The 118,435-nt window shown below is 47.1% G+C and overlaps 1 protein-coding gene and 1 long non-coding RNA gene across 2 annotated transcripts; one reads left to right on the top strand and one right to left on the bottom strand.

The window, feature by feature from the left end:
* Window positions 1–13,798: 13,798 nt before the first annotated feature.
* Window positions 13,799–80,191, bottom strand: LOC139595742 (uncharacterized). Its single transcript, XR_011681110.1, has 4 exons — window positions 79,842–80,191; window positions 20,297–20,514; window positions 15,586–15,718; window positions 13,799–14,428 (listed from the first exon to the last, which is right to left on the bottom strand). It is a non-coding gene; the product is annotated as an uncharacterized lncRNA (long non-coding RNA).
* A 10,624-nt stretch (window positions 80,192–90,815) lies between these two features.
* LRRN1 (leucine rich repeat neuronal 1) lies at window positions 90,816–110,455 on the top strand. Its single transcript, XM_071439301.1, has 2 exons — window positions 90,816–91,117; window positions 106,628–110,455. The coding sequence occupies exon 2, from the start codon at window positions 106,861–106,863 to the stop codon at window positions 109,009–109,011; it is 2,151 nt and encodes a 716-aa protein (XP_071295402.1). The 5' UTR covers window positions 90,816–91,117; window positions 106,628–106,860; the 3' UTR covers window positions 109,012–110,455.
* Window positions 110,456–118,435: the final 7,980 nt, after the last annotated feature.

The following is a 118,435-nucleotide window of genomic DNA, read 5'->3' as shown; positions in this document are numbered from 1 at the left end:
GGATGAAGTTGAATGCTAAACAGGTGGGCATCCTGTTTATTCCTAACTCCTCCTTAAATGCACACAGACATGTTTACCTGTACCTCTGGACATCCTAATATAATTAAAGATATGGTTGCAGATTTTCTAGTAATTAATGGTATTTGGAGAGAAACCTAAACCAACCCAAATATTAAATCAGGGCTGATGTTTTGAAGGACATGAACCTTGCCAAGACATCAGACTGAACACTTGGGTTTGAACCAGGGATTCCCAAAAACACACCAAAGAGATGTCCAGGCACAGAGGGAATCCACAGGTAAAAGCAGGTGAAAAGAAGGGGTTTGTCCTAAACCAGCTCAAGCACAGCCTGAAATGTGCCTGAGATGGAGAGGCTGGGGCAGAGGGATGGGGTTTACCATGGCACACTCCAGGCCCTGTCTCCCATCAGCCTCTCAGAGAGCTGGAGCCAGCCAGAGCCATGGAGCTGCTGATCAGCATCTGGGAGGAAATAACTCTGCTCCCGAGGCCCAGGCAGCCACTGCTGCCACATTTGAATTCTCATTCTCTGTGCCATTCACCTGACATTTAATGTGATGCCAGCTGCTGCATTGTTGTGAAACCAGGAGTGAGCCTTGTCCCCTTTTGGTGAAAACAGAAGGAAATTTCAAAATCTAAGACATAGACACCTGGTTTTGTGGGCTGCAAAAAGGCATCCAGCTCCCATTTTTGTCTTTAAAAGCTCTGTCCAGCTCTCCACCTCTTAAAAGGCACTGCCTTGGCCTCTTCCCAGCACAAGGAATCCCTCCAGATCCCAAAGTTCAGATAAAACAATAGAAAGGCAGTGCCCAGGTGATCTGACAGTGCTAAGGCAAAACCAATATCCCAGGATTCCCAGAAAGCTGCTCTGCTTGTGGCTTCAGCCTGGAAAATGGTAAAATAAAACTGAGCTTTAATGAAGTTCCAGATGAAAAAGGTTTCTTTTTTTTTAATACAAGCCACAACAATAGGACATTGCCCTACCTTAGGCTCTGACACTCAAGACCCATCTCCAATACTCCAGGGATTAAATTATTTTCTGAAAGCCAACTCATTCCCACCATTATTACTGCTATAAAGCTGTGATGTTTTTTGCTGCCCCCCCTTCTATTTTTTTTCCAAGGCTAGAAATAGATTGAACTGGCACTTCAGGATGCTGAGCTGCAGTTTCAGTTGAGCTCTGTGCTTCACAGAGATTTATCAAAAATGACAAGATTCAACATCTAGGAGATGTCTTGTAGTGCCCAGGAGCTCAAAGAAGATGCAGCAGTTACAACAGTAACCAGAGAGAAATAAGAAAAGTGGTAGAAAAAGAAACACGTGGTGCTTGAAAATCAAAACTCTGGCAGGAATGGGCACTTGTGCTGGCCAGCACTGGCCTTTAGTGAGCAAAGAACCACTAAGCCTGCCTCCTCCAAATGAAAAACCAGGGAAATCAGCCCTTCATTTCAGCTATAAACTGCCTGGCAGGTACCTGTCAGAGGCCACAAGCTGCAGAGGTTTTCCCCTGTTCCCTTTGCAAGCAGCGTGGAATTGGGTAGAAGTGACAAGTGTCTGTCTCTGATCACTCCTGAGCTGAGCCATCCCTGGAATAAAACATAACACCCCATGAGTGCCTTCTCTTTTTCACCCACGTGCATGTAAAGCAAGTTAGATGTGAGAAAGGCTGAGGAAAAATGGGAATATCTGGACAGTAAATGTGTGTGAAGTGTAAAATCACCTCCTGGGCATGCTCAGCCTCTGCCTGGACAGCTCAACAAACCCCAGCAAACACTCGTGGCTGAGAACACCCTGCAGCCAGACCCCACCATTCCCACTGCCATGGAATCCAGGCAGAGGGAGGCACTGCTGGAGATGGGTCCCACCAGCAGAAGCAGCAGCATCCTGTCAGTGTTCAGAGCAGGAGCAGCAGATAAAACAGAGAGATCAAATACCTGGGGCTGTTTCCAAGGCGTGCAGAGAGTCAGGCAGGTCTCTGCAGAGAGACTGGAGCTGGAGACAAAGGCAGGGAGAGAAACCTCAGCAAGAAATGAGCACACCCAGGTTTCTTCTCACAAATAATGGTTCTAATAAACACCTGCAAGAGATAACACTGACAAACAAAAAGGCTGCATAACAAAAAGGGATCTGAAAAAGAAACCTCGGCAGTAAAAGAGTCAGGGGGGAGGTTGTGGGTCTCCTAATTCCTTTACAGAGGTCAGAGGCAAATTCCCCCACGAAGAATCAACACACCCACCCTGCTCCCCTCCCCTCCCCGAGCCAGGACCTTCTCCTGCAGAGATGTGGAAAAGCCTGAAGGAGTTAGGCTAATCCAGGCAGGAGCAAAATGGAAATAACTCCCACAAGACCACTGGGAAAACTTAATCCAATCTTCTCTTGTGAAGCAGATATTATTCCCCTTTTACTTGCCTTCAGTGGTGATAAAGTGCAGACAAAGGAGATAAGGGACTCACACACCTCACATTTCAGCACTCCCAGTAAATACACTCCTCGCTTTCGCTTATCTTTCAGCCTGGTATGGATTTCCTTTTAGTAACCTCCTGAATTACAATCAAATTATACTTCCAGGGCCATTGAATTGCATGGCTTGCAATACCTTAATGGGTTCTGTTCTGGCTGCTCAGGAAGGACTTGTAATCCCTGTCTTCTTCTATATTTCAGGGAGCCTTAAGGACGTGTTTCAGCGCCAGGCAGAACAGCCCAGGCCTTCGCTCACCAGAGCCACACAAACTGCATGGGCAAGTGAGCCATGGCCTGGAGGAAAAATATTAACAGTGAATGCTTCTTCTTTTGCCTTGCAGTGCCAGCCAGGGTTTGGGTGGCACAGTGATCCCAAAACTCTCTCAGACACGAGTTCTGTGTGATTTACTGGCATGGTCGATACACCAGGTGCCGGCTGGTCTGCAAAATATTTGAAAATAAATGGAAGTTTTAATGCCCAGGAAATGGTGCAGAGTGCCACGTTCCTCCTGACAGCTTATCTCTTAGATGGGCTTTTATCCTGCAATAAAGAAATTGTTGCTTTGTTAGTTATGGGCTCTGCAGCAAACAAAACTCAGAGTGTGGTCGGGAGCTTTGATGGGCTGAAATCAATTTTTGAATTATACAGACATTTAGGTAATTGAAATAGAGAGGGGGAATAAACACAGGCTGAAAGTGCAAAGAGCCCTCTTGTTCTGGAGAGGATCTGGAAGAATCTCAGGGATGTAAAATGCCCCTCGTGCACCTGCCAGAGCAGGTCCCAGAGCTGCTGCACCAAAGCATCCCCAGGGAATCCCTCTGAGCACCCGTCCATAAATGCTCAGAGGAGAAGCAGGGACACTCTGGGGGAACAACATCTGTGCCTTCAAGGAGGAAAGAGCACATAGACCATGGAAAACAGCGCAGTCTGAAATGTGGGGCTCCCTGCAGTGCCTCACCACAGGGAACAGTGCCAGGCACAGGGGACAGTGGGGACCTTCCACGTGCCACCACCATGACCTTGTGGAGCCACCAGCCCATGACACTCGATGCTTTCCAGCTAAATCAGCAGGTTCACTGAGCAAAACTGCACACTGGAGATAATCAGAGCAGGAACAGCCCCTGTCTGCAGCTAATGGGGGGGAGATAAAAAATCTCCCTCCTCCCTTTATTCATCCTGCTGTTTGTAAAACCTTATCATGCTTTTTCCAATTGTATTCCCAATAAGCCGCCAGGTAAGAAATAGTGTTTGCCAGCCCTGAAGAGAAGTAATCTTTGTTGGCAACATTTCTCAGGGAAAAAAACTGTTCAAATAAGATGTGGGAGGAAATTTCCCCCTCAGACAATTTGAGGAGCTGTCGACAGGCAGCAGATGAAAGGCGAGCAATGCTGGATGCCGCAGGCCGTGCAGGGAACACGGGCGATGGCTTCGGCAGCTCTGGGTTCAAATGGAAAATTAATTTCTTTCCGAGGGGATCCAAAGTGCTTTTCATGCTGTCCTTCCTTGAAACACTTGGTGATTTAATTTTGCTGAGCGCAGAGAGGGATGAGAAGCGAGTCGCTAAAGGAGGAGCTCTCCAAACGCGGCTTCTGAGGCAGCGCCGGGGTCACCCTCACCCTCCCAACTTCTGGGCTTGACCACAATATTCTCTATTGCTGCCCTTCATTTGGAGCAGGAATCAGCCTCCACGAATCAGGAGTTTATTAAGGCAGACAGGATGATTTCTGCTGGCCAGTTCAGGGTGGAATGAGATGATCTCTAAGGTCCCTTCCAACCCAACCCAGTCGATCATTCTGTGATTAATTTTGCACTGGTTTTCCCCAGCATTAATATTTCTGATGACAAAACAAACTGTGACAGATGTGTTCTACCTTAAAACAGACATGCTGCCTTAACAAGAGGAGAAAAATGGATGAATATGAAAATAGGCATCATGAATATTCAGAGACATTTGCAAATTAAGAGACTTCAACTGTGTCCTTGTCCTTTGTGCGTTTTCCACAAATATTGAAAGGGGAACTCTCCTGGGAGAAGCGTTCATCAGCACAGCAAGTTTTAAAGAAGGAACCCACTCAATCTACAGCAAATATGCACAACATGAACATTGTGTGTATTCACAGGAGGAAGATGATTCTGGGAACCTCCAATTAGGCAGCAGCAGCTTTTCCTATGGTGTCAGGAAAAGAACTAAAGAAAAAGCCTTATTTTGATAAATTTTTCAGCACAGATTTTTGAAATGGGAAATACAAACATGAGAAAAAGACAAACTTCTCCCATGAATTATTCCCTCTGAATTGTGAGGGGGGGAATGCCCCCTCGAGCCAGGCTGGGAGTAGCAGCTACCCTAAGTCAAGTGTGTTGTTAACTGGGGTTGACACCAGGCAGCAGCTGAACCTGTGTGTGCTGACCTGCCTGAGAGCCCTGGCTTGGGGCCCCCAGCTCAGGAATCTGCCCAATGAATTTTTAATCACCCAACCTTCATCTCTGTGTGCAGCCTGACCTGCTCGTGGGGTGTGCTCAGTCATCACCACCCCAGTGCCACCTCTGAGGCTGGGGGAGCTGCATCCTTGTCCCAAAAACCCACAACCATCCCTTTTCCCCTCCCCATGTCTTGGTAAGACACCCCAAACCCCAGCAGAACCCAAAGCAGCAGCAACATCCATATTTACCCTTTCAGTTTAATCCTCACAAGGAAGGGACACAAAAACCTCTCCCCACCTGGAGGGGGAACACTGAAACATTGCAAGTGGTCCAGTTTTGTTAAATTTCCCTCAGAGATGCCCAATAACCTTCAAACAAACCCAATTCATAACACCACCAGATGTGCTCATTTTGCTTTTCATGGCAATATGCCGTGAGAGGTCTCTGGGTGGGAAGTAACAGCCCAAACAAGAACAAATTTTCTGTTTTGCTGGTTTGAAAGTGGAGCTTTCAATATCCTGCCTGTCTCTGAGTTTTTATTTAACTTGGGGAATTTTTCAGTTTACAAAATGGCCCGACAAGGATAATTAGGGTAGAAACATGCCTGACAATTCCAAATGCTCCCTGTCAAGCATATGGGCTAACACCTATTTTTTATTAATTCCCTGGTTTTCAAAGGGTGATACAGTTGTATTAGAAGCAGTGTGTAGGTGGCTCATTTTTCCCTCCTCACATTCCCTTTGACAGTAGTTTGAAATAACATTCATCAAACAGTATAAAAGAAGTCGAAAGAAATTAATTAAGCAACCTAGAAGGAAAAATAAGATGTCTTTCCAACAGGACTTGCATTATTCAGGTTTTTAGTGCTGCACAGAGCAATTTTCTGGGAAGAAAAGGCAGGATACTGGTGCAGCCCTGCTCCACTATGAAACAGCACATTTGGAGCATCACTGGTGGTAAGAAAGTTCTGAAACTGGGAGTTTCCCATTGAAGATTTGCTCTGAATAGCATGCAATATATACATATATCTATTTGTTCATATATCATTGCTGGCACCTCCTCCAGAAGGAATTGGAGATTTCTGATCCCTTCCTGCCTTTTGGCATTCAGGGTTGAGGGCAGAGATGGTATGGCTGTGTTTAATTTAATCTTGTCAAGTGAACAAAATCCCACTTTTCAAAAGTCCCTGTTGTTCAAGGGTGTTTAAACAAACATTGTCCAGGTTCTGCCCAGCAGCCACACGTGGCACTGCAGGGCTGGATTCCAGCTCTCCAGCTGTACTGAGGATTATCCATGGGCTGCACACTTCATGGCCCACACTCCATTCCCCTCCCTGTGCTTGCCCAGGCTCCTCAGCCTCCTCCTGCTGCCCCAGCTCTCCCTGTCCCCAGTTCTGATTGAATCCAACCAGCAGCACCTCAGGGAATCCATCTGTGGCCTCTCCAGGCGCAGCCCTGCTGAGGAGTTACCCTGCCATCCTCCTCCACTGAGCTGCTGCCAGCTCTGGCTTGGTCACAGGGCTTGGGGACACAAAATTCCAGCTATCCTGCTCTGCTCCTGAGGGATGGGCTCAGTACTGCCCTTCCTGCATCCAGCCAAAACAGCCAGAGTGCACCTGACCTCCCATCAGTCCCCCAGTTCTAAAGCAATCCTGATGTAACAGGAGATCACTCACCAAAACAAGTTCCAGGTATCTAAACCAAGTACCCATTGAAATCCAAAAAACTGGTTATGAAAAGGATGCAAAGAGCTCAGGATCTCACTGTGACTGCTGGCAGCCTCCCAGCTGCTTTATTAAACACAATCCTCAGGTGATTCCTGATTTCATGTTCAGATTATCAGCTGCTCAGGCAATAGCACAGGAAAAGCCATGGATGTAACAGCACCAGGTTCTGGCACCCCCAATGAATCTGCTGGGTCTAAGGAGCCACAAGGAAGGGATTAACTGTGATTTATGCAGGAAACTTCCCAACACATCCCAAATCTTTCTCATCAGATGCAGGTTTTACCTGAGCAACCACTCGGGCTTCTCTCTGTCCTTCCACCTCCCTGGCTTGAGCGCAGCAGTCAGGGCAGACCCAGGGCTGTCAGCAGCAGGGCTCCAGCCCAACTAAACCCAGCTCCACTCCAGGCCAGGACTGACCCCTGGGCTCTCCCTTAGTGCCCAAATCTCCTCGGGCAAGTCTCCATCCCTTGTGCCCATCCCAGGGCTGGTGCTGCCAGTCCTGCCCACCAGGACTGACCCTTCCCTCTGGACAGCTCCATGGGAAGGCTCCTTCCAAGAGCTGAGGCTGTAATTGCTTGTAAACCACTTAGGCAGTGAGTGATACAGAAATCCAATGGTAATTGTAGCACAGGCTTGAGATTAATCTATTTTTGGCTTGTCAGACGTTCTTATGGACCTGGTTCAAGGCAGTCACTGAAAGCTGTAAAGTGTCCAAAAAGTGACAGGAAAAAATAGTTTGATTAAAACCATTCCAGAGGCAAATCCAATCTTCAAGACACTCTCTGAAACCTGTTGGTGCAGCCTGCAGATGAGGCACTGGTGAATATCATCTGAGCAGAGACCTGGGGACAGCCACAAAAGTTTTATGTCAAAAAAAAAGGTGCTCTAATTTTGGATTCCCAAAGCAGATCTGTGCAGGGAAAGTCAGTGAAAAAAGGTAACAGGGTGTGCCAGGAGGGGATAGGCAGCTTGTCCTGACCCAGAAATCGGGGCTCTGATGGCTGAAGAGCCTCCCACAGGTTCTGTTTCGCTCATCTGCCCTCAGGTGACACCATGAGATGGTTGGACACCTGGACTTGATGGCCTTAAAGGGCTTTTCCAGCTGTAATGGTCCCAGGATTCTCTGCCTGCCAGATGCACTGTTTGCTGTGACTGAAGAACCCCAAACCCTTGGTTTATCTCTTCATCTCCCAGAAATGGGAGCACCAGTTCATTATTAGGAAACATCTTCTTTCCCCACAGAGCTGCAACCTCTCCAAACTTTCCACCAACTTCCATTTTCTATAGCCTCAGAGTCAAGATTACCCTTTATTATTTTTCCATCATTTCCTTCCCATTTACTTTGGATTAGTGGATGTTCTGTCAATAAGGACTAATGAAATTCCAGGCCAATATAAACTCTGTCTGCTCTATGAATGGTTCTTTTTTCACACAGACTCTCTATGAAATAAAAAGTGACTGATGCCACAATATGCTTTAATTATTTTCTTCATAAACTATCAAATTAAATTTTAAGAAGCTGGAGATGCCTCTTATTAAACTGGGACTGAACTCAGAGATGTAACTCTTAATGAAAGCTTCCCACACCAGAAAGCTTTTTTGTAATGTTAATAATTCTCAGCAGCCTGCCATATACAGTATCTCACCAGAACTTATGATTTTCACATTTCCTCCCCCTGCCATGGGCTGGGACACCTTCTCCTATTCCAGGTTGCTCCAAACTTCATCCAGCCTGGTCTTGGCACTTCTAGGACTTTCTAAGCACACCATTATCCAGTGGCTTCCATATTTTAGCTGGGATTTTCCACTCACTGTATCAGGAAGTTTGTCCAAAAGGTAGCACTGAGTGTCCCAATGAACATCCCACAGCAGCTCCAGGTAAGTCACAGCACACCTGGAAAATCACAGGGATTCACCAACACCAGCTCCAAGGGAAAAGTATTTTCAATAATTTAAGCAGCAAAAACATCTCGAATTATCAAAGGAAAAACAAAGAAAAGCTGGTGTGTGAGTGGAATCATGGAATTATTAAGGCTGGAAAAGCCCTCCAAGGTCATTGGGTCCAACACTGCCACTGCCACCATTAAATCATGTCCCAAAGAACCACATCTACACAATTTTTGAGCACCTCCAGGGAAGGAGATTCCACCACCTCCCTGAGCAGCCTGTTCCATTGGCTGACCACCCTTCCAGGGTGCAATTGTCCCTGATATCCAATCCAAACCTCTCCTGGTGCAACTTGATGCCATTTCCCCCTGTCCTATCACTTGTTACCTGGGAGCAGAGACCAATCCCTGCCTGGCTGCAATGTCCAGTTTGCTTTGGAAAACACAGGGATCAAAATATGGCACATTCTGGGGCCAAGCAGAAAAATACAAAACCTGCAGAATACAAAACCTGCAGTTTGCTTTGGAAAACACAGGGATCAAAATATGGCACATTCTGGGGCCAAGCAGCAAAATACAAAACCTGCAGAAGTCACTGGATCATATTTTTGGATCCTGCCTTAAGGGATGAAGAGCAGAGTGAGAGATGAAAATGCAGCAGCTGGTAAAAAATGATTAAAAAGAATAAGGCAGAGATGAGGAAATACTGAACCTGCCGGGAGAAAAAAAGAAAAGGAACAAAGACATGGAAAAAAGACACTCAATCTGCCAAAGTTTACACAATTTCATCAAATGTACAAGTGAAGCAGAGGGAAAGGGGAAAGAGCAAAGCAAGCAGCTCGTGGCTGGGCTGGGGTGCAGCACTCGGGTGATTCCAGCTCATTCCTGCTCTGGGGGTTGGTGTGCCCAGCACAGCGAGTCCTGCCCTCCCTCCCAGGGCCCCTGGGCAGCTCAGTCCAGCTCCCCTGTTGGCCAATCCCTCCTGGTCACACAGTGACAGTCCCAAGGGCTTCATCTCCATGTCCCCTTTTGGCCAGGAACACTTGAATCCCACCATGAACAAACCCTCGCTCATCCCCTCATGGACAGCAATGGACAGTCGTGGACAGAAACTCTGATTCTGCCAAATGGAAATTTCTCTGTTGTTGATGGCAAAACACTGCTGTGCATTTTTTTTTTCCCCCTGTTTAATTTTATTCATGAGCTGAAGTGACTTTGGGCAGTCACAAACCGATTTTTCACCGTGTTCTGAACAGATGGTTGTTCCAAGAATACCAGCATCCTGGCAGTGTCAAACAGCCTTGACCTTCCCAAGCAGCACTGCAGGCTTTTTGTTAGAAGGAAAGAAATAAAGAACTGCTCGCATAGTCCCAATTTTTTTCTGGATTATTAAACACAGTGGACAATGCAGGCACAAACTGTGCTCAAGGAAAAGCTGAGATTCAGCCCTGAGAAGCAGGAATGGGTTCTGGAATCACTGGTGGTGCACAGACAACCCCAAGGTCACGTCAGACCCCCCTGCAGCAGCAGCAGAGTGAAGGGATATGAGCCCCCTACATCATCTGCAGCTCATCCAGCCCTCAGGAGCTGCTGTGATGGGCTGTGCAAAGCCCAAAGAAAAACCACAAAATATCCCAATCCTTGAGTTCAGGGTCCAGTTACAATTTCCCAGTTATAAATAACTGGAGTTCATTGTGAGCCTTCAGCAACCGTGGGCTGGCACAGCTTTGGGGACCTTTGCAGACAGAGCCTTCAGAGGAAAGGCAGCTCATTTTGTTCTGCTTTTGAATTTTTTTTAGAGATATAATCCTATTTTTAAGATAATTTAAATATCATCTGTGCTTAGTTCTCTAGAAGCCACATAAAAAAAAAAATCCAAGTCAATTTTACTGCAGTTAAATCCACATGTCCTTAATCTCCAGGAAGAGAAGGCTGGGTTCCTTCCTGGAGACAATCCTTCTTTTTTAGCACATGTGAATTATTTTGTACCTGATTGGTGTCTATCAAGAGATAAAAATTTGGGGGCAGCACCTATGGAGCAGCTCCTGTCACGAGATCAATACCTCATTATGGATTAAACATAAAAGTTAAGCCATCCTTAGTTCCCAGCTGACAAAGAGTGGCATAAATTCCACTGGCATTTGGGGGATTTTGTGCAAATTACTCCAGTGACCTCCTGCTAAGAGCAGGTGAGGAGCTGTCACCCTTCCAGCCAGCACTGCCTGGGGGGAGCTCTGAAGCATCACGGAGGGATTTGGGACAAGCCCAGGGCTAGGCAGAGGAAGGGAGCCTGAGAATCCCAGCTGGCATCCCTGGCTGCAGGGGAGGATTCCGAGGGATGGCGGCCGGCGCTCGCTGCGTTCTTCTCGGGATCTCTGCTGCTCACAGTGACCCTGAGATGTGTCAGAAAGTCTCTTTTCCCAGCCTGGCAGTTGGAGGAGGAGTCAGAGCTCTTCATTTCTCGGTCTCAAGGTTGTTTATTGTATCTTATCTATAAAATTCTTTCTCCTGTCCAGCCGAGGTCCGCTCAGCAGGACAGTTCCAGGCACTCTGCCTGCCCCTGGGGTGATGTTATCTTCTTATACTAAAAACTAAATGTACAATATTTACAATTACTTTCCAATACCTATCACCCATGTTAGACAGTGAGCTTCTACTCTAAACCAATCTAAAAGTGCCAACATCACAGCAGAAGATGGAGGCCAAGAAGGAGAAAGACTGGACACGCCCAGATTCCTCCATCTTGCCCCTGAACCCCCATTCTAACACCCCAAAAATCTATTTTTCACCCTGTGATAAATTCACTATCATTCTACTTAAACTGTCATGGCTTGTAGGTCTTCATAGAAGGTTGGTAATTTGCTCCATGGGTCATGATCAAAACCACAGGGGCACCTTGGGCTCTGTGCCAGGGTCTCTGAGCCCCCTGGCAGTTCAGGACAGCCAGGGGGATGTCCTGAATTCCAACATGTTCTGAAGACAACGTGTGAGGAGTACTTGGGTTAAAGCAGCTGGCAGCTGAAGCACTGCTCTGGAGCAGGAGGCAATTACAGATGGATCAAGTGTGAGCACTTCTGAGCGAAATCCCTTCCATTTGGAGGCGACTGAAGTGACGGAAGATCTCGGGAAAAGGCAAATCCAGCTCTTTAGAGCAGAGCAGTTCCTTGATGCCGGCTGCCCTGGGTGCTCTCTGCCTTTTAATGCTGTTGAGAACCACTCATTACTCCTCTGCCTCAGAGGTTTAACTAATCCCCAGCAAAGCTTTGTACCCAGGGAGAAGAAAGCTCCGCTCAGAGGGCCAGCGCTGAGCCTCCAGCAGGACGTGGGCAGGGGAGCCAGTTGGCTCCTCCTTTACATAAGGAATAAAATGGAAAAACCAAAGGCTGAGAGGCTGTGGGAGCACAGGGAAAAAAACCAGAATTTAAAGTCAGAAATGCTTAGGACACCAAACAGTGGAAGAGTCCTGGTCTAAAAACAATGGGTGTGGGCAGGGGGCACACTTGCCCCAAACCTCAACAGAAATATGGGACTTCTGGTTCATGCCCCTGATGGCAAGGGACAGGGCCTCCAGCTGTGCCAGGGAAGGTTCAGGCTGGATACCAGGAAAAATTATTCATTTCAAGAGTGGTTAAACACCGGGATGGGCCCCCCAGAGAAGGGGAGGAGTCACCTCCCTGGAAGTGTTCGAAAAACCAAGCAGAGGTGGCACTTGGTGACATGGCTCAGGTTGGAACTGATGATCTTGGAGCTCTTTTCCAGCCAAAGGTTGGAACTGATGATCTTGGAGCTCTTTTCCAGCCCTGCTGTTTCAATGATTTGATGTGTCCAGCTTGGAGAGAGAGATCCAAGACAGCAGAAATGCAGCACCAACATTCCACGTTCAGCCTAAAACCCAGCAATTTTCCTGCCCTGGTGTCCTCAGTTTCCCATCATTTCCCACTGCTAATTTCACCTCTTAATTGTTTAATGATTCGTGGAAAATAGGAGGAATGATGAAACCTCTCTTCCCTCTCAGCGTGTGAGAAAATGAAACCATCCAAGCAACGATCCAAACTCCACTAAGTGGAAATTTGGCCCTGCAGAAATTCATCCTGGGTTTTTTTCTGCCTTCACCATTTTCCTTCAGCTGTCAGAGCACAAGATGAAATAAGATCCTATATTCCTAGTGCCATCTGCATTCCAAAATCTCCTACTGATCAATGCAAGTGTCCAAAGAACACTTCCAATTTGTCACAATAACCTTCAAAACTTGACAGAAAATCATGCAAGTTATTTCTTTCGGATCTCTCTGCATCTTGTGATTATTTATACTTTGCCAATACAATTCTAAACATTTTCCTTTGCATTTCCCATATTTCTCAGAAGAACTCAGAGGTTAAACCCTGCAATGGGTTTATTTTCCTCTCTGTGTTCCTGTTTTGTATTTCTGGACATTTAAGAAACACTGGAATGACTGCACTTGGAGCAGGACCAAAAATGTGCTTGAAAAGGCTTCAAACTGACACATCTCAGAATATCAATAATCAGGCTGCTTTGCTCAATTCCACTTGGTCTGTTTTTCTGTTTTATAACAGATTTTAGGTTTTAGTGGGAACAATTGCACTGAAAAAGTGGGGGGTTTAAGCATCAAGCACAAGAATCCTGTTTGAAAACTTTCATTTTAGCCTTTAAGAAAGTGAAAAAAACATGAAATGCCAGAGCTCTGAGTGAGATGCTCAGTGAGTTGAGGAGTCAGGGGAGGCTCTGCCCAGCTGTTCCCTGTGGGTGTTGCTGCTGGCACTGAGCTGGTGGGTGAAGCTCACCCTGTGTTGTGCCACCTCTCCTTCTCCTGCACATCTGGCCAGCTGTGAGGGGCCCAGCTGTGGGCACCTGCTGGGGCAGGTGCTGCTCTGGCCACTTCCGTCCCTTCAGTGAACCCCAATGGGGTGAGGAGGCATCAAAGGTGATGGGAGAAATAAATTCACACCTGTGAGCAGCCCCTGCACCCAGCAGGAGCCCAGGGAGGAGCCTGATCTGCTGGGATCTGCTGGGATCTGCTGGGAACAGGGACCACAGGGCTTGGAGAGGCTGCAGGGAGCAGCTCCCCCAGTTCCCAACACAGAGCATGGCTGAAATGCACTCAGCACTGGGAAATGCAGATTGCACTGCAAGGCCATAAAAAGCTCCTTTTAAACAGCAGCTCCAGAGCTTTACCAGGGACAGTTTTCTGGGACATTGGGCTGAGCCCTGGGATGAGCTTGTAAAGGTCGAGCCATAAGCAACTGTCTGTCCAAATTTTATGACTGGGAGCTAATAAACACAAAAGTGTAGGAAGCAGTCAATAGCCATTACCAACCACAAAAACAGACCCTGCAAAAAGAACTCAGCAAATCAGTGGTGGCTGTGCTAAGGAACCCATCAGAGAATTCATGGAACCTGGAGAGCAAATCCAGTGGCTGCTGCTTTAAATTCTGCACTTGCATTAAAAATTCATCAGAGTATTTATAGCCAAGTTAAAATAAAGCACCAAAACACAGCCCCATGGGAGGAGGGAAAGGGAAAGGGGAAAAGGGAAAGGGGAAAAGGGAAAGGGGAAAAGGGAAAGGGGAAAAGGGAAAGGGGAAAAGGGAAAGGGGAAAAGGGAAAGGGGAAAAGGGAAAGGGGAAAAGGGAAAGGGGAAAAGGGAAAGGGGAAAAGGGAAAGGGGAAAAGGGAAAGGGGAAAGGAAGTTGGTTCCTTCAATAACAGTTGATGGGAAGAGTTTAAAGCTCACCCAAACATTGGAAAAAAAATATCAATTTCCAGCTCTGCCCACTGCACAGCAATGCTGTCCTTTGACTGCAGGGACTCTCAAACTGAAATTCAGCTTCTCCAAAGCAAAACTGCACAAAATTATCCCAGCCAGAAGAAGCCACAGATCCTCCTTGCCCAAGCAGACCTGCAGCACAGAAATGCAGCAGAGCAGCTCAATTACCAACAGTTAAAGCACAGCAGGATCTCCAGTTTTCTAATTGAATACACTCAGTTACAAGCAATAAATAAAATAAAGAGAACATCTCGAATGAATAAAAACATACCTTTGAATAAAAAATATTCTCATTAGGGGAAATGATGACTGCTACAAAAAAAATCACCGAGCTACTTCTGTGACAGGCAATTTTTAATCAAAGACAGTTCTATGCAAATTAAGGAAAGCAAATCTCTAAAGGAATAATAGTCTGCCTTAATAGTCCTATCCTTTTTCTGTATAGCTGCTATGGATGTTGTGTTATAATTGGCGCTATATGCTGTCCTTCCAAGCTTATTTTTGGCATATTGTTCAAAGCAAGAATGTAAAATTTAAAAAAAAAAATTAGAAATTAGAAAATTTAGATTTTGAGGCAGTCTGCAGAATGACATTCCAAATTTATATACATTTATACATATATATATATTTATATAATGGCTTCACTATGTACATATTCATATTTTTATATATATATATAATGGCTTCATTATATACATATATGTGTCATTTATATATAATATGTATATATGTATATATAATATATATATTATATTATGTACATAATTCTAATATATACAATTCTAATATATGTAAGATATTATATAACTATTTATATACATATAATATATATTATATATATTTTATATATATATATAAATAGTTATATAATATCTTATATATATTAGAATTGTATATATTAGAATTATATACATAATATTATATATATAAAATTCTAATTCATGATCAGTGTGGAACACTGTTAGGGGATTAAAATTAAAATTGCAGGCTCCTGCCATTGTACATAAAATTTTTGGGGCTCTGTTGGTCACAAGGATCTGCATTCAGAGCCTGTGCTGATCTCACAATTCCTGCCATCCATTGCAGCTCTTGGACATGCTCCACCCCACCTTTGACACTCCCTGTGAGATCCAGAAAAATCCAGAGATTTTGTGGGGACCGAGGTGTCCCAGGATGAGCTGAACACTGAATTTCTGCTGTACCACAGTCCCACACGTCCTGTCATGCATAAAACCAACACGGAACTTTCCTCTCCAGCTGCCACAAGCACTAATGAATTTAGTACCCACCTGGAAATGCAGCGTGCAGTTCCAGGGTGTCTCAGGCAGGGGCAGTTCTTGGCCTGGGGAAGGATAAATCTTCATTTCACACCTCAGCAGGCTCATTGCAATGGTGGTGGCACTTTACTGCTGACTCTGGGACCTGGGGGAAAGAAGGAAAATATTTAAATATTTGCAGTGAGGTTCTTTTTTCAAGTTCACCTTCAAGTTTTAGAAAATTCCTGGTTTTCCTCACTGGGAAAGAACTTAAAATTTATGGGGAAATATTCCACAGTGATCCCCAGCTCATAAGAAGTTTAGCTTGGAAAAGATCATCAAGTTCAATGATTAACTTGCTCAGATTGAGATGTTGGGAGCAGGGGGTGTACAGCCTGCTCAATAAATTAATTTTAATAATTAATAATGCCTGAGGAGTTCAAAAAGAGGGTTTTTTTTTTTTGTTCTAAACAAAGTTTTGCCTGATTAATGGTGTTACCTGGGAGGAGACGACCAGCTTTATTTATTTTATTCCTCAGCTGCCTCCAAAGTGGTGTCATATCTTATCTGTGAAACAGCAATCAGCTGCTCCACTACTGGCACAGGTGGCTGCTCATCCCCATGTTCTTATCAGAACAATGCAAACTGAAAAACATTGAAAAGAGACCCAGGAAAACACTTAAGGAAACCCTCAGTGCACCTTGGGCCAGGGAGGTTGAACCTTCCTTGGATTTGTCCTCCAATTTACTGTGAAGTTTATTTTAAAGTTAGCAGCCTGTTTGGAGTTATGATTAATGGTTTTGAAAGGGTTTTTTTTCTTTTTTCCTTCAGCTGCTCCTCCCAACAAAGGATTTAGAATTAATTCACATCATCCAACTCCTTCCTTAATGGATTTTTAAGGTCCACTGCAAAGAATCAATCAATAGGAGGCTGAGAGCTCTGGCATGTAATGCATCCAGCCCCACCAGAGCAGGGCAAGGATTTTCAGCTGCATTTATTGGAATTATTTGCAGCGATTAAGAAAAGCAGAATAATCATTTGCATTCAGTCAATTCAGGAGCAAAGAGAGTGACTCGAGAAGTACCAAAAGTTGGAGTTTTTTGTGTTTTAAGAGGATTTTGTGAATCTTCCCTCAGAAATGTAAATGCTGCTGCACTGAATGTGTTCCTGTCAGGGAACATCTCATTTCCAGGGCACTATTTCCAGGACAAAGTGACGTTTGCAGGTTAATTTTGTACCTGGAATAACTGCAAAAAACACTCCTGGAACTGGCAAGCAGAACAAGGAAATTCAAGCATTTCCATGTATTTTCTCCACTTTTTTCCTGCCATTGATTGTTTTCTTTTGTTGATAACAATTAAAGAAAATTATCATTTTTTAAATCTCCACTTCACTGGGGTTTTTTTTCATAAATAAAATGAAAAATTAAAAAAACCCAGCCCTGTGTGCACAGAGAAGCTGCCACTGACTGAGCTGGAATGGGGTCAGGGCAGGGATGAAGATTTTTGGGAATGACACCAGAAAGACTTGGACAAACTGGAAAAGCCTTTTTACAACACCAATCCTTTGGAAACAGGGCCTTTGTGAACTTCTCAGTTACCAAAAGAAATAACAAGAATTTGTCACTTCAATGGCCCCTAAATAACGAGTTCACTGTACAGAATAAAACCAGAAATCTGTAAAACCCCAAAAAATGGTGAAAAATAATCAGGTTCTAAAATAACAACAACAGGTGAAAAATAATCAGGTTCTAAAATAACAACAATTTTGAGAACTCTTGAGATAAAAAAAAATATTAATTTCTCCTTACATTTTGATTTCCAAAGTCTGCTTTCCATTGATTTCATTGCTCCAGGCAAACACAACATCAATGCAAAATCACACATTCAAATTTGGGCTACAAATATCCAAAAGTCTTTTTTTTTGCCTCTGATTCTCCAAAGTGACAACAAGAACTCCACAATTTTTAATGCCAAACCTTTTGTGGGGAAAATTCCTCTTAAAAAATAGCTGTGCCCTGGAAGATACATTGAATTCCTGATCTTGAAAGTCCTAGAGAGGGCAAGGAACAGCTGTGCCATGTCCAAGGGATCAAAAAATAGCATCAGATATTTCATGTGAGCAATATCCAAAATTTATCTCTTGCAGCAACAATAAAATAGGCTGAGTTGTGGCTGGGATCGAGCTAAAGGTCTGAGCTGAAAAATACAAACCCTTAGGGGACAGCAGGAAAAAAGGGAATTATTGCAAGAATTAGTTCCTTCTGGAAGCAGAGCCAGCATGTGCAAAGATGAGGTTTTGCTGTAACATCCTGGAGTTTGTTCCTGTTATTGCTCAAGGACTTTCAGGTGAAATTCAATCAATGGACAGGCAAATCTCCTCTCCTGCTCAGGAACACACAGGTCTGAAAACCACCAGCATTTCCTTCCTGCTCAGGCAACAGCTTGAGAAAGAGAATTTTTTGGCCAAAGTTGCTGTATCTGCAGAGATTTACACAACAGCCACTGCTCTCCAAATATTTACAGCACCTGAATATTCTTTAATGGGCTCCTTTCCTCTGCTGACCTGTCTGGTTGCTCGCTTGGTACAATTCATTCATTATCTGTGGAGTACAGTCAGGTTTTTTGGGAGGAATGGAAGACAAAAAGGGCAGTTCCCTGTCTGTCTTTGCCCTCTGTCCATCCAGGCTGCAGCTCCCTCTCCTTTTGTCCATAACACATCAACAGCTGCAGGTCAGGAGCAGAGTGTGGGTGGGTGATCCATCAGGAGCACAATGAACTGTGAGACCCCAAAGATGCTTATCCAGCAGGGCTAATCCTGACCCTGGGGCTCCATTTTCCACCCAGAGCTCCCTCGTGGATGCTGCAGCACTGCTCTAAAAGATTTTGTGCTAAATCACAGAACGTTTCACAGGTGGGGGAGATGAGACAAATAATCCTGCTATAAAAATGCAGCAGGTTTTGCTACCTGGGCCATTCCTCTTTCTCTGACACAACTTTCACCCCAATCCAAGTGAAAATGAAAATCCACACATGAGCTTTCACTGAGAGGATCATAGAGCATAAAATTCCACTTAAAATAAGGAATGGTCCATTTTCCTGCTGTTTGTACTTATCTCTGGAACAGGTTTTCGTTAAAGCACCCTGGGATGGGCTGTCCCACAGGGAGGTGCCCCTGGGCACTCTGCAATTCTGTACATTTTACCCTGCACTCTGGATCCTTTACAGGAGATTAATTGGCTCTGTGTTTATGTAAATAGGGAAGCCAAGATTCCAGTGCATCCCTCTCCATAAATTAAAAACAATGCTTTCCTGCAGTTATGGCTGTAAAGGGGAAATAGACCTTGACTGGATGTAATGAGGCATTTGTGTTTGCAGTAACCAGAATTTACTGCTACTGCTCCAAGAACCATCACTCCTTGTTTAGGCTCTTAAGTGACAATAAGTGTGGCAAAAATAAATTTTAATGAACACTCCTGGGTCACCTTACTGAATTTATGGGGCATAATCCAGCATCATTTGAAATAACTGTGAACCCTGGGGCTGTGGGGAGCAGTTCCAGCCTCTGATTGCCTCCCTCAGGTCAGATGCAGGTTCAGACACAGCAATTCCTGAGGGGCCTGCCTTTGGAAAGGTGACCTGGAGCTGAGCTTTGGCTCTCTGCAAAGGCCACAAAAGGTCCTTGGAATGGTGGCAGATGGAGCATGGAGCTGCTGCTGTGCTTATCTCAGAGAAGGGTGTGGGATGACACTGGAGCTGAGTGGCTGCTGCTGGTCAGGAAAGGAGGATGCAGGATCCCAGTGTTGTGGTGTTGTAGGGAGGGTCCCCAGGATGAGGTGAGAGATAAGAATTTGACTCCAAGTTCTCAGAAGGCTGATTTATATAATATCATATCTATATTATATTATATTATATTATATTATATTATATTATATTATATTATATTATATTATATTATATTATATTATATTATATTATATTATATTATATTATATCATATCATATTGTATTATATCATATTATATTATATCATATTGTATCATATCATATTATATTATATCATATATTATAATATATTATATTATATTATATTATATTATATTATATTATATTATATTATATTATATTGATATACTAAAACTATACTAAAAAAAGAGAAAGGAGCCATCAGAAGGCTAAAACAAGAACGATAATAAAAACCTGTGAGAGACCCAGAGAGCCTGACACAGCTGGCTGTGATTGGCCATTAACTAAAAACAATTCACATGCTGGGATAAACAATCTCCAGGCCACGTTCCAGAGGAGCAAAACATGGAGAAGCTGAGGCCTCTCACCTTCCCAGGAGAAGAAATCCTGGCAAAGGGATTTGTCACAAAATATCCCAGTGGCATCCCAGCCCCACTGCAGCCTCCCCAAGGAGTCTCCTTTACTCTCCCAGCTAACAGGGTTTTGGTGGGTCTTAAATTCAAGGAGTTTTCTCCAAAAACGGAGCTGCAGCTCCCTCCCAAGCACTGAGCAGGGAAGGAGGGCGGGAAGGGAGGCAGGGAAGGGACAGAACCCCCAGAGCTGAGGGGGAAATCCAAAGTTTAAGTCAAACAAGCCAAGAAATGCTGTTTTCTGCAAGGAGACAAGCTAATCCCTGCAGGCAAGCCCTCAGTTTTCCCATTCCCTCACAATCCATGAAGGAAGCAGCTCCCAAAAAAAGGTGAGGACGTTTTCCCTTCCAATTAAAGTATTGCACTTACATAACACTCCTGCTTTGCACTCCATTGTGCCTGGTCTTCAGCAGCTTATCTGTGGGATCCAGATTTCTTTATCCACCTTTGTATCTCATTCCAAGGGAGCTGGACAGAATTTCAATACAGGACCAGAGTGGTTTTTAGAAAAGCTTCCCAGTCCCATTATGTATCTGAGCAGTGGGTATGAGGTGCAGGCCATTGTCACGCTGCCCTCCTTCATCTTCCTGAAGAGAAAAATAGAAAAATGCTTGAATTTTTAACCTATTTTTCAGGAAAATAAAAGCCTGACCTCTATACAGTGCCTAAAGCCTAAGCTTGAAATAATGAGTTGTTATTTCATTCTTCTGTAGTTAAGGGCCATGGGATGTTACACAAAGAAACGTGCTCATCACATGAGCCTTCATTAAGGGATGTGCTCCCCTATTTATTAAAAATAATATTAACACTGCTGCCTATTTATTTAATGCTTTTCCTCTTCAGAGCCCTTTTTAGGCATTAGCTAATTAATGTAATGACCTGGGATATTTCAAGCGGGTCTTTCCTTGGCAGAGCTGAGGGAGGGCTCTGTTCAGGGCAAGGAAAATAAATATTTTCTGTGCTCTGTGCTCTCTCCAGGCAGGCCCACACTTCCAGCTCCTCTGGCCTCTCCAGAGCCAGGGCTGGGGTTTTGGCAAATAGAACATGGAAATTCAAATTTCCATGTATTTTCTTCACTTTTTCCCTCCTATTGATTGTTTCCTTTTATTGATAACAATTAAAGAAAATTAACTTCTTTTTTTTTTTTAAGGGAAGGCAGTGTTGAAAAGCTGGTCCATGTTGGGCAGCTGGATTAAAATTCCCAAATTCTCAGTGCTCAGCACATGTGACACTGCACAGCCCAGGCAGTGCAATCCATCCTTGGAAAAGCAAACCACCCTCACCTGTGCTGCTAAAACCAAGGTGACATTTATGAAACTCATCACCTCTTCACTCATTAGGCCTTCCTGCCATTCCTCAAACATCAGCTCTGTGATTTATTCACTCAGCAAAACCTCCAGGTCCATTCATCACACCAAGTCTGGGCACAATTTAAAACTTCAGGTGCAAAGAAAAGGCTTTTTCCAGCTTGCCTTAAATGTTAGAAAAGGGGAAACTTTGCTTTAAACCCCACCCCAGTTAATAAAGCAAGAACTGGGTGTGTTTTAGGAGCTGCATTCAATGCCCAGTTTGTTGAATGTAAAGTTTTCTTCTAGGAGAGCCCTTGGAATGGAAACTGGGATTATCCTGAACTTGGTCTGATGCTGTCCCTGTGCTCTGTGGTGACTCCCAGCCCCTGTCCCACACAGACCTCTCCTGTGACTCTGATTTAATCACCTATTAAATCAATGACCTATAAATGATCAATGACCTATAAATGATCAATCACCTATAAATGATCAATCACCTATTAATGATCAATCAGCAGGTCCCACAAACCAGGATTTCCTGCAAACCCCCCGTGTGTGCAGGGGTCACAGAGCCAGGGCAGCCTGGGGGGGTTCTGTAACCCCCACCCGTCCCCAGGATATTTTCTGAAAAATCCCTTTGCCAGGATTTTCCTCCTGAGAAGCTGAGAAGCCTCAGAGGAAAAGAAAAACAATGGTTATCTGCTGCTGTGGAATGCAACAGGTGCATCTGTGATTGGTCAATGTTGGTTGTTTTTAATTAATGGCCAATCACAGTCAGCTGGCTCGGACTCTCTGAGAGTCAGGAGCTTTTGTTATTATTCCTTTCAAGCCTTCTGATGAAATCCTTTCTTCTATTCTTTCAGTATAGTTTTAATATATCATTTTCTTTTAATATAATATATATCATAAAATAACAAATCAGCCTTCTGAAACATGGAGTCAGAATTCTCATCCCTTCCCTCATCCTGGGACCCTGTGAACAGCACCACACCACCCACCTGCCCCTGGGCATCTCCCTCTTCACCTCAGCCAGGCAAAACCCATCCCAGCAGAGCCATTGCCAGCTCCCTGCACCCAGCAGAGCAGTGCTGGAGGATGCTGGAGGATGCTGGAGGATGCTGGAGGATGCTGGAGGATGCTGTTCAGGATTCCAGAGTGCTGAGCCTTCCCCCAGGGTGACAGTGGCAGCAGCAGGAGCTCAGGGAGCCCGGCTGCTCCCAGCCCTCCCAGTTAACCAAATGGAAACATTCCAGCTGCCTTCTGACCAGGAGGATTTCACTCCTAAACAGACTTACTCCCCTGAAAACAGGGTTTTTGTTTGTTTTTTTTCCTGGAGGGAAATAAAATAAAATAAGGCACTTCTAGCACATAACTTCTTAACATCATCTGTTTTCCTTATTGTTCCTGGCTGGAAGCAGCAACCCAAGGGAAAAACCTGCCTTTGCAAACAGCATGCTGCAACTGCTGAGTGCCCAGAGCATCCGTCCTCTCCCCAGCTCCCCTGAGAACAGCAGGAGGGGCAAAACCCCAAGGGTTTTCTGTCCAAAATGAGGGTTTGTGGGTTACTTCCAGTCTCCAGGGTTTAAGAAGGAACATTTTAGTGGCTTCAAAATGCCTTGCTATTACAATTTGTTTAGGGAATTTTCAGCTTTGTTGGTTTTTTAAAATTCTTTCTTCCAGTCTTTTTATTTTTGCCTTCACTTAAACTTCACTTGCAGAGCAGGAAGACAGAGACCAGCACAGTGTATTTTTATAAAATGTAGAAATCTTTCACCTGCATCTGCATAATTAACAAAATATGGGACCACAGTTCTGCAAAATGCACCTACAGACCACCTTCTGATGATGCCTCTTTTTTGCTGTATTATTTTCTCCCCAAACCTGACTTGGTGCCTTGAAACAAAACAAGTGAATTTCCACCTCCACTTCCCAGCATCATTTCCTTGGAAACTTCTGGTACCTGCACACTTTTCACTCCACACATCTTAATTTACACTAATCAGGCCTTGCAGCAGGATCCTGGAAGATTCACCCAATCATGCCAATATAATCACTACAAGATCAAAAGCCTAAAACACGAGCCATAGCCTGCAGCTATGGGGAAGGCAGCTACAAAACCCATCAGGCTCAGAGCCTTCCTGCAATTAATTCCTCGTGGCCCTGGCTCTGTAGTCAGTAACTGGGAGCAAGATCCCCCTGAACATGAAAGAGATTATTTGGGATTAGCAGGAGAGGCTGTGGTGCCCCTTGGCCCCGGTGAATATTAAACATGAGAGCTGCAATGCAGATTAGAAGGTTCATTTTAAGCAGCCTGGTCTGGGGCCTGCTGGGATGTGGATCTCTCACTCTCCCTGCTTTGGGTTGTTAATTGTTCTTTCCCACTATGGAAACTCCATCAGATGAAGATCCAAGTTGTGTTTTTTAAACCTTCTTTAAAGCCACACGTTTTTGCTTCAGGGTTTTACCAGTGTGCTCCTGGACTTTGATTGTTTTTGGCACCTCCACCATGTCAGTAAAACAGAAATCATCATTTTCAGGCCTCTGCCATAATGAACAAGCACTGCTCTGAAATGAAGAACACACCAGGGAAAAGGCACTCAGCTCATCAGGGATGTTCTGGTGCCTGTTGCTACGATTTCCAACTGCAGTGAAACAAAGCAGGACCCAGCAGCCCAGGGAAAACACCAGCCAGGTAAGGAATTAGATCATCAGGCAACACAATTTCGCTTCAATTTCCCTTCACCAGTAACTAATGAGATTTTGTGTCCTCAGAACAGACCCTCAGCTGGGATCTCTCCTCATTTCCTGAGTTTCAAGGAGGTTTTTAACCTTTGATTCTCTGATTCCACGGAGACAAAGCCAGCTGGGATCGGCCCAGGAAGGGGTTAAGGAAGCCCCCACCGTGTCCTACCCCAGGTGAGGGTCTGATCATCCCCCTGCAGCTTCTCAGGGAGCAGCTGTGGGGCACAGGGCCCCGGGGTGAACAGCTGGAACAGCTGGAGCAGCTGGAGCAGCAGATGCTCGCAGCCCCTGATGACATTGCTGTCCCTAAACCCTGCGGGCCCTGCTCTCCTTGGGAAGTCCCAGAGCAGAGCCCGTCCTTGGGAGGTTTCAGAGCAGAAAGCGCTGAGGAAAGGCTGCAGCATCCCCCAGGGGCTCAGCACTCCCCCAAAGTGCTGAGCTAACTAATTGCTAATTGCTCCTCCTGAGGAGGGATGGAGAGCGCGGGCACACAGAGCCTCGGGCTGTGGCCACACAAATCCTGGTCTGTAACCACAGCTCTGAGGATCCAGGGTGATATCTGCATCCAGAAAAGTCTGTCCCCACTGTAACAAGTGTGTGGAAAGTTTGTTTAATGGATTATAATGGAGCATCCCTCGTGCCCCAAAGATATCTGCAGTTCTCAGGCACCAAATGATGGGCTCACCCAGAGTGCTTGGGAATACTTTACCTCTGGGTACAAAGCAGAAAAAAGAGATGGAAAACAACTCCAAAACACCTCCCAAGCAGACAAAAAGAGCAATTCTCTCCAAAGGATGCAGCTCCTGGACAGGAGCAGAGTGTGGGCAGGGCAGCCCCAGCAGCTGCAGGAACATCTGGAGCCACTCCCTTGATCCAGAGGGAATCCTTGAGGCAAGGACCGAGCTGGAAAGGAGGTGCTGGGAGGGAGGAAGGTTCCAGCTGCCAGTCCTGCTCCAGAGATTCCCTCCAGGTCCTTTCTCCCTTCTCAAAGAACATGAGTCAGTCTTTGTGATATTCAGCTCCACTCCAACCCCATGTGCCACTCCCCCTCCCAGTGTTGATACTGATCTAAAAATATTTAAATTGAAAAATAATATCATTATGCTCCTTTCTTGTTCTCTGTGTTTGTATTTGGAGGCTTTTAGAGGAAATTTTTAGATCTATCAAAGTATCTGGAAATGCACTAATTATTTCAATGATGATACGATCCCAAGTGGCAAAGTAAACATAATTACCCATATTAATAGAAAACAAAATCAGCAACACTTCAAGGCTCTGTGGGCTTCAGCTGGCAAATATTGTCACAGTAGATCATTCACCACAAAAGGACATTTATTATGATTTTAAGTAAAACCTCACCAATTTAACCAGGAGTCTCAATGACCTTTTCTCTCAGGATCTCCCTTAGTGGGAAAACCTCAGTGTGAATGAAAAGCTCCCAGATTTTATAGTCAGATTATTTTGACTTGGTTGTGCCCTGCTTTAAAACCCTGCAGCTGTGTTTTCTTTTCTTAACTTTTCAAGCAAGTTCTGGGTGTCAGAAACCTCGGGTATGGTTGTTAAAAAGCTAAGAAAGAAAGTGAAAGGATTTCACTGATTTCACTTTCTGCTGAAAATCCTCCTTTTCAGGGAACTGAAGGGATATCACTGGATCTTTTGTCACTTTTGTGAGCCTGTAAAGGTTTTCCTTAAGAAATATAACAAAAAGAAAATAAAAAAAAGGAATACCAAAATACACAGACTGATGCTTAAACCAAGATTTCTCCCTCTCTCCTCTCTCCGGGAGCTGTTCCGTGTTTCAGGCTGTATTTACCTCTGGCTTTGAAGCACGGGGAGATTTCCCTTCCATTCAGGGAGCTTTTGTTTGTGAAACAGCAGCGCTGGGACAGGAATGTCCCAGGGAGGGGGGCAAGGGACAATCCCTGGGGACAGGAGGGGAGGCAGAAGGAGCACAGAGCAGCCCCTCTGCTGCCACTGCCACCTGGAATTCAGAGCCCCTGGCAGAACACCAGGGAGCCACTCCCTGCCCAGGATGAAGGGGAAAAGGCCCAGGATGAAGTGGAAAAAGCCCAGGATGAAGTGGAAAAAGCCCAGGATGAAGTGGGAAAAGCCCAGGATGAAGTGGGAAAGGCCCAGGATGAAGTGGGAAAAGCCCAGGATGAAGTGGGAAAAGCCCAGGATGAAGTGGGCAGCAGGAGGCACCTGCAGGGTGGTAACCAAGTGCTGCAGCCTCAGAGGGAGCAAGGACCTGACCTACCTGCCCAGGCTCTGTCCCACGCTGGTGGTGGCTCCCAAGGGCACAGAACTGCCCCAACAATAGATAGGAATTTGCTCTTTTGCTGCTAATACTGTTAATTTCCACAGTTCTCCCCCTTTAGGCCATGGAAAGGGCCAGGTGGCCATTGCAGGCAGCAGACATCACACACACCACCTTCAACCACTCTGTGCTAACCGAGGACCAGAGGCAGGGCTGGAATTAGCATCTCAGCACCTGGCAGCACCACTTATCTACCTTATTCCTGGAGGTAAAATGCAATTAGAAATTTAAATGATAATTAAGTGAAAACCTTTTAAATCTCGATACGCGTATTCCCAATTTTCGCCTCCCTTCCCTGTGCCTCTCTGCTCAGCTGTCTCTGCCAGGGCCTCTCCTTGCAGTCTACGTTGGGTTTAGTTAGGTGATGAAGCATAAAATGATATTTAAATACTATAATTTCAAGAGCAAGCAAAGAACATCACATTTATCTTCACTAACCTTGAATATGCCTGTCCCATCTAATGGAAAAAGTGATTGAAGGGACTTATTTCAGCTTACCATCCCAAGGCCCCCATAAAAGCTGAATGGTAATTTAATTAGTTTCCTTTCTGGTGATTAACTAGGAATTTCTGATCATTTAATCTGAGTGCACTTTGATTCATTAAGTATCTGTTTCCATTCTTTTATGAGGTGATTAAATAGCCCAGCCCAGGTAGTGCTGGTGTTGGTGTTCAGGGCTGCTCTGGGCTTGGGGACATCCAGGGGGGAGATGTGCAGGATGGGAGCAGCGTTCCCAAACCCTTTTGGGAGCAGCTGATAACCAGCAGTGCTGTGGTGTTGGGAGGGTCCCCAGGATGAGGTGAGAGATGAGAATTGACTCTGAGTTCTCAGAAGAATTATCATATCATTATTATAATTCTTCTGAGAAATATAATATAATATAATGTAATGTAATATAATATAATATATACTAAAACTATATTAAAAAAAGAGAAAGGAGACATCAGAAGGCTAAAACAAGAATGATAATAAAAGCTTGTGACTGACTAGAGTCCCGACACAGCTGGACTGGGATTGGTCATTAATTAAAAACAATTCACATGGACCAATCTAAGAGGCACCTGTTGGTAAATGATCTCCAGACCACATTCCAAGCAATCAGATAATCATTGTTTACATTTCTTTTCTGAGGCCTCTCAGCTTCCCAGGGATTTTTCAGAGAACATCCTGGTGCCACAGCAGTTAATTCAGCCTGGCAGAGCCCTCAAAGCACAGGTGAGAGCCAGGAGGGGCAGATCTGTGCCTGCTGTGATGCTGCCCCTGCTTCCATCCCAGAGCAGGAGCAGCACCAAGCCAGGGCTGGGCACTTGTCACATTCCCATTCTCTGGAATAAGCCCCTTGCCCAGGATTTTCTCCTGGGAAGCTGAGAGGCCTCAGAGAAAAGGAAAACAACAGTTATCAGATTTGCTTCTCCTGTGTTTTGTTGCTTTGGAATGTGGTTGGGGATTGTTTACCCACAGGTGATTGTTCCATTGTTTCATGTGAATTGTTTTGACTCAATGGCCAATCAGTGCCAAGCTGTGTCAAGACTCTGGAAGGAGTCATGAGTTTTCATTTTGATATTTTTAGCATTCTGTAAGTATCCTTTCTGTATTCTTTAGTGTAGTTCAGTTTAGTATTCCTTAATATAACATATTATCATAAAATAATAAATCAGCCTTCTGAGAACATGGAGTCAGATTCATCATTCCTGTCCTCATCTGGGACACCCCACAAATACAAGAGGCACTGATGGCAAACTGGGCTCATTCAGGGGCAGATTCCCCCTGCCCTCCTTTCTCCTGAGCACAGCAAGTCCCTCACCCTCTGCTGGATCCCCCTGGGTACCACTGGGGCTGTAACTGCTGCCCTGCCTCATAAAGGATGATTAAATAAATCTACTCCAGTGCTCTGAAGACTGAGAGTGCTATGTACTTCACTTTTTATTTAGATTTAAAGCTTATTATAAAGGCTTCTGCATACTCTCCAGGCACTCATACCAAAAAGGAAACTCACAATCCTTTAAAATGTTGCTTAGCACCATAATGGAATAAGGGAAGTTAAATTATCAGGCAGCTGATACTGCAGCAAAATACACTTCATCAACTCCACCCTAAGAGAAAATCTGAGTACCTGTATCAGGCAAAAGATACCAGAGGGGGGTTTTGAGCACAAATAAGTTGTGGTTTATTTTAATCCATCAGGCCAGAACGGTAAAATGGGATTTGATTCCTTGTATGAAAGGAAAAAATTAAAAATCCAGCAAATGAATGGTGCCTCAATTCTATTTTCATTTCTTTTGACCCCCAGATCAGATAGTTGTAGAGGTGGGTATAGAGATGGATATAAAGATAGATGGACATAAGGACATCTGATGACCCTGAAGGACTCCAGGGACATTCTAAACACAGCCATGCCCACCCCAGCCTGGCACAACCCCTCCAAACCCCAACAGCAGCACTCCAGGGAGGCACAAACCCATTAAATCCATTTCCCCAACCCTCTGAATGCTCCCTACAGCACAGCAGTGCCTGGAGCAGCTCCCCACTGGTCCCACTCAGAGGTCAGCAGCTCCAGCCCCAGCCCTGCACCTTCTCTGCCTTCAGGGCAGTTCCAGGGGCTCCCTTGAGCTCTCAATCTGAAGTTTTCCATGTTTTGTGAGCCCGTGCCTCGTGAGAAGTGTCAGACAGGTCAGCAGGAGCTCAGCCCTGTTCTCACTGGGGTTTTACATCGTGGCAGGAACTCTCTGCAGTTTTAAGAACAGAGAAAGGTGTGTAAGAGTAGGGTGGAATAGGAAAATTTCAGTGAGTCTGGAACCACCTATAAGTGCTGCCTTATTCACTGTAAAGACTTTCTGGACTTAAAGGGAGACTAAAAATTCTTTTCACTAAGACTTTGACATAGAGAGGGAAGCTGAACACAGCAGCCAAGGCATTGCCCAGCATCAGCCCTGAAGCCAGGCACGAGGCTGCTTTCCTCCCAGCCCTCACAAATGCTAAGATTGCCTTAATCACAGCCATTTCTATTGGTTTTTTAATTAGTTAGAATGCCTTCATCTGTCTTTGGAATTCTGAGCCAACCTCAATTCTCCCCTCCTCAACAACTGCAGGGAGCAGAAATTTGATTTTATCTTGAAGTGGAACCTGCATGGCACCACATTTTGCAGACCCACAAGAGCATCTTTCAACTCAGACAGGTCAGGGATTGTGCTGGGCTTTGGACCTGGCTGCTTTCATTATCCCATCCCAGCAGGAGCCACGTCCCCCCCAGGGCAGTGGGGCTTCCATGGGCTGCAATTGCTCCCCTTAATAACAATTAATCCATTTCCCTGCCTGGAATCCTAGCAAAGGCTGTGGAGTAACTTGAGGATAAAGGTGACAGAGCATAAGGTGGTGTCATTTTTATTGAAACACAGCTTCCTAAATCAAGGTTTCCCCCTCCAGTGCTGGAATCAGACGTTTCTGCATTAAGCACAAAGGAAAAGTGACAACAAATAAGGAACATGTCCTACTTCTCCTGCCTGATGTACAGCCCAACCTGCCTTCAGAATAATTCATCTGTGCCACCTCACTTGCCAGAATATTGTTATTTCAGAGGAAGTCTGGCTTTTTAATTATACAGAATGCTGTAAAAGGTGTCCTAATTCTAATTGTGCATTAAGAAAGTGTCGTGATAGTGAAGATGTACCAGGTGATACTCAGGAGAACAATGCCAAGATGGGAGTGTGGAGGAAAGGCTGCAATTATTCCATGTGAGCTGGGACAGTTAATCACTGCGTTGGACTGGGGGAAGTTTCCTGGTTTGCATTTTTAAACAAGTCCTTGTCTCTCCTTTTGGCAAAGTGTCATTCTGTAGGAGGGGAGCCACAGGTGATTCCCACGGGCTCTGCAAAGGAAGTTAAAGCAAGGACAAGCCCAAGGGCAGTGGCACAGCAGGAGCTGTCCCCAGGTCCCCAGGGACAGCCTTGGATGCTCACTCTGCTGCTGGGGGGGCAGCAATGGGGTAACATCGAGCTTTGGGAAGTTTTAGGAAGTAAAACTTCATAAAGCTGAGGTTTAGGAAGTAAATCCTTCTGTCCACTGAGTTCAGTGCACAACGAGCTGTTCTTGCTGACTGACTCAAAAAAAAACCCAAAAAACCAAACCTGAACAAAGTGAAGCTAAAGCAACCCCCCTTGAGAGGCAGCAGCTCAGCCCCTGTGAGCAGGAAATCTGAGCACAGTCCTTGAGGAGACAGGCTCTGAAGGAAAACAAGAGACCAGAAACTGCAGGATTAGGCTCCAGTCCTGAGGCTCAGCTGGGTTCTGACCCTGGCTGGAGGGAGGAATAACCCGACATTAAATTCATTTTCTAAGCACACACACCTGCACAAAGGTGTCTGCAGGACAAAATGACACAGAGGTGAAATTGGTACTGTTGAGGAATTTGATTTAGAGTGAAAATTGAACAAGTCAAGAGGTGGGAAATGACTGCCCTGCCCACAGTGACCAACACAAAGCCAACCCCGCCTGTGGTGCCAGCAGGATCAGTGGGCACTGCCAGCCCTGCAGGGCCCTGGGCACAGCTCAGGAGCTGTTCAGGCTCCCCATGGAGAGACTCAGCCCTCACAAGGACAAGCCCTTGGCCTGAAGCTGCTCTCCTTGGGATTTGGGTTCTGGTGGCACTGGGACCATGGAGAGCCGGTCAGAGTAACTCAGGTTATCCTAACAGGGACCCTTTGGCTGCTCTGTGACACTGTAACAAGAACCCAAATGAATCCCAATGTTCCCCCAAACCTGCCCTTCCCAGCAGGGATTTCTGCCCCACTGCCCCCCATCACCCAGCTGGAAGGGAACATTGCATTGTCCTTCTGCCCTCAGGCACCTTTCTGTTGGGAAGGATGAAAGTTTGACAAGAAAGTCTCACAGATGTGTGTGTGCTGGGCAGAAAGATTTTTGAATGCAGAGTCTGATGAAGAATAGAGATGGAAGCAAGTTTTGATATAGAAGAGAAGAATTGCTGAGCCAGTCTCACTGGCTAACCAAGGAGGCAAAGGGTGTGTGAGTTAGAAGGGGTTTTATGGCTTAGAGCAAAGGATAAACCCACCCCAAACAAGAAGATGTTTTTACCAAGCAGAAAGAGAGCACAGGCAAACAAGGCAGCAAAGTGGCAAGTAGAAAAAAGGTCTCAGAATTTTCCACTGCAAGAAAACTGAAAAACAACTTCTGGCTTAAACTGTAATGTACTGACTGTTAGTGACTGGAGAACAGTGACATGAATATGGTAATTACAGCAGTTATGATTGGCTATAGGTAATAGTTAAGGTATAGATTGGTTCTGCTGTATGGAGATGCTCAGCAAAGAAAAGTCTATAATGCAATGGAACCAAAAGAAAAGTATAGAATGCATTGTAACCAAAAGAAAAGTATAGAATGCACTGTAACCAAAACCAAAGGGTGTCCAGGCCTGCCTACAGCTGGAGCTGACAGCTGTGGGCACAGCTCTGTCCCCCACCACCCTGGACTGCTGTGACATCTTGGATACAATAAACTGCATTTAGTATACAATAAACTGCATTTTGGATACAATAAACTGCATTTTGAAGAGCAGTCTGGAGTCCCCCATCCCTCGTTTCAGCTCTTACATCTTTCCCTCCATTCACACACAGCCAGCACCACCCACTCTCCACCAGGCAGAGGATTCACCCTGGCAGTGCCAGCAGTGCCTCTCCTGAAGCTCTGCTGAGGCACAGGGCTGGGCTGGAGCTGCAGGAGCAGAGCTCTGGAAATGATGTTCAGAATAGCCCAGCATGGAGTTACAGGGGGAGACAGCAGGAGAAGATGAAGCTGAGAATGGAATTGCAGCAGGGATGCTTTGTTCCACAGCCCTGAATCCCTCCTGGGTCATGGTCCACTCCTGCTACTGGATGCACATCACTGGAAGGCACATGAGGAAAGGCAGGAAGGAGATTAAAATGTTCAATCATGTGCAAGGGCTCCCCAGTGAAGAGCAGGGTGTGCTGGAGGAGCAGCTCCCTCACAAAACACTGCTCTGGGCCCCAGGCTTGCTGGGAGCACGGGATGGACTCTGCATGGAGGCAGCCAGGGCTACCCAGCCAAGGGGGAGCGTTCCTGGAGGCAGCTGTGTGGGCACTGCCCAGCAGCACCTGCAGTGCCCAGGGGACACAAGGGGCCTTGCTGTGGGCACACAGGGCTTGGGGGAATGGCCAAAGCACACCTGAACCACCTGAGCCCTAAGGAACAGCCAAAGCACACCTGAACCACCTGAGCCATCCACAGCCAAAGCACACTTGAACCACCTGAGCCATCCACAGCCAAAGCACACCTGAACCACCTGAGCCTTCAGGAACGGCCAAAGCACACCTGAACCACCTGAGCCATCCACAGCCAAAGCACACCTGAACCACCTGAGCCCTAAGGGACAGCCAAAGCACACCTGAACCACCTGAGCCCTCAGGAACAGCCAAACCATACCTGAACCACCTGATCCATCCACAGCCAAAGCACACCTGAACCACCTGAGCCCTAAGGAACAGCCAAAGCACACCTGAACATACCTGAGCCCTCAGGAACAGCCAAAGCACACCTGAACATACCTGAGCCCTAAGGAACAGCCAAAGCACACCTGAACCACCTGATCCATCAACAGCCAAAGCACACCTGAACCACCTGAGCCTTCAGGAACAGCCAAAGCACACCTGAACCACCTGAGCCTTCAGGAACAGCCAAAGCACACCGGGACACTCCTGATCCATCAGGAACAGCCAAAGCACACCTGGACACTCCTGATCCATCAGGAGCAGCCAAAGCACACCTGGACACTCCTGATCCATCAGGAGCAGCCACCCCTGAGCCCCCCTGACCTGTCAGGAGCCACCCCCTGTAAACAGCCTGGGCTGGGCAGGGCCCAGGTGGCCACAGCACAGCAGAGAGGTCCCACAGGCAGAACCAAAAGCTCCATCAGAATAACCAGATAAAACATCATCAGCCTCAGGTGGAAAGTTTCTGTGGAAAATTCTGCCCTGAAAGCTTTGGCAGTGCCCAGAGGGAAAATCTTCCACCTGTATTAACTCATGTCATGTCCATTGATTTTTGTTTTACCAGCTGGAATGTGAGCATCCCACACAGCTCCTGACCACCTTCCAAACGATCTGAGGGCTGGACACATCCCAGCAGGGGTTTCCATTTGCTTGGTTTGTACTTTTATGAAGCATTGCTGCTTTTTCCTGGGATTTTATTGCCCTGTAAATGAGGATGCAGTGCAGAAAGCTGCTTTTATTTTTGCTGGGACAGAGCTGAGTGGGAATAAAGCCAAGAGAAATGCACTCCCCTTTCTCATTTTCCATGGAGAAACACTTGAGAGCATCTTTTTAAAAGCTTTCCTTACTGAAGACTTAATTTAACAGAGATTTTATTTACTGATTTCCTGGGATGGGGTGTGTGTGGAGGCCATTCCCTCACAGATGCAGGAATCCCAGCCCACTGCAGAAGCTCCCAGTCCAGGGAGCAGGAAAGTGGTGAAATCCCCTCTGCCTGCAGAGCTCTGGGAGCTGCCAAACAGGAAAATCAAGGAAACTGTGGCCACCAGAACCCTTTTCCCTTACAAGAAGTGTCAGCAAACCACTCTGGCATCCAGAAATTATCACAAATGGACAAAACCTCTTCCAAATCAACTCCCCCACACTCAACAGGTCCCTGCCCTCCGCATGCTTCTCCTTTTTACCCCCAGAGAGAGGAGTGGGAGTGGTAAACCAAAAAAAACCCCTAAATTTAAAACTTTTTCAATGTATAAAGCAGAATTTTCCTGGTGGCTGCCAGCACCCATCAATCATTGATGTCAGCCCAGCTCAGCAGCACAGCCACAGCACTCAGCCCTTGAGGGCCCCTTCCAATGCCAGCTATTCCATGATCCACCAAACCAAACCAAAGCCACCTCACCTTCCAGAAAATTCATGGCACTTCCCCCTCTCCCATGGTAAGGGATGCTGTCACTGTGATATTTTATGAAAAATCCCTTTGCCAGGATTTCTTCTCCTGGGAAGCCTCAGCTTCTCCATGTTTTGCTGCTCTGGAATGTGGCCTGGAGATTGTTTATCCCAACATGTGAATTGTTTTTAATTAATGGCCAATCACAGGCAGCTGTGTCAGGCTCTCTGGGTCTGCCACAGGTTTTGATTATTCATTCTTGTTTTAGCCTTCTGATGGCTCCTTTCTCTATAGCTTTAGAAATATGTAATATAATGTAATATAGTGTAATATAGTATAATGTAATATAGTGTAATATAGTATAATGTAATATAATATAATGTAATATAATATAATATAATATAATATAATATAGTATAATGTAATATAGTATAATATAATATATAATATATAATATATAATATATAATTAATATATAATATATAATTAATATATAATATATAATATCAGCCTTCTGAGAACTTGGAGTCAGTTCTCATCCTCGTCCTGGGGACCCTCACAAACACCACAGGATGCAGGAAATGTAAATTATTTAAGCCACATCTGCTGGATCAGAGGCAGCTCCTGAAAGCTTCGTTAACTTGAAATGCCATTGCAGCTTTTGGCTGGCTCTCCCCACTCTCCCACTCACAGCATGGCAGGGAGAACAGCACCCTCCCACCCACCCTGGGAGGGACAGGCCCTGCTCACTCCTTGCACACACAGGGAACAGGCTGGCAAAGGTTGGGCACACAGCTCTGGGCTGGGGCTGTTTGCTGCCAACATGGCCTGGAGACCCCAGAAAAGGGGCTGAGAACCCAGAGTGTGGCACCCACAGCCCTGGAATTTCTTAAATTCTTCAATGCCACTCTAAGAAATGTGATGGATGTGCAGGAAACAACTTTCTCTTTGATGGAATGGCTTGATTTTTACCCACGAAATCGCTTTCTCATTAAGGCAACTTCTGTGTATTTAAAAATAGGAGACTGGAGAAATGTAGAAATGTTCTAAAGGAGCTACCCAGATTAGGATTAGGGAAAACAGAAATCCTGCAGAGCTTCACCACAGAGGAGAAAGCTGAAATCCAGAACCCTCAGCCTGCATTGCCCATCCCTGTTTTGCAGGGATCTCTGTAATTCCCCCCCACAATTCCCCTTTTGTTGTTGTTGTTGTTGTTATCACAACAGAATGGTTTGGGCTGGAAGGGACCTGAAACCCCCTCCAGTGCCACCCCTGCCATGGCAGGGACCCTTCCACTGTCCCAGGTGCTCCCAGCCCTGTCCAGCCTGGCCCTGGGCACTGCCAGGGATCCAGGGGCACACCCAGAACACAAATCCAGATTTCAGCATCGATAAAACATGAAAGGTTTGGTTTCCAGCGCTTTGCCCGTGCAGGTGTCTGAGGCCACTGAGGTTTTCCTCAGTGTCACTCCCATGAATGCTCCAGGGAGGCCCTGACACCACTGAGAGGTCATTTCTGACACCTTTCTGCTCTATGCAATCCTAAAGGACCTTGCTCAGGCCCTGCTGAAAGGCTCTCCTGGCACGAGCTGCAGGTTATTCATCTTTGATCCAGGTGCATGCACACAGCCCTGACTCATGCACCACCACAGATGGGAAGAATCTTATATTTATGAGCTGCCACCTTTTTTTTTTTTTCCCCTAGAAATTAATTTTTCATTGAATCCCTTTGAAAAACCTTTGAATTACCAGAGTAACTCCATTCAAGGAGATAACCTAGAAAGGGCAGTTTTTAACATAACTCTTTGTGCTTAATCAATTAAGCAAATTGACCCTCTGGATTTTGGACAAAACACTCAGGGCAGGTGTGGCATTAGCCCTTCTGGTTAAAGCCAGTTTTCCTTGTCCCTGGGAATTCCTATGGATATATTAACCACGAGTGTTAATTAAAAACAGGGAAAGTGTGACAGCAAAAAGGGGACAAGCCCAGGAGTGGCTCTGCACCCAAAGAGATTTGCAGATTACAGATGATACACAAAGAACAACTTCGTGGTGGGTGTTTTGTCAAAAGATTTACAGGCTTGGAGTGGCTCAGGTGTTTAATTGCACTTGATGGGAGCTTCAATTGCCTGGGAAGAGCTGGGAGCACAGCAGGAGCCCCAGAGGTGCGGGGAGAAACGTCTTGTGTTACATTATCGTGTGTATAACAATTAATATGGAATATAAAAATACATCAATAGGTGCCACTTGTGGGAACTTCAGTTGCCTGGGAATATCTGGGAGCAGAGTCCCCAGCTGGTCACAATTGGCAGTCAAATGTCAGTGAAAGGCACTCAGTGAAAATGCTGGCAGAAATCCTCCTGCATTATTGTATCAGACACATAATATTCTATTTACTATTTATTCTATTAACAGAGCCACAGATAACTAACGTGGAACAATAGGGATAATATTTCTGCTTGGCTGATTGTTTCATCTAGCATGTAAATAAAACAACTCTTAAAGGAACCAACTGAAACGTGAATTAATGAAACTCTTAGGAATTCCCTCAAAGGAGATGAGTTTGGCACTTGTGGGAATGGAGAGGGGTTGGTGCCACCATCGGGGTGGTGACAATGTCAGGGTGGTGACACCTTCAGGGTGGTGACAATGTCAGGGTGGTGACAATGTCAGGGTGGTGACACCCAGGGCTGGCCTGGATGCCCCCCAGCCCCTGCTCCCCACTCCTGTTGTTCCAAAGCCAAGCTGAGCTTTTCCAAGCCTTGTAAAAATAACCACTCACAGCAAAGGTGAAGCCCATGATTTGCACAGCAAAGGCAGGGAAATTAAGAAATGCCCAGCCTGAACCAGCTGCTCCCACTGGGGCTGGCACAGACATTTTCATTTCAGGGCAGGCTCCTTTCCCTGGCAGCTGTGGTTCAGTGAGGGAGGGGGAATTGGGGATTGCAGGCACCCTGAATCCTGACATTCCCAGGGCACTGCACTGCTCAGGGGTGGATAAATCAGGCACAGATGACACGTGAGGACAGCCTGGGGACAGCTGGCAGCACATCTGCATGTCCTGGGCACAGACAGACCCCAAAGTGGGCCTGTGCCAAAGCACCTCGGGTGTTTCAGCTCCACAGGTACGGGCAGAAGGGGCCAGAGGAAACAATTCAGCCCCAAATATTCTCCCTGTTGGCTTCCCACCCTCGTGGGAGCCCTGTTATTTATATGCATGAATGATTTATTCCTCTCCTACCAGTTACCTCCTTTGATTAAATATATTAGTGCCTTTTAAGTTATTTCAAGGCTACAATCATTTTAAAATTAAATGGTCCTTTGAGTACCCTTTGGGAGCTGAATGCTAAGCTGACAGTTCCATAATGCAAAAAAATGGTGGTTGTGCTCATTTTATTTAATTAAACTGCACTCTTGATCAAGCAAACCAAATGGGAGAATATTAACCCTATTTTTTTTTTTTACTCCTAGAAAAGAAGTAAAATTAAAAACTGGACATTCTGTTGTCATGGCCAAACGTTGGCTTTATTCAGCTGACACCTAAACTGTTGTGTCAGGCAGCTGTAATTTCATTCAGCAAAGGTCCCCAAAAGAACATTCCTGGGTTTTACCCTGCTACTGATCGATTATGTCCAAGTAGGAAACACTTTAAAAACTTTTCTCCCTTCAAGCTTTGCAAAAGATCTGAATTTAAATGGCACTTTTAAGGCTCTTTGGAGCCCAAGTACAACAGCAGCCCGGCTTTTGAAGAGCACACAAAAATACTTCTGGCCCCAAAGAAAGGAATGAAGTGACAAAAAGAGGAAGATAAAAGCAATTCCAAGTCCCAAACCTACAGAATCCCCTCAGTCTTGGCCTATTCTTTAGAACTAAACCTCATTTTGCAAATCAAAGGACCAGCTGCTAAACTTGCCTTAAAAAAAGAGGTGGGTCCTGAATGCAGGGCTGAGAGAGTCCCAGGCTGCCATCAATCAGTCCCTCAGGTCCCCCTGCTCCCACCAGGAGTGTCCCCATCCCAATGCCCAGGGATGCTCTCCCATCACTGAATCAGTGCCTGGAAAATGAACTTTCTGTGAGCTTCACCCTCAGGAGGGGGCTCAGCTCCATCAGGGCTGCACAAATTTGTACCAAAAAAAGCCAAAATGTCACTATTTAGAGACAGCAGTGTGTACCCTCACTTATGGAATTAGGTGGTGCTGGGAAAGGGAGAAAAGAAAGGAAAAAAAAATGTCTTTGGACAAAACTTAAAAAATCCCAAATTTCACATAGAATCCTTCAAAGTCAATTAAAAACAATTCTCCAAACATTCCCAGCTTTCAGCAGTGCTTAACAACCTGTTTCCCTCTGTGAAAAGGCACTTCAAATTGGATTTGCACTTCTGCCTGGATGTTTTATTTCCCTTTGTGATCTAAGTGATGGCTGCTTTGTAAGATTCATCCTGGGCAATTAATATATCAAGCAGAGAATGGCACCAGGGATTTCCCCAAAGAGGTTTTGGCAGCCTGGGGTTCGCTGGGAGCTCCTGCCCGTAGGTCCCAAGCCTCTGGAAGTTATTAAACAGCACGAGGATGGCACAAAATTAAAGCCATTCAGTTAAATGAACATGGCACTTCTCGCACCCGAAGCCAACTGTGCGTTCCACCTGATAAAAATCTCAACCCGTGTTCCACCTGATAGAAATCCCAGCTCTGCAGCCCCACACAACAGGTGCTGGGTGATAAAAGTCAAGACAAAAGTGCCAAAGCCTCTCACATACTTTCCCCAATTTCTACAGCAACAGAGCTGTGACAGAGGGCTCCTGACTGCTCAATTTGATGGCCAGGCAGACTTATAAAAGCTGAGTTTCCTAGGGGAAGGCATAATGAAATCAATGCACTCATGAATATGGATGGCAGGCCGGGGCCATCTGTTCGCCACCAACATCTTTTCTTAAAACAAGTTTCAAATATTTCGCCAGAGACGTCTGGGATCTTTATTTCCAGGGATAAAATTAGACCTTGGGTTTTCACCATCTCCGGTCATTAAGTGCTATTGTTATGGAAATGTGGGTTGTTGTTTTTTTGGGGTTTTTTTTCCCTCCACTGATAATCAAAAGATGGAGTGATAAAACAGTTTGAGGAAGTTCAGGTGGAGATTTCATCGCTCTGGAGGAGCTTCACAATATTGACAGTCAGGGCACGCCGTGTGTAATGTAAATATAACTCCTCTGTCCTCCCCCCAGGGAACCAGAGCCTGGGATGTCCTGCCCTCATTTGTATCCTACATCCATCTGATTTCCCTTCCCTTCCCACAGAAAACATCACGAGGCATTTTTATTCCAAATTCGTGAGGCTGGTGCAGAGAGCGGGGATTGGGTGGAGGAGCTGCTGCTCTGGGTGGGCATGGGAGAGATCCAGGAGAGATCCAGGAGAGATCCAGGAGAGATCCAGGAGCCATCCAGGATCTCCTGGGATTTCCAGGACTGCCAGGTGGGCCCTGGGCTGTGTCCCTGCATCCCCAGTCCTGCCCTGGGGGAAGCTGAGCCTGATCCAGGCAGGGCTGAGCCAGCCCCACGTGGCCATCAGAGAGCTCCCGAGTGCCAGAGCCAAGATGTGGGAGTGGAAAACCCAAACCACTGTGGGAACACGAACTCCAAACCCCGGGGAAGGGATGGCTGAGGGTGGTTTTATCGCCACACAAATATTTTAAGGGCTGGTGCCAAGAGGAGGGAGCAAGACTCTCAGTGGTGCCCAACCACAGCACAAGTGGCAGCAACCTGAAACGTGGGAAGTTCCAGCTGAACATGTGAAAAAAATACATTATTTTGTGTATGGCAGAGCCCTGGAACAGATGCCCAGATTGTGGAGCCCCCTTCCCTGAGACATTCAAACCCAGCTGGATTGCTCTCCAGGTGCAAGGGTGGATTTGGTGCTCTCCAGAGACCCCTCCCAACCCCAGCCCAGGTTCTGGCAGTTCCCAGCTCTGGGGCAGCAGGAGCAGAGCTGAAGCCTCTCCTAGGAGCAATCTGCCTAAAGCAGGTTGCTCTCAATTACTGTGCTCAGTGTTAATTAATAATCAGCTCCTGGTTACTCAGAGCAACCATGAAGCTGAGACAGCCCAGATGAGCAGAATTCCAACTGCTCCCGGAGCAATGAGTCTAAGGACACACTCACAGGAGGGAATTGGCTCAGGGCTCTCCTCCTGGGGTCCCAGCAGCCTGGCCAAGGGCAGCACCTGCTCCAGCCCCACGGGCTCCTGCAGTCCTACATTTGATGGCACACTCAGTTCTAAACCAGAGCGGACACAGGAGGTGTCCTGTGGTGAGCTCTGAAACAAAAAAAAAAACAACCCCAAAACCCAAGGAAAAAGAAATTGATTTAGGTTTTGAATGTTTCAGTCTCACAATGTTCCTCTCCATGTCAGCCTATTGATAGTATTTATGTAGCTGTTAAAAAAAAAATTCAAAATAAACCTAAGTGAAAACTATGGAAGTAAAAACATTAAAATGTAATGTTATCAAAGTAGTCAGAATTTTCTAAATAAACCTCAAAAGATCAGTTTTTTGATCCTCCTCAAAAAAGTACCTCCCCAAACCTTTTGATTTCATTGAAGTGAGGTTTTGGTCAAGAGCTGCCCCAAGGGCCTGCTGGCATCAGCCAGGGACACTCAGCCCAGCCAGGCTCCCCCTGGGGATGGAGAACAGCCTGGCCTCATGGCTCAGGCTCGTTTCCCAAATTAATTTCTGCAGCTGATCCTAAGCATGGGCAGCCTGGGCAGGTTATGCCATAACAGCTTTTCCATTTGCATCCAAATTTGGGGCATTATGCTCAACCTGCTCATCCACTTCCACTCAAAGGTGCAGCTTGCTCAATTTGCATAATAACTATCTCCAGCTAATTATCCCCATTTGTTCATGGAAGCAGCCACTTTCTGTAGGGCTTAAAATTACCATAAACTGTGCAGAAGATCAAGACAACACCGATTTATCTTATTAACAGTGAAGGAGTTTGTGTGTCAATTAGCAGGGGATTATTTGGAAATGCACTCAGACGCTCTCAGGACCAGCTCACCTGACAAGCCCCGAGCACTTCTCAGGATCTGCAGCTCAGGGCTGATGCACAAGAGAATCAGGAGCTCCAAGAGCAATGGGTGAGGCCAGGGAAGCACCCAGGGAAGCACCATCCTGGGAATTCCTGGGTGGAAAACAGCCACACACTGTTGGCCGCTGCAGAAACCTCCGGGAAGTTATTTAAAAGTGGGAAGAGTTGGAGAAAAGTGAGATAAAAGTGCTTGCAGCAGTGAGTAGGTAAGCTCAGCAAGCTCCTGCACACAGTAAAATTTGTTTTCTGCATTTTTTTTGGACGGCATTTTGGACAAATTGTTAATAAAGGTGCAAAGCTGAGGTCCATTCTCCTCGAGAGCTCAGTGCCTCACTGATGTTCTCCCTCTCTGCTGAGTGAGCAGCTGCTCCAGCCTCCCCTTGAGCAGCTGTCAGAGCACTTCCCATAATATTCATGGGTGCTCCACGTTTTCCAGCAGCAGGTGGTACAATTTCTGTATCTGCAAACTATCAGCATTCAAATCCAGATTTTTCTCCTTAATAGCTACTACACAGCCACAAAGTGTTATCTTTCCTACACATATTTTTAATACCCCCAGTAAAAGCTGAAGTGAGGACTTGTATTTAAGGGAAAGATGTTTCCCATGAAACTTAAAGTGAGAATTTCACACTGGGAAAAGATTAGAATAATACAGACTCTCAAGTACAGAGCCATTTACTCTCCATTTTTCCTGTGCCCCAGAAATAGCCTCCTTAATTTTCACTCTGGGGTTCCCACAGGCACCCATGTGGATGCTGGGAATTGGACAAACTCCTTTTACAGCCAAAGGAGCTCAGAGGATACAAAGAACAAAAGAAAAGCAGATTGCACTGAACAGTTTTCCTTTTAAGGACCCCAAACCCTTTAAAAAGAACTGCAATGAGAAACTTGAACTCAAATAATTATTTGCTGCTTTTCCATCGAAGCCAATGTTGACATCTCATGGAAATTTTCAAGCCAATACTCACGTGCTGCACTAAATTTCCACAGAAAACAGGCCCTCTATCTGTCTCCTTAAAAACCCATGGAATCTGAGCACAGCCCCTTGCCTGGTAAAGCCATGAGGCACAGAATGTGGTTCCCATAAACTGCATGGCCATAAATCTTTATCTCCTGGTGGCATGATGGATTTCATAAGACAATGGATTTAACAACCCTTTTTGCCAAGCAGTTCCCTAATTGCTTAGGAAACCCTTTCTGGGTTTAAGGCATGTCTTAAGGAACTAATTTTCCACAGTGATCCTGAAAAGAGCTGGAGTGTAATTGCCAGGGAGTTAATGGAGTCATTGTGCATATTTTTGTTCTTCATTTTCCTAAGAACAATCTGAACCTTCCAGAGAGATAACAGAGAATATCAAAGGCATCTTTTACATCAGGTGAGGCTCTCACCACACACCAACCCCATGCAGCTAAAAATTCAATGGCCAGACCTGTACCAGCTGCTCCCCAAAATTGTTTTCCATGTCAATAAAGGAGCAAATCAGAAATAAATAATAACACAATGGTGTTATTGGGGTGCTGCTGATTTTCAGCAATCTGCTGGAATTGCTGGCCTGGCTGTATGTGAGGGCACAAACCTGGGAATTATTCCTTCCCTATCCATGGCAGGGGGTTGGAACCAGAATTCCAGAATCATTTAGGGTGGGAAACATCTCCAAGGTCGTTGAGTCCCAGCTGTGCCCATCCCCACCTTGTCCCCAGAGCACCGAGTGCCACCTCCAGGGATTCCTGGGACACCTGCAGGGATGGGCACTGCAGAGCTCCCTGGGCAGCTCTTTCCAAGGCCTGAGCCCCCTTTCCATGGGGAAATTCCTGCTGCTGCCCAGCCCAGCCTGAGGCTGCTCCCTCTCATCCTGAGATCTGATCTCCCTTCCAATGGGAACCATTCTGTGTTTCTGAACATCTCCCACCTCCCTCCCTTTCATCCCCAGGCCCTGGAAATGGTGCCCACCATCTCATCCCTGCAGCACATCCTGCCCAGGCACAGACACTGCCACCACCACCACCACCACCACCATCATCATCATCAGGCATCATTCTGTGCTGGGGCTCCAAAAACACCCCTTGGCAGCAACACAGCCCTGCACAGGCTCTGGTGCCATCACTGCAGACCAGCCCAAGCACCAAGGAGCCAAGTGCAGCATCAGCTCTTTGATTTTCATGCAAAAGAATGGCATTTTAAAACTCCAGCTGGGCACCCATGCCACCTCCTTGGGCAGAGTGTGGCACAGGGAGAGAGAGGGGCTCACCCAGCCTGCTTTGGGCTGGCAAACCAGGGGATGCACATTAGAAAATCCAACTCTTTTCCACAAATGGCCCAGCCACTTCCTGCCAAGAATGTTTTAGGCACAAGGCTGATTTTGATCTTAAAGACTAAAGAAACATCAAAGGGAAATACCTGTGGGGATGCAGCAGTGCTCCTGGAACAAGCAGGGCCTCATGAATACCAGTTGATAAATATTCTGTATAAATAAAGAAACCTCTGTGTGCAGGCTCCTCTGGGAGCCCCCCTGAGCCCTGCAGCCCCAGGGCCACCTGTGACCCCCTGGCCTTGGGTTCCAGGCTGCCCCTGAGGTTCAGAGCCCAGCTCTGGCCCATCCCAGGGCCTCTCCCTGCACCCACCTGGGATTTCCTCAGGCCGGGCTGGGCTGAGATGGGATTTTGGGTGGGGATTTTAGGTAAAGGCAACACTGGGGGCGTGGGGCTGTGAGCAAAAGTGAGACACAGCAAAAATGATCATGGACCCCGGCTGAAACCAAAAGGACAATCACCCAAAATGGCCAAATTTCACCTGATTTCCCAGCAAAACGTGCAGCAAGAAGCACAAGGCCTTGCACAGCTTCCCAGCCAGGACTTCCCACAGAATTCATTTTGATTTCTCCTCTGCGCTGCTGTTTGCAGATGCAGCCCAGGAGCAGAGGGGGGGCATGGTTTCATTTTAAACTCTGCGTTTCAGGCTGGCACTCCCAGCTCTCAACAGCTCCTTGAATTGCCTTCACAGACCAGCATCATTTCTAATCTCACCCTGAGCAAACACTTGTAAATCTGCTAAATGACTCAAATTTACAGTGTTTTCTCCCTCTCAGTTTGCTGGATCGCTGTCTCATACAGTTTCTCTGCCCAGTCAGATTTTCAAAGCAATTATAACATGAGCATCTGTTGATAATCTAATAAGTCTGGAAAGAAAATATTTCTCTTTTCCACACAATGCTGGGAAAACCTTGAAACTTGTAAACAAGCAGGGGATGTGACAGCAGCAATTGGTTTCTGTTAACAGCAAAATAAAAAGGAAGGAAAATATGAGTAGAAAAAGCATCTCTGTGCATATTTAATATAGTTTTTGTAACAAGGCACTTTCATGAAGTTTGACTCAGTGTTGTAATTAAAATGTTCTGTAACGGTGGTAATTACCCCATCAGGTGAGCCACAATGGATGGCAGAGCAAACCTACAATATAATGATTATTTCCAACTTGCATCTCATTTTTTGTGCATTTCAAACACCTTCCCTGTGCCTGGGAAAGGGATTTTTATTGGGGTCCAACATGTGACAGTGCAGCCCCAGCCTGAAACAGTGGGATTTTTGTTAATTTTGCTTTCCCTTTTTGATAAACTGCAGCCTTTTGAAGAGAACTAATTCTAACAGATCAAGTGATGAAATTTAATCCAATTAAAGCCCACCTGAGCACACCTCGATGGTGCAGAGCGAGGTGGGAGACAGAGGCTGCTCCCAGTTCTGCCCACCACAGAGCAGCTCTGCCTTCAGGAGCACAAAAACCCAGGAAACCTCTGCAAACCAACCCAGAACATCCCAAACGCCACAGAAATGACAAAGCCCTTTCACTTTGCACACACTTTTGAGGCACATTGACCTTGGGCTGTTAAAATTTGCTTTTTTTGGGGGGAGGAGTGGGGTGTTCACCCCGTATTAAACCAAGCTAACATAAAGCACCAGAGAATTCCTGCAATTCAGAGAGTTCTGGGGTTTGGAGCCTTCACAAAGCATTCTGAGTGCTGCAGGAAGATGAATTATCTCCCATTTCTTGTATCAAACCCTGATGTCATGTCTGGAAAAACACGAGACCCTGTCAATTATTTCAGGTTCCAGCAGTCCTCTGCAAGCTCGTCCAGCAAGAAAATAACCCCTTTCACTTTGGAAAGGGGCAATAAAGATGATGGATGCTTTTTGGAGTTTATTTTTGCTGTGGCCATAAACATTCCCCTAATAGCTCATCACAGCTGACGAGGAGCTTGGCGGAGCCAACTGCTGTTGACTGAAAATATCTGACAATTTTTTTTTTTTTTTTTTCTCCCAAGCTTGCTGTACAGAAGCAATTATTTATATTTGAATAGCACTCTCCTGTGATCAGGAAATATATATATATATATATATATATATATATATATATATATATGTCATAATTAACACAAGGCCCCAGCCTGCAGGCACCATTAATGAGCTTTTATTAAAAAATCCTATTTTAGTCCCTTTCACTCCAGGGGCATCAGGAGAGGCCTGAGATGTTTTATCTGGCACATTTCATTTTCCCCTACACACCAAGAAAATTAAATCACTGAACCAAATTCAAGGCAAGAGCTGAGAATCATCCCCTTGATTTTCTTTATTATCCCCAGGATGCTCCTGAAGGCAAAAGAGAATCCCAGAATGGTTTAGGTTGGAAGGGACCTTAAAGCTCATCCAGCTCCAGGCAGGGACATCCTGCACTGTCCCAGCCCTGAATTCCTGCTCTCCTTGCTAAACATTATTGGAATGGCTTTAACAAAGCTGCTTTTGGATAATTATTTTTCATTATTATTGTGTTTTTAAATAAGTTTTTATCTTTCTACATAAGTTTTTATCTTGCCAAATGGCTTTCACAAAACTGCTTTTGGGTAATTATTTTTTCATTATTATTATTGTATTTTTAAATGGCAGTTTTAATCTTTCTACCCTTAAAGGAAATCACACGAAAGGAAATTACACCCACCCAAATGCTGGTGTTTGAGGGACACTCTGGAGGAAAGAATAAGTGCAGCATTTTAAAATGCCAACATTTATAGTGGTACCTGGATTTCTGGGAGTGAAGAAAAGGTTGAAAACATCTTTGAGCAGCTCCCACCACAAGCTGTACATTCAGAGGGGACAGACAAGAGCCTGTAACTGTTCCAGACAAGGGAACAGCCTGATAAAAATGGGATAAAAATGGGACAAAAATGGGACAAAAATGGGATCTCCCAGCTCTGCCTTCTGGAACTGGAATTGAACATGTTCAGGGAGCCTCCCTGCCCTGGGTATGGGACAAAAAGTGCATTTCTGGCCATAAGTGATGATAATGTATTGAATATCTGGGCTCCCTCTGCCTTTAACCATTCCCTGCCTTGCTCTGGAGCAGGCTGAGGTGAGCACCGTGCAAAGCAAGCACACTGCTGTCACTTAGCAACCTGAAACGGGGCTTGGAACAAAGATCTTTATTCCTGAGCCATTTACCAGCCAAAGATCTTTATTCCTGAGCCATTTACCAGCCCTGCCTGGGCTGAGGTTTTGGGCATGGCCCAGCCCCAGCCCCTCCTGTGCTGCTCCTCTCCAGGGCTGTCCCTGCCCCTGAGCTTTTCACCCTCACCCAAACCTCCTGAACTTCGTGGCAAAGAGCAGGAAGAAAATCAAGAGATGAGACCAGCTGGTGTTGTTTTGTGGCTGTTTGAGCCAGTCAGTTCCAGTGTGCCCAAAGCTGAGTGCTAAAGCAGAGAATGGCTCCCGTGGTGCTCATGCAGATCCCATCAGCTGCTCTGCCTTTATAGGGAATCTGGGAATCCCTTCTTGTCCCTGCCCTGGTGGCCATGCCCAAGAACAGGGCAGCAGATGCTGGGGTGGAGGAGCTGGAGCAGGTCCCTCCTTTTGGAACCCAGGACATTCCCCAGAATGTGGGCTGAGATGGGATTTTGGGTGGTGATTTTAGGTAAAGGCAACACTGGGGGCGTGGGGCTGTGAGCAAAAGTGAGATTCAGCAAAAATGATCACAGACCCTGGCTGAAACCATAAGGACAATCATTCAAAATGGCCAAATTTCACCTGATTTCCCAGCAAAACGTGCAGCAAGAAGCACAAGGCTTTACACAGATTCCCAGCCAGGACTTCCCACAGGAACTCAAGACCCTGGCAGGGAGCTCAGAGTCACAAACGCCTCTGCCTTCCATTTTAGCCCATGGAAACAATTACCAACTTTGTGTGAAGATCTACAAGCCACAAGAGTTTGAGTAGAATCATAGTGAATTTATCACAGGGTGAAAAAGTAGAATTTTGGGGATTTAGATTGGGGGTTCAGGAGGTAAGATGGAGAGATCTGGGTGTGACCTGTCCTTCTTCTTCTTGTCCTCCATCTTCTGCTGTGTTGGTGGCACTTTTGGATTGGTTTAGAATAAAGACATTCTGTCTAACATAGCTGATGGGTATTGGAAAATTATTGTAAATAAAGCACAGGTAGTTCTTAGTATAAAAAGCCAACACTACCCCAAGGGCAGGGACTGTGCCACAGCCCAACCTGCTGGACAGACCTCAGCAGGTCAGAGAGAGGATGGAACAGATAAGAGAAAATAAACAGCCTTGAAAAGCAGAGCTGAGGAATCTCAACTCCTTCTTTGGTCACAGGGCTGGGAGCAAAAAGACTTCCTAACACCTTGGGAATTATCTCAACCCCAGAAACCTGAGGCCTCCTGTCCCATCAGGCTCCTGAGCACAGCCAAGCCCTGGATGGGAGCTGGGGATGCTCAGCACTGAGCTGTGAGCACCCCTGGGACAGGGGCAGCTCCAGGAGCTCCTTCCTCCCCAGGTGAGAGAGCCAAGAGCCTCTGCTGAGCGCTCTGCATCCTCCTCCTCCTGCCTGAGCCAGGCATGCTTAATTACTGCCAGCTTTAATTACTGTCCTGGACTCCCAAAGGGCTTTAATTCTCTCAGATTTCACATCTCATCCCTGCTCCTTCCCTCCAGCAGCTCCTCTGGGCTGGAGCAAACTGAGAATTCCCATTAAGAGAATGAACCTGGTTAAACTGGAAATTTTGGGGGTGCTGCCTGCTCCCCACCATGGGTGAAACCTGCTTTAAGGGCAATTTAAAACCAAGCATCCACCAGAAATTTGTCATTTATTGTGTGCTAAAAATAAATGCTGCTGCCCACTGCTCACCCTTCTCTACTTGAATCTACTTGAATTGAGGGGAACTAACTTAGATATATCCCTGGTAAAAAATTAACATAGGCAGGAGAGTATAAAATACAGAGAGAAAAATGGAAAAGGGAAGTAAAGAATCCACAGCCATTATAATGCCTAAAAAACCCAAATTTGCCTTCTAAATCAGGGAAAAACTCAGGATGACTTTTACCTCTTAAATACCATTAACCAAACTGAACAATTCAAAAACCAATGAGAAAATGTAAAATAAATGCTATAATGTGGCAGAGCAACCCTGTGAACCCCAGTTACAAAGCACTACCTCTAATAAAAGCTTAATATTCTAATTCAAACTATTATTATTACTACTACTATTATTATTGCTATGTTTCTGTCTTGGCAAAAACCATTTCTTCTTGTGTATTTTTAACAATTTCAACCATTTCTTCTTATGTATTTTAACAATTTCTTATGCAGTTTTAACAATTCAATCGTTAAGGACAATCAAAAACGCCATATATGATTAATGATTTATAAAAATTAAGCCTGTGTTTGTATTTAAAATCATGTCACTGTGAGGCATCAGCTCACTGCATTTTGCCAAGTCACAATAAAGATGAATTTTAAGATGAAGTTTTCCTACACAAATATCTGGATACACTTCATGGGGAATGAAAAAAATTTATTGTTGGCCTCATTTTATAATGAAACAGAGACAGATAGGAGCTACCCAAAACACAGAGCTCTGACAGCAATTTACAGGCTTTATATGCAAGTGGAGCTAATCCTGTAAGTAGACTTCCTGCAGGAGATGGGAATTAGGTGGCATTTGGGTTCAGATGAGAAATCTGGAACTGGCTGGCTTCACTGTGAATAAAGGCAGGCAGTTTGAGGGTGAGGCAGCAGAAGAACATCAACACCTCACTCATAAATCCCACTGCAACACGAGCCCAGCAGCTTTGGAGGTGGCCAAATGCTGCCAGTGCTGTCCTGGGAACAAGCAGGATTCCAGCAGGATGGTGAAAATCCTGATTTCACCAGGATTTTTCACTCAGGATGGTAAAACCTGCCTGATTTCAGCCCCACAGGAGCAGTTCCTAGCCCCTGACCATGAGTGATCTCCTGAAACCATGAGCCAGCCCCATGGAGAATTTCCCTTGGATGATTTCCCCCAGGGCCTGTCAAGAGTTTAGCTTTAGTTTTAGGGTCAAGGTTTTAGGTTTGCCTGCAGTGGGACTGGAAACTGCCCTTGTTAAACTTGGGATTCAGAAAGTTTCAGTGCAAAAGCCAAATAGTAAAAAGGTTCTGAGTGAAGTGCTTGGAGCAGAACCTGGAAAGAGGCACCAACGCAACCACAAACCAAACGTGGAGCACAGCACAGATGAGCAAAGTTATTGGCAGAAACATCAACAGGCCATGCCCAAATGCCATTTTCCTTTTGCAATCACAATTTATGGGTGGGGTTTTAGCCATCAGGTGGACAGAGGGCTGTGCCATCCTCAGAGGTGCGGTGCTGTTCCACATATCCAGGTGACCAAGCGCAAGGGGAGCTTTCCTTGGAACCATTCATCACAAACACACAGCAGGAAGCACTTTCCCTTGCAACAACATTAGTCAGGCCATGTTGAATTTCATTTCAGTGAAATTAAACGAGATTCAGGCCTTTTGGAAGTCCATGGGAGCCCCTCCATTGGCTGTGGTGGGCATGGGATGAGGCTCGTGCTGCTGCCACACCCTCACTGAGGGAAATGGGCTCTCCAATTTCCAGCCAATTCATATTGCTTAAATTAATTTTCCACGCCTTAACTATGAAGATCTGCAAAGAACTCTACTCCCTCCCATCCTCTTTAAACCCTGTACACATTCTCCCTGGCTAAAATGTGTGAAACACTTGACAGGCTCAGCCAAATCCCAACCTGGCAACACCCTACAGGTTCACCCATGGTCTCCTGGCACCACTGTTCAAAAACTCCCTAAACATAATGCCTGCAAAAAAATCACAGGTCAAAAATTAGACAGCTTACAATTTATCCTTACCTCCTATTCACTTTTGCCCTTCAAAAGAACTCAGCCCTGGGGAGCTGACAAATAAAGATAAATTACCCCTCTGCAGCGTTCTCTCTAACTAAGCCATTGTGGTGATTAAATGAACCTTAGAAGCCAAATTCAGCTTTGATAGCTGAAATTGGGGGGAATTTTTTGCATCTTTACAAATACAAAGCTCGCAGCTTCCTGGGAGGAAGGGCTGGATTTAAGAAATGTCCTGGGTTAGCATTTTGGGGAATTACACATTGACCTTCATGGCTCAGTCATGAGTGGTCGGTGCTGAGGTAATTTAGGGATTCATCTCTAAATGTGAAACAACATCTGGAAGGGTCCAGGTTGGACAGGGCTTGGAGCAGTTTGGGGTGTATTGGGAGATGTCCCTGGCCATGGGAGGGGTGGAATGGGATGGAGTTTGGGCCCCTTCCAACCCAAACCACTTTGGTCTCATTGAAGGTTCCCCCTCTCCAAGGCAAAGCCTTTTCCAGGGATGGGACCTGTAACAGCATCAAGGACACCACCAAGCATGGCACTGATTCCTCTTCCTCAACGCTTAAAAAGAAACTCTGAAAAACAACTAAAAATACAACAAAAAAACCCAAACCAAAAATTAGTTCAGAGAAAAACTGAAAAACGCTCAAGCTAGTTTAGCAGGAAGGCTGAGAGATGGCTTGATTATATGGCCTTGATTAATTTTAGGAAAAAAAATCGTTACTGCAGGGTTCTCCTATCTCACACTGGAAGCTGCAAGGGGAATAAATGGCTGGATGCTGGAAAAATTCAAATGAGAATGTCCAAGTGAACTCAATCAGCACAGACAACACCAAGCTGAGGAGCAGGGACTCCACCAGCACTGGGTGTTGGAACCAAGCCTGGATGCCTCTAATTTTGGACCTGTCACTTCTCTACAAGAAATGCATTTCTATGCACAGGTATCTAAAATGAAAGCAAGAGAGGAAAGTATGTAGTTTTGCACACCTATGTATTATATATGTATTTTATATTGTATATATACAATATTACATAAATATATAAATTATAAATATACATTATGAATATACTATATATATTGTAATATAAAATATACATATATATACAGTAAAAATATATGTACATTATAAATATACATAATAAATACAATGTACATCATAAATATAATACAAGAAGGACAATAAAAAATTCGTACACCCATGTGCTTCATTTAGAAGGAATTGCAGTGAGATTTAGTAAAACAGAGTTTTTGTCCTCCAGAAAACCAGAATTTTATCCAAGCAGAGCAAAATAGATGCTGCACTTGCAGTTTGAGGTTTGAGACAAGACAAGTCTCATTATCCTCCTTTTTAGCCTGAATTCTGTTGTGCTCAAGAGATCAAGGTGCATAGAGAAAAATATATTAAAAAAGAGGATATTAACCCACACACATTTTTGCCCCTTCCAATGACTCTGAGAACTCATTAGGTAAGCTCTGCTGCACTGGTAATTAGGTTCAGAGTTGGTGTCAGTGTTGGAATGGCTTATTGATCACTGAAGTTCTCAAAGAACTTCATGGTTCTGGGAGTTGGGAAAAAAAAATCCCAAACCCCATGAAGTGAGTGCTAGCCTTGCTAAATTTGATTTTCATTACATATTACAAGTCTTGTTACACTTCCCAACCCAAAGCTTTCATTTCTCCCCAGCAACAGTTTTATTTTAAGCTTTCCTTCCCCAGACATCTCTGTTGGCCATTTGGGCTGGGGATTAGAATTTTCACCTGTCCCAGGATTACTGGGGAGAGCTATTTTTTGTTTTCTCAGGGCTTTTTAAGAGCCAGCACGTGCCTGGGGATGCAGAAATAGGCTGTGGGATGGTGTCAGCTGGCAGAGCCACGGTGGTGCTCTGCTCTGGGACCACCCTGTCCATACCCTGGGTGAAGAACTGCTCTATGAATATGGCCATATAGATCTCTGGGGATATGTATATATATAAATATATGTTTATACATCTCCCCAAAGGCACATCCACGTGACTTTTAATCCCTCCAGGGATGGGCAGCCCCTTCCAATACCCTTTCAGTGGAGGAATTGTTCCCAAATTCCCCCCTGAGCCTGCCCAGCCCAGCCCAGCCTGGGGCCGTTCCCTCTGCTCCTGTCCGTGTTCCCATGAAGAATTGTTCCCAAATTCCCCCCTGAGCCTGCCCAGCCCAGCCTGAGCCGTTCCCTCTGCTCCTGTCCCTGTTCCCTGGGATGATCCCAAATCCCCCTGGCTGTCCCCTCCTGTCAGGAGCTGTGCAGAGCCACAAGGGCCCCCTAAGCCTCCTTTTCTCCAGGCTGAGCCCCTGCCCAGCTCCCTCAGGAATTCTCCAGCTCATCCCCAGCTCCGTTCCCTGCCCTGGGCTCCTCCATCCCCTCCATGTCCTTTCCACGAGGGTCCCAAACCCCATCCCAGCATTAAAGGTGGGAATAAAGGGGGAATCTCCCAGTTTCTCACCAGCCCAAACCTGCCCATTGCTCCTGAGAGCAAATCCCATCCCAGGATCTTCCTGCACCAGGAATTGGCCCCATGGGTCCCTCCCCAGTGCCCATCAGTGCAGGGGTTTTATTGCAGATTGTGCCACTGCCAAGTGATCACTACATTTAATTAACAGATTATAAATTGCCAGGTGATTGTTCTGTGCATTGCTCAGCTCACAGCTCTGTCACTGCTGAAACCCAGATATGGAAGAGGGGAAGATGATGCCACAGTGCCCTTCAGGCCTGGGAGAAGGTGCTGCAAGATGCAGTCATCAATTAAATGCTGAAGGGAGACTGCAATAATCACAATTACAGGGAGCAGAACCCCCAGCAGAATTTCAGCAGGCTGCAAGGGACACTTTGCATCCAGGAGAGCCACAGGAGGGGAGGGAGAGGTTCCTGCTTGAGGGAAGGGTTTGGGCTCCCACTGCAACAATTCCAAACTGCTTTATTCTAATTGCAGCCAAGCAGCAATGCCAAAGCTGCTGCCAAGGCAGGAGCAAGAGAAGGGCAGAGCAAGTTTGGTACCAGAACCTGGTACCAGAAGTGCCAGCCTCGGGCAGGGGGTAACTGTGCATTAAGCAAATTGCAATTTGTTATTCTGTTCTTTTTTGTCAGCTTAATGAAAAAGCCAGAGGGCTCTTTGCTCTTTAACACTGCCGTGGCCACTGCTGCATTTTAAATGCTGTGCAATTATATCAGCCAGCACATTTAATCTCCCAGTCTGAGCTGGGGTGCTGGCAGGGAATGGTGGCCCAGCCATGCCAGTGGCTCATTCCCTTCTCCCAGCCCTCCTGCAGCAGCAGCCAGCAGGGCAGCCCTGGGTGCTGGCTGAACCCTGCAGAAACCTGAGCTGCATTGAAGCCACATCAGATTTCCCATTTCCCCCTCTGACAGAGAGAAGCAGCTCAGAGTGCCCACAGGGACAGGAGGCTCCTGGCACTGCCACCCCTGCCCTGCTGAGGAGAGCACAGGGGTGATCCCTCACCCCAAGGTCACCCCAGCAGATTTGCACAATCACAAAACCAGAATATTGTTTATAAAGCACGAGGTGGCAACAGCCATGAATACACCAGGCTGTGCTTTCCTAGCCAGGCCAGGAACAGGGCAATAAATCTTTCTCCCACTTTGTTCCCTCCATTGTAAACCAGAAGAGGACAGTGTTAGTTTGGATATTGGGAAGTGGGCAGGCCTGGCACAGGTGCCCAGAGCAGCTGGGGCTGCCCTGGATCCCTGGCAGTGCCCAAGGCCAGGCTGGACATTGGGGCTTGGGGACACCTGGGACAGTGGGAGGTGTCCCTGCCATGGCAGAGCTGGAATGAGATGATCTTTAAGGTCATTACCAACCCCAACCATCCCATATTTTACTCCAAACAAAAGATTTTGTACATTTCCTGCAATGCTGAAAAGATCCTGGAGTTGTGGATCTTCTCTAGAAACATCTCCTTGCAAGAAGCCAGAACCCCCTTCTCTGAAGTTATCTAGGTGAGTATTTAAGAAGTAAGATTTAAAACACTCATTTACATTTGTTAATTCAGGGTTGTTCAAACTATTATGAACATTTCAAAGAGGAATAAGAATTGAATAGCTTAGGAGCATCCTTTGAACACAGAGCTATTACTTGCCTGCAGAATTTTCTCCCCCTAATCAGCCCACACAGAAGAGTTGTCATTTCTATCTAGTTCACTAGCAGATATGCTTTGGTTATTAAATATTAAATCAGAGAGAACAGAGATTCAATTCAGAAAAATACAGCTCAATCTGCCAAATTGCTACTTCCATGAATTATATTGTGAACATATTTTGATAAAAAGGAGGTTATTTAAAGATGCAACCAAGTCTGGTGATAAATGAGACCCTGTTTCAGTTCGTGTCTGCACGTTTTAACTCAAGCAATATAAATCTACACATAGTGCATTTTCCTCTTCTCTTTAAACTCCTTTTTGTTTTTATTTTTTGCCTCCTAGATAGATGCTTGCAATAAGAAACAGTGTTTATTGTACTTAGAAATTTTAATATAAAAACCACAGAGGAAGCAGCTATCTGGATGAGCAGAGCAACACAGAAAAATAAGAAATTATTGTAAATCTGTTACTAACAAGAGCTGAGCAAATAACTCATTGTGAATAATTCACTCAGGAAACTGAGCCTCTTTCTATGCTCACAATCTAATTACAAACAATTTACAAACAAGCTGTGACTTCCTTGTTTTCCTGTCAGTTATTTGACTTAGTTCAGTGACTTCATTCTTGTAACAGCAGCAGCTCCAGCAACGGACTGGGAGACCCCTCCAAGGAATCCAACATTTCATGGTTTAATTTGAGCAGAAAACCTCAGCAATAATCCCACCTCTCCTGCTCAGCCTGGGGCTGGGAGGGTGTCCCTGTCCCTGGCAGGGGTGGCACTGGCTGGGATTTAAGGTCCCTGGTTGAGATTGTGAGGGTCCCCAGGATGAGGTGAGAGATGAGAATCTGACTCCCTGTTCTCAGAAGGCTGATTATTATATTATATTAATTATATTATATTATATTATATTATATTATATTATATTATATTATATTATATTATATTATATTATATTATATTATAGAAAGAGAAAGGATACAGACAGAAGGCTTCACAAGAATGAGAATGAAAACTCCTCAGAGGCTCGACACAGCTGGCTGTGATTGGCCATTAAGTTAAAACAATTCACATGTTGGGATAAACAATCTCCAGACCACATTCCAGAGCAGCAAACACAGGAGGAGCTGAGGCTTCTCAGCTTCCCAGGAGAAAATCCTGGGCCAAGAGGATTTTTCAGAAAATACAACAGGGACAGTCCCTTCCATCCCAAACCAGTGATTCCAAGTGCCCAGCCAGATGTGGCACAGCCCAGCACAAACCTCCCAGTCCTTGTGCACCTTCCTGGGCACAAACACAGAATTTGGGGGAGCCAGAGCCCAACAACCCCATGGGATTGGTGCTGCCAGGGCTGGGCCTGGCTGCAGGGACACTGCACCTGCTCTTCTGCAGGATTTTCCACTTCTCTCCACAAAAATAACAGCCCTCACCCCAATAAAAGGGAATTTAACTTTTGGTTTTACGGGGGCTCTTTATGTGCATTACTGCAATCCAATTTAATTCACTCCCTGCTAGTTGAACTGGCACTCATTTCAGGCCCAAGTGATAACACATAATAGCCCCTTTCAGCTGAATTGCTGAATAAAAGCCCAAATCAGCCCCTGTTAGAGCAGCTTTGCCTCTGGATGGTGCTCCATGGCCAGGGAGAACATTCCCACTCAGCCCTCAGCACCATCATTAAACTCCAGACTGGGGGGTTCGTTTCACAGGTTCATCACCAGGGTGAAAACGTCCATTTCTCATCATATTTAACTGCCACCACCACCACCCTGTGCCTTCCAGCCACACTGAGCACAAAAACTGAACTTGCAAATGTCTCCTCTTAATTGGCCAATGCACTGATCATTTAATTTTAATTCCAGTACAGAAGTTCAAAGAGGCATCTCTAATGATTCCAGTTTATGTCAATAACCTGGATCAAAACAGCCTTCCCAGGAAACCCATAAATCCCTACTATGAGTCCATTTGCTACTACATAGAAATAAATGAAATGTTAACATAACATTTAAGGGAAAAGAAATTCGTTCTGCTTTAATTCCACATTTACCAAAATTCCTGTTTTCTAAAACTCCAGTTCAAGGGTACAGTAGCATTTCTATTCTGCTTTGCAGGAAGGAAGGGAACAGGAGAAGTGCTGCCAGAATAAACCCAGTGGGACTGGAGGATGAGGAGTGATCAGGAGCTGGCACAGAGACAGACACAGATCCTGGAACACGAGGATGAGGAGCTGACAGAGCTCGTGCTCCCAGTGCACAGGAGGTGTGCTCTGCTCTCTTCCCCACTGCCATTTGCTCCTCAGCAGTCACCAAATCACACTGCCTAAACCACAGAACCTTTATTTAAAAACCCAACCCTGCAATTATTAGTGGCTGTAAATCCTACTGCAATGCAAGAGCAATTTCAGTGTCCTCCTGCCTCTGTGCCCCTCTCTCCTTCCTCTCCACCCTGGGCAGAGCCCTGACCTGCAGCTGCCCCTGCCCCCTTTGGAGATGAAAGAATGAAAGAATTCCTTGGAGGAAAACTCCAGTTTGAAATGTTCCCCCTGGGAAGGCTCCAGTGCCAGGGCAGCACCTCTGAGAGATGTGGATCCATTAACAATCCCTGGAATTACACTTCAGATTCCTGTGACACCTCTCAGTAATCCCCAGCTGGGCTTGCCTGGCAGCTGGATAAAGGCATTTTAAGCACTCCAGGCCCTTCTCCTGCCCTGGGTATCATAATTCCCATTGCCCTGTGCTCATTTCCATGGAGCAGCTGATCCTTATCCTCACACACAGCTTCATCCTCCTTAAGGAGCTCAGAGGCTGCCCTCGGTCCCTGTCTGGGGAGCGGGGATCAGGGAGGGCTGGGATTGCTCAGCCTGGGGAGGAGAAGGCTCCAGGGAGAGCTCAGAGCCCCTTCCATGACTAAAAGGGCTCCAGAGAGCTGGGGAGGGACTGGGGACAAGGGATGGGATCAGGAAATGGCTTCCCACAGATGGGACACCGGGATGCAAAACGGCCCAGCCTGGCTCTCCAGGTCAGGTGCAAACATCCCTGGAGAGGAAAGGGAATCCTGGCAGCAGGAAATGAGGGAAGAGCCACCTCAGAACCCCAGAGAGCAGCAGCTGCCTGCTCTGCCCACCATGGGCTGGATCCTGCTCCAGGTGATCCCAGCTCACAAAGGAGAGCTGGATCTCATTCCTTATCAGTTTCTCTGGGTCTGGACTGCAGGCACCTGAGATGGTATTTCATGTTTGGACTCGGGTGTTTGTTATTTCTGATCAGTAAAACAGTCTCACAAACATGAGTTCTGCAGCAAGGCACAAAATGGCCAACAATCTCTTGTCCAAGGTCTTTTCAGACTAAACTATCCAATTAAGAGCTGACACCTGGATTATTTCCCCTTTTAACCCAATAACTGATCCCAAAGAGCTGCAATGGGGACTTTTCTGCCCAATTACAAAATGCCACCCAAACCCATGGAGAAGGAGGAAGAAGCAGCATGAAGAAGAAACCCAGGATGACACCCAGTGCCCTCCATCTTGCTTCCATCCATAACTCACTAAAAATCCCAAAACCTCAATTTCTCACCAAGTGATGCACCTACACTGCTCTCTATAATCTGTTGCACACTTTTGTGGGTTCCAGTCTTTCTCCGTGGATGAGGGTCAGAGTCAGTGCTGCCCTGGGGTTCAGGGCACCCCAGAGCAGACACAGAAATATTCCCTGTGCCCTGGGTTTCCACCATTCCTGGGAGTCCTTCAGCTGCCTCCCTGACAGACCCAAACAGATGGAAACACAAAGCTGATGGAAATTCTGACATGTGTGCAGGAAAAGCTGGAAAACTCTTGACTTAACAATACCACAGGTCAAAACCAAGCACTATTTAATGGGCCTGCTTTGAGACCATTTCTCAGTAAAGCATTAACTTATCCCATAAAACCCACGAGCAAAGAGGATTTGCAAAGGTTATAAAATGGAATATTTCTGACCTAAGCCACTATTCGATTTTCTGTGTTAGTAAGGAGAGCCCCTGAGTGTGCAGCTAAAAAAAAAAATAAAAAATTTTAAAAAAATAGTGGAAGTCAGCAAACAGCCAAGGGCTGCAGAGAAAAGAAAATAAAAATAGTCCATAAAAATATTCACTGGGGTCAAAGGGACGGTGGGAAAAGCCTCAGAGTGAGCTCCCTGCACCTGTGAGCAGTTCCTTGGTGCTGGGGCTGTGGAGGCAGCACCATATGGAGGGAATTGAGTGGAAATCCGGGTAAACTGAGCCAGAGCTGGGAGTTCAGCTGAGGTGAGGCAGGCTCGAGGTCAGCCTGCAGGGCACAATGGGGCTGGCAAGGGGACGTTTCCAGCAGCCTGAGGGAGCTCCTCTGCTGCAGGTGGCTCGGGAGGAGCCCAGGGCTCAGCCCTGGCGTGGGGAGCTCACCTGGGAGCACACCTGGAACGGGCAGGGCCGGCACAGCACAGAGCCTGGAGTGCAGGGAACAATCCAGCCAAGCAGCAGCCAGGGCGCTCCCTTCACACCCCTCTGGCTGTTTGCAGATTGCCCACATTGGGCTCGTTCTTAGCAGATTAAATTTTATTTGCTGTTGTCCTTCCCCTCCCTGTGTTTCTGCAGGACTGGCATGGGAACATCAGCACCCAGATCTCAAAGGGATGCAACACCAGGGACACAGCCCAGAGCCTCTGCTTGCACAGATTCCCCTTTTTCCCAGCTGAAAATTGTGTGTACATCCAGAAACTTCTAAATATTTATCCTGAGCCTCCAATATTCCACCATCCAAACAAGGCCCAGAGCTGCTCTGGGCAGCCAAAGGTAAACAGGCAGGTTAAGCACTGGGAAGAGGAAGGGTTTTTATTTCAATTTCTTCACTTTAAGTATTTCAGCTGCATTCCCAGTGCCCAAGATGTAGATCTCCATGAGTTTTGACATGAGCTCTTGTTTGGAGAGCTGCTATCAAAGGGCAGCAGCTCAGCTCTGGAAGCCCTGGGAGCAGCTCACAGGAGCTGAGCACTTACAGGCAGCAGAAAATAGGAAAAAGATGTAGAAAACATGATCGAGATATTGGGAATTCAAACAAGTCAGCACAGTCTGGAAAAGAGTGAAAAGATTTAAAAAAAAAAATCTTAATGGGAGAAAAATTAAGTAATGGTCACTTAATTTCTTAACATCAACATTTCCAGCTTTAATTAGAATCCAGGGAAATCAAATGTTAGAAACCCATCTGCTTCCAGGCTCCAGAAAGATGAAAACCTTCAAAAATGCCATAAATAATAAACTCCCAGGCTGGCAGCATTTTATTGAGTTCCTCCCCACAGATTTCAGCATATGCCACTATTGCAGGAATAAAATGCATTTGAAAAGACACTTTGCAGGAAGTTGGGTTAGCTCATTTAACAATTTAACACCTCAGGGAAGTGGGATGGTTTATCAGGAGAGGCATCCCTGCTCTCCAAGAGCTCTGCACTGGAATGATGGAGGTGCCACAGGGACACCCTGATGGGAGCAGGGGCTGTTCAATCCCTGAATTATCCCAAATCTCAGCATTTCCATCCCTGGAAGTGCTCAAAGCCAGATGTTTAATCCCAGAATTATCCCAAATCTCAGCATTTCCATCCCTGGAAGTGCTCAAAGCCAGGTTGGAGCAGCCTGGGACAGTGGAAGGTCCCTGCCCATGGCAGGGGTGGCACTGGATGGGCTTTAAGGGTCTTTTCCAATCCAGTTCTGTGAAAAACACACAGTTCAAGCTTTTTGCAGTGGAAGTTTTAAAGCACTACCTGGCTATGCCCCAGAGGCTGATCCCTACCTTTTCCTGAAGCCAAATTTAATTAAATTCTGAAATACTGAGCCTGAAGTTAATCCTGTGTTTTGTAAAGTCCCAAGATATGATTTTCAAATGATGCAGCTCTGGGAATATTTCTTCCTTTTTTTTTTTTTTTTGATTAATTCTATTTTAAGTCATTACTTCCACTTGAAAAAAGAATAAGAAAGAGAAACCACCCACTTTCCCTCAATATTATACATTATTCCATATTCCACTGTCTAAACGCTCCCAGCAAGGTGTTGTGATTGAAAAGGAAGTGAAATGTCAGTTTTAGCCAATCTTGTGTTCAGTCTACCACAAAGATCCTGGCCTTATTTGTGTGAGGTGAAAGCTCAGCCTGGAATTCCAGGCATTTATCCCGAGCATTTCACAGCTGCCCTTTGTCTCCCATCAGCCCAGAATTCCTGGAGCAGCCCCTGGAAAACCCTGGGTGTCCCACCCTGCTGCTGGGGGGCACTGGGCTCTGTGGGAAGCACCTGGGCTGGCTTTTATTTCCCTTATGGAATGCAGGGTGCTTTGGGCTGGAAGGGACCCCAAAGACCCTCACTATTGTATTTGTGGGGTGTCCCGTGGCAGGCAGGAATGATGGATCTGACTCCATCTTCTCAGAAGGCTGATTCATTATTTTATACTATATTATATTAAAGAATGCTATACTAAACTATTCTAAAAATACAGAAAGGATACTTACAGAAGGCTAACAAGATAATAATGAAAACTCCTGACTCTCTCCAGAGCCCTGAGAAAGCTTGACCGTGATTGGCCAAAGAGTCAAAATAATTCACAGCAGAGCCCAATGAAACAATCACCTGTGGGTAAACAGTCCCCAAGCACATTCCAAAGCAGCACAACACAGGAGAAGCAAATGAGATAATTATTGTTTTCATTTTTCTCTGAGGCTTCTCAGCTTCCCGGGAGAAAATCCTGGGCAAAGGGATTTTTCCAGAGAATGTGAATGTGACACCTCACATCCCACCCCATGGGCATTCCAGCAGCCCAGCTCTGCTCCCTGTGGAGCACAGGCTGCCTCTGCTGGGGATGACCATCTCCAGGGTAAATACTGCTGCAAATAGTCCCAGTTCTGCTCCAAGGACGGGGACACTATCCACTGTGCTGCAAAAGGCTTGAAATGGGGGTTTTTCACAGAATTGGATTGGAAAGGACCTTTAAAACCCATCCAGTGCCACCCCTGCCGTGGGCAGGGACCTTCCACTGTCCCAGGCACCTCCAGCCTGGCTTTGAGCAATTCCAGGGATGGAAATGCTGAGATTTGGGATAATTCTGGGATTAAACATCTGGCTTTGAGCACTTCCAGGGATGGAAATGCTGAGATTTGGGATAATTCTGGGATTGAACAGCCCCTGCTCCCATCAGGGTGTCCCTGTGGCACCTCCATCATTCCAGTGCAGAGCTCTTGGAGAGCAGGGATGCCTCTCCTGATAAACCATCCCACTTCCCTGAGGTGTTAAATCACAGCTTCTCTTCTCCAGGGAAAACAGCAGATACAGGAACAGCATCTTGAGGAGCCCTGGCAAACAGCCACAGGACAAAGGAGAGGGTGGCAGCAGTGCCCAAACTTCCAGCAGAGTGCAGGTCCTGCTAACTTCTCTCCCAGTGAGCTGGAATTGCTGCAGACTCATTGCAACTCGACTCTTTTTTTTCCCCTCATTGCAACCCCACTCTTTTTTTCCCCTCATTGCAACCCTGCTTCTTTTTTCCCCTCATTGCAACTCCACTCCTTTTTTTCCCCTCATTGCAACTCCACTTTTTCTCCAGACCAGCCATTCTTCAAGCAGCACTCAAAAGGAAAAACCTTAGAGGAAATTTAAGGTGACTTAGAGCTGCAGCATGAGTTATGCTTTCCTCTTTCCCTTCACACACCAGAAAAATCCCCTTTGTCCAGTGCTGGAGGACTCAGTGCTCAGCAAACATCCTGCTGAGAGAGGCTGGCATTCCCAGGGAACCCTCAGAGGCAGGCATGGATCATCCCAGGGCTGAGGAGAACTCACCATCAGAGCAAGGCTTGCCCAGTTAAACACACACCTTGATTTGCTCTAGGGAGGATTTGTTAAAAATCAGATTCTTCACTCCCAGTTCCCAAATACTGATGCATTCCCAAACTGTGTTCCCTAATAGCTGAGTTAGCCACACTCCACCGAGCATCCTGGAGCAAACTGCCAGCTTTGAACCTCCTGCTTCCTCATAGATTACAGGGAGTTTTTCCTCTGTTTTTTTTTTTTTTTTTTTAAACTGGATTTAATTAAATATTGAGTAAAGTGCCACAGCCATCCATCGTGTGCTTTCGAAGGAGAAATTCGGGGATGCACAATTATTTTGTTCCCTGAGACAAGGAAGAGTCAATATTTAATGTGCCATGAAGGATTTATAAAGAATATATCTTGCAGGAAAGATAAATACGAGGAGACATCTTTATCTCTCTGGGTTGATTCAGTGTCCATCTTTGCAGATTTCAACTTCTTTAATTATGTAGAGAGAACAGAAGGAATGTCAAGGCTCTGGATGAAAATGTTGTGCCAGGACAAATTCCAAGAGCCTCCAGAACTGTTCCAGGGACCATGGAGGAAGGGAAGGAGTTAAGGCAGAGGAATTGTGACAAATTTGGTGTGGAGCCCGTGGTTAAATGATGGCATCACAGGAGAATCAGGAATGGGAAAGGAAGGGTTGGGTTTCTCAGTGCAAGGGAAATTTGATCCGCTCAGAACCATCACCAGAATGGAGGTTAAGTGCTCTTTAATTATAAAAATATACTACAAGTGTTTTTATAATATAACAGAATGAGCAACTGGAAATTGGAGGGAATGAAGGGAAATCTGTACCTGGTTTAAGGGGCCCTAAATGCATCCCAGGCTGGGAGAGGACAGGTCAGGAGATTCACAGCAAAGGGGAGGGGGTTTTGCTGCAGGCTCCCACTCACCTCCCGTGGTTACACAATGAATTCCAATATTAAAGAGCAATTCCATGGGTGCTAAGGAAATGGGCTCACTTTCACATTTCTCCTGATTTTCCCTCCCTTTGAACACCCAGAAATAAATGAGTAGAAATACCCTTTATCCTTTTAGCCCATTCCTCAGGGGTTTGGCACTGCTGGAAAACCTCTCTGGGAATCAGTTCCTGACCAAAAAGTGTTTGTCCATCAAAAACCTCCTCATATCCAGATCTGCTCTGGATGGAGAGCAAACAGTTCTCCTCTGATGAGAGAGCTGAACCAGCATCATTAAACTGTCAGGAGAAATCCTCTGTGCTAATAAATACATTGCAATGCAAAGCTCTGGGCTGCAAATTAACAGGTACCTGATGGCCAAGGGGACACGAGGCAGTGGGACAGAGTCAAGGTCCCAAAGCTGCTTTCCAGGGGACCTCATGCTGGAATAAACCTGCAGTGGGCAGGAAGAATGCAGCACATACAGAAAATCATGGAATGGTTTGGGATGGGAGGCACTAAAAGCTCATTTGATTCCAGCCCTGCTGCGGCAGGGACACCTCCCACTGTCCCAGGCTGCCCCAGTTCTGTCCAGCCTGGCCTTGGGCACTGCCAGGGATGCAGGGGCAGCCCCAGCTGCTCTGGGCACCTGTGCCAGGCCTGCCCACCCTCACAGGGAGGAATTTTTTCCTAAAGTCTCACCTAAACCTGAAGCCATTCCCTTGTCTTGTCCCTCCATCTCTTACCCAAAGTCCCTCTCCAGCTCTCCAAGAGCCCCTTTAGGCACTGGAAATGGCTCTAAGGTCTCCCCAGAGCCTTTGCCTTTTGAAAATTATTATTATTATTATTATTATTATTATTATTATTGCTGTGAGAAAATAAAAACCAGCCCAGCTCTGAGCCTTGGCATGGCCTGGGAAGGAATTTTCAGGGCATTACACAGAGCCAGCTCCTCACAGAGGCAGGAGGGCTGATGGGCTGCATTCTGCTCTCCAAGCTCATTGCCTATTAAAAAACTGGATTATTTTTTTTTTTTTTGTAATTTCTGACTAAGCCTAGAAACACAGAATCTCCAGCATGGAACAATAATAGCTTTGACTCTGCCTTTATATAGGTCAGGTTGGGAGGCAGGCACGCTCCCCTCCGTACGGCAGGAGAAAATAGCACTTTCTGACACACTGCAACAACTTCAGAGGGCAGGAACAGCAGAACACCCCCCTCCCCGCTCCCACCAGCCTGAGGCAGCGATCCCAGAGCAGCTGTCAGAGGGAAACCCCATTTCTGGAGAGCAGCACTTCTCCCTTGTGCTATTTCTGGAGGCAAGCACCTCGGGAAGGCGGCTCTGTGCAGCACAGCCAAGGCAGCAGTGAGCTCAGGAGCCCTCAGAGCTGCACTGAGCCCCTGCTCCTTCCCCTGCAGCACTCAGGGCACCAGAGCTCCCTGGGCAGGGTGTGTGATGGGAGCTCTGCCCTGGGAACCCCAGGAGAACACATGAGCATCCCCACACAGGGCTGGGCACACTCACACACACACACCCCAGTGCCCTGCTGGGGCAGGGATCCCACCCACACACTGCTCACTGCACCTTTCCACGGCCTGCTGTCTGCCAGGCTGTTTAAATGCCTTTAAAGGGACCTTCTGGTAAGTGCAGAAACCAAGCTGGAACTTGTGCAGGAGCTGAGACCAAGCTGGAACTTGTGCAGGAGCTCTGCTGCCCACGGGCAGGAGGTGCTGCAGGGGTCTGTGATGGGGGTGCTCTGCACTGGGAACCCCAGGATAACACATGAGCATCCCCCCCTGACCCCCACACAGGGCTGGGCACACTCACACACTCCCAGTGTCACCATGATATTTTCTGAAAAATCCTCTTTGCCCAGGATTTCTTCTCCTGGGAAGCTGAGAGGCCTCAGAAAAGAATGAAAACAATCATTATCTGATTGCTTGGGAATGTGGTCTGGAGATCCTTTACCAGCAGGTGCATCTTTGATTGGTTCCATGTGAATTGTTTTTAATTAATGACCAATCCCAGCCAGCTGGGTCAGACTCTCTGAGTCAGTCACAAGCTTTCATTATCCATTCTTGTTTAAGCTTCTGATGTCTCCTTTCTCTTTCTTTAATATAGTTGTAGTATACAATTTGTATAATATATAATATCATAAAATAATAAATCAGCCTTCTGAGCACTTGGAGTCAAATTCTCATCTCTCACCTCATCCTGGGGACCCTCACAAACCCCACAGCCCAGTGCCCTGCTGGGGCAGGGATCCCACTCACACACTGTTCACTGCAATTTTAAATGTCCTTCTCTTTCTGCCAAGCTGTTTAAATTCCTTTAAAGGGACCTTCTGATAGGTGCAGACACCAAGCCTGATGTGCTCAGCTTCCAGTGCCAGCAGGGAAAGCTGTTACAGGCCTCTCCACACTCAGACATGCCTTGAGTTTAGATGAACACAACTTCTCCTTCACTTGGTAAAGCCTGGATGAGATCATGAAACCAAGACTCAGAACTAAAGCAAATTTCCCCCAAAATGTTCCAAAACCCAGCACAGCAGGCATGTGTGTGACGTGGTCACAGGGGTCTGAGGATGAGGGAAGGGATGAGGATCTGACTCCATGTTTCAGAAGGTTTATTATTTTATGATATATATTATATTAAAACTATACTAAAAGAATAGAAGAAAGGATTTCATTAGAAGGCTGGCTAAGAATAGCAAAAGAAAGAATGATAACAAAGGCTTGTGTCTCAGACAGAAAGTCTGAGCCAGCTGGGCTGTGATTGGCCATTAATTAGAAACAATTAACATGGGCCAATCCCAGATGCACCTGTTGCATCCCACAGCAGCAGATAACCACTGTTTACATTTTGTTCCTGAGGCCTCTCAGCTTCTCAGGAGAAAAAAATCCTAAAAAAAAGATTTTTCATAAAAGATGTCTGTGACACGTGTTCCCAGCACAGAGCTGCAGTCACCAGAATGACACTTCTGGATGCATTAAAACTGAATATAACATTGTGCCCTTGGTGCAACAACAGGATAGAGGAGAGGATCTCATGCCAAAAATATGAGGATAGTTTCAGCAGAATAACCACAAGAATGTAGAAGTAGTAACAGAATAACCATAAGAATATAGAAGTAGGCGTGGTTGACCGATAAGTAATTAAGCAATAATGAGCTCAGCTTTGCAATATGTATGAGCTTCATTAACACCAATATAAATATGTGTGAGCTATCAATAAACTTTGAGACTTGCTGATCACTCATATTGAGTGCTGCATTTCTTCTGCCAATCCAACAGCCCTGCTCCAGCTCCAGGGACATCTGTCCCTGTCCCCAGGTCACATCCAAGGGATTTCAGGGCATGGGAACTCACATTGCCCAGACCAACCCATGTCTGCTGCTGGACATAGGCAAGGAGGAACACAAAACTCAATGATAATGCAGCTTTTGGGGCTGCAGCTGTGAGCATTCCCTGAGTGCTCCCCCCTAGCCAGGGCTGTGGGTCAGAGGAGATTCCTCTGCTCCCAGCTCAGCACTGCTGAGAAGGGATCTGGTTCCACATCCTGGGAGAATATCAATAACTGTCCTTCACCAAAAAGAAAAGGGTGAATGATCACTCTTTGCCTGACGCCTGCATGATGAATTTGTGACCCAAAAGCCCTTTGAGAAGAAGGATTGGCCTCAAGTGGGCCATTAATATCAGAGCATTGCAGCTGTGTCAGATGTTACAATATTTAAATGAATAGAATATCACTTCTTCTACTTAACCAAAATGATTCTGTACACACAGAGCATGGATGGGGCTGCACAGAAATTCTCCATGTGGGGACAGCCCAGCCAGGCACGGCACAACCCCTCTGCTCCCCAGGGCAGGGGGGCAGAGAGCACAGAACAGGCACCTGCAGCACAGGGCTTTCATCTAACATCCCACTTGGGAGCTGAAAGTCCCTTCAAGGAGCTATTAAACCAGAAAATTGTAATGATCTGACAGCGTTCCAGCACAATAGCCCTTCATTTGCATGAAATCCTTGGTAATAATGTTCTTACTCCCAGCATATCAATGCACAGGTGCCTCTAAAGTTCTGCATGGCAGCACAAGTTTGATAACTCTGGGTTATCTACAGCTCCTTGACATGCACTGGAGGGAGGGCTGGGAGCTCCCTGGGTGTCTGGAGCACATTATTGATAGCACAACAATTCAGAAGCTGCAAGGAGCACAGCAGATTCCCTGGAGCTATTTTTAATGTCTTGCCAGGCATCCCCCTCGGTGCCAGCAGAAAGATAAACTTGCTTTACCCACGAGCAGCAGCGGAATCCCAGCGACCTTCAGTGCTCCAAGCCTTACCTGAGTGCACCAGCAGCTCCCTGCCCCTGCACAGGCAGCACCCAGCACCCCCAGGCAGGACAGAGGGCTCCAGGGTGCCCCTCAAATGCATCAGCATTGCCAGAGCCAGCAAACAGCAAAGCCAAGCCCCTCCCAGGCCCAGCTAAACCTGAGGATGAGGAAATAAATAAATATTGTCTGAGGTTCTGCCCCAGCTGGGTGCCTGCCCTGCCCAGCAGCTCCATTGTTATTTCTCTCAGCCATGGCTCAATCCCAGCCAGGTGAGAGAAATAAAGAATCCACCCAGCCCTCAGATCTTTTGGGCTAAAAAATAACCCAACCCAGATTTCAGTCAGAGCCCCTGGGAGGAACCTCCCAGACAGCATCAATGCTGTGCCACAGGAGCAGCTTCACAAATACATCCAAACACACCAAGGGTTATTGTAATCTAAAGATCAGCTGGGAAGAGCCAGGAACAAGTGAATTTTCACAGACACACGGCCACTGACACCCCCTGGGGATCCTGAGTCCCTCAGGGATGGCACTGCCACGTCCTTGCTGCTCCTGGGCTGCTCCCTGTGCATCCCAAGGAGGGACAGGGGCAGGGAGGGGATGCTGAGGGATGCTCACCCTGCAGAGCAGCTCACAGAGTGCCAGGCACATCCCAGAAGCAAATCCAGGATCCTTTTTGCTGTGGTGCCAGTGGGACAATGCCCAAACAGTGTTTGGGGACAGAAATGGAGTGTGCAAAGTCACCATGGGCACATGTGCCCTGTGCAGTGTAGGGAGCCCTGGGTGACCCAGAGAGGGGCTCTGGGGGCAGGTCTGGCTCTCCAGGAGCACAAACTCTGGGCCAGGCTTCAGCAACCAGCTGGGCTCTCATGCCATGAGATCCTGATTCCAGTGCATTGCACACAGTCCCTGAAATCCTGATTCCAGTGCATTCATCACAATCCATGAGATCTTGATTCCAGTGCACTCCACACATGCCATGAAATCCTGATTCCAGTGCACTCCACACATGCCATGAGATCCTGATTCCAGTGCACTCCACACAATCCCTGAGATCCTGATTCCAGTGCATTCCACACATGCCATGAGATCCTGATTCCAGTGCATTGCACACAATCCATGAGATCCTGATTCCAGTGCATTCATCACAATCCCTGAAATCCTGATTCCAGTGCATTCCACACAATCCATGAGATCCTGATTCCAGTGCATTCATCACAATCCATGAGATCCTGATTCCAGTGCATTCATCACAATCCCTGAAATCCTGATTCCAGTGCATTCCACACATGCCATGAGATCCTGATTCCAGTGCATTGCACACAATCCCTGAGATCCTGATTCCAGTGCATTCCACACAATCCCTGAGATCCTGATTCCAGTGCATTGCACACACCCCCTCCCCTCAGCAGCCCCTTCCCCTGGCTGGGATGTGCTCAGAGTGACCCTGGGGACTGCAGGCAGCTCCTGGGGGATGTGCACATCCTTGGTGCTCTCCCTCCTGATGTGATGGGGAGGTGCCCAATGACACCTTACAGGAACCCTGCCTGGAAACTCAGGAGTGTCACATATCCCATCCTGAACTGCACAGAGCTGTGAGCCTTCATTTATTCTCTCAGAAGGAGGGGGTTCCTCATGGCCTGGTGATTTTTAAATCCTGTTGTTTACAGGGCAGAGTATCAGAGATATTTTGCTGCTCTCCAATATTATTAACCACAGTAATTGACCACCCCATAAAGGCCAGTGGTGTAAAATACACAACTTCCCAAGATGTTCCCCTTTGGAGCAGAACTCAGGATGTGAACTCAGCTCTGCTCCACCACTGCCAGTGGAGTGCAGGCTTTAATTAAGGGCATCATTGGTGAAAGGCAGGATGCAAAATAACCTTGAGCAAATGTCCCAGTCCTTGGGCAGGCTGGGATGTCCTGCTGGGGAGGGGACCAAGGCACTGCCTGAAGAGTCATTGGAGTGAGAGTTTTAGAGGCCAAAATAAGAATAGATGAGAAGTTCTTCTGGATTAGCCCAGTGGCCCACTGTGACCATGGTCACAAGGGTTTTCAGGATGAAGAAGAGACGAGAATGTTGACTCCATGATCAGAAGGCTTGATTTATTTTTTTATTATATATGTTGCATTAAGACTATACTAAAAAGAAATAGAAAGGAAAAGGTTTCTTCAGAAGCTTCTAAATCCCTCCAGGAATGGGGACTCTGCCACTTCCTGACAGACAAACCAACCTCAAGATCATTAAAATAATTCACCTCCCACCCCCCCCCCAAAAAAAAAAAAAGGGAGAGAATTTTTCTCTGAATCAACCCAGACTGGCTTGGGATAAAACAAATGAATGAAAGTTAGAGCTTGCTGGGTAAAAAATCCCATTTAATTTAAAAGATGCTTTCAAAGTGTGACCCCCGGAGCCACCCTGGCTGTGCCTCAGCCCAGGCACTGCCCCTGTCGTGGCTTTTCGTGGCTGGTTCCACGTGAAAGGGAGTGGATGTGCCATGGTGGATATTCCTGAGGACACAGATATTCAAGGGAAAACTGTAAAAATGAATTATAACTCAGCAAAGAGACCCAGGGTCAAGGAAGCAACACAAGAATGCAATAAAATAGAGCGGGAATTAAATTACTGCAAGCAATTTCTACATCTCAAGAGCTGATGTAATGACAAAATCATAGGCATGCAGCAGTATTACACAGAAGTTAAGACTGATAATACATCTTCATCTTTAATTTCTCTTAGATTTACTCATCTAAATGAGCAAACGCTTGGAATTTGGCCCAGACCAGGATCCCAAGCCAAGAAAACCTCAGGCTCTGGAGCTCAGTGGCTCTCAGCTGTGCATTTTGCATCCTGCAGGAGACGGGATGGAGGTTGAGAAAGATGAGAAACCCTCCCCAAAAATTCCTTCCAGGCTTCATTCTCAGTCCTCTTCCACTCCTTCCTTGTTCTCCTCTTGCCCATTTCCCACTCCCAAGGGCCTCTCCTGGGAGGAGTCGCCCCTGAGGATGAGGAGCCCTGGGGAGGGGGCAGAGGGATGGTCCTGGTGGGGATTTTAGGGCTGGTTATCACCCAGCCAGGCCTCCAGGCCTTGGGATGCCTTCCAGGAGGAGAAAAGTTGCAGGGTGAACCCTAGAGAGAAAACAGACTTCAAATTAGGTTTGGGGTTTCAAGAAGAAGGAGTGGATGAGCTTGTTTTATTGGGTAATATCTGAAAGCCTGCAGGGCTGGAGGGCTAAAATATGTGCTGCTCCTTTCCTTGACAAATGGTTCATATTTCCTTCAGAGTTGAGTTTCTGCCAACAGTTCCTGTACCACAGGGTTAAACTTCAAAACACAGAGCAGGAAAAAATGGTTTTTGGTGGTTCCTTGAAGACCTATAAAACACAGGCCAAAATCCACCCATGAATCAAGTTCTTGAGCACTTTGTTCCTCTGAAAATTCATCCAATATCTGCACCAACCTGGGCTTGAGCACAGCCAAGGGAGCCATTGCTATCATTTGATAACTAATGATAAGCCTTTTATCCCAGCAGGGATTGAGAGGATCAGGAGTGAAATGGGTTCTGAGGATGCTGATTTGAACCCTAACCTGACAGCTGACCCCAGAGCTGAGGAGAGCCTGGTGATTTACAGCTCACAGCACTCAGGATGAGCCTTTTGTCTTTGGAGGGACAGGGATTCATTTTAACTGCAGGGCTCTGTGGTGTCAGCCCTGGAAATGGTTCCTAAACCTGGAGCTGTGATGGTCACAGTGTCCCTTGGAGCCACCCTGGAGGTGATACAGCCCATGGGACATCAGCCCTCGTTCTGCATGGCTCAATCCACACCCAGCCTCTCCAAAGGGCAGATCCCAGCCAGCAGAGGTGGCCCTGGTCCTTGAGGTGTCCCCCAGGACCCCTGGCAGCTCCAGGGCCCCCATTTCCATCCCCTCCTGTCCCCTGCCCTGTCCCCTGCCCAGTGAGCCCCGTGTGTCACACACTGGCCCAGCCCTTCCTCTCTGGGGCTCCCCAGGCTCCCTCAGCCCAGTTTGGGGTCCCCAGGTCCCCATTTTGAACCCAAAGCTGTGATTCCCTGGCCCACAGCCACTGCTCCCTCTGCAGACATCCCCAGATTAACCCCTGTGACCCCAGCACGGAGCATCGCCCACCTGAGGGTGATTGTCCCTAAATGCACCCAAATTCACAGAGAACTCTTCAGCAAATGCCTTCCCTGCCTCTGTGGTATTTTTATAACCTGCATCTCAAGTGCCTTTCTAGTGCATCCTGCCATATAGAATGAAGGAACACCAGACATGGATATAACACTGCAACAGATGCTCCTACCACCCAAATGAATAATTTCAACATTAATTCAAAACTCTTTAGAGCAGTCAGGATGCCAGCATGCAGAGGATTATCAGCCAAGGGAAGAGAAATTTAATGTATGCAGGTAAAGGCAAATTTGGTTTTCATCAGCACCACATGAACTGAGCTCCTATAGGTCAAACTTACAGCAGGTGTTTCTTACACGAAGAAAGGTGGAGGTTTTATCTCCACTTCAATATCCAAAGCTAATTCCTGTAAATGCCATTAGTTTTGGTGCCCTAACCAAATTAATCCCAGTTCACATTCAGCAATCAAACCTTTTCAATCAGATGCTGGGAGCTAAAGAGGTAATCAAGTGCCTTAAGTGGCTCGACTGGGGTTTGGAGCCACGGGGGATGGAGCCCTGCTGGAGCCAGCCTGGTACCTGACAGAGGAGCTCCCTGGCTGCTCCCAAAATCCCTCACCAAGACCTCTGGGGAGCCCAGGAGTGATCCCCTTCCAGCAGGCAGCTTCTGCCTCACCCAGCCTTCCCAGCAGATTATCACACCCAGATTTCTCTGAAGCCATCTCCTTTCCATTCTCCAGATCAGATAAAAAAGGATGTGCTGCTTCCAGAGGATGCAAATTTCCCTCTCCTTATCACCCTTCCCCAGCCAAGTACAAAACTCTCATTAACTGCCCATTATCCCAACACAAAGTCAGAGGAAGAATCCCTGCCAGGTGCTTCAATGGGCTCGTGTTAGATGCAGGGAGAAAGGATTCATTAACCCAAAAGGAGGGATTTGGGTTTTATCCTGGTGTTTTGGCCGAAGGCACAGCCCTTCCACTGCCATCCCAGCTGCTTCCCCTCAATTCCAGACAAGTTTCTCCATTCCCAGTAATCTGTGGAGTGACCCAAGCTGGGGGAAGAGTGTGAGGCACAAGGACACTCCCTGCCCTTGGTGTTTGGTGGGGATCAGAATTGCAAAAGTGCTTTTGGTTATTGGCTGCTGTCAATCAATGACAGCCCCAATTATAACAACAGCAAAGGGAGCACGTGGCCACCAATAAATTTACAAGGATTGATTTTCACATACCAGCACAGCAATAATGCAGACTCCCATTCAAGGAGCCCTTATTAACCAGGCAGGCTATGCAGCAGTAAAACACAAAATTGCACTGAACAGGAATGTAATCCCCACGGACCTTCTCCTTCCCCACTACATTTTAGTTCAACATCGATTTTTTATGTTGAACAAACACATCATGAGGCTGAAATGAGATAGGTGGATTCATCTTGAGCCTTTTTCTGCTAAAAAAAAAAAAAAATGTCTAGGAACAAGGTGAGAGAGCCCTGTAATTACTGCTCCAGGATTCATTTCATTCATTTGCAATGCAGCTCCCTCCTGACCTTCCTGCAGACACACCACAGTACCAGCCTGGCTTACTCCACCTCCACTGGGGCAGCAAGTTTCAGGGCACTGGAGTGAACTGGAACTTGAGAACCTGAGTTTTTATTGCTGCTGTTACCTGGTTTTGCTCAGTATCCCTTGGCTCTCATCTTTCCTCACAGCATCACCCCAGGAAACAGCTCTTGGTACAGGGGCAGAGGGAGCTGCAGGAAGGAAAGGGCCTTTGTTTCCACCCACAGAATCCTGGGGAAAAGCTGGAACACCACATTTGGCAGCACTGAGCTGGAGCTCACAGGTCCTGTCAGGGCAGGAGGATGAGCCACCGTGCTGGTCCTCAGTGACAGCAAAATGCACTCGGGTCCCACTCACTGCTCAGCTCCTGCTTGGCTCTCAAACTGCCCAAATATCAGCAATTACTGAGGGGGAGCATGGGGACAGTGAGGCCCAAGGAGTCCCATCCTGCCAGCACTGCAGCTCCAGCTGCTGACATCTCCCAGCAATGATGGCATGAGGCAGGTCCTGTACATCTCCAGCAGTGATTGCAGTGAGGCAGGCCCTGCACATCTCCAGCAATGGCTGCAGTGAGGCAGGTCCTGCACATCTCCAGCAATGGCTGCAGTGAGGCAGGTCCTGCACATCTCCAGCAATGATGGCAGTGAGGCAGGCCCTGCACATCTCCAGCAATGGCTGCAGTGAGGCAGGTCCTGCACATCTCCAGCAATGGCTGCAGTGAGGCAGGTCCTGCACATCTCCCAGCAATGGCTGCAGTGAGGCAGGTCCTGCACATCTCCAGCAATGGCTGCAGTGAGGCAGGTCCTGCACATCTCCAGCAATGATTGCAGTGAGGCAGGTCCTGCACATCTCCAGCAATGATGGCAGTGAGGCAGGTCCTGCATGTCTCCAGCAATGGCTGCAGTGAGGCAGGTCCTGCACATCTCCAGCAATGATTGCAGTGAGGCAGGTCCTGCACATCTCCAGCACTGATGGCTGCAGTGAGGCAGGTCCTGCACATCTCCAGCAATGGCTGCAGTGAGGCAGGTCCTGCACATCTCCAGCAATGATTGCAGTGAGGCAGGTCCTGCACATCTCCAGCAGTGATTGCACTGAGGCAGGCCCTGCACATCTCCAGCAATGATTGCAGTGAGGCAGGTCCTGCACATCTCCAGCAATGGCTGCAGTGAGGCAGGCCCTGCACATCTCCAGCAATGGCTGCAGTGAGGCAGGTCCTGCACATCTCCAGCAATGATGGCAGTGAGGCAGCTCCTGCACATCTCCAGCACTGATGGCAGTGAGGCAGGTCCTGCACATCTCCAGCAGTGATTGCAGTGAGGCAGGCCCTGCACATCTCCAGCAATGATTGCAGTGAGGCAGGTCCTGCACATCTCCAGCAATGGCTGCACTGAGGCAGGTCCTGCACATCTCCAGCAATGATGGCAGTGAGGCAGGCCCTGCACATCTCCAGCAATGATGGCAGTGAGGCAGCTCCTGCACATCTCCAGCAATGGCTGCAGTGAGGCAGGTCCTGCACATCTCCAGCAATGATGGCTGCAGTGAGGCAGGTCCTGCACATCTCCAGCAATGATGGCTGCAGTGAGGCAGGTCCTGCACATATCCAGCAATGATGGCAGTGAGGCAGGTCCTGCACATCTCCAGCAATGATGGCAGTGAGGCAGGCCCTGCACATCTCCCAGCACCAGCTGATTGCCAGAACCCTTGGGACCTGCCTCACTGCATTCTGTTTTATACTCCAGAGGGTGAATTCATCAGGAAAAAGAAAATCAGCAAACTCTGGAAAGCACCAGACATTTCTAACCTGAGTGACAAGCCCTGAGCCCAGTGAAGACTGGAACACAACCAGTGACAAACACAGAGGGGCTGGTGGCCCTGGAGCAGCCTCAGCATCCCTGAAGGGTCATTGTGCTGGATCTGAAGCTGGATGGGTTTCAAACCACGTTTGCCTCATTCTGCAGCTCCAATTACTGCAAATTCTAGAGCAGGAAAAGCCTGGTTACCCCTGCTGCCCAAACCCAGCCCAGCTCACCCAGCCACTGACCCACCGAACCAGGCCACATTGCCAGCACGTGGCTCCTGCTCTCCCAGCACATTCCCACATTCCAAGGCAGGAGTGATCCCCTCCTGCCCCAAACAGCCCCAGCAGAGCCCTTCCTGCAGCCCCTGGGGTGTCTGTGGGCACAGCCAGGACGTTTTGCCCCTCTCAGGACCTGCAGACCTGAGGCAGGCCAGGGATCCATCAGACCTCAGCAGCACAGCATCCCTCTGTAGCAGAGGGAACAGGCTTTATTTTAAGTAGAGCAATCCTTTCTTTTGTCACTGAAGTGGAGTTTTAAAATGTCTCTCTTGTAAATGTGCCAAAAATAAGAGCATAATTTATTCATTTCCTCTATGTGCATTTTGTTCCTGGTTATCTTTCCAACTCCTTGACTGCTGTGAGAAGTTAAAAAAGGGAAGAAAAGGAAAAAAGCACCTCTAAAGGTTAAAACTTTGAGCCAATTTCAGCTTCTACATACATTAGAGCAGTGTATTTTTCATTCATTCCTCCTGGTGACATTTCAAGCTTTGTTACAAATCAATCAGCATTTCCAAAAGCATTTGGAGAAGCAGGAAACTATAGTGGCTACAAATCCTACAACATCTATTATTCTTGCTATTTCACTCGTTTGGATGAAAAACATTTCAAAGGTTGTTTTAAAAGAAGCAAGGATTTGTCTGAAGTTTCAGGACAGACAAAAGACTTCTGTGCCATGGTTCAGCAGCAGAATAAACTTTAGCAATATACACAGAATTCATTTCATCATGAATTTGGTCAAGCATTCAAAAGGATGGAGCCTGGAAGAGAGGGAAGAGATACAAATAAAGCAACTCTGTGTGATGTGGAAATACTGGGAAATAGGCAATCTACCTAAAAGTCATAAAAGACAGATTTAAAATGGAGGTTCTGGAAGCTTCCTTCAGTGTGCTATTTATTACCCACAGCCACAGAATCATGAAAGATGAAAAGGACCTTCAGGGTCATCAAACCCAACCTTCACACCACATCTCAAAGTGCTGCATCCACTTTTTGAGCACTTCCAGTGAGGTGGCTCCAGCCCTGCCCTGTGCAGCCCATTCCAATGCTCAACCACTCTTTCAGGGAAAGAATTTTTTCCTGATATCCAACCTGAACCTCAGAACCAATTCATTCCATTCCAGTGCCCAAGGAAGGAGCAGCTCAGCTGCTGCCAGCAGTGCTGCCAGCCCAGTGTGGTGCAGGGGTGTCCCTGGCAGGGTTCCCTTCCAGCTGGGGTTCCCTTCCCAAGGCCCCAGGAGCAGTGCCAGGTGTCCTGTGGGCTGGGACACGGGGCTGCCCTCAGCTTGGAGGGTATCTCCATGGGCACAGCCTGCCAGGGTCCCATCAGGGACTCATTGCCACTGTTTGGGTGGGAAACCAGAGGGGATCGACCACCAGTGAGGATCAGAGAGGAAACTGTGTCTGGGAGAGGACAAGGAAGAGGAAGAAACCCTCAAACCTGCGCCCTGCCAGCCTGGAAAGCCCTTGCTGCCATCCACCCATCGGGTACCCACTTTGTACCCACTTTGTACCCACTTTGTACCCACTTTGTACCCACTTTGTACCCAGCCAGGCTGAGGCTGGGTGGGCAGAGCAAACCCAGCAGCCCCGGAGAAAAGGAAAACCCTCCCCAAATGACACAGCTCCTGCTTCTGCCCAGCCCGAGGCAAGCAGAAAGAGCTGGAATCCCTCTGTGCCCAGCCTGGCCAGCAGAGCACAGGAGCAGGACAGAGGTGCCACAGGATGGATCAGCTCCAGCTCACAGCCTGGCACTGCTGGTCACCATCCTGCCAGAGGAGGAGGGAACTCTGGGCCTCAGAGTGGCATTATGCTGTGTCTGGGGTCTGGGGAGCACCAGGGATGAGGCTGAGAAGCTCCTTTGCACAAGTGATGAGCAGCTCTTCCTCATCTCCTGTTTGCTGCAGCTTTATCCCCAGCCAGGGTCTCTGTACAAATCCCAATCAGGACAGGGCTGCTGGGAATGTGCCTTGAGCTGTTTGATTTTCCAGCATCAGCCTCATTCCATGGTTCTGACAATGGGAAGGTGCCAGCAGCTCACATCCCAGGCAGCAGACCAAGAACTCAATGTCACAACTCAGTTTAAAAGTTTTCTGACCAATCCCACAAAGCCAAAGCACATTGACAGTGTTTATATCTGTATAGTATATATTCTATATTGACAGCAGTTCCATCCAACCACTGTAAGCACAGGTACCTTTGGTTAAACAATGCTTGATTATTTCAAATACAATACCTGCTTGTGAGCCTTCAAACACAATGCACAGAGCTCCATTATTAAGCTTAGAACTTCCCAATATCTCCCTAGATATCCTTTACTGCAGCTTAGGGAGTTATTCTAGACAAGCATTCATGCACAGACCATTGTTCTATTTGTCCTTGCTTTTCTACTTTTTAGCTAATTTTTCTGCTGACCAATCTCATGGCTGCTGCTTGGCTCTAATCACAGTTCTGCTGTTTCTGCCCTTTGCAGCTTGCCCCAAACCCTCTGATTTTATGAATTCCCACCTGCTTCCCAAGCCAGGCTGGGATGGAGCTGCCCCCAGCCCCAGGGGGAGATGGATGATGAATGTTAAAGTGACACAAGGTCTCGCAGCAGAGCTTTGAGCTGGAAATGCCACTTCTGGGCATTGCTGTACAAGGGCCCCAGCCCCATGGCAGCTCCTTCAGCCACTGCCCTGGGATGGTTCTCAAACACCCACAGACAGATATTGCTGTGGAAATCAAAAAAGTTCTGCTTCCAGCATTCTCTAACCTGTCCAAATGGATGCTCTCCCATCCCAGGCTGTCTCTGCCTCTTATCCAAACTCAGATGAGAAAGAAATTCCACTCTGCACCTCATGACTCAACAGGAGGGGTCTCCCTGACCCTTTTGGCTCTTTAGTCTCTGTGTAAATCACTTTAAATCAATTCTAACTCCATTTTCCTTTGCAGAATCCATCCATGCAGTAATGAATAAGAGTAAAACTAGCCATCAAACTTTGCTCAATCACACTCTGACAAATTTAATCTCCTTCTGCTCATACCTTTGCCTGGGATTTTTTGGGCAACAGGAGTCACTCATCTGTGACACAAGGTATGGGCACAGCTGAAGCAGCTTCACCACCAGCAATGGGCAAAATAATAATAACTCATGGTTAGGAGAAAAGCTAGAAATTTAAAAACTCTGCACAGATGCCTCTAGCAGGTTCCTGCTTGTCTGTACGGTTTCATCAGAGCTATTTCTGTTCCAGGATGTTATATTTGTAATATTTTTTTTATTATGTAGGAAACAGCTCATTTGATCAATTTGCCCTATTTTTCTGTTCATGAATTTAGTGGGAGGTTAATCATTTCCCTGGGTTTACTAGAAATTACCTGCCAGATATAATTGCAGTAAATAAACCTCGCTCTGGAGCTCAGGCTCGTGTGGCTCAGAACAAATGCCTGCAATTACTGCATTTGTGGAGCACGAGCTCAGCAGAGCAGGAACACGGGCAAGGAAATTAGTCTGGGGTCTTAAAAGGCACCTGAGGACTGCAAGTGCAGCTCCCTGGCAGCTGGTCAGCAAATCCCCATGGCTGCTGTGCCAGTGCTGGGCACTGACCTGTGCCTGCTCCCTGCACATCCCCGGCTGCTGGGAGCAGGGATGGGACTCCCAGGCCTCCACAAAGTGCTCAGTGCCCCTTGATCCTTCCCACGTGCAGCAGAGCTCTGATATTTCCCTTGAATTTACTCTTTTCTGTCGTAGCTTGAGCTGCCTCAGCCACTCTGGTCAATCAGGTGCCCCCTCCTGCCTTTGCCACTTGTTGAGAGCCCTGGCTCACACAGACACCTCTGAAAAATGCTCAGGTTATGCTTAAATCCTGCAGGGAGGGCTGGGCAGGGGTTCAGGGCACCCCAAAATCCAAGGAAAAGCTGCATTTGTGCCTCCAGGCTTTGCTGTCCCTCAGGACCCTGAGATCAGCTCTGATGCATGGGGGCAGGAATGGATAATGAGGAATTTTTGCTTATTAAGAAAAAGATTTCTTTTGGAAACGTGCCCCTGCATTTCTCTCAACACTGCACAGTAAAATGCACACACAAGGAAGGCAATTTCCTACAGGTCCCAGTCTGCAATTAAAAAAAAATCCCTTTTAGTGTTATTCCTAATAAATACTGCTTTTAGATGCCGAGCAGAATGACTGGGAAATACTCAGTGTTCTTTATTGACTCCCTAAAGCAAAAGCCTCCCAATCTATCCCCCAGCAAGAGCCATCTCTGAGGTTACAGATCCCTGCACTCCCATTGCAATAATCCCTTTCACATTAAAAAATAATGAGCTTCTTCTCATTTGCAGATTCTTAAAAGCACCGAATGCTGTGGTCACTTGGCAATAGGAGCATCTCATAAATAGTAAATGAAAACAGAGCTCTCTTACCTTCCCCCAGCAGCAGGGCTGAGAGCTGGGCAGTCCCACAGGGAAGAAGGTTCCTTTCAGGAGGCTCTCATTCCGGAATAGCTGAAATTCCTGCCCAGGGAGGCTTCTTGGGGGGAAGGCAGAGGATTCTGCAGGACATTGAAAATGTTTGTTTCACTATTCCCATCTTGATAAACCTCTCTATAAATGCAATTCTTTCTCGTAGTGGAGAAGTGCCAGAGCTCCTGGTAAAACCCAAATCAGTCATTTTTATGGGGAACCTGCACAAATGCCTGTTTCACCAAAAAGGAAATTTGGGAAGCATCTATAGCTAAGCAGAACAGAGCAGCTCACTGAAATGGGTGCCTAAAGGCAGCTGCAACCAGAGAAATGAGATCTATAACACAAGGCTTTGCCAAAAAAATAGACTTCTCTGTTTCCCCCCCCTCTTCCTAATATACTTGTGCACTTTCTTTTGTAATAAAACCTCCCTAGAACAGGCAGTCCCTCATTATGGATGTGTGTGTTGTGCCAAAGCTGTGGTCCAGCAGTGAGGTTACTGCAATAATGTGCTCAGGACATCAAGAATGAACCTTTTCTTTTTTCTTTTTTTTTTTAAATAAATCCATAAGTCTAAAAGGCCTTTAAAATTTTAGTATATATGAAACCAATTCAATTTTATAGGAGCAGGGTGTATAGGAGCTGCTCTTGCAGCCATCTTATCATTCCTCAGCGAGGGATAATGCCCTGTTAAGTTCTAGTAAATGCTTTAAAGAGGGATGATGCCCTGTTAAGTTCTAGTAAATGCTTTAAAATACACAGGAACCTCACTGATATTTTACCATTCTGTTGGGTTTCACCTGGGCCTGTGCTCTGGCATCCCTCATGTACAACCAGGGCCACTGCTGGCTTCCTGGCATGGACTCCCCGGTCAAAAGCAGAGGGGTTTGGGTAGGATTTTGACAGGAACCTGACGTGTGGGTGCTCAGTGACCCTGCTGGGATGGTGGGCAGCCCCCCCAGGCCCAGCACACACAGACAGAGGGTCCTTGCCAGCAGCAGCTGCCACGTGGCATCCCCAGGCAGCTCTGCCCAGCCGCCCCCACGAGCACCAGCAGCGCATGGCCACAGCTCCATCCCACCCATAAAAACCCTTAAAGGTATTTGATGACTCCCAGCATTGGGTGATCAGCCAGGCTTGCATTGGTAACTCCAAATCTCTGGGTTCAGCTCTCAGCCCTGCCACAAACTTCCAAAGTTTGGCAAAATACATTTTCTGCTCTGCTCTCCATAGACCAGGTGCCCAGAGAAGCTGCTCCATCCCTGGCAGGGCCCAAGGGCAGGCTGGGCAGGGCTTGGAGCAGGCTGGGACAGTGGAAGGTGTCCCTGCCATGGCAGGGGATGGAATGGGATGGTTTTTAAGGTCCCTTGTGGCATTCACATTCTCTGGAAAAATCCCTTCAGCCAGGATTCTTCTCCTGGGAAGGCCTCAGAGAAAAAGGAAAACAATGATTATCTGATTTGCTTCTCCTGTGTTTTGCTGCTTTGGAATGTGTTTGGGGATTGTTTAGTGAGTTGTTTTGACTCTTTGGCCAAGCTGTGTTGGGACTATGGAGAGAGTCAGGAGTTTTCATTATTATCTTTTTGGCCTTCTGTAAGTGTCCTTTCTGTATTCTTTAGTATAGTTTAGTTTAGTATTCTTTAATATAATATAGTATCATAAAATAACAAATTTGCCTTCTGAGAACATGGAGTCAGATTCATCATCCCTCCCTGCCATGGGGGCCCCTGTAAATGCCATAGTCCCTCCCAACCCAAACCATTCCATGGCCCAATATCAGCCTCTGCCAGGGATGGGGATGGGGGGCTGCTGAAACACAGCACAACCATCACTGATGGACTGTGAGGTGTCTCTGTCCCCTGGAATAAAACCATAAAAGCCTCAGTAAAAGCTGGAGCAGTGCAGGAGCTGGAGGGGCAGAGGGGGCTCCAAGGGCTCCTCTGCTCCAGGATTCAGCAGCACAGCCCTGCTCTGCAGTCATTCCTGGAGCATTATCTGAACACAGCACATTCCCTTTGATTGTCTGCACCTCATGGAAAAATATCTTTTAAGAATTCCTGCTGCTTTTACAGAATACTTGTATTTATTCAGTAAAATAATTGGGAATCTGCTTGTTGGTTGGGTGCAAAGGCATCTCCTAAGGCCCATGATTTTAAAGTGGGATGAGAGCAGCCCCAGAACCCGTCTGTCTCTCACAGTTTCTACTGTGTCAGGAGCAGCACAAAAATGAACCATTGTTTTAAATTACTATGGCTGAAAGAACCCATATTTTTGTTGTCAAAATCTTAAATTGACTCTGCCACAACACTCCATATGTTCTCTTGCCCTAGATTAAAAGATCAGATAAATTCTAATTTCTCCAGCTGGGGTAGTGTCCCCCCAGCTGCCCTTTTGGAAGAGCCGTGCTCCAGCCTGGGAGCTGCTCTGGCAGAGCTGCCAGGACATCACACAGAGCATGAGCAGGGTGAGAGAGGAAGAGGTGGCTCAAAGGCTTTGTCCTCCATGGTCAATAACACAGGGAAGAGGCTGTGCACATGCTAATTAGCTCCAGTTTGCAGCCTGAGCTGTATAAATAGCAGTTTAATAACCTGGGTGGTGAGATGTGGTGGGAGCAGAGCAGGGGGATGGAGGCAGGGGGTGCAAGGAGCAGCCTGTCCTGCCCCAGTGCTGCCCCATGGGCAAAGCTCAGGCCCTGCTGCTGCCTGGACAATGAAGCCTCTGGTTCCAGCAAGAGCTGAGTTATGCTCAGCATGGCAGGAGAGCCCATCAATCCAATCTCCTCCCTTCCCTGCGAGAGCAGGAGAATCATAAAATCCCAGAATGGTTGGATTGGAAGGACCCCAAATCCCAGCCAGTGCCAGCCCTGCCATGGCAGGGACACCTCCCACTGTCCCAGGTGCTCCCAGCCCCAGTGTCCAGCCTGGCCTTGGGCACTGCCAGGGGTCCAGGTGTCACTGTGATGTTTTATGTGAAATCCCTTCACCAGGATTTCTTCTCCTGGGAAGCTTCAGCTTCTCCATGTTTTGCTCCCCTGGAATGTGATTTGGAGAATTGTTTACCCAGCATGTGAATTGTTTTTAATTAATGGCCAGTCACAGCCAGGCTGTGTCAGACTCTGGTCAGTCATGGGTTTTTATTATTCATTCTTGTCCAGCCTTCTGATGTCTCCTTTCTCTTTCTTTAGTATAGTTTTAGTATAGCATTTTCTTTTAATATAATATCATAAAACAATAAATCAGCCTTCTGAGAACTTGGGGTCAATTCTCATCTCTCACCTCATCCTGGGGACCCTCCCAACAACACCACAACATCCAGGGGCAGCCACAGCTGCTCTGGGCAGCAAGAGAGAAACACTTTTTGACCTTTCTGATTCAACACTCCATAACCCAAAGGCTTGGGGTGCCCCTGAAGCCACCCAAGGCCAAGGAGAGCTGTGGGTGTTGGGCTGAGGCTCAGTCCCAGACAGGAGGGATGAGCTGGAATCACTGAGATTCCCTTTGGGAGGAAACCTGCTGCTGCTGCTGCTCATGGAAATCTCTCACACACAGCTCTGCACTCGCTGCTGAGTGCATCTTCAAACATTCCCTCTCAAAACAGGCGTGTGAGGAAGGGAAAATTCCTACAAAGGAGCAAGGAAAAAGATTCCCACAAAGGAGCAAGGTCCTTCCACGCAAGGAGCACGGCAGGGTCTCGCTGTCACCTGTGCCAGGAGCTCTCCTCCAGCTCTGCCATCCCTCCATCCTCACCCCTGGGTACAAACAGCCTCCCCCAGTGCCCTGCCCAGCCACTCTCAGGGCTCCCTGTGCCCCAGCCCAGGGGATGCAGCTCAGCTGATTGAATCTGTGCTGGGGCCAGGGGGAGGCTGTGATGTGGAGCTCAGGGAAGCAATCATGCACCTGAGCATTTCCAGGTGCCCTCGGGACATCCTGGCTCCATCCTCCTGTCCAAGCAGGCTTGCAGGGTTTATGCAGGGAAAAAACAAAGCAAGGAAAGTAACACAGCAAAGATGTGAGATCAGGTGTTGCACAGCTGAAGTACAGAATTCGGTTTTCTAGCACTCATGTGGTACCTGCTCTTCACAGAAACAATCCAGGTCAACTTTTCTGGGTGATTTTAATTATCATGGAGAATGGTTTGGGTTGGACCTTTCAGATCATCTCATTCCACCCCCCCTGCCATTTTCCTCTGACTAATTAGAAGATTTTTTTCCTCTGACTAATTAGAAGATTATTCATTGGTATCAAAACACCCCATCCAACAAAGTTTGCAATACTCAGCTGAGTATTGATAATTTATTTGTGTTTATGTAGGACACCCAGCAGTAACATTGACATTTCTAATGTGTTTGGAGCATTAGACAAACAGAGGGATTTTTGCCTGCTTAGCATTACACATTATGCATCTGTCCTACACTATGCCAGCTTTCCCTGCTGCTGGATTTTCACAGTGGTAGGAAATAACAGGGATAAAGGGATTAAAAAGCAATGATTTTCAGTAAAGCCTTATAGGACATGTCTGCTATGATCTCAGCTTACTTGTCTTCTCTACACCACTAAAACACTCTCATAGTAGACAGATTTATGGCTTAAATGCAGACAAGTGTGTGAAATAAATATTTTGCTTATAGCTTCCACACCCTTTCAGACATTCCCTGTGATTATAATGGCTTCTGAAGTCTCTTTCCAAGGGGGTGATTTGCAGTTCAGAAGTTAAAATCAGGGCCCTCCTCTGGCCTCGGTGCCAGCTAAAGGTCATGATTGAAGTGTGGTGTTTAGCAATTCCAAATAATTGTATCCAGACTTCAAACACGCCAGGCTTTGTCACAGCTGCCACACAAGGTCAAACTGAATTTCAATTCTGTTTATCTTTGTATTAATAGAGCTACAGCTCATGTGAAATACAGTTCTCAGAGCAGTGGCTGCGCTTCCTCCCAGGGAGAAAGGCCGTGGGGGCTCTGGGGACTGAGGGACTCATCCAGGCAAGGGAGGGAAATTCAAAGGCTGTGAGCCCTCATTTCACAGACAGGAGCAGTTGCACAGCTCAGCTGAGGCTGTGCCCGTGTGTGACAGACCCAGCAGCTGAACCAACACCTCCTGAGGGAGAAAACTCCAGGTTCCTCCTGTGACAGCTCCCTCTGTGTCCATCCCAGACCAGGGATGCTTCTGTGAGCTCCAGGAACTGTCACCCCCCATACACACAGGGGACAAGCCTACAATTAAAATGATTTCTGTTAGAACAGATTTACCACTGCACCTGGCCCAAAAGAGTCCTGCCCAGCCCCCAGCACACACACAATATATTCATCAACACACACAGGTCTCCAAATTCCCACCGTACCCATTGACCGTGAGCACGAGATTTTTGTTGCACATCACTGATTCCTTGAGTGAAATGGATTTTCAGCAGCCTCTGATCCATCCCCACGTGGGGGAAGGACAGAGCAGCTGCTTTACCTGCTTCACCTTCATGCTGCTTTTTGCTGAGCACAAACCTTTGACCTTCAGGATGCTCTTTGCTGGGCCCAGCCTCAGAGGCAGTAAAGGATGGGGCTGCTGTGTTTGGGTTTTCAAACGTGTCACTATGCAGCAAACACCCAGTCAAGATATTAAATATGTAAGTTTACACACTGCAGAGGAATTTCATTTATTTCACACCAAATCAGGAAACAATCCTCAAACCACAATCACTGGGATGTGAAATCCAATGTTAATGCACAGAAATACTGAGCTAAAAGATCTTGGTTTGCCCGAGGAACACCCAATTAGGGATTTCTCTCTGCAGAGCAGATCTGTAGAGCTACAGATGTCAGCTCAATTCCTCATCAGGTCCAGGAATTCCCAAGTTAATTTCACACTAAGAAGGTTTCAGCAAACCAGCCACAGGAAAAAAAAATACGTAAAAAGAAATAAATATACTTGAAAAGGAAACTCTTAAAAATACTTAAAAAGAAAAATACTAAAATATTGAATTCTTTGACATGGCTAAAATACAGTGGAGAGCTAAGGGTGAGAAAAGGGGGCCAGAGCTGGTTTTTGAGCTGGGCATACGGGAAGCAGCAGCTGAGGGGGTGGCAAGGAGGAACCCTCTGCTGCCCAGAGAGGCTCCTTCACATCCTGCTCATGAGGAACTGCAGATCCTGAGCCAAGCCCAGACCTGGGGGAGCTGCCCTGTCTGTGCAGCACCTCTGCTCCAGGGTGGCTGGGAACAGCAGGGGCTTGGCTGGAGCCAGGGCAGCATCGCTTGTGCCATCAGGAGATGCAGAGAAACGTTCCCATGGCTGTTCATGCATCAGCACATGACAGGACTGGGCTGGACAGGAGCTTCATGCTCCGTGTGTTACCACATTTATCTTGCAGTAAACACAAATGAAGTGCTCACAATGAAACTCCTCAATTGTCTTTAAGGAGCTTTGGCTTTCTAAGAAGCTTTGGGGGGTTCCTTGCAAAGTGATGAAATGAGATTAGAGTCCCTCCTAATGAAACATTCACACGACAGATCATTTGGGGAAAGATACATCAACCACAAGGAAAAGCTTCCCAATTCATAATGCATGAGAGAAGTGGGATGGAATAGAGTGTGAAATGACTGACCTGCTTTAGAAACACTGCTGGGTGTCATTTTAGCTCCTTATTGTACAATTCCCCACATAAAACCACCCAGATGTTGCCATCTGGCTCCACACTGTCCCTACCAGGAAGGGGGACCCACGCCAGGCTGGTTCATTTCTCATGGGACACACATGGAATTGCAGGGAGCCATCCCCAGGGGGGGAACCTTCCAGAACACAACCAAGCCTGAAAGCCCTGCCTGGGGAGCAGCCCTGTGAGTGCTGCTGCCACCCAGACCTTTGTGCAGCCCATGCCCTCGTGGGCACAGCCCCAGTGCTGCACCTGCAGTCGCTCCCAGCAGTTGTGCATGCAATGATTGCACCCACATGCGTAATTGGGAGTGCATTATGCAAATAGACACTTATTGACATGATTGGTCGTTGGCTTGCACAGTTCCTGTGGGTAATTTGTGCTGCGCTGGTGCCTTTCTGAATAAATCCAGCACATCCAGGCAGCTCTGACAATCAGTGTCCACATCCAAAACCTGAGTGAGGAGAAACCTCAGCGGGTTCACCTGGCTGCCAAAAAGTGTGGGCCACACTAAGAACCTGCTGGCACAACACACAAACTGCAGTTCCTCCTTCTCTGTCTGTCTCACACCTCAGAGAGTGTCATACTTGTCCTCCAAAAATTCTCACTGTTCCAAACTGAGCCCACAGACTTTCTCCCATCTCCCAGCCATCAGGACCTGCTGCTGTCTGGCAGAGCCAGATTTGTACCTCTGCAGTAGCAAGTGTCTTTCATTTCCAGGGGTGCCCCTTCCACCTGCCATTCCCACTTGCCACCAGCTCCCAGTTGGTGTTTCTGGGTAGATGGCACACGAGGATCCCGAGGCACAGCTCAGGGAAATGGATTATGCACACACTCAGGATGTTAAGCAGCTTAATGGCAGGATGTCTGCTCCAGGGAGAAAAGGCAGGGACGTGCGTGACAGGGCACCCAGGGCTCCATTGTTTTATCACTTAAGGTATTTAGACCCTCTTAAAGGTTTAAAGGCCTGCTCCCCAAAATGCCAGGCACTGGACAGAGCCAAGCCACGGCCAGGGCAGGAACAGCAGCAAATGCCAAACTCCTTTCACAGCACTTTGGGACAGAGATGAACCAGGAAAGCAGCTGAATGTAAAGACAATGGGGGAATAAGGGGATGAAGCCAGAGAGCACAGGAGGAGAGAAGATGAGAACAAAGAGGCAAACAGAAAGCCCACACAGTGGGAAATCTCCTGTTTTCCTGGGACCTTCTCTTTTAAGGCTGCTTGAGCAGGGATGTTTTGGAAGAATACTCAGTTCTGCCTGATGGGAAGTAGTGGCAGAGGTTGTTCCTCGAGCAGTTTGTGAAAGATGACACAGAGAGGCAGACCCACTGCCCTTCTGCCTCAGTGCAAAGCCCCCTAACTGCAGGAGCTCCTGCAGCAGCTCCTCCTGAGCTGCTGGTACCTCACAGCCTGGGCAGGAACCCTGGCTAAGCCATCGACTCACTTGGCTCCTTCCTGCACCAAAACACTCATTTACAGCTGTAGGAATGAAAGATGTTTTAACTCCCATCTCAACATTGTTCTCATTCCTGGTGTTTTGATGTTGTGAAAACTGCCAGGAAATGAAGACACCAGCTTAAGGCTGTAAAATTTTAATGCTTGCTGTATTTCTCCTTCTTTTTTCTTTGCAGGGAGGGTTTAGGTCCATCAGGTTTATGCCTTTCAAAGATGAAGCTACTCTGCTAAGAAAGTGAAAATACATTCCCTGCCCTGAAACAAAGCCCTGAAGCTGTTCAAAACACTGGGTTTTCCAAGAGGCATCTGCTGTTGCATTATTTCCTCATCAGGAGGAAGTGATAGATGAGGAGGGAGCATCCGGACGGATGAGAACAGCCCCTGAGAAAGGAGAAGTGTCTTTTTGGACAACATTGATGAGTTCCTTCTGAAAATTCAATTTCCTTATGTATGAAAAACGTCACTTTTACTGTTACCCAAGTGACCTTCTGGGCTCTCAGAAAAAAAATCATTGCCTCAGGAGGAAATCTGAAGCATTACTGCAAACCATATTTGCTGCGTATTTAACTTATTGTTAACTCGTATTAACAAGTGTTAAACCAATCTTTAGAATAATTTCCTGAGATGGTACCACTTCAGGACATGCCTGGAGGAGGTGCTGAGCTCTGCCTGGCATGGACAGCAGGGCCTTTTCAGCCTTTTCAGCCAGGTTGTGCTCAGCAAACTCTGCCCAAGGGATTGAAACACTTTTTGCAGAGCAGGAGGGTGAAGAATATCCCGTGTGCTTTTATTTGTCAATAAAAGCATCCCAGAGTTTCCATGACCTTACTAAAGGGCACAGGGATGAGGCAGCACAGCACCGCCCTGCCACAGGTTTCCCTTCTGTTGGTTTTGTTAATAATAAAAAATCAGGAAATAAAGATTTTACGGTCTGCAGAAAAGCTGATTTTTGTATCACTGCCACAGCTTCAGCCACAAGCTCCTTGTGTAGCACAGACTAAAACTGTACCTGAGATCCAACGTGGGGATTCAGCCAGGGCACCCTGGGAACTCGGCCAGGGAAGTGGGTGAAGCCCAAGGTCGGGAGAAGGAAAGGTGGGAAATGTGTCAGTCAATAATTGCAAACTAAGGGAAGTGGAAATGGAGACAGGACAGAAAATGGGAGAGAACAGGAACCAGAACATCTCCGAGGGCTGACACAGACAGCTTTAAATCCTTGGGTTTCAGGCTCAAATGACTCTTCTGGCTCACAGAACCATGGAATATCCTGAGTGGGAAAGGACCCACAGGGATCATCCAGCCCCACTCCTGGCCCTGCACAGACACCCCAAATCCCACCTGGGCATCCCTGGGAGGATTTTCCAAACCCTCCTGGAGCTGTGGCAGCCTCAGGGATGTTCCCATTCCCTGGGCAGCCTGGGCAGTGCCAGCACCCTCTGGGGTGTGAGTCCCATCCCCTTGGCTCGAGGTTTGCCTCTCTACAGAGCACAGAACCCCAAATGTTTGAGTCCTGACCGGCTGCAGAACTTTCTCACTACATCTTTGTGCCACTTTGAATGAAGTTTGAAAACATTGAGAGCTAGGATTCAGAGGGCAGGTGGGAAGTTACTCAGCAGGTTCATTCCCTGTCTTAGACACAGGTGAGGGTGGCACTGCTGATGTGTGACCCCAGTGACCTGCAGAGCGTGCCAGGGACCCGTGTGCCGCGGGGGCTGCTAAAGACTGAGCCCAGGGATGGATCTCTGAACTCTGGGAACTCTAGAGCCCAAGGATGGAAGGTTGTCAACCCTGCAGCTGAACAGTGGGAAGTGCTGTCAACCCTCGAGCCAAAGGATGGCACGGGAAGGGATGTTCCCCTGGGTGCAAAGAGAGGAAGGGATGCTCACCCTGGATCCGAAGGATGGAAAGATGGGAAGCTAACCCTGGATTTGAACAATGGGAGGGATCATAGCCCTGGATCCAAAGGAGGGAAGGGAGGGAGGGATGCTCCCCAGGATCCAAACGAAGGGAGGAAAGAAGGGATGTTCCCCTGGATCTGAAGGAAGGGAGGGAGGGATGCTCACCCTGGATCCAAAGAAAGGGAGGTATGATCACCCTGGATCCAAAGGAACGAAGGGAGGGGTGCTCCCCGGGATCCAACGGAAGGAAGAGAGGGATGTTAGCCCTGGATCTGAAGGAAGGGAGGGATGTTAGCCCTGGATCTGAAGGAAGGGAGGGATGCTCCCCAGGATCCAAGCGAAGGAAGGAAGGGAAGGAGGGATGCTGCTCCCCGGGATCCAAAGGAAGGGATGCTCGCCAGGATCCGAAGGAAGGGAGGAAGGCAGGGACGCTCCCTGGGATCCAGAGGAAGGCAGGGACGCTCCCCAGGATCCAAAGGCAGGGATGCTCCCCTGGATCCAAAGGAGGGAAGGGAGGAAGGCAGGGACGCTCTCCTGGATCCAAAGGAGGGAAGGGAGGAAGGCAGGGACGCTCCCCAGGATCCGAAGGAAGGAAGGGAGGAAGGCAGGGACGCTCCCCAGGATCCAAAGGCAGGGATGCTCCCCAGATCGGAAGGAAGGAAGGGGGGAAGGCAGGGACGCTCCCCAGGATCCAAAGGCAGGGACGCTCCCCTGGATCCAAAGGAGGGAAGGGAGGAAGGCACGGATGCTCCCCTGGATCCAAAGGCAGGGATGCTCCCCGGGATCGGAAGGAAGGAAGGGGGGAAGGCAGGGACGCTCCCGGGTCCCGAGCGGTGCCCGCAGCAGCCCCGGGTTCGCACCGAGGCCGGGGGCGGGGTCGCTCGGGGGCGGGGCCAGGTCTCGCCCCGCCCCCGCAGCCGGTGCCGCGCGCGCAGCAGCCAATGGGAGCGCGGCCCGTCACCTGACCCGCGGCGCCTTCCCAGGTGCGCGCCGGCGGCGCCTCAGAGCGGGCGGCACCGCGCACCGACACCGGCACCGCCGTGCTGGGGGCGGGCAGCAGGCACGGAGCGACCGCTCCGTCCACCCATCCCCTCTTCCACCCACCTATCCATCCATCCCTCCATCCATCCCTCCATCCATCCCTCCATCCATCCATCGCTCCCGGCATCCCGGCGCGCTGGGACCGCGGCGGCAGCAGCGGATGTGCAGCCCCGGGGGACAACGGCGGCAGCGCCCGGCCGGCGGTGAGTGCGTCCGCCGGGCTCGGGGGAGCGAGCGGAGGCTGCGGGAGCGGCGCGGGTGCGAGGGCTGCGCTCCGGGCTGCGGGGATGTGCGCCGCGGTGCAGCGATGTGCGCTGCGGCCCGGGCACCGAGCAAAGTTTGCGGTGGCGGACGCGCCCCCGGTGCCCCCCCGGGAGAGTCCCCGCGGGGTTTCGGTGGCTCCGCACCGCGCCGGGACCGCCCCGGGGCTGCGGCCGCCTCGCACCTCCGGGGCTGCGGGGTTCGGCTGCAGCATCGCTCTCCTCCTCCTCCCCCTCCTCCTCCTCCTCCTCCTCCCTCTCGGGTGCTCCGCTGCTCCCCGGGCCGGTTTGCGGTAAATGGGGGTTCTGGGGGGGATCGGCGGTGCCGGGGGCCGGCGGTGGGCGCGGGGCCGGCGGTGCGGCAGCGCTGCCCGCGTCCCCCATTTGCATGCGAATGGGAGCGGATCCCGGCAGATGTCCTGCCTCATCCATTCACCCGCAGGAATGCGAGGAGACAAGGAGCCTTCAGTGTGACAATGGCCCTTCAGAAAGCGGCATAAAGGCGCAGTGTGAGCGGGGCCGCGGCTCCGCCGCCCTCCTCCCGCGGCCGCGGCTTTGTGCGCTGCGGGCGGAGCGGCCGCTCGGTCCCGGGGGCTGCGGGACCGGCCTGGGCAGAGCGGCCGGGGGATGCTCCGTGGGTCCCTGCCGCACGCAGCTGCCCTTCGGGGGCTCTTTGGGAACTCCGCTGCCCGAGAGGAGCGCGGGGCAGCGGCGGCTCCTCACCCCGCACCGCGGGTCCCTGGCCGTGGGTCTGGCGGACAAAGGGACCGGCCCCGCTGCCGCCGCTTTGTCGCCGCTGTCAAAGGGCCCTTTGAGCGCGGGGCCGGTCCCTGCCGGAGGAGGGACAGCAGCGAGGCGCATTGTGCCGCCGGCTCAGCCCTGCCGGGGCCGCACAACAGATGTTCGCCTGCGATTTTCGCTCTCCCTCAAGTTATTCTCTCCCCCTGTGCTGGCTCGGGGCGCATCTCCCACCATTTCAGGCGATGGAAGGGAAAGTAGCAGAATGACACTCAAAGTAGGCGATAGTGTTGTCCAAAGGTGAGAGATCACACACGGGGCGCTTCTGCTCTTGTCCTGGAGCTGTGCGAGAGCTCCCAAGTAACGAGTCCCTTCCATTAGAACTAGTTTGGAAACCTTTCAGTCCTTTCCTTACGGACTTCAAGGGTCCCTTTAAAAGGAGCCCATTATTTCTGGAGATCATAAACCTCTTCGGGCCAACAGCTCAGATGTACCCACAGAGAGATCACAGAGCTTTGAATGACCAAAGGCACACCCAGCATCAGTCCTGCTGTTGTCCAAAGGACCCAACCAAACTGAGTCCCAAAGTCTTGCGAGTCAAAGTTTAAATTAAAGACACACACTGAGAGGGACAAAGCAGTGCAGGAAGCTTCCCAGATGGAAAGTGAGGAGAGCCAGGATGGTTCTGCTCTCACCTCGGGCCAGGGAACAGCCCCAGGTGTCCCTGTGCCCCTGCTCTGCAGCCTCTCTTGTGCCACTGCTCCGGGACAAGAGCTCCAATTTAACTTCTACCTCGGCAGTTCAAAGTTATCTGCACAACATTTTATGTAGCCCATATAAAATTATCTCTCCCAGTAGGCATTTTGGACGTTATTAGACCACTTACTGTGATGACCATAAAGCCTCTCCCATTTACCTAGAACAGATAACACTGCTGATCATTGAAGGAAATAGGATTTTGCATTAAGTTGGACAATTATAGAAGGATAACAACTTTTCACGTGAACTGTGAAGGACCTTTTTTTACTGCCATAAATAATGCTGAGCCCGTCCAAATTCAGGCTGAAAAAAGAAACTTCTGTTCAGCCTGACCTCACAGGGAACAGCCCTGGCACAGGTGCCCAGAGCAGCTGGGGCTGCCCCTGGATCCCTGGCAGTGCCCAAGGCCAGGCTGGACAGGGCTTGGAGCACCCTGGGACAGTGGGGGGTGTCCCTGCCATGGCTGGGGTGGCCCTGGATGATCTTGAGGGTCCCTCCCAACCCAAACCAGTCTGTGATTCCCTGATTCTCTGGGTGTATTTGGTTCCAGCTCGTGGAGCAAATGGGATAATTTCGAGGAGCAGTGGTTAGGCTCTCATCACCATCACCATCACTCATTGCTAATCCCGCGGTGCCCGGAGCCCAGCTCGCTGCCGCGGGCGGAGGAGGGGATGCTTGCAGCCTTTGTTTCACGCCGATACAGCAGCGTGGCACTGCAGAAGGCAGGGAAAACTTTTCCTGATCGGCGTGCAGGATTCCTGCTGCAGCCGGCTGCTGCCAAGGAGGGCGGCACAGCCCTGCTCCGCGGCTCTTCTTGTAGGGACACTTCAAACATCTTGGATGAATCATAGCAGCGGTCAAGTATTGCTGCTGCTGCAGCCTGCACAGCTTAATGTTCGCTGCAAAGGGGATTTGTGTGCATTATTGGGTCTGCAGATTTCTTCTTCTCGTTGTTAGGGGTGATAGAGACTCATCCGCATTTAAACAATGTTTTTTAATCTTTTTTTAGTTTCTCTTACGAGTCTTTTGAAGCTCTTATTTCTGTTAATCTCGACAATGAGTAAAAATGGGGACTTTGTTCACAAAGCTCTGAGCCACATTATTTCTGTCTCTTTTGGAGCTGCTCCTCCCCCAGGTGAGTGACTTGCATGGTCCCAGGTCTGCCTTTGTGTCAGGCTCAAGCATCAGGAAAATAAACCCAAACAAACAAAACCTAAGGAGAATAGTTAAGTGATGTTTATAGAACAGCTCTGGTCGAACAATATTTATCTTCGTTTCTTTTCCAACCAGCAGAAAGTAGCAAGATGCTGCAAATATTTACAGAGCAGCCAAAATTCTCCAAAATAAAAATCCCTCTGTCTTCCTGTGCACTTTGTTGCCACGGAGGTGCCTGTTCTTTGAAGCCCTGATTAATATAGATGAGTTGTAATTTTCTGACCAAGCCATCCTAGTTCACATATATTATTCCATTGGCAGACATGTGGTCCCCACAGCTGTCCCCTCATTTGTGTATGAAATGGAAACACTGGTGGCATTTGTAGGTTACCATAGCTACACGAACAATACACGTGTGAGGCTTCATCCTGCCAAGCTCCAGATTTTTTCCTGGCAGACATTTTGTAGACACAGAACTGAAGAAAATCTATGTAAAGTTTTTGGAAGCACACAAACGCAGCCCTCCTCCTCTGTGTTTGTGTAAGGCTCAGGGACAGTGAGCCCGAGGTTCAGCCCCTCCAGGGCTGATTCCTGCAGCCCCTTCCAGCCTGGAGACCCATGATGCTCCCAGCAGCCCAGAACTCCAGGTTGTGCTGCAGAGCAGTTAAGTCATTAACAGAGTCAGGCCTTAAACACATCTTTCTCAAAAAATCGTTTGTGAGTTCTACACAAAAGCGAGCGAGTTCTACACAAAAGGGACTTTGGAGCTGGGGTGGTTTTTCTGCTGACTCTGTTGGGAGGGTTGGCAGTGCCTGCAGGGCTCCTGGGAGAGGGGAGAGGTGGGAAGCAGCCAGAGCCCCATGCCAGAGCAGAAATCCAAGGAAACTCACTGCAAATATTCCCATTCTCCTTTTTGTCTCTGCAATTAACGTGGGAAGAAAGATGGGCAAGAGCAGAGAAAATCAAAGAGCTGGCTTAGGAACTGCTTTTGTTGGTTTGTAATTAATTATTAAATAATGGTGTTTCTCTAAGGTTTGGAGGGCCTAAGTTCTGCACAGGGACCTCACAGGACCACTCTGATAAGAAACAGTCCCTGCAGATGTGCTTGAGTTCCTCAGACTTTACCAGACTCTTTTCCTGCAGCTGAGTAATTAATTCTTCACTAATGGACTCTGCCAGGTCAGAGCTGAACACGTGGAGGGCTGAGAGCTGAAAGTTCTTCTGAACTCCACTCTCTTATCCTTTGCTACTTCAAACTCTGCAACTTTAAATTTTGTTTTGCTCTTTAGATGTCGTCTTTCCTTTTTCTACTTAGGGCACTGAAGAAAAATACTGGATTGGCCTATTTTGGATTGGCCTAATTCTCCCCCTGGTGAAGGCAGGACAAGTCTGTGGTATCAGTGAGACAGGAATTAGTCTCTGCTCTTAACTTCTCCTGTAAAATATTTTTATAACTTCACCTTCTGTGTCGTAAGACCTTAATTTGGTGTTACAAGGCAGTGTTTCCTTGACATTCCATCTGGCTGAATTATTAAAAGAGCAGGAGCTGGTTTTCACCTGGAGCACAGTTTCTAAAGATCGAGTGTTTGCAGTGCAGCATTGCCTTTTTCTTCCCTTTTTAACTAACAGAACAACAAGGCAAAGCAAGTTTAAGTAACAGGCCTGAAATATTGAACAGGCTGCTGTAGTGAGAATGCACTGAAGTTATAAAAGTGCCAGGAGAAACAGCTTTTCCCTTATTTTATTGGGTACAGCAGCCTTACTACATAATTTTCTCTCCTGAGGCGCTGCCCTTTACTCCTCAGTGGTCACACAGGGCAGTATTTCCCTGAACAAATCCCAAACCAAAGCAGCTGAACACGGAGGCAAACCTTACTTGGGGGTTTCAGTTAGAAATTTCAGAGGTTGTCAGTCAGCATCTCATTTCCAGGTATTTAATTTAACTAACTCTGGTGATTCCAGCAATTTGGGCACTGTCAGCTTGGATTAGAGCAGGAGAACCAAGGGCTTTTGGAAGCCAGGCCCTCCTGGAGGTACCTGGCAGGGTTTGCCTGGCTCAGCTCTGGGGAAGTGCAGCCCCCAGCCTGCTCCTGGGGGAGAGCTCCTGGGAGGGAGCAGAGCCCAGGCACACAGAAGCACACAGAACCACACACACAATCATTCACACACAGTCACACACAATCACAATCAATCACACACAGTCACATACAGTCACACACAGACACACACAACCACACACAATCACACACAAACACAGTCACACACAGTCACACAGAATCACACACAATCATTCACACACAGTCACACACAGTCACAATCACAATCAATCACACACAGTCACATACAGTCACACACAGACACACACAACCACACACAACCACACACAAACACAGTCACACACAGTCACACAGAATCACACACAATCAATCACACACAGTCACACAAAAACACACACAGTCACACACAGTCAATCACACACAAACACACACAGTGACACACAGTCAATCACACACAGTCACACACAGTCAATCACACACAATCACACACAGTCACACACAGTCACACGCAGTCACACACAATCAATCACACACAATCACACAGAATCACACACAAACACACACAATCAATCACACACAATCACACACAGTCACACACAATCACATACAGTCACACACAATCACATACAGTCACACACAGTCACACACAATCACACACAATCACACACAGTCACACACAATCACAGAATGATGAGGTTGGGAGAGACCTCTGAGATCATCGAGTCCAACCTGTGCCCCAACACCTCAACTAAACCACAGCACCCAGTGCCATGGCCAGTGTTTTATTGAACACATCCAGAGATGGTGATTCCACCACCTCCCTGGGAAGAGCATTCCAGTGCTTTATTATCCTTCCAGTGAACAATTTCTTGCTGCTGTCCAGCCTGTCCCTTCCCTGCCACAGCTGGAGGCTGCGTGCTCTGGTTCTGCCAGAGACCGACCCCGCCTGTCCTCAGCCTCCCCTCAGGAAGGTGTGGAGAGCAATGAGGGCACCCCTGAGCCTCCTCTGCTCCAGGCTGAGACCCCCAGCTCCCTCAGGGGTTCCTCTCAAGGTTTGTGTTCCAAACCCCTCTCCAGCCTCGTTGCCTCCTCTGGATGTGCTCAAGCACCTCAATGTCCTTCCCAAACTGAGGGCCCAGGACTGGACACAGCACTCCAGGTGTGCTCAAAGGAGGAGTTGGGCTGGGGGTCTCCTCACCCCCAGAGGCACCCCCAGGCAGGTGTTGGGGTTTCTTCCCTCCAGAGGCACCCAGAGCCCGTTCCCAGCGCTGTCCCAGTTCAGCCCAGCATCCCAGGGGACTCCTGGCTCTGGGGGGCACATCCCACCCCAGGCTCAGCTGGGAGGCTCTGGCTGCACCCCAGAGGGGTTGGTTTGTGATGAGCAGGGGGTGTTAAAGGCGGGTGTGGGATGGTAGAGCAGCACAGCTGAGCCTGGGATGGGCAAGGTGCAGGGATGGGTCTGGCAGCAGGATGGGGATGGATTGGGGATCACCTGCCACAAACACACACATTTCAGCACCACACATCCTACCAGGTGGGGCTGAGACCCAAACCAGGTTCCTGCATGCTCAACAAACACTTTTCCAAGTGAAAGAAGCTCCACCTGTGGCAGTGCTAACCCAGAGCTCCAGCCCTGCCACTGGAGAGTTTCACCTGAGAGTTTCCTTATTTTATCCTGCTCTAAAGAGAACACTCCTGCCTGGAGGAGCTGCTTAAGTTCCTGGGAGACATTCCCTGGCTTCCTCCTCCACCCTGGAGTCTGACACATCACATCCTAAGGAACTTCTACAAAACACCTCAGAGTTATTCAGAGAGAATCCCCGAGCTTGTCCAAAGTTTGGTAGAATAACATTTTACATTGTCTTAATAAAATATCAATCAAAGCTTGGATTGTCTTTTCGTAATTTGAAAATGTTTATCATTTATATAATGAATCCTTCATTTTCTGTTATTTCATGCATCATATCATTTATATGATTAAGCAAGTCCAAAACTATCTAATAAATTCATACCTTGCTAATGTGCTGCATACAATTACTGGGATGCAGATGAGCTACTGATTGGCCTTGTTAAATTTTTAAATTACAAATGATCCATCATTCTAACAGAAATAGAGTAAATATTGATAGTTCCAGAGAGCCACCAGTGACTTGTAAATGCATTGAAAAATAACTAATCTTAGCCATAGGTGAACAAGCCACTGCAAAAATGAAGTTTTTTAATTGCTGCTTGAAAACAGGTCTTTAAAATGGGTTCATTGTAGTAAAAGGCACTGAGTAAAACCAGGTCAGTGTTTTTTTCTAAGTTCACTGACAAATCTGTTTTCCTTTCTCTTTCTGCCCTCTTTAAGTGCAACAAATCTGGTTTATACAAATTAAACATTACCATGCCCAAATGAATCACTGTAATTAGGTAAAGATTTTATCCATAAAGCACCAATAACTCAAAATTCTGAGAGGAAAAAACTTCCTTTCTGCAAAAGGCAGAAATTGTAGCACCTCTGTGTTCTGCAAGCACTGATGAAAGAAACAACCCATGGAAAACCTGGGATGTGGCCATGACCAGCCTGAGGACTAAAGCTCAAGGCACAGTTCATAGCCTGTTCCTAAACACACAGTACATTGAATTAGATGTATTTTCTCTCTTTCTTAGTCTCATGAAGGTCTCAAAGCAAGTCTGTTTTCTGCAGGGAGCAAAAAACATCAGCATTCAGGTGATACTTGAGACTGAGAGAAATGGTTAAATTCAGGCTGTGGGGGTTCCATGCTCTCAGCTGACTGAGCTTCCCTGCCCTGATCCATGGCAGTGGTTTTGGAATGAAACAGTGCTGGAGAGCACATATTTCATGCAGCAGAAGTGCAGAAAGACTCATGGCAAAGGGGAGGGTCATGGCATACAGCAGAGGAACTGGAGAGAGAGAAAAGAGCCTTTTCTCAGGTCAGAGTCAGGCCTTGGTTCAGAGCAGTTCCAAACCCGAATCTGTGGCCACTTAATGGAATTAGTTCTGTCCCTTCCCAGCTTGGTTGAGTTCCAGATCTTTGTCTTGGTGCTAACAGCCTTTCTATTACATCTCAGCACCTCCCATGCTAAATCCATTTATTCTGTTACTGCCATGCTCACAATCTGTCCTATCAGATCCTCCCATATCAGCCAACTCAATATATGGGTCTATTAGCATTTAAATATATATAGCTCAGAAACAGAGAATTGGATTTTGTAAGCATAAAACTCAGAAAAAAAATCAATAAAAGTCTGTTTTATTCTAAGGGCTGAAGTCTGTGTCAGCACACTACATGTACAAACTGTGTAGATATAGATCTAGGCTAATAGTAAAATACAGTTTAATACTTAATCACTAATAATTGAAATGCTAACACATATTACAGCCACAGGAAAAAGAATTATCAAAACAGAGTGTAACAAGGACCAGAAAAAGAACTTTTTTTCCTTGATTGAAGAATTGAAGATAAGCAATTGAAGCTCCATGCACATATAATTTTTAATAACAAGCCTTATGCATTCCCTACAGCCAGCACCATTGTGTTGATTTATAAATACCTCCAGAGCTCCTGACTCATTCTGGTTGGGATTTATCAGGCTCTGTTTGCAGCACAGGGTTTTTTTGGCATCCTCTGTGGTAGTAACAACCACGTACACACCGGGGTCTTTCCCAACTGTGGGGGATCCTGAGTCACTCACAAAACTGGAGTTTGATCTAGAACTGTGTAGGAAGCAAAATAATCACACTGCCAGGAGCCAGTCAGCAAAAAGGGAGGAAAAGGATTTTCTGTTCCTTCAGGAAAATCCTCTGGAGTTCTGGCAGCCCTCTTTCTCCTGGTTAAAAATATTCCTCGTCCGCTCCTTTATTAACACTTTGCTTCCACTGGCCAATTCCTTGGCTCTCAGTGGTCAAAACACAAAAAGGGAATTCTGCTCCACAATCCAACCCAATCTCTGCATGCCCTTTGTCCTCTTTCTTTTTTTTTTTTTTTTTAGATTTTCGTTTGAATTGTGCTGATTTTGATAGATAGTAAGAAGCAGAGATTTTCTGAGCTGCTCTACATTAAATCCTTGGGGAGGAGGTGCCCCCATGGATTACAAAGATGCTCAGATCCTTCCACGTTGTTCTGAGATCCCAAATACGCCATGACTCAATCCATTTCTACTCTTTAACTATGGCAAGAAGCCAAAGCAGAATTTCTTCACCTTTGGTCCCCTTTCATTCATCAGCCAGCAGACGCACAACATGCAAAAAGAGTTGGAAGAGAAATTTGCTCTGGAAATTCTAGATACTGTACTAAAACCAGTCAGGTTTCAATTCTGCCTGGGATTTGAAATGGAGAGAGGGCTGGGGAAGGGTTAGGGCACCTGAGGGGAGAGGAGAGCACAGCCCAGGGGTTTGCTCCATCACCTGCAGGGCAGGCAGAGGGGAGGAGCTGCAAGGAAGGGCTCAGGGGCCTGGATCCTGACCTGGCAGTGCAATGGGCTGGCTCTCAGAAATGCTGATCCAACCAAGAAACTTCCCCTGGTGAGGGTGTGGGGCCAGAACAGTGGTCACAGATGGGATTCATCAGCCAGCACATGCACAACATGCAAAAAGTGGTTGGAAGAGGTCTTCCCAAATTAGTTATGCTGTGCTGAGGATGTGAACCAGGACAGTGGTCACAGGTGGGATTCTTTGCATCAAATGGAATCAAAGCTTTGCCTTCACACTGAGCCCTTCCAGCAGGACATGAAAACAAGTGCTGGACAGCAGAACAGCCCATCTTGTCCCAAACTCATTCATGAAGAGTAAGAAAGCTGATGATAATTTGTGTTGCTGGCATAAGAATATTCCTGCTGCACAAACACATCTCACCTTTCAGGTTTCAGGGCCCTGAAGTGGTTTATGAGATTTTTTTCTTTCCTAAAGCAAATAGCTTCTATAATTTGCCAGCCCACTGTTTGGCAAGCCCCTGTTATTGCTGATATTTCTAATATGACTGGTTAATGGTAATCTGGGAGAGATTTTCCATCAGTTGCCAGAAGCTGGGTTGCAATTCTGTGGTGGATTTGATGGGCCTGAGGGGATCCAGCCCCTTGCACTCCAGAGCAGTCTGTGAATGAAAACCATTTTTCCCTCTCCTGCAAATTTACTTCAGTATTTTAATGAAAAATACTGTATCAGATGCGAGTCTTAAGAATAAGCTCCAATAAATTACAAATTTCCAAGCTGTAATATGCTGGTTCTGCAGCACAGTCGTTATGAATAGGATGCTCTTTGCAGTTCTTTGGTGGAGATAAGAGTAGTATTTTTCAAAAGAACACAGATAAAGCATGCTAAGGTTGTCTTGAGATACAGCAAATCACCTTCCCACCAGAGCTCTCCCCAAAATTAAACACAGGCTTTATTTTGATGGAATGTGTGTACAGATGAGAAGAAAAAGTAGGCATTATTTGCAAGGAAAAAAAGCCTCAAAACTTTAATATTATAAATCCCTGAAGATGTGTTTTGAGGCTTTATACCATTATTACATGTCCTAAGGGCCCTTGTTTCTGTATTTCCTTTTAATACCCAGCTCCCACGTTCAGATTTCTTCAAGCTCCTTCAACTGTCAGCATTTTCAGCTTGATTTTTCTGTGTTTTCCACAATTCAGACCTGTAAATAGCTTATTTCCTGATGACACTGGAGACTTTAAAAACCTCACTATAAAAGGCTTATTACCAAGCATTATTCCTCAATATTTTTCTAAATACACAGGATTGCACTTGTAAATTTAACTCCTGGGAAAGGAGCCCATTCCATGGCTGGAAATTAAACTCCAAGTTCTCTTTCTCTAGGATGCCCAAGGTCACTGATGCTCTTGACTGGAGTGGCTTTAGTAACCTGCTTTTAGACTGGGCTTAGTGTTGAGCTTACTGCTGGGATTTAGAGGCTGCTCCCATTTCAGTGCCTCTCCCTCCTAAAGCCTGGTCAGAGGCTCTGGCTCAGCTGAGCACAGCACCAATCCCTGTTTTATCCATAAATCCCTGTTTTATCCATGGAAAAAAGGGGATGCACAGCTGCAGAGGCCCTGCTGAAGGGCAGAGCAGGGCAGGGCAGGTTTTACCTCCAGCACACACAAACGCCTGTGGTGGAGTTTGCAGGGGTGCCAGGATGAGGGAAGGGATGAGAATCCTGACTCCATGTTTCAGAAGGCTGATTTATTATTTTATGAGATGTATTATATTAAAAGAAAATTATATATTAAAACTATACTAAAAGAATAGAAGAAAGGATTTCATCAGAAGGCTTGAAAGGAAAGAATGGAATGATAATAAAATCTGTGACTGACCAGAGAGTCCAAGCCAGCTGGGCTGTGATTGGCCATTAATTAGAAACAACCACATGAGCCCAATCCCAGATGCCCCTGTTGCATCCCACAGCAGCAGATAACCATTGGTTACATTTCATTTCTGAGGCCTCTCAGCTCCTCAGGAGACAAGATCCTAAGGAAAGGATTTTCCATACAATGTGTCTGTGACAAAAGCCTTTCCTTAACCTTGCCCATCTGCCCCGACCAGCCTGCAGCGATGCCAGCCTGGGCTCCCTGTGCTCCAGGGGTGCTCCCAGCATCCCCAGAGCTCCAGCCCAACCTCCAGCTGGAGCTCCCCTCTCCCAGGAGGCTCCTCACAGAGTCACAGCATGGCCAGGCTGGAAGGGACATCTGGTGCCACCTCCCTGCTCCAGCAGGGCCATCCCAGAGCACAGGACCGTGTCCAGAGGGGTCTGGAACAGCCCCAGAGATGAGACTGCAGCCCCTCCCAGGACAGTGTGGGCAGGGAGTGGTCACTGCACAGGGAAGTTCTGCCTCGTGCTCACCTGGAGCTTCTGGGCATCAGTTCCTGCCTGTTCCTGCTGTCCTGAGGGACACAGCAGAGCCTGGGGCTGCCCTGCTCCCAGTCTGGATTCCACTGCCCAGTTCCACCTGAGCCCCCCAGGGCTGGCACTAACCCTGCCCCAGCCCAGGCTGCAGCAGCCAGGTTTGCCTGAGCGATGGGGATGGGGATGCAGGAGCTGCACGAGCCCTTGGCACAACAGACAATTTTCCAGCACACAGCTCAGGTACTGAGGCTCAGCCTGGGAAAGGGGAGGAATGGGGGATCAGCTTGTGCTTCTGGCTCTCAGCAGCTACAGAATAAATTGCTTGTCTTAGCCTCAGGTAATTTTTTCATGCGTCTGATCCTTCCAACTTTTACCTGGGCACACTCAGCGCAGGTGGCTCAGTGCCGACCAAAATCTGGGCTGATGCTACTGCAATATAAAAGAAGTTCTGCAGGAATGAGCCACGTAGCTGTGCACAGGGAGGATTTGCTGTGGCAGCATCACTGTTCCAAAATGCCCCCAGATATCCATGTGCAAACAATATTGTTGCTCCTTTCAGCGAATTTTAATAGTGACCATTAATACAGTTGTCAGGGAAGTGACAACACTTTGTTTTCCTATTACCAAGCAAAAATGCACAGTATCTGTTCTTTTTAGTTGGCAGGTTAAGTGTGAACGCTTTTAATGAACAGTTTACTTCGTGCTTGTCCCTTCATATTTTCCTCTTCCTGCACTGGAGGTTTAAATGTATTTTTTTATTCCAATCACCCACCCAACCTCACTCTTTGAGAGCCACCAGTAAAGCTGTGGTTGCCAGAGCACACCTCTTCCCACCCACCTTCTTTCCCCTTGGAAAAACTGAGGTGAAGGACCCACTCACTACTCCATAACCAAACACCCGCCCTCATGGGCCAAACCAATTCTCAGGATTAACCATTTTTCAGAATTTAGGTGGGAAAGGAGGAGTTAGATGTCCCCGTGGCAGTTCCAGGATGGGAGGCAGGAATGGTGCTCCTGTTTCTGCCCTCAGGGAGCAGGAACAAGCCCATGGCCCAGGCAGCTGCTGTGGGTTTGCTGGTGGCAGAAATGTGGCTTTTTTTCTGCACTGGGTACTGAGCAGTGCCACGGAAAATGCATTTAATTAGCTCGGAGCAAAATAATTCCCTCCATATCTCTCACATAAAATTAGCCATTATTTCTGCTGATATCAAGTTACCAGCTGTTACAACTGCTGTTGTGGGTTGGAACAGCAGAAAATATGAATCTAACAAATGGGAGGGATGGTAGGGAATGCTAAAAGCTTTCCTTCACACCCTCAGTGTCTGTGACACCAAACCCTGCAGAGGTGGCTGGGATCAGTGCTGGGGAGCTGAGAATCCTGGGCAGCAGAGGGATGGGGTTTGGTTTGGTAGCTTTGGGCAGGGCTGTGCATGGGGTTTTACACAGCACAGGTGGCTAAAACCAAAGGCCACGACTTGGCTTGTCCCTCCTGCTGGGCCACATGGGGCTGCTCACAATTCACTCTCTGGTTAGCCTGGAATTGCATTTCCAGCTTCATCCAAGCTGCCCTGGCCTGGGAGAGACTGAGGAAAGCAATGTGTGTGTTGTTTCTAAATTTGCAGTCAAAGAAAATTCAATCCGTTTGCAGTAGAAAATAGCTACAGAAGAGAACAAGCCACTAGGAACTTGTAAAATCATATATTTACAGTGATCATAAACCCAGAACTCTGGTCAATAAACCCACAAACGCCTTCTTAGCAGGGATGAACAATAACTGTAACGTGCAAGTAAGAGGATATAAATATTCAACAAAGAAAGATCAAATTTGATTTTTTTTTGCAACATCTAGACACGCTCCTACATATTTTAAAAGAACCTTTGAAGTGTTTTTCAGGCAGTTTGGTTTTTAAAGCATTACATGATTCATGCAGCTACATCAGGGCTAAAGCAGTCGTAAAACATCATTAGGCCCCTCAGCTTTGTAAGGCTCCAACTCCCTTCTTTCTCTTCATGCCCTGAGAAGCTGCAGGAGAGATTCCACAGGCAGGAATTTTGGGAGCAATGCTCTGTCTTTGCTCCAGAGCTGGAGCAGGGACACGTCCCTGTATGAGGGGACAGCCCATGATGGGCACAGCAGCTCAGGGCACCTCCTGTACCTGGCATTGAAAGCACTGCCTGCATTATTCACTGCAAAGCACTGCCATTTGAAAATCTGCAGTTAAATCAATTAAACTTCAGATTCCATCAATTTTCCTAGAATTGACTGGCTTGGGCCAGCTACAATGTGTGGCTGTGGAGGGAAGCATCCATCAGAGTCAGCACAGCTCAGCTACCCCAGCTCCTCATCACTCCACAATAACACATCCCCTACCACCACGATGCCATTAGGATTTATTTTTTAAAACATTCTTAGTCAATTCTTCCATCATTGGGAAGTTATTTGGGAAGGAATGTTGGTCCTACAGTTAGTTTTCCCTGACCCAGCAGAGTCTGCTCAGCTCTCATTCAAGTCTCAGCTACTAGACAGAAAATCTGACTCAACAGGGTCAAATGTGTTCTGGGTCCCAGTCCTCTTCCCCTTCCTCCAAAGCACAACCACAGAATAACAATATAAAAATAATTAATAAAATTGCTGTTGGGTGTGTTCTACCTACAGCTCTACATCATAATCTACAATAAAACACTGTGGTTTCATTATTTAATATGATCAGATTTAGAAGTAAGCATTGGACAAATGGGATTCCTGACCCCACTATCCAGAGGAGTATTTTGAACCTATTTTAGAAGCTGTATTTAGTTTTAATATTTTATATGGTACCATCCCCTGTGGGCTGTGACTTGGTTGAAGCTTTGCTTTGTTCTAATTGAAAAATATGTGATTTCATCACTGAGTTCTCTCAGATATCACAGAGTGGTTTGGGTTGGGAGGGACCTTAAAGCCCATCCAGTGCCACCCCTGCCACCTTCCAATGTCCCAGATGGCTCCAGGCCCCATCCAACCTGGCCTTGGACACTTCCAGGGGTGGGGAGTCCACACAGCACAACCTGATTATTTTAGTTACAGAAAACCCCACACCTTTTCTTTGAGAAGGCTGAACTGCACTCACCAGAGCAATTTTCCAATGAAGGGAGAAGGAGAAAGATTTTAGCAGGAGATTCTCCTGGAATATGTGTTCAAAGCCTCCGGTATCACCAGATGTTCTGAGGTGCCTGGACACAGCTGGGTTAATTTAAAGGCACTCTTGCATGAACATCTTCAGGCTAAGCAGACACAGATGTAGGGCTTACACAGCAATTTGGAATTGTGGTGAGCAGTTCATACCATCACAATGCAGTACAAACAGCTGAAATAAGGGCAGTACATTCATTTAATCAAATTTACTGTTATTGTTTGGGGCTGAGCTGGATTAAATCTAAGCTGTTATCTGGAACTGATTTGATTAACTGGGATAAATTTTGGCAAAGTTCATGAGCATTTAGCTTCAAACTTCTAAACCAGCAGCTTCCTGAGCCTTAATTCCACACAGCTGAAGTCTCAGCCTTGGGGACAGGGATTGGGTGTTGATGCTTGTCTGAGACCCTGCTTTGCTCACCAGCACATCCTCCACCCTCAGCATTCCCAAGCCATTCAAATTACTCCTGCAGGGTAAATCTGAAAGGTATCCATCCCAAAGTTTTATTTTTAGATAATTCTCTCTGAGAGATTTCTCATGTAAACCCCAAGAAGGAGAGAGTTCCAAACCCTAGATAATTTACCTGCACCAGACTGGGATTTTTGGAAGAGATTACTGTTAAAATAATGATTGTTTTCAGATATTTTCTTTCAAAAGTTGAAGAAACTAAATAATAGATGAACTGTATATGAGCTGAGCATAACATATACCCTAATCTGCTTTCAGGACCATCTTCAGGCACTGATTTACAGAAGAATCTAAAACACTGAGGAGCAGCTGAGAGTCTTCAGAGCATTTCTTAACTTCACTAAACTCAGAAAATCATCTTTCACCTTTCTGGATGTCCAAGCCTTTCACCTCAAACGTCAAGCTTTACGTTTCCTGCCTGATAGGGGATCACCCTCTTCCTCCGTGGAGAATTTAGGGGGCTGGGGAGCTGAACCCCCTCGCTGGCCAGCATGGCAAAGGTTAGAGTTGTTTTAACTGTGTGCCAGTTGGTGCTAGAATTGTTAATGAATTCATTAACTGAGTCTTCCATACAGAGCAGTGAATGTCCACAGCTTTGTGTCTGTGAAATCAGGCCCTGGTTTACACCTCAGTCAACCTACAGGGAAGCCACCACAGTTGACTGCAACGACCTCCGGTTGACAAAAATCCCCAGCAACCTCTCCAGTGACACTCAAGTCCTCCTGTTACAGAGCAACAACATTGCAAAGACCACAGACGAACTCCAGCAGCTCTTTAATTTAACAGAACTGGATTTTTCACAGAATAACTTCACGAGTATCAGAGACGTGGGGCTCTCCAACCTCACTCAGCTCACGACTTTGCACCTGGAGGAGAACCAGATCACAGAGATGACTGACTACTGCCTGCAAGACCTCTGCAATCTGCAGGAGCTCTACATAAATCACAACCAGATCAGCAGCATTTCTGCAAACGCATTCTCCGGCCTCAAAAATCTTCTGAGATTACACCTCAACTCCAACAAATTAAAGGTCATTGACAGCCGTTGGTTTGATTCTACTCCCAACTTAGAGATTCTCATGATTGGAGAAAACCCAGTGATTGGAATACTTGATATGAATTTCAAACCACTCTCAAACTTAAGGAGTCTAGTTTTAGCAGGTATGTACCTCACAGACATTCCTGGCAACGCGTTAGTAGGCTTGGATAGTCTTGAAAGTCTTTCTTTTTATGACAACAAATTGGTAAAAGTTCCTCAGCTTGCGCTTGAGAAAGTTCCCAATTTAAAATTCCTGGATCTCAACAAAAATCCAATTCATAAAATTCAAGAAGGGGATTTTAAAAACATGCTCAGATTGAAAGAGCTTGGGATCAACAACATGGGAGAACTCGTGTCTGTTGATAGATACGCGCTGGACAACCTGCCTGAGCTCACAAAGCTGGAGGCCACCAACAACCCAAAGCTGTCTTACATCCATCGCCTGGCGTTCCGCAACGTCCCCGCCCTGGAGAGCCTGATGCTCAACAACAATGCCTTGAATGCAGTCTACCAAAAGACAGTGGAATCCCTCCCAAACCTGCGGGAGATCAGCATCCACAGCAACCCGCTCAGGTGCGACTGCGTCATCCACTGGATCAACTCCAACAAAACCAACATCCGCTTCATGGAGCCTCTCTCCATGTTCTGTGCCATGCCCCCAGAGTACCGGGGACAGCAGGTGAAGGAGGTGCTGATACAGGATTCAAACGAGCAATGTCTTCCAATGATCTCTCACGAGACCTTTCCCAACCACCTGAACCTGGACATCGGCATGACGGTGTTTTTAGATTGCCGGGCCATGGCAGAACCTGAGCCAGAAATCTACTGGGTCACCCCTCTGGGCAATAAGGTCACCGTGGAAAGCCTCTCTGACAAATACAAGCTGAGCAGCGAGGGCACCTTGGAAATCTCCAACATCCAGGTTGAGGACTCTGGGAGATACACCTGTGTCGCTCAGAACATAGAGGGGGCTGACACGAGGGTCGCTACCATCCGGGTGAACGGAACGCTCCTGGATGGCACCCAGGTGCTGAAAATCTACGTCAAACAAGCTGAATCCCATTCCATCCTGGTCTCTTGGAAAGTCAACTCCAATGTCATGACATCCAACTTAAAATGGTCATCGGCCACAATGAAGATTGACAACCCTCACATCACCTACACCGCCCGGGTCCCGGTGGATGTCCATGAATACAACCTCACACATCTACAGCCCTCTACGGATTATGAAGTGTGTCTGACAGTGTCCAACATCCACCAGCAAACACAGAGATCCTGTGTCAACGTCACAACCAAGAACGCGGCTTTTGCGCTGGATATTTCCGACCAGGAAACCAGCACGGCCCTGGCAGCGGTGATGGGATCCATGTTTGCCGTCATCAGCCTCGCCTCCGTCTCTGTTTATATTGCAAAAAGGTTTAAGAGGAAAAACTACCACCACTCATTGAAAAAATATATGCAAAAGACCTCTTCAATCCCCCTGAACGAGCTCTACCCTCCACTTATTAATCTCTGGGAAGGTGACAGTGAAAAAGACAAGGATGGCTCTGCAGAGACCAAGCCAACCCAAGTCGACACATCCAGAAGCTATTACATGTGGTAACTCAGAGGATATTTTGCTTCTGGTAGTAAGGAGCACAAAGACTTTTTTGCTTTATTCTGCAAAAACGACGAGTTGAAGACTTTTGTATTTTTGACTTTGCTAGTCCGTGGCAGAGCGGTGAGGACAGGTGGATATTTCAGGATTTTTTAGTATAGCGTATCGCAATGGGTTGACAGAAATGGCAGCTTCACCTAGCTTCCACTCCTCTGTTTATTTTATTACTTTTTTTTTCCTTTTTTTTAATTTTTTTTTTTTTTTTTTAGTTATTGTGCTAAACTTAACACTGTCCTAACTCCAGTGCTGAATGAAAAGAAGGAGGGGCTGGGTGAGCCCGCGTTCCCCGGCGCCATCGCGGGGCAGGATCGCGCCGAGCTCAGCCTCAGTTTTGGACCTGCAGTGAACTAGGTTTGTGACCCTGGGCTGAGGACTCCACCCTGAGAAAAGGAGACCCTGAATGATGTTAGTTGACTGTACTGTAATGTTGTATCAACTGATTTGAATGTTTTTGACTTTCAGCAATGAGTTTTCTTTTTTATTATTATTTTTGTAGTAGTTGAAGGCTTAGGTAAAGCTAACAGGCAATAGGAATAAGTACATCCAATTTTTTAATGTAACAGACTAAATGTTAATTGTTCTTATTCTTTTTATTCTATTTAGTAGACACTTTTGAAGAACGACTAGAGTTTTGTTGTGTTTAAATCACCAACACACGGTGTTTAATGAAGGCAGAGCTATAATAAATTTAGTTTTGTTCTGATGTTTTTAATTTAGAAATCACAATAATGTATTGGGTTTAGACGTCACTAGTTTGACTGGTGATCATGTTTTGACATAAAATATATCCAAAATGTTATATAAAAAAATATCATGGGGTTTTTTTCTTGATGAAATGAAGTTCCAGGTTCAGGTTTTTTATGCATTTATGTTAATAGCAGTGTTTTCTCTGCACTAGAGGCAAAATATGGGAAATAATTTATTGAGAAAAATGTCTCAGCATGGCTTTTGGACTGAGAGTCACATGCAGAATCAAAACTGTTTGGCATAGGGTACACAGCAAGAAGAACTCACAGAGTGTGAACAGGACATTTTCCTTTTTGTATACTTTTCTGTTTATATTTTGAGCTAAGATAGAAATGAAGCTGACATTTAGCTGTCATTACCATCAGTTAGGACAAAAAAAACTCAGTGCTACCAAACTGAAATAAACCAGTTGAATCTTGGAATATACTTGAAAAGAAACTTATTTGGAATAATGTTCCTCCAAAAGCAGAAATTAAGATTAAAACTACCGAGACAGTTACACTTGGTCCAATACTGAACTGTGTTTTTTACAGGCTTAAAATGAATCCATATTCTGGGTATTTTCCTGAGTTACTGTGGTAAAGGAGAGCAGCAGTGATCTGTGTGCACTGGGTACAATATAAAGGCATCATTTACAGTTGAACCTATGGAAATGTTGTGCGTTGTCTTTTCTGAATCCCTGGAAGTTCTGCACGTGAGTCAAGAGCAGGGTGGGCTCTGGGGAACATGAGGTCACAGCACACAACACCCCTCAGCAACAAGCACAGCAGTTTCTACACTTTATCACCGCTTTCAATGTGCAATTTTTACATATTTTTACACACCAAAAAAGTTCTTGGTAAGTAAAAGTTAATTGTTCAAATCACAGATGTGCCTGGGGCTGTGTGAAGTTTTTTGACTCATCGGCTTCTCAAATATATCCAAGTCCCCTTAAAATTTACAGATAAGCTTCAAACTTCTTTTTCCTTGTCTAAAAGTGAAAAGTTGACTAATCAGCTGCCTTGGTACAAAAACTTACCCATCCATCCCTTGGACAACCTGCCCCCTTGGTCTGTGCTTCCACGTGAGGCTGAGTGAAAGCATTAATTATGCATTTCAATCAAGTATTTGTGCTGCTGCACACAAGCTTTTCTATGTTCAGGAGATCTCATGCATTTTTAATCACGTGACAATTAGATGTTGGGGTTAGGCAAGTGTCTTTTGATCATGGAGGAGAAACACGGTGAAAGCATTTCTTCATCACCTTCTCCTGGGTTTGTTTTTAATGTAAATGGGGCATTCCCTCATGCTGCCTTCTCCAGAAAAGCTTCAGAGCAATAATTATCATCTGGTCTATATTCTATTCTAACCTTAAAGCTGCAGGCACAATGAATTAAACCAAGATCTCTTCTGCAGCAAAGATTCACTCTACTTCAGCCAGAGAAAAGGACACTAAGGACAAGGTTGGCCACAGAATGCTGGCTTCCAGCTTGCATGACATCATAAAATTGTCTTTGGAAAATAATTCATTGAGCAGGTGTCAGAAGGTGCAAAGCAAAGCCCCTTTTGCATCATCTCCTCAGCTTCCTGCAGCATTTTCCCAGGACCACACAGCTCTACCTGAACCTCCCACACAGGCAGAGGTTCAGGTAAAGAACACAGGGGTTCAGGTAGAGAACACAGGCAGAGGTTCAGGTGGAGAACACAGGCAGAGGTTCAGGTAGAGAACACAGGGAGAGGTTCAGGTAAGGAACACAGGGAGAGGTTCAGGTAAGGAACACAGGCAGAGGTTCAGGTAGAGAACACAGGGAGAGGTTCAGGTAAGGAACACAGGCAGAGGTTCAGGTAAAGAACACAGGGGTTCAGGTAGAGAACACAGGCAGAGGTTCAGGTAAGGAACACAGGCAGAGGTTCAGGTAAGGAACACAGGCAGAGGTTCAGGTGGAGAATACAGGGAGAGGTTCAGGTGGAGAACACAGGGAGAGGTTCAGGTAAGGAACACAGGCAGAGGTTCAGGTAGAAAACACAGCACTTTGGGTGCAAGGTGTTGGTTCCTCAGGGACCACAAGCTGACCTGTGCATGGGGCTGCCCTCCCAAACAGCCATCCTGCTCTTCCTCCCTCTGCCCCCTCCTCCCATCCTTGGCTCCAGACAATCTGGGGCTCTCTTTGCCTTCTGAGCAAGCCTGTGTTGTCCACTCCGTGCTGGCAGACCCAGACCTCACCAGCTGCTCTGGGTGTGTGTGTGGCCTGGTCTGTTCTCACCTGGCTGTCCTGGCAGATCTGGGCAGCTGCAGAAGCACAGCCACTGGTGAGAGTGAAGGTGACAGGGACACAGGGCCATGGGGGAGGACAGAGCCACATTCCCCAGTGAGCTCCAACAGCAGCCAGCAAGAAAAGCAATGTTTAACACGTTCCTTTCCACTGGGGAATGACAGGCCCTGTGTTCCCTCTCTTTTCTGTCATTTATCATCTTTTTAGAGCAGTGCTGTGGGAGGACTGCAGGGGAAAATGGCCTGATAAGAGGCACACACTTGTTGGGATGTGCTGACCTGCAGGATTGCAGGGAAGCTGCTGCTGCTGAGTCCTGGAGGGAGCTGCAGGTCACCAGAGAGCAGCAAAAATCACCTTGTTAAGGCAGAGCATTCTGCACACACAGCCACCTGTGCTAAGTATTTCCAGCCTTTTAATCTGACCCTGCAGAATTCTGCAGAGATCCCCTGGATATTTAAAATCTTGCTAACAAAAGAATAAAAAGTGGGGAAGAGATTAATCACATGTGGCATATAATCGTAGTAAATAACCTTCAACCTTGTGCTGGCAATTTCATTGTGCTTGCAGTTTATTGTGAGCAAAAATAAAAATGCTCTAATTGCCTTCAAAATGTATTTGCATCTACTCTTCACTGAAGACAAAAACCACCCCAGTTTGCTCAGAATTAGGGATTGGGACTGGCCACTTGGAAAACAGGAGGGGAAAACCACTGTTAGCTTTCATTTGGCTTCTGGTTCAGAGAGGCTGTGTAAGAGCAGATATTTCATACCCAACTAAACTTCTGCGCTGTTACTTCCCCTTGGTTGCCCAATAGTAAAATATTTCAGTCCCCTGAAGAATAAATAACCCACTCAAGTGTGGGATGCAGTATTTTAGCTAAACCCACTTTTCTTCTCCTCACCTAAATCATATTTTATTGGACTGAGAGGGTATTTTCACCCACAACCCAAGGCTGACCCAGGACATGGTTTTGGAATGAGGAGCACAAACTCACCAATTCTTTCACACAACCTCCAGCCCTGCCCAGGATTACTCCCTGGGGCACCAAAAGGTGGCCATGAAAAGAGCAGCAGTTTGGGACTGATTCCATGAAGGGGTGAAACTGGAAATATTTCAGGGAATCTGGGATCCAGAGGGAAGGGCATAAACTTGCCCCATCGCCTCTGACAATCTGGGACAGCAGCAATAAAAAAGAATTTGAGTTCAAATCAGGCAACTCCTTTTGCTTTGTGCTGGCAACCTTGAAAATCAGGCTGAGGACAAACCCCTGCAATGGAATTCCTGAAATCATTGGCATAAACAAGTGAGGGCTACTCTGGCCTGTCTCTACCACAGCTGAGCCCTGCATGGGCACAGGGCGAGTCCTTGGGCACACCTGTGTCCATGTCCCCATCCTACAGAGCATCACTGTGGCTGTGCCCGGCAGGAAAAGCACAGGAATGTGGGATGGAGCAGGGGGGAGCCATCTCCAACCCCCCAGGGCACCAGGAGTGGCTGTTGGCAAAACCTCTGCCAGTTTTGATAGGAACCAGCTGAACCCTAGTGCCAGGATCGATACAAACTGCAGGGCAAAGCAGATTCTGCTGATCAGCATACTCAGAGGAGGAGGAGGAGGGAGATGACAGGAGGAGCACCATGCTCAGGTTTAGTCTGAGAGCACAGCCCACAGAGCCCTGGCTGTCCCTGCCCCTGCTCCTGCTCTGCCCAGGAGAAACACGAACACCAGCCTGGCTTGGAGAGCAGTGAAAGGAAGGTGCAGATGTTTAAGTGCCCCACTGACAGCACTCCCAAGGAGATCCTGCAATGGCAGGAGCTGTTTAAGGCCGTTTGCAAGTCCCTGAGCAGCAGCTTCAAACAGGTTTTGTGGGAAATGATGCTGTTAGCAGTTATTGAAGTGCTCCTCTCCTCCCCCAGGGGAAGTTTTGCTGCCACACATCCCTCAGGACCAATGCCAGAGAAGGGGATTCTGTGGCTTCCACGTTCTTTCATGTCAGGGCTGATGCTGATAGTGGAGCTACAAACCTTCAAGGTTATCAAGCACAATGAACTTTTCCTGAGCTGTTTATCAGAAGGCACTGGGAGAGTTATGCTCCAGCTTTCAGTTCTATTTTAATGGAATCTGGACACCTCATTTCCTTTTGGCCCAATTTGAAAATCCCATCTTGAAAGAGTTCTCAGTTAGTTTGCTTTCCCCAGTGATTCATTCTCCTCCATGTAATTGTATGAATTGGACTTACACGGGGCCCTGATCCTTATCTTCCCAAAGTCAATAAGGACTGCACTACTGCCATAGGTACCTGCTCATTTCCACAGCCTCCTTCAACTGCCTCTGGGTTTATTTAGGAGACTGCCTTGAGAGACAGAGATCAGGAAAAAGGCAGCAAAAAAATGGAAAAAATGGACCAAAAGAGATGTCACAAACCATGTACAAGGGCGTGTTCTTTCATTATAGGCCTTTCCTGTTTATTTCTCCCATTTTCACATTTTTAACCAAATTTTATTTACTTTATTTTTCCTGGGATGAACCCTGCCAAATTTCTGATCTGTTGAAATCTCTGCTGCCCTTTGGCTACCCAGCAGAAACCAAAAGCTACCAAGTAAAAACAAAATCCAAACATCCCCTATAACCCATTCATGCCTGTAGCCTACTTTTTAAATGCAGTTACAGGAAAAATTCATTCTCTGAGCAAAGAAATTCTGCACACAGCTCTGCTGAGGTAAGAAAGATGGCTCATGTTTCTATTAAAGATCCACAGCAGCACAAACACTGCACTCACCCCAGCATAAAGAACAGGACCTGGGTCAATACAGGCAAGGAGCCTTTCTCTCCCCCTGCCACACTGAAAGCAGAGCAGCTTCCCAGCCTCTCACTGGGCTCTCCCCTCACATTTATCCAGTCAGCAAACACGAGCCTAATAGCATGAGCCCAAATGATCTGCACAGATAAAAGATAAAATAGATACTGCGACAGTTTTGCCTGCAGCAAATAATTTAAAAGCCATTTAATAATTCAAATCATATGCAAAACAAGATACTGTAGTATTTAATATCAAGTTTTCTTATCTCTATAGGGAAGTCAGCATAGAAACCATCAGTGCTGGGTGGCAGAAGCCACTGGATAAACAGAATTAAAGGGTTAGTAATATCTCAGGTCTTTCCATCTAAATATTCTCCAACACTTATGAGCCAAAGGTTCCTTCTGCTGCATGTTCCTTGGCCTTGTGAAGTTCCTGAAGCCCAAACCTTTACAAGTCTCCCAGCATCAGCTGCCTCAGCCCCTGGGTCCTTGTGGAAAGCACCTCCACCCCTCCTGTGGAGAGACAGCACCTTCCAGACCCCATCTCAAAGCCAAGAGCTGCTGCACTTCCTTATCCCTTAACCTTCTGAGTGGGGAGAAACAGTTTACACCTAAAATCATTAATCCTAATACTTCCCCAATAGTCCGTGTGATTGTTGTAACCTCTGCCATGAGTGAAAGCAAAGCTGTCAAGGAATGAAAGGGCGAATAAATCCTCCCCAATTCACCCTGCAGATGAAGTCTGGAAAAGCTCCAGCCTCTCAGTCAGCACGTGCATGTCCCTGATTTACTCCAGCTCCTCAGAGCTAAACAGAATTCTCCTTTCATTTGAGGAGGTGAGTGACTGATGGCCAGGGCAGGAAGCCGTCCCAAGTCCTGCCCGTGGGGATTTGTTGGAATGATGGCTCCTCTCCTTCAGCAGGGACAGACTCCCAAAAAACCTCACTGGGCATGAAAGACAGGAGTCCAACTGCTGTTAGGGAAAAGCTGCATCGTAGGAAAAGCCAGGGCCAATTTCCAGGTTGATAGAGCTTGAAAGGATTACAGCCTTTGAGAGAAGCTGCTGCAGAGTGCTGGGGATTCCAGGCCAGGAACGTGAAGCAGCTCCAGTCACGGTGGTTTGTGTTTAATGCCCAGAAGTGACAAATCTCCTTTGTAATTTGGATGTTCCTAAGCCTACCCACTGCTCAGACTTTTATTAATTCAGAATTCACCGTGATGAACTCCTGGTGGAGAGGGCTGCACACCTGGACAGGCAGAATCCCAAAGTGTTTGCTAGGAATTAACCAAACATCCACCAAAATCTAAATTCCTGCTGATTCCAGTCCTCCTGTGACAGCTTCTACCCTAACATGGCCCCTCGTTAGCACCAGCAATTCTGCAATTAACTCCTTACTCAAACACAATTTGCACTGTGACAAAGGACAATCTTGCTCAAATAAAGATTTCAGTGTTTGACTTGCAAGTTGTACATGTCACAGAAACATGGCTGGGTGACTGATGAGATTCTTGCTGCTTCAATTGTAATTCTACCCAGGAAAATGGTGTCCTTCCATGGAAAATAGCAATAAATCACATATACATATTCCTGTCATGTGAGGCAGGTGGAAAAGTGCTCTCAGTACAATAATTCTGGTTTGACTTTGCATATATTTCTTTCTCTCCTCTCTTTTAGTGCCATTTACACTATGACAGAACTCAAGAGAAAAACTGAGGAAGTTTGGACCATGGGAAATCATCAGCTGGAAGGGATCCAGAAGGATCATCCAGGGCAGCCCCTGGCCCTGCACAGACACCCCAAATCCCACCTGGGCATCCCTGGGAGGGTTTTCCAAAGGCTCCTGGAGCTCTGGGGCTGTGCCCATTCCCTGGGAGCCTGGGCAGTGCCCAGCACCCTCTGGGGGAAGAACCTTTCCCTGAGCTCCAATCCAACAAAAAGAATTAAACTCTGTATATGGAGTTGCCATTTAAAAAACAGCTAGCATGTGTAAATACCATCAAGCTTCAGCGCCCCAGGTATAAAATGACTTTTTATGAAAACAAAAAATCCATTAAAATTACACAGAAAAATAGGGAAAAAAAATGAGCCAACACTGGAACTGGGACACACGGACAGGATCTCACTTGAGTGAAAATCCCATCAGTAATTAACAGCTCCTGGGGACAAGGAGCAGTAAACCCCTGGCTGGAGTGAGAAAGCTTCATCACACCACTACAAGACATTTAACTACCCATAAATAGAAAGTATTTACATCTTCCTAAATATATAAGTAAAAACCCCTGGAGATAGATTAAAAAAATGTAAAAAAATTCCTGCTGGAACCGGTGCTGAGTGTGCCACACTTCCACACCAGGACTGGCAGAGCTGCGCTGCTCTGGAAACAGCCAAAACTGGGATTTATACACAAGAACCGCCTGCAAGATGGTTCTGCCAGAGGTACAACACCAGGACCCTGTGACTGTGATGGATCTGGGGAACACCTCCCTGGCAGCCTGCAGCCTGCTGGAGCTCTGGGATGTCTGGAGGGAGGCAGACACGGGCACTGCCCGCTCCTGCAGTGCCAGCGTGGGGCAGGGGCAGCCTGAGCTGTGCTGTGTGAGCCCCCTTGTCACAGCCACATCCTGCACAAGCAGCTCCTGCCGGGCAGGTGTCACTCCAGACAGACAGACAGACCGTGCCTGGAGGCTGGGGGAATGCAGGGCACCGCTGCTGCCCAGAATGGCATTCCATGGGATCACAGCAGCGCTCTTTGGGTTGGGTGGACCTTGGGGAACACCCAGCTCCAGGCCCCTGCCCCTGGAAGGTTCCACTTGCAGCTGTCCAAAAACCTGCAGGCAAAGCACAAAGCACAAAGCACAGTGTCCAGTGTGCTGGAGCAGATCCACTGGGATCTCCTCTGCTCCCATTTCCTCAGCACCCCCTCTCCTGCAGCACCAACCAGCTGCTTCTTCTTCTTCTTCTTCTTCTTCTTCTTCTTCTTCTTCTTCTTCTTCTTCTTCTTCTTCTTCTTCTTCTTCTTCTTCTTCTTCCTCTTCTTCCTCTTCTTCCTCTTCCTCTTCTTCCTCTTCTTCCTCTTCTTCCTCTTCTTCTTCTTCTTCTTCTTATTCCTTTCCCTTCCCACTGACAACAGAAAAATCATTCTGCTTTTGGCTGATAAAAATATCAATGGTACAAGAAAGTGGATTGAAAACCTCGCAGAGGGAAACAACTCCTGATCAGAAACTGCAGCCCCAGCAGAGGGGAACAAGCAGCTTGGGCTGTGGCTGCCCCTGTCCCTGCCAGGGGCTGGAGCTGGGTGGGCTGTGAGGACCCTTCCAACCCAAAACATTCTGGAATTCCATGTCTCACCTGCACACAGCTGGGGGAAAGGGGCTGACTGACTGTTCAACACAACCCAGGGACAGCCAGGATTGTCCTCACTGTCCCATGTCCGTGTGCCCACAGAGAGTGGGGCTTGCAGCGATCTCTCTTGAGCCTCTCCAGGTCCCAACTTGTTAAAATCTTGGATTTTTTAAATTCCATTTTTGATGAAATGCAATGCTGCAGTTCTGATATAAAACACAACTTTCATTC

The sequence above is a fragment of the Agelaius tricolor genome, unplaced genomic scaffold, assembly GCF_023055355.1.
Source record: "Agelaius tricolor isolate 1412-34295 unplaced genomic scaffold, bAgeTri1.0.p SCAF_14, whole genome shotgun sequence".
NCBI lineage: Eukaryota > Metazoa > Chordata > Aves > Passeriformes > Icteridae > Agelaius > Agelaius tricolor.
This window is presented reverse-complemented; position numbering and strand designations above follow the sequence as displayed.

Coding starts and splice junctions, on each gene's coding strand:
- LRRN1 (XM_071439301.1), top strand. CDS start 106,861: ATGGCAAAGGTTAGAGTTGTTTTAACTGTGTGCCAGTTGGTGCTAGAA.